The sequence below is a fragment of the Pyrgilauda ruficollis genome, unplaced genomic scaffold, assembly GCF_017590135.1.
Source record: "Pyrgilauda ruficollis isolate IOZ18807 unplaced genomic scaffold, ASM1759013v1 scaffold31, whole genome shotgun sequence".
Classification (NCBI taxonomy): Eukaryota; Metazoa; Chordata; class Aves; order Passeriformes; family Passeridae; genus Pyrgilauda; species Pyrgilauda ruficollis.
The window spans coordinates 5,882,539-6,026,717 of NW_024524489.1; the positions used below are offsets into that span (position 1 = coordinate 5,882,539).

General features: G+C 40.8%; 1 protein-coding gene across 1 annotated transcript; it reads left to right on the forward strand.

Moving 5' to 3' along the window:
* Nucleotides 1-34,838: 34,838 nt before the first annotated feature.
* Nucleotides 34,839-113,317, forward strand: SPTLC3 (serine palmitoyltransferase long chain base subunit 3). The gene is made up of 12 exons (XM_041474051.1): nt 34,839-34,955; nt 63,418-63,609; nt 65,114-65,268; nt 66,177-66,325; nt 76,997-77,121; nt 79,432-79,525; nt 88,032-88,137; nt 95,561-95,780; nt 97,924-98,050; nt 109,272-109,407; nt 110,391-110,520; nt 112,858-113,317. The coding sequence occupies exons 1-12, from the start codon at nt 34,839-34,841 to the stop codon at nt 112,969-112,971; spliced, it is 1,665 nt and encodes a 554-aa protein (XP_041329985.1). The 3' UTR covers nt 112,972-113,317.
* The last annotated feature ends 30,862 nt before the right edge of the window (nt 113,318-144,179 follow it).

Genomic DNA, 144,179 nt, shown 5'->3' on the forward strand with positions numbered 1-144,179 from the left:
AAGAATTGGTAGAATGTTATACTGCCCAAAGAAAAATGGTTTTAATTAGCATTATTCTCCAGTATTTTTTGAAAAGGGCATATTTGAATATTCCAAAATATTCATACAGTTAAGTGCCTAGAGCCCTGACATGTTTAGGACTGATACTACACTCACTTGCAATTTAATCTCTTTCATTTCAAGTTATCATTGAGGGATGTCATGCTTGTAAAGCCAGCAACGTACGTCTGCTGTGGCCTGTGGGGTGTTGAGAAAAAATGTATATATTTCATAAAAGTATGTGTGTATGTGTCTGTATGTATATATCTATGTATATGTGTGTATATGTGTATATATATACGCAGTTCATATATAGATTTGTGTGTATATATGTATATATATTTTATATGATATTATTGTATGGAAGAAATACATAAAATATTTAGCAGGAGCAACAGGATGCTGACAGTCACCTGCACAGATATGGTGACAATAAAAGGTACTAATATTCTTTGCCAGACGTTGGAGTTACAACAATGGGTGCAGATATCTTAGTAGAACTTGGAAAATTCCAGATTTAATGCTATTGTTCCTGTCTAAATTGTTGGAAGATATGGGTTGTATGCTAATTACATTTTTATCTTTGTCATTCTTTAGTATTTTAAAAATTCCAATCAGTGATCGCTTTTTTCTGTTTTTCAACATCTGTTTTTTTAATTAAATCCCTACATGATTTGCAGCTCATTCTTCATCAGTTTGTCCTCCAAACTGTTGTCAAAACCAGTTAATTTGTTGCTCTGTCTAAATAACTAAAATGGAAGACAAAAAGGCATAAAGCTTTCTTATTACTGTTTGATATGAACAGGTGTAAAGCCAAACAACACTACCAAATCTACAAACACTGGCAGTACTGTCTCTTTGCTTTTCATGGCTCTACATCTCAAACCTGTTGGTTATTCTTCTAAGCACTGTACCATGTAGGCTTAATTTCCTTGTGTAACCTGAACCATTAATCTAAAAAATATTAAAATATTTCTTGCAAGATCATGTTTGAGTGATAATGTTGGTCAGCAGAAACGCCAACACCCAATCTGGTTCATTCCTTTTTTTTCTAAACCTTTGTGACAGGTTTGAATAGCAAAGGTATCATTTCCAGGACAGCAGAGCTAGTTATCCATGCTCCAAAATCACAAAAGTTTTTGTAACAAAAGTACAACTAGATAGAGTTGTATATATATAAGTATATAGAAAAATGTAGAAATGTCTTGCTTTCAAGCACAAAAAAGGCATTTCATCTCTTTGCTTCTTTAATAGAAATGCTGTGTCTCGGCAAGATAATTTTTCTGTTTGTTTGTTTAACTTCTGCCTGTTGCCAGGGATTTTCTTCAATACCCATTATGTTTGTTTTCAGATTGTATAATATTTCTTTTTGCATTAGGCTGTTCAATTATGGCAGGCACACAACAGCACTACAGGAAAACAATAAAGAGATTCTCACAATGCGGGTAAAATATATGAAAGGAAATACTATTTTTCTTTTTAGCAGCCTTTTATTAAGCCAGAATTTTCCTCCAGGGGACAGACAAAAGAGATCCTCACAGTCTATTGCAATGTGTATTAGCAGGTTTGGTGCATCTTTCATTTTGAACTGGCTGTGGATACAAATTGAAACTTTTCCAAGCAGCCTGGAATCTTTCAAGTCTCCCAAGACCTGAGCCTCCATCTGCAGCTAATTTTGCAAATGATTCATCTCTTGTCTTCAAAGATGATACGGGTGCAAATTATAATCACACTAAGTCATCTCAACTTTTGAGATGTTCAGCTGAATGCATATATGCATCTGTTTTCCTTACAACAGAATGAACCAAAACTTTAACACTTAATCCCCTGAGCTCGTAGAATACTGTGTGCTCTGTAGTTGTAAAAAACAGCCCAGTCATTTCTGTGCTTTTCCATGACTGTTGGTGTCTGTACTGGATGCCAAGTCCATCACAATCACAGTTTGTCCAGTGGTAGAGCATTTGAATTGCATGTTATAATGCAAAGGAGCATTTCAACAGATGCCCAAATTACAGCCAGAACTGAATCCCAGCCTGGCTGAATAATACTGAACCTACTCTCTGTGCTAAATGGTAAATCTTTGTCTGACATTGGGGAACAGCTGGCTGTTCCATTAGACCCAGAGAAAAATGGGAGGAAAAAGGTGTTTGCAGCTTGGTCTGCAGTACACTGCCTTTCCTAACCTTGCCTTTCTACCACCTTTCTAGTTTTCCCTTTGGGATTTAGTGTACCTGCTGCCCCTGTCTCACCTGTGCTCTCGGACACTGGCTGGGCAGAAATATCAGAGCAATGCTTTTGCAGTTTTAATGCCAAGTTTAGCGTCCATCTCTGCACTTTTAAGCGGGGTGAATCTCCACCGATTTACTTCATTGTCAGCAGTGCCTGATCAGATAATTTAAAATGTTATTTTCATTTTCAGTCTTTCCTTGTGTCACCTTCCTGTGTCAACTCTATATACACACCACAGAAGGTCTGAACTCTTACCTCTTCCTTTCATTGTCACTTCTTGCAGGTGCTTTTCTCTGCTTTGGAGCTGCTCTTTCCCACAAGCTCTGTGCCCTCCTCAAAGGTGTGTCATGGACTGGCTCTCAGGGGATGGACTCACAGGGGTCACCACCCCAACCTTCCCCAGCACACAGCCTGGTGCATCTGACATCTCTGATTCTGGCCAAGAGCAGCTGCTGGTGGGTCTCTTCATACAGCCCTGTTGAGAAACTCTGAGAGCTGTTCAGTTTTTGTTGCAGGGTAGTTTTCACTCTGTGCTACCTTTCAGGAGCAGAAAGTTTTCAGCTTCTTCATGAGCCTGTGTAGTCTTAATTTTACACACTATTCTTTTTTGAAAATGCTGTGGATTCCTTCTACGTTATTGGAGTGGTTTTTTCCCCCTTCCTTCTTAGCTTTTCAGCTGCTAAAGATTTCCTTCACCTCAATGCTGCAGACAGCAAGATCCCCTTTAGGGGTCATCAGAGAGTTTCTGGTCCCATTAATCCGGGATAGAGACTTCATATCAAACTGCCCTGTTGATTTTATTACCACATTGATGGCAAGATCCCAGGCCATTTAAGCAGTCAGGTTGTTGCTTTATCTGGTTTCAGCTGTTGAGCTCTTGCCTCCCATCTTGAGTGAGCCATTTTTATGCCAAGTTGTTCATTTACAGTAAGTAAATCATCAGAAAGTGGTTGGGACAAAAGAGATCTGCATGGAAACTACAGGATCTGGGTTTGAAATTAATCTTTTCTGTACAATCAGCCCTGGCATGCTGGTCATGCCTCAGCTTTAGCACCTTGTTGTCAGCTTCAAATAATCCAAAGATCTTTGAATTTCAATTGTATTTGTGTGTACTTTTGTTTTCATATATTTCATGCAGAAATATATGTGTTCTATATCTTATGCATGTTAGAGTGTGGCAAAACGATTGTTTCTCTTTTAAAAATATCATACAGGGAGTATAGAAATATACTGAATTCACATATCTCTGTAGTTCTGTATAAAGCTTATAGCCAGAAAGCACTAGCATGTAACAGTGAAATCAGAATGCAGAACAGAAACATTTTGTATTAACTGGTAGATTAAATTGGTTGCATAGCAAATGTATTGCTGAGCTCTACATCTATTTGTGTTTCTGCAGTACAATATAACTTCTTAATTCACTCTGCCTCTGAGCAATGCCTCGTTGTGCAGGAAAAATGGAGCACTGGGTAGTTAGTCTTGAATCTGCTGTTGGGATTATTGACTTAAGGGAGGAGACAAAGGAAAGGAGAAGGATCAAGGTGCTTTGGGAAGGAACAGAAAGGAGAAATAGAAAGGGGGCAAAAGTTACTGATCTATTGCTCCCTGCAGTTTGTCCTGTGTTCTCAGTATCTCAATTCCTACAGGTCTTGCTGGGTGAGGGGCTCTGTTCTGGGTGCACCTGTGTGTGCAAGGGGCTCTCATGGCCAGCGAGTGGAGCTGAGCCACAGGAGGGGCTCGTGTGCCCGCAGTGACAGCAAAAGGACCAGCTGTGTGTGCATCTGTGTACGACTGCTAGTGAGTGTAAAACTGGATTACCAGTGTAAGAGGCCTGGGAGCTGGGTATCAAGGCACCTGGGAGTCTGGGTCAGATGCCAGTGAGACCTGGGAGCCTGCAAGTTGGCTCTGGTAGGTCCCAGAAGCCCTTGACTAGGGAGACTAGAAGATCCCTAGGCTGGGAGCAGGGGTGACCTTGGTGGGATCCATTTGCATGTGAGTGTCACTTTGTGAAGCAAACAGAGGTTAAAGGATTGAGAAGTTAAAGGATCAAGATGCTGGATAGGCTGAGTGCCTGTGGCCAGTCACTGGAGGGGTATCTAATGTGCATGGAAGAGTGTTTGTGGGCCAGCAGCTGCAGTGAGGCAGCTGTCTGAGGCCAGTTAGATACAGATGTGTAGATACATGTGTTAATATCTCTGTGTGTGTGTATTTTCCATCAACAGACTTTTATCCTGTTCAGCCAGAGAGGAAAACAAGAGGAAGCTGCTGCTGCTTGTGTGAGTGCTTGGTGCTTCTGTCTGCTGTGAGCTGTATAGCTGGCTGTGTGCCTACACATCTATTGGTCATAGACCTGTGTTTTATGGGCTCCTATCTGGGATAGACACTCAGCCTCACTGTTCATGGAACCTGGGAACATGGAGTGCAGCATCCTTGCCTCTATCTGGCTAGTGCATTTGACAGCTCCTAACATGTTTGTCACAAATTCTATGAATGCTAAAAAGCAATAAGCTATTCAATATATATTTTTCTATTGTGACTGCTGAGAAATAACAGTAAGTCTTCGCAAAAAAAAAAAAAAAAAAAAAAAAAAAGCATGAATTGCTTCAGACCTCCTGCAGCAATAATTTGCTGCACTGTTTGGTGATCACTGAAAGGCTAAGCCAGAAAACAATATTCTGTTCTGTACATACAAGAACAGACTGGATTTTTTTTTTTTTTTTTTTTTTTGTGTCATAACATCCATTCTGTAACAGGCTGGAAAAATCTGCTGGAAAAAAAAATACTGATGAGGAAGAAAAGTTAGTTGGCTGAAAAAATGTTACTGAACAAACACACGCTCCATTTCGAAGCAAGTTCTTGTGCAGATGATAGACTGCCCTCAGTTGGTGCATTTAACTTCTGCTGACAGAAGTCCTGCTGCAACTTGCTTATAAAACATAGTGACAGAAGGCTCAGAACAGTCTTCCATGTTAACCCTCGGGAATATCTGATGTAACCCCACCAAACCAGCATGATGTCATTTGTTCTGCATTCTCTACTCATCTGTACCTTAGTTCACACAGAGCTTGTTTGAGGGAAAAGCTTCCAAACCTCTTACAAAAATCCAAAGAGCAGCTCTTGAAATATGGCTGTGAATGTACTTTACAGGGCTCCATTCCACTCACTGGCTTAGCTTGTGATCTTGTTGTTTGGTTCCCTTCTGAATAAAAAGAAAAAACAAATTGATATTTCCCAACCACTATTTAGTCACACACACAAAAAAAAAAAAAAAAATACATTGCCATCAGAAGATGAACACCTCACAGAGCTCACTTCAGGACTTGACATCTTCTGGACAAGCAGCTGAAACCTATGAGATGAGCTGCTGTTCATGCCAGATCTGAAGCTCCTCCTCCCTGCTGTCAGTGTGGTCAAGCATAAGTCATGTTGCATCGTGTCTTCTGCAGGGGGCGAGGGGTCAGTAAATTGGCTCTTCTCGCACTGGAATACATTTGGTTATGATCTGTTTCCAGCCTCACTCACTTTTGGGAATGGGCCATGAGTAGCTGTAGGTTAGGCAATAATTTGCTGACAGACTGACTGTCAGAATAATCTGTAATTATGGTTTTCTTGGTCTGACTCTGATGTCTCAGCAGCTACTGTCAAGACCAGCCTTAGGTAGACAAATCACTGCTGTTGTGCCATTGAAACCATTTCAAGAACACCACTATTACACCCACAGCCTCCAAATGATGATACTGAGTGTCAGCAGGGAGGGTGGCTGAGGAGGCAATTTGCATTTAGGAGCATTTGGTTGCTGCTTCTCAGGAGAGTCCAATGCTATACAGATCCAGGCTCCTCCTGAAACCCAAATTCAGTATGTTCACATCAAAATGTTTGTTTAGGAACATTTCAGTGGTCAGATAACAGCAGCTGGGTTTCTCTTCTATGTTTCCAGTGTGTTCTCTGGTCTGACATTTCTCATAAAAAATCTTTTCCACTCATCCAAATCAAATCTAGATCTAAACACAATCCCCATCTGTCACAACCTCAAATCCTGGTGTAGCCTCCCTACTCCCCCTGTCTCAGAATGGGAAGATCCAACTACATTATGCCAAATAATATTTCCCTTGCTTGAGGTGTCCCTTCAGACTGTGGTTTATTATTATTATTATTATTATTATTACTGCAACATCTGCAGGCCTGGCTGTGCTGGGAATTGTAGTAACAACGGTGGTGGCTCTCACCCTTCTAATCTACTGTCAGAGACAAGACAGAGCACACAGGCAGGAAAAACAAAAGCGTGGGGTTAAGGTGGGATGAAGAAGTAAAAATTAGGCATTTGACTATGCAGTATTTGGCTGTTTATTTGCTAAGCTTTAATACTTTTAATACACATCAACATATATATAATGTTATGAAGGCATAGGAAAAAAAGGAAATTCACTCAACTTTTATATCTATGAACTTCTGGTAATGTTTCAGAACTATATAAGGATTTTGTGGTGACTGATCTGTATTGCCTGAATTTTTTCCACTGGTGGTGTCTCTGATAGGCATTTGCTGAATGATTTTTATGATGATGGTTGTATAATTCAGCTCAGCCATATTTTGAGGCTGCTGTTAATCTGATCTGAAAAAAAAAAAATAGCAGTATTGCTTACTTCTAAAATGAATTTAAAGCTTTCTGAATGCCCGGATCACAAATGTTCCATAGCTAATTACCCAATGCCCTCTTTCAGTGTGTCATTGTATGACTTTTTTTCCTCTTTTTAATATTATGGAAATGTAAAATAACTTGACCTTGAATAGATACCTTGTGGGGATTCCTTTAATATATGCAGTGAATTAGATGAATGCCCGTTGATAGCTGAAAGAATTTTAGGTCTTCTATTTCATAAGAGAGCTTTGCACTTCAGAAGCAGCAAAGTTTCTGGTGCTCATTCACTGAATTTTTATTAATTTGTGATATGTCAGATGAATAAGTGATGTCTCTTCTGCTGATTAAAAAGTTCCATTAAGAACATAGATGATAAATATATATTATATGAAATGAACTGAGTTATAAATCCGAAATGTAGATGTAATGTAATTAATAAACCCACCTTTTCTTCCAACATGATACTCCATTTTTCTAATGTGTAGACACCTATTGTCAGCTTAATTATTGTAAGGTAAGGTCAACCTTAATTAATCAAAGGAGAGTAAGACTGTCTTTGTAATAGTTAATTTTTTAAAAGAAGGGGAATAGATGTATCTATAGTTAACACAGTACAGATAAATTCAGCAATAAGAAGAAAAGAAGATATACTAATAAACTGAGCCAGAGTGACCAAATATGTAGTTGGGGTTTATGTTTCATTGACACAAAGAGGGATAACTTACTGTCTTCAAAGACAGTACAGATAAATTCAGCAATGAGAAGAAAAGAAGATATACTAATAAACTGAGTCAGAGTAACCAAGTATGTAGTTGGGATTTATGTTCATTGACACAAAGAGGGATAACTTGCTGTCTTCTTCTCAGAAATAAATATCATTGTGTTGGCTGCCAGATGCACCAAGCAGAAAGCTGATTTAATGACTGGTGTGCAAGGGAGGAAGAGGAGAGAGATGCACCCTAAGATTTCAGAGAAATGGGCAGATGTCAAGCTTATTGCCAATTTTTTGAGCTGTCTAATTCCTGTGTAAAATAACTCTAAAATCATAAGCAAGCCCAGCCACCATGTTAATCAGTTCAAGCAGTCAGGCATCATCAGGGTGTTAGAAGAAATCCAAAGCTTGCTTTTGAATAGCTCAGGCTTTGTTTGAAGTGTGGTGTTTGGGGTTTGTTTTTTTCTTTAATGGATTCAGACTATATTGATCCAGGGTCTGTTTCCTGTGAGTGAGCACTTTCAGGAAGTCATTAATTAAGCTACAAGCTGATTTCCATTCCTCCCTGTACAGGCACGTTGGCTGCTGCTTTGGATTTTGTGAGATGGATTTGGAGTTCCTGCTTATTCCCACATGAATTCTCCACATGAGGAGAAGCAGGATCCACACACCATGGCAAGCCTTGGAAGAGAAGACCAGTGCTGGCAGCACCTTCATCCAGAAGCTGAAGGAAATCCTTTTTCTGCTTGATTTGAGAGCCTGGGCAAGGGAAGAGCAAATTCTGCAAAGGGCCCCAGCACTGGCTCTGCTCACACCTCATTATTCCCGTGGGAAGCCCTGCCTGGGAGGTGAGGTGGGACTGGCAATGCCATCTTTGTGTCCCCCCCTCACTCAAGTGTAGTGTGCTATGTAAGGACTTTGGAAATGGCATTCCACACCTAGAAACAAATCAGTTTAAAATCCAGGATTGGTGGGAAAGACCTAATTTTCCCTTTTTTCAGAGTGTGTGTATGTACATTTGAGGGAAAGGGATGAGAAGAGGCGAGTAAATTCAGACCTGAATGTGGTGGGGATTTTGGGGTTGCAGGTATGTTGGTGGTGCAGCCCTCATTTACTCTCACCACAACTCTGGCTGATTCTCTTTTCCTCAGAGTGGAGCTTGATTTATTTTATTTATTATTTTTCCACACAGCTTTAGTGCAGTGTTTTTTGTGGCAGTTATGCAAATTATATGTCACATCACCACATATTTTCCACATAATTTGATTTGACCTTTAAAACTAATAACAGAATTATCATTTTTATGGGTAATTTGTGTTTCTTGGTATGAGACAGCAGGACAGGGACTGATGGGAAGAACATCAGAATGCAGGAGTTGTGTTGCAGGATAGTACTGGAGGGCCATAAGTAGGTATCCAGTATACAACTGTGGCTGCCTTGAGCTCCTAAAGAGTAGATTAGAAGATGCATTGTAGAATAAATTTCCCAGAGGGGAATTTTCTTTCCAATAACCTTCAGTGAGCTCTGGGCTAGCCATTGTTCTTTTGGCTCATAATTGTTTCTAATATGTGCATTGATATCTTGTAAAATATATATATGGACTATGTATGTATTTCAGGTAATGTAATGCAAGATATTAATCTTTCCATACAAATGTGGATGGCTTATATGTCATGATACACATTCGTGTCTAATCCCACTTAATCACAACAAACCTCTTGCTATATTTTCCTTAGTTAATCAATTCTGCTGTTTAAACATACACTGTGTAATTTTTCAGTTATTTTTAACACTGCTATAGTCAACTTTTCTATGCTTCCACCTGCTAAACTACTTTGAAAGGCAAAATGCTAAAAACAAACAGAATTAACTATATATTGTCTTCCCTGAGAAGTACAGAACAAGTGTGATTGCTAATAGGTCCATTAACAGCGCTGTAATACTCTCCTTTCAGCCTCCTTCTCCCTCAGAAAGACCTCTGGAAAGTTCAAAGTGTCAGGAAAATTGTTGCAGAACTGTGATAAGACATGACGTTCAAGCAGTGAAGACTTCCATAACTCTGGCTAAATGTCTTATTAATCTAACATGTGTCACTAAGATTTTCTGTGTGTTAGGATGATGCCTGGCAGGGGCGTAGGATCTTCTGTGTAGGCTGTAGTTTGGGGAGAGGGAAGCAGAGTATTCTTCTCCTGACAGAAAATTAGTATTTCACGTACACTGAGCTGTACTGGGAAGTACCTGTATACAGCCCTGGGATGTGATGGGAGGGCTCCCAAATGGAATAATGTACACCAGTATTTTGACCACACTTGCCACTTCCCAGCTTCCCTCATGACTAACTTTTATATGGTATTTTCTCCTCTTATTGTTTGATTAGTCATCAACAATTCTGTTGCATCTTGTTCCCCTTTTTGCTCTTTCCTTGTTCTTTACTTCCTCTCTAGACTTGTTTCTAACAGATGTTTGCTTGTTCTGCCACATTTTGGGTGGGTGGTTCTGTGTCCCACCACAGCAGAGCCATGTGGAACTTCAAGTACTTGAACATGGGGTTCTACTCTAAGCTGATCATGCAGCAAAAACCAGCCTTACAGTGTTAGTGTCAGACCAGAAATACAACTAAAGTGAAAAATCACAAGGCATTTTTGGTGTAACCTGAATAATTTTGCAGTTACATAAGACCTGTGAGTATCCTGTAAATACTCTTCTCACCTTGAAAAGAAGATTGCACCTGTTCATCCTTATCTTGCAATGTGTTTGGTTCTTTTCCCACCTTCTGCTTCTTTCCTTATCTGAGCATGCTTTTTCCTTCTCCTTGACACAGCATTATCTTGAGGCTTCTCTTCACATAAGAAATGTAACAAAAAATATGAAAACCATCTGACTTGAACACAGAGGTACCCAGAAACTTCATGCCAAATTCCAGTTTTTTCAAGACAAATTACAAAAATGCTCAAATCTTGGTAACTATAGCAGCACAAACACCACCACTACAATATGCCGCAACAGATTGTTCATATGTCATTATTTTTCCAAAGTTCCTTGGCAAACGTTTCCATCAGTAAACAAGTCAAGTGAAAGAATTGTAAAATGGCCAGCAAAACCCCTCAGATCTTCTCTAGGCAGTGAAATAAAATTCTGCTTCTTATCACTATTGTTGTGTTCCTCAGCCCCTCTTCTTTCACCTGTGCTGACAGACTGCAGTTGTCTTTGTTTCTGCCTTCCCAATGAGGCTTTTGCCTGTCATGTCACCATCCTCTTTATACTGCAAGTTTGTCAAAGCAATATTATGTCTAAGTGCTGGGTCACATTCTCACCTGGGGAGAAAACGTACACAGATCCATTAACTTTGTCAGAAAAATGACAAATTACATGAACTGCTGAGCTGGCACTGCATGTTGTATGCAGCATGGCAAGCGTCAGTGGAACTGAAAAAAACATTAATAGTGCCAGTTCACTAACAAAATGATGATTCATATTTTTCCCATTATCTATTTTTCTTTGCTGCTTAATGTGCTGTTATCATCAGAATTTATTGTTGAATGAAATGCCTGGGAAATTGTCCAATTTATGCTGCATCTTAATGATGGACAAACCCTAAAGGTTTGGGAGTTGTTAATTGATTATTACTGGAATAATCTCTTGAAGCTGAAAAATATGTATTTCTACCATGCTAGTACATAAGGCATTTATAAAACTGGAATTGGAATATTGGTGAGTTTATGGAAAAAGCAACCTGATTCACCAACATTTGAAACTGTCCTCCTGGGTTAGAAATGGAGAAGGTTTTGCCTGACTTTTATGACTACCTGGAATTTGAATGTTCCTTAAAGCTATATAAAATTACAGTAGATTGCACTGTAACATTTGTCTCTTCATGTATTGAAATAACCTGGAAAACTGTTATATTCACTGAAACCAGTAGAAGCTTTGTCATGAGCTTTGAAAAGAATGAATTTAACTTCCAACTCTTAATGGTTTCACTTAGCACATAAAAAGATGTTCTGGCTGTGCTTTGACTTTGGCATTGTCTGGAGTTCAAAGTGGCAGGGATGAGTGAAAAAAATTATAGAAGAAAAAGAAATATTTCATCAAACACCCAATGTGATTTAAAACCCCAAGAGATAAATGTCTAAATGTATCTTTTACTGATGAAAGGAAAAGGAGATATAACTGGCCACAGATGCAAAATATTGGGAATGTATCAATAGCATGTATCTTTAGTAATAGAAAATATAATTTTTAAAAATATCAAGATTATGGAGTCATACAGAAGAAAGGAAGGAGGAATGTTTTTTTTCTGCGCATGTGAGAAAATAAGAAAAGGCCAAGATGCTTAGCTACGTTTAATCAAAATACATAAGCAAGACTTAGGACAGGGACTGGAGCACAACAGCCTTTGCTTCCTCTTTATGGCCTCCTTTATACAGAATTCTCCTTTCATGCACCTTCTTGGGATGGGGCAGTGAGAGCCTGTGGAGCTGACTGCCAGATGAGAAAAGCTTTTAGATTTGGGAGGGTTGCATCCCTTTCCCTCCTGATCCCAAAGTGGGAATTGATTTTGTGTTCCATTGCTTAGGAGGTGGTCTTATGGATATACTGCAGTGTTAAAGAAATGGGCAGTCCTGCTGAGAAACAGATTTTCTTGTGAAACCAAGCTGTAGGGCATGGGCAACTGGGCATTCTCATAAGCCATGATGTATATCAACTTGTGTGCTAAAATAAAATGTATTTTCTTTTATTTCCCTTCTCTAAAAGAAATGTTCTTTACTCCAGAGTTGACTTTAGCTCTGTCCCCTGAATTAAAAGAGTGAGGGGGCTCTGTTGTTCCCACTTGCCTGGCCACAGTGTTTTATCATAGCAGTAGCATAAGCAAAAGAAACCATTAAGTCCAAGTCCTGGGCCCTGCCCTGATCCATTTTTAGCAATTTAACACTTTTGTCACTTGCTTTTAGGCCACCCATCCTTGACTTAGCAAACATGATGGACTGCACAGCCAGGCCTTTTTATCAGAGCTTTCAGAAAGCTCCATCCATCCATCCATCCATCCATCCATCCATCCATCCATCCATCCACCCACCCATCCATCCATCCATCCATCCATCCATCCATCCATCCATCCATCCATCCATCCATCCCCTTTCATGTTTATTTCTCCAAGTGCCCTTTCACAGTGCTGATTTCTGTCCATGCAGCGTCACAAAAGCTGTGGTAGGTGAGCTGAGCTCTGGGTTGCTTAACTGGTGTCATGACCTGAGACTCCTGCCCTCACTAGCCTGAGGTAATTATGACAACAAGAGCAACAGGACTTTAACCCCAACTTTTCTTCAAGGAACCTACACAAATCACACATAATTCCCATAGTGAAATAGAGTTGAACTCTTGAGAGCTTGCCCTCTTTCCAGCATTTATTCCTGTGTATGAAAGCAGTGAGTTCCCAACAGGCTCAAAAAGGCAAGAGTACAACACCAACCCATGTGTGACCTTCTGTTGATTTATTCTCATCACCCAACAGGTGCCTCATACAGAGTTCAAACTAATAAATGCTGAAAGACAAAACTAACAACCTTACAGTGAAATGTTGCCAGGGACAACTTCTAATCCTCTCTGTTTTTATAACAGTGAAAAGATGAGAGGGGAAAAAAAAAGAATAGGAAAAAAGGGTGGGGGGCAGGAGACAAAGAAGAAAATTCTGAAAAAGTTAGTGCCTCAGAGAGCTGCATAATAATTAACAATTCTTTTTTTCAAACTGTAAGTAAGTGATTCCTTTTCAGTCCTGGATAACAATAGAATCATAACTTCATCAAAATTACTTTGAATAGCCTCACTAATGACACACAGGGACTTGGTTTGTCCCTGCCTCAATGTCTGATAATATTTTCATGCCTCCTATTGAATGTATGTTTAGCTTTGTCTTCCTCATTTGTGCAGTGCATTCATACATATCAGGTAATCTTCTTTTGTTCTTGGATGTTCAACAATTCAATCAGATGTCAGCAATAAAAGGGGGGTAAAGAAGAAAGAGGATAAGATGAAGGTTTTTTTCACTTCAAGCCAACTAAACAGTGGAAAGGAAAGTGTATTATATCATCTGTAGAGAGTAGCCTAGTTCATCCAATTCTAGCTGCAGAGAGTATTTAGAAAGCACAGGCCTTAAATATGATTTATTGAGGTACAATATTGCCTACATTGCATAGACTAGAGGCATTTTCTTCTAGAATGGCTGATTAACAGAAGAAGCTCCCTTAAGAACAGCTGCACAGAGTATTCCTGTCAAGTCTCTACCTTGTACAAATATTTTTAATTAATAGATGCCTTCATCAAATACAAGAAAAAATTAAGTACTAACACTCACCAGAGACCCTGCTATTAGAGTGATTATTTTAGATTTAGTTTCATTTGCAGATGTCATTAATTTATTTTTAATAGATCGCTAATTTAGTTTTGTCTATTTCTTGTTCATTTTTTGTAGATATTAGCAGGCTGTGCTTCCTTCAAAGCTTTCCCCTCCCTCTTCCTCCAGGCTCTGTACTCTCCACAGTGCATCTGTGTTTAAATTAGCTGGACCGCTGCAGGCTGAGATAGCGATTAATCTGCACATCTGCCACAAGAGAGAAGTTAACAGTCTAGCTGAGGGACTCAAAGCAAAAAAACAGCATTACCCACTGCAAGTCATCTGTTGTGTTTGGCAAAGCAGTAGTTGTGTCACACGGGAGCAGACTGCCCTTGAAGTATCTTCTGTCTGAGTGAGTGGCAGTGGTATTGTTGTGCAGTGCATAAACCTCCTTTTGTCAGCTTTCATTAACCACAGGATTGACTTGTAAGACATTTGTACTTGGGGAGAGAGGGATGAGCAATGTCCTGCCTGTGACAAGGGAAACATCAGTGCCACAGCACAGAGCAGAGGTACCACAGCTGGTTTGTTGGAAAACTACAGCAGCCTGTTCAAAGTCCTCTGTTGCTGCTTCTCAGCTGCTTCTGCTACATAGGTGTTCACATTCAGGGTGTCTGTGCAAATGAACAGGATGAGGTGAGTCCCAGAGCAATGTCTCCAACAGCTGCCCAGTTCCCAGGAGCTCAAACAACCCTTGGCTTGGTTGTCTCAGCAGTTTTAGGCTTGTGCACATCGGGTTTGGTGCACACAAGAGCGCTTCATTGCTATGAACAGGCTGAGAAGGTTGGGCTGTGGAGCCTCGAGAAGAGGAGGTTGTGTGGAGACCTCAGAGTAGCCTTTGAGTGTCTGAAGGAGTCTGTAAATCAGCCAGAGAGTGACTCCACAGGAACTGTATGATGGGATAAGGAATAATGGGTTCAGACTGAAAGGGGAGATATGAGTTAGATATACAGAAGAAATTCTTTACTCTAAGGCTGTTGAGACACTGGAACAGATTTTCAGTGCTCAAGGCCAGGCTGGATGGAGCTCTGAGCCACCTGGCCTAGTGGAAAGTGTCCCTGCTCACAGCAAGGGATTGGAACTAGATGACCTTTAAGGTCCCTTCCAACCTAAACCATTCTATGATTCTATGTTTCTACAAATATGATGTTCAGGATAGTAAGAGATGGAGATAAATCTTCTTTACCCCTTTTAGATTAATATATATATAATATATATATTTATATATATATATATTATATATATAAAAATAATAATAATAAAAAAAAAAGTGAAGAAATTGAAAATTTCTTTGCCTTGGTTTTGATCTGGCAACTCTGATACAGAGGGATGGAATGCCTTTTGGGTTTTTTTCACTCACACAGGAAATTTAAGAAAGAGCTATGAGATGAATATAGACCTTCTTTGTCCTAATTCTTTGTTGTTTTATTACACATGAGTGGCATTTCCTAAAGGGCAGTGCCATAGTCTGGTCAGTTCTGCTCCAGTGCAGTCAATATGTACTTTATCACTGACTTTAGAACAAGCAGAGTACACGGTCAACTACAACAAGACAAGAAACTGCTGACTTTATGGTGATTGAGTGAATTAGCTTCTCCAGAAGCGTGTCTCAGTTTCTAGCTGGGGATATCTCTAGATTTAATTTTAATCAGATCTCTTCTAAAGGGACTAAAGAGTGCTGGTTGTAGTGGGGACCATGAAGCTTCTATCTTCTGCAAACATTTTCCTTTTACTTCTGTGGGGATAATTTTGGCTCTTACCATTCTTAGGCTGAATATGCACCAGCCCCTGTTAGATTTAAGTGTTTTTCCTTTTCAGTTTTCTGTCTCAGTTAGGAAACTGAGAATGTTCATTCTTAAACTTTTCCAGTATGTGACTGGATGGAGACAGGTATTCAGAATTTTTAGATGTGCTATTAATAAGCACATCATAGTAAAAGAAGACAAATATTAATGAAAAAGAAGAAGGAAATTATGATTGTTGTCTCCAACCTCAAGGTAATACTGGAATATTTTCTGTCACGTGTGTGATTTATTTTTTGCTTCCATACATTTTTCTCTTTTAAGTGTATGAAAGGTTTGGGGTTTTTTAATATTAGTATCATTGCACAAAGTATGACTTGCTTAAAGATATTTTTATGAACATACTCCATTTAGAAAAAACAGGATGTTTTCTCCAGCTGTGTTGTTACATCTGTAAATGGTTCCTCCACAATAAATATTTTCCTCTGCTGAAGAGTATGAAAGCAGAGATCCAGAATAGTTCCCCTTTCTAAGGAAGGATAAGTGTTTTATGAGATTAACCTAACTGGGTGTAGATCTCTGTGATCTTCCTGCACCTCTAAATTACCTCTTTCCAATGACAGCTGTTATGATCTCTTTCACACAGACCCTCTGCTGCACAATTTCTGTAATAACCTCTGCAATCTTCATCTTCATTAAGGTATTGCCAAAGACCTACTGGATTGTGGCACCATGAGAATCTTCCAAGACCATTTTTTTAATCTGGGAATGAGATTCCTGTGGTTTGCCAGTTAATCTGAAATAGCCGAGCATAAGTACATATAGAGAAAAATATATTCATAGCAACCTAATCTTACCAACACTCCTAAAGTGAGCATAGGGATAAGTGTGCAGACATGAAGCCAAAGCATAGTTGCCCCTTTTGTGTCTTTTAAATCAGCTCCAGTTTCATTGGGATGTCAATCATGAAGCTAAGTTTTGATGAGGAGGTCAAGGAATGCAGTCTCTGCATCCCCTACATCAGCAACTGTGAAAAATTTCCCAATAGAAAGCTCATTCCTGGGCAGGGCTGTGAGTGACTGCAGAAACTCAAGAGCTCTGGGTGTGAGGAGCACTGTCTTAAAGACTTTGATAGAGTATGAGATGTTCAGTCCCTATCTAGAAATGTGGTGCTAGTCTGCTCACTCACAGGCCAGCAGGTCTCACTAGCTTCAACTCAGAAACGTAAAAAAGTTACAATATTCTGAAGCAGACGGGAATGTGATAAAAAGGGATGGAGACACCAGGGAAGAATTGGAAGTTCTAGTTAAAGTGATACGAAAGCAAATTAATGTAAGAAGAAAAGGTTTGACAGCTCCATTATGAATGCATTAGCTGTAAATATGAAATGCAGCCTGCTTAGCAGAAGCTGTGGATAGTGTCCATCAAGACTGGAATGAAAAGGTACTGATATTGATAGGGGTCTTGGTAATATTTCACAGTGACCTTTCCAATACACTTATAGGGAAGGTTGTTACTTTACTGCTAATGCCACAGGTTATTTTTGGCTGATAGGGACTTTAAGTTTCATCTAGATGCCGAGGTAACCTTGGAGTATGTTGAGGAGACCTGGCTGTAGTTGTTCCTCTGTGGGTGATAACTCAGCTCCTGAGGAGACACTGTCAATCTCTCTACCAGCCACACGTGGAGATGAGTGTCTGTGAAGAAGTTGTGCAGCTTCAGCAGAACCCAGCAATCTGGACAATTCCCACCATCCTGGCTGTGGAAAACTCCTCTGTTTAAATAAATAATGTCCTACAAGAAAGAGCATGTTGCAAGAGAATGAGACCGTAGATTTTAAGAGTTGCTGAGAGTCTGAAAAGAACTTGATTCTTAGCAGAGATGGTGTTGGTGTTTGCTTGGTGAGTCCCCACTGTGTAAACAATAAAATTTGCCTTAGGCTGCAAGCTGTGTCAAGTACTAGGCCAGGAAAAATTTACCTGTGGTTGTTCACCTCACAGATATACTGCTCTTTAATACATTCTGCTGTCATATGAATGTGGGCTACATATTTTTTCCAGAAAAAAAAACCCTGGTCATTGTTTTTCTTTTAATGCTACACAAAAATACTTGCCCTTTGATTACTGCAGATTACTAACCTGCTGTGCAGTACATGCTTTCAAAAAACACACCACAGTAAACACAGGATTGTATTCATTTGCAGAAGAAATGTGAGTTTCTTGTTCACTCTCCTCTGTCCAGGTGTTGATGCAGGATGAAGTGTCAGGGTGAATGGAACCAAAAAGACCTCAGGAGTATTGTGACTGTAATCAGTGTCACATCCCTGGTGTTCTGCCTGTTCTTGCTCTCCGGCATGTGAATGTACTCATCATCATCCTCACAGTCTTTGGCAACTCTGGGAGGTTGGACTCTGTGAGACTCCACACAAAGATGTTCTACAAAATCATAATCTGTCTCTTCCTCTGATTCTCAACTCATGCTCGTGCTTGACCTCCACCATGTCAAAAAAGAACCCTTCCCAAGACTGAGGGAAAAGACAAGATGAGGATTTGATACCATGGGAACACTCTGCAAAGTAAGTAACTGTAGATTTTAATTTTCTGTCTTAACAGAACCTTTTGCTTAGCCATCATTGCTCTCTTTCCTCTGGAAGCCCAGTTTTGTAAGCCTAGCAACTGCATGCTGAGAAATAGTGTGTTAAGGGAAGTAAGGAACAGCAGAAAATGTATTTGATACATTTAACTTTTCCTTTCTCTTATGACTTTAGCAATGGTGTTTTGCCAAGCATATTTGTTTAGAATGATTACCTGGGCAACTCTGAGCTATAAATTCCTTTCAACATCTGTTCAGAGGAGTTAATAATTTATTTGATGTGTTAGTTGTGTGACAGTGTTTCTGTTCTCTTAATGGCTGAGCCATAAACATTTTTATCAGGATTCTTGATTTTATCCCAAAATAGTTAATTTGAAACTGTTTTTCTATGTACATTGGGAATTTCATTCTGAAATGGTGATTTATTGTAAATCTTTAAGTCCATTATAGACTAGAAGTGTTCAAAGTTATTCTTGATGAACTACTGAACTAATTTTTTTTCTTCTCTTCCTGAACTGATCAGGTTTTGTATGAATGTGTTAATGGCTCAAAAATTCTAATATTTCCCACTTAAAAAAAGGAATTGTTATAGAGGCTTTTTATAAATCCCCTGCTACTGGTTCTTTACAAATCTGCTAATTTTTTCAGGCATTTTATTTATCTGCTTACTCAAGTCTTCTGTTTCTACACTATGATTAGATAATTTAGTCTTAAAATGAGAAAATCACCAAAAATATCTAACACATAATGACTTGCAATATTACTTTTCAGCATGAATAATTATTCACTGACTATTTGCAAAGTATTTAGGATTCATAAACATCTTCAGGGCAAAAAAACATTTGTCATGCAGATATGCATATGCAGTCGTTAATAATAAGCCACAAGTAATAACTGAAAGAGCTGACAGTGCTTATGACAAAATAATTCACTATTTTTTGTGGTATTCAGCCAAGTCTGCCTAGGCTTTATAAATAACTGCTGACTTAGAGATTCTGAAGGCCAGGCAGAACTACTGGGTCATTTTTTTTATTTCCTAGGTAATATTGATCAGGTATTCTTCCCTAGTTGTGCTGGATGATGATTATATCCATGTGCATTTATTATTTTCATTCTGCTGAATATAGATAGACTGGAAAATTTTAAATAAAATCTAAAAGAATATAATCTGGCATAGTAGTTGATGAGGCTTAATAAGAAAAAATGAATGTTTAGTACAGCAGTCACTATTTAAATAGTGCAGCACTCAAGACATAGTTAAATTTTTTCCATATACAAGGTAGAATGGTTTAGAGACTTTCTTATTCCTTCTTTTTGCAAAATCGTGTACAATCCTGGCAGGAAATAGATTGCAGAGAGCAGTGACAGTTGTTTCTCTGTAGCAAATGCGGTTGTTAATGGAAAGAAATGCAAGACAGCCATCTGTTGGCTGGTGCAGAAACCTGTCTGTCTGCAGTCCCGGGGCAGGAGGGCAGGGGTGTCTGTGCTCACCCTGAATTCAGGCTGAGAGGGAAGTTCTGCCTGTGAGAATGGGTCCTGGGGGTGCTGCAGACCCCTGGGACACAGGCGGGGCTCTGGCAGCACCGCCTTGCTGGCTGGACAGAGCATCTCCGCATCTTTTCCCGAGCAGCGATCCTGCGCTGCAGGACGGTGTGGCCAGGCGCTGCCAAGGGTGATGGACTCGCACTGAGGCACTTCCCGGGGAGAGCAGATGCACTGCTGATCTCTAATTGTGTGGCAGTGTAGTGCTGGAGGTTTTCTTGTCCCTGGGCTTGTGGGACACCTTCAGATCTGCATTGTAAAGAGCATACAAGTGAAAGTAATATTTTATCTTTAAATACTCAAGGTTACGGTAAAGTTTGATTCAGGTATCTTGGATCTTCATGGTTTGTAGGTTATTGGCTTTTATTAAAAACCTTTCTCATCATACAGATCTCATCATACAAGTGAGCCCCCTGGGTGGGGAATGATGTGCTCTGACTCCAAGATGGGGAAGGCTGAACAAAGGCTTTGTTAAGCTATACACTTATATATAGTGTAATATATAATATATATTACACTACTACACATACTACTAAGAAAAAAACATTGCCCTTGCCAGAGAGTCACGACACAACTTTGACCTAATTGGTCAGTCAATCAAAACACCATCACCAGAGTCCAATTAACAAATCACTTTTGGTGAACAATCTCCATAACACATTCCACATGTGCCAAACAACAGGAGCAGCAAACAGAGACAAGAACTGTTTTCTCTTCTTTCTCTGAGCTTTCTCACTGCCTTCCCCAGGAGAAATCCTGGGAAGGTTGTGCCTGCTGCTCTGTGTGAAGAGAGCTGCGGCCACACACATCCTTTGTGGGCATTTGACGCCCGTGATTGTTTCGGTGGAGATCTGCAAACTGTTTGCAAACACCGAGTATTTGACCACTGCATTCCACGTGATGATCATGTCTGATATTGTGGATCCTTGTGCTCTTTCCTCACACCCCTGCTTCAAGAGTTTGGCTTCGATTGTGACAGCTTCTGGTCGGGATGCGTTTATCCCACGTTTTCAGCAGGAGATCAATATTCTGTTTTAAGTGACACTCAGCAAATGTTGAACTGATAGAGCTGGAAAGATAAGGGCACCGGCTGAGGCAGGCCAGCTTGCTAACATCCCTACAGATCTTACTGTGAGCTGAATGCTGCCACGCAGGTTGTAACTCTCTGAGAGTTTAAAGCTGGATGGGGAAAATTTGTTAATTATGAATTTTGCAGTCCCTAGCAGAGGTTTAAAATCATTCTTTGAGGTGACAATATACCCTTAATGCACAGAAATGTTCTCAATGTGTACAGGAGGTAAATCCTGTGGTCTGAGTCCAAACTCAATGGACAATTCAGTTGGAAAGGCATTCCAGTCTGTGTGTATGCAACTATTAGAATAGGAATATTCCTCGCATCCCACTTGCTAATGGAGTCCTCTTACCCGAGCACAAGGCCCCTGAAAGAATGGGAGGAAAAGGTTTACACAGTTTCAGGGTAGATGCCTGACAGAATGTGTGCTGGATTTGAGAAGCTGGCATTTCTGCTAGGTAAGGTTTTACTCTTGCTTCATCAGCAAATCGTGACAAAAATGGTCTAGACTGGTTCTGATTTTGTTATATTTAATATGAATTTCATGACTTTCCCTCCTTTTTAATCTATAAAGTCTGTATTTTTTCCTTTAATTTATATGCCCTGGTTTTGAAATTGCTGACTGCAGGTCTCTGGGGGTATTCACTTCCAGAAGCTTCTGGGGAAGAAGGAGTGATCCTTAATGCCAGAGGAAGGAACAACTTTTATCCTGCATGAGTAACTTCATTCTCACAGCAATCTGGAGTGGGATGTGGGAATTGATATATTGTGTTTGTGTTGATGGCAAGGGAAAGGTAAGGCAGCTTTGACAGACATGGTGATGGGGGCTTTATGTTTACTGAAAGCTAAAGAAAAACCTCTTAGAAATTTTGGAACAAAACCAAACCAATTTCTCTAATAGAATGGAATGGTTTCCCAGGAATTCTGAATATGTTGGTTCTGTAAATAACCTTACCCAGGCTTTGCCTTTGACCCCAAAACCAAGACAAGAAGAAGGTTTTACCTTTGTTGCTCAAGACAGATGAGCTTGTTAGAGCAAGCTAACAGGTGTGGATTATGTCACTACAAATTCAGAAGGGGAAGGTGACACTTGAGGTGTTTGCCTCTGGCTAGATATGTGAGGCCAGTGCTGTATTCCTATCTAGGCATAGCCTTGCTCCTTATCTTACAATAAATTAAACTGACTACTTGTCACTGGGGCTGAAGCAGCTTTTTTTTTTTTTTTTTAATTTCTTCCTTTCTTTTACCTCAGGGTAACAAATACACCTTTGTTTTCCTGTGGTAAAGCATAGTGAAAGCAAGACACTTCTGTTTATAAGATCAGTGCTATGCATCTGCCTAAAGTTGACATATCTCACAGGGAAACTGAAGTATTCTGACATTGCTGCTTTTTTTGTTTGTTTTATTAAAAAAAAACCAAACAAACAAAAAAACCAAACCAACCCTACAACCTAGTGTGTGCTAATTACAGCATCTTGAGCAATGAATGCATTGTTTTAGGTGCAGAATTCCTAGTCTATGCTGGTATGGAGGTTCCAATGCTGACAGTAGAATTTCTGCTTTGGAAGAAGGCAATCTCCTATAGGCAAGCAGTGTTCCTTCATTTCCTGGCTGTTACTCACTTGCATATTTCAATTTGATTCACTCATCTGGCATTCTGCTCTTCTCCTTCCCAGAGGTACCTGCTCAGATTTAGTCACTTTTAAAGTGCTGGTCCAGCTGTGAGCTTCCTGTTTCACTGGCACCTGCTCTCCACTGAAGCAGATATGATTAACTTAGGACCAGCATTTGGTATCTCTGCACAATTTGTCCTTCCACCTCAGAGTGGCAGCCTGAGATTTGCTGGTTTCCTACACTTAAATAGACAAACTCAATTTCCCATGATTCTTATTTAATTGCTTCTCTTCTCTGAATTAATAGGTGAGATTTTAACCCTATTTCTGTGCCACTCAGCTTCTTCATTTCACTGCACAAAGGAAAAAAAGTCTGCATATCAATGTAAAAGAAAAAAAAAAATTCTTAATTCCCACTGCACTCAGAATTTCCTGACTACACTCTTAAAGAAGTTGTACTGGATTATTTTAGATACTTTCCAGCACATAGTCTCACTCTTGAAAATTGCTGCCTATAAAGCTCTGTTGAAGGAGGGGCACAGGGTACAGCTCTAGAAATTCTCAGAGTTTGCGTCAGGAACAAACAGAAGGGAAAAATCTTGTCACAATGAAGTCAGCTTCTCCCTTGCCCCCTGCCCTTTTTGGTGGCCCAGGTTGGTCCATTCCAATAATCACAAGGTAGTTTCTACCATGCTGACAGTGGTTTAAGTACAAGTGTTTCTCCTGAATTAGCAGCCCTAGCAGCTGGATCTTCTCTAGTGTATTGTGAACTCAGCAGCTGTGGAAATTGTGACAGTAATTTTTTTTCATGCTCCTGTGTTTTTGTTTTCTGCCTTATGAAATCATTTATAAAGAAGAAAATAAAGTGGACAGTTGTTTTAAGAAAACGTTCTTGGGAAATTTCCAAACAGATGAGACAGGAAAACCAACTTCCCACTGAAAACAACTTCTTTTGCAAACACTTGATAATACACATTCACCATGCCTTCAGAAGAGAATGGTGATGCAAAGCAAAAATAATCCCAGGACTCCCTTATAAATACTTCAGTTTCCACCTCAAAAATTCTTCCTTTTTGTCATGTCAACATTACTTTAATTAGAGCCCTGGAGCTCCTAAGGAAGCAGAAATAATTGCAGGACCATGTTCCATGCACATTCCCAGCCATCAGAGGTCAGTACAAGTTCGTTCATCCAGGCAGCTTTAAGGTCCTTTATTCCAACAGTTTTGCATAGCAGGTTTTGCCAATCACACAAATGACCCTTCACGTCTCTAGCATCCTACTGGGTAGGAAGGTTCTTGGGAGCAGAAGCTAATGAGCACAAAATATATGCTTAGGCAAATGTCTTGGCTCCATGCAGTGTCCCAGGAAAAGCACCACTTAATGTTTGTTCCAGTTTTGGATGTCTAACTCAGCAGCTGACGAAGGACTGGAATGGGTGGAATAGCTACACCCAGTGCTCCTCCAGGTTTTGGTTAATTCTTGTGCCTCACTGAGCTCTGTTTGACATTAATCCTGCTGGATTAATCCTGCTGGATTAATTTTATGAAGATTAAGGTGCTAAGAGTGGCCCCAGGACAGCTACAGCAAAGAGCCTGCACCTTGCAATGTATTATTTCAGTGGCTCATGGAGTCCAGTACTAATGGATCACACTGAAGTGACTTTGAAAAATAAAATCTAAATAATCTTCAGCTAAAGAACATAAAGGTGCAAAGGCCACATTCTGTGGATTTATAAGTGATTTTAAAATATATTTATTTAAAAAGAAGAAAAAAAAAAAAAAAAGAAAGCCCATGCTATGAACTGCTAAAAATTGGAAAGCTCTGAGGTAAAAAAAGATTCAGGAAGTTCTGAATTTATTTTTCCCAAACTAGTGATTATTTCTGTACCCTTCTGCATCTGTTTCACTGAAAGATTTTCCCTGAGGGAATGTGAATAAAATTTTATTTGGCTACAGGGGCAGAGAGTGAAAGTGAGCAGTGAATTTGGTGGTTTAAGTCCCTGGTGCAGAAAGGAGCTGAGAATCTCTGTTATGAATCTGGCAGAGAATGAATTTGAACTTCTGTCTCTCACTATGAAAATGGTCTATCAGTTATGAGATCTTTGCCCTCTAGAGACAAATTGAAAAGGTAAAAAAGAAAAAAAAAAAGGCAACTAGGGTGGTTTTAAATATTTAGGAAAAACTTGCTAAACAATTTTGGGTTTGACCCAAAAGAAATATTGAAACATAGGAAAAAATTTATGAAATATGATTATTCATTCCCTGGGCAGCAGAAATAATAATGTGTACTGCTTCTTATCTGTAACTAAGGTCTGAAAATAAAATTCAAGGTAGAAGGTCAGTTGAAAATTAAAAATGCAATTTATTAACTTGATTTTATTGGACCACTGACAGTCTCGGAGGATAATATAAATTACAAAATGCTGCACAGCCAGAATTACCAAGCTTCAGGTTCAACATGGGTCTCACTATATTGGGTGTTTATTTTGAAGTCTAGCTAGTTCCCACAGGTATTTATCATCTCAGCTTTCATTAAGATACCATGATTTTATCTTTGTGCCTGTAGAGGACCATATGAAAGTAGAAAAAAACTAAAAGTCATTTTAAAAGGAAAAAAAAAAAAAACCACTGCTCTCACAAAGTTCCATTGATTCAGGAGCTGGACCTACAGGAAAAAAACTTAGATCCTGTTAGACTCTTGATAAAACTGTGCCAGTTGGAATGCTGAGCATGGGAAGAGAATTTTCTCCCAGTGTCTAGCTCAAAAGTGAGTCCAGTAAATACATGTCAAGAGAACCAGCTTTGAACTGACCAGAAAGCCTTCCCAGCCCTGCTGAATGATTTGGGACATAGCAGTGTCTAATAAAATACAGATCAAACATTATTTTACATGCTGGGAGGTTGGAAGAGAGACTTGGCATGGCAGTAACCTGACTTTTGTGGCCACATTAGCTACTGTTAGCCCAAAAGTCTTTGCTTTTTACTGGTGTTCATTCAGTAATAATTACCTGTCTCGTACCTTTAGGAGGTTGCAAAATAACTTGTATTTTACTGACAGTGATGCTGAGCAGCAGAGGTACAATATGAGGTCTTAGGAAGGCCATGGCAACCCTGGAAAGAAAACTCCTTAGAATCCAAACTGTAACCACATTTAATAATTATGATCTGAGAAACGTTATGAGAAGGGTCAAGAGTTTTGGTGTAATTTTTAAACAATTATTTTCAGCCTTAACTTTACATTGTGAAGAGCTGTATTGGTTTGATTGGAAGTGTCAAAAGTATGTATGGAACTGCAGGAAGGCAAGGATGTCTGCAGGAAAAGCCTTGGAGTTCTGGGAGTGACTAGTTTGTTAAAAACAACTAAGTTAAAGGTGGTCTGTGTTATCAAAAGGTCATGATAGTGAGCAGTGGTTTGAATTCTTGTGAAGTCCACTGACAGTTCTGATTAAGCTTATGTGGGAAGGAGCAAATGTGTGGATGACTTTCTTCCTGTACTATAGTATATGAAATCTGGGATCTATCTTTAATTATTTCCTGAAGTTAATTAAAGTACTTCCCTAAGCAGCATGTGTAAGGTGGGTTTGGTCTGAGACTTCTTGTGCTTGGTGTTAGGGTTGATATCTAATTTCAGTAAGATAGTGAATTAAATAGTAAGAATATAAGCAAATATAATCGAGGCCTAGATAGACCCAGGTATAAATCTTAATCTGGACAGAGTACCTGAAGTCAGCAAAGCCCTGTAGAGGCACACGTGTCTTCTTAAGGAGAAGGCCATGACTCACTGCAAGAGTGATTACAGGATTTTTTTCTTTCCTCTCTAGATTTCGTTTTTATACAGAACTGATGACTCTGTGTGTGTGTTTGTTCATTTGTCTTAAACATCAAAATCTGGTCCTGGGTAATTTTGAACATGTTGCAAAGGTGTTACATTTCCCACTGTTGAGCAATTCTAGTTACATCAGAGAATCTTCCTGAGAGATCCTTTAGTCAAACTCAGATCACTGATAGAGCCCCAGGCTTTGGTCTAGGAGAGTCCTACACTGTCTGAGTAAAACTGTACTAATCTTGAATTTAATTATTCTAATCTTGAATCTAATGATTGCTGGTGTCTCCTGGCCTCAGCAATCCAGTGATAAAGGTGTAATTGTCACACTGTTTTAAAAGGCTAAAAACAGTATCATAATTCTGAATTCTTCCACGGCAATGAGTGGCACATCCTGTAGGCTCGTGTTGATGTCAGCTGGCTCCCAGGGCTGTACAAACTGGTCCCCATGAGCAGGAGCTCCTGCCAGCTCTGTTCCACCACTGCCTTACACATCAGACAGAAGAGAGCAGTCCAAGGACCACGGCTCAGCTGTCTGCATTGCCAGGACCAGAAATGTCACAAGCCAAACTGGCTGCTAGGACTGGCAGAGGTTGCAGTTTGAAGCATGGCAGATGCTGTGGGAAGGAAGGGAGGAGTAAGGGCTTTTTTCCTGGCTTTTCTTTCACAGAAGTACAACAGTAAACCTCGATCTGGAGAATTTCTCCTGACAGTTCTCAAACCCTGCTCTACTCCCTTCCTATATACACCTGTTTCCAGTGACAGCAGTGTATTAAACCTTCCCCACCCTGCTGGGGGTGATCTGTCCTGCACAGACGGCAGGAGTACCACAGCCAGGCCAGGTAAAGGGGATGAGCTGAAGCTCTGGACCATCAACCAGGTGAAGACCTTGCAGCAGCACTTCTTTTGCCATGGTGAATGCATGGCACTGTGGAGAGGCTGGGCTGGGGGATCCAGCCAGGTCCCCCACGGCTGTGCCACGGTCCAGGGGGCTGAGGTGGTACCAGGAATGCATCTATCCCATGCATGAGCATAAGCAGGGAACCAGTTCAGGCAGTGGAAACCCTAGCAGAGCCTTCACTGCTGAGTATTTAATTTTTGCCTGTCTCAGTCATGAGTCGTGAGTCACCCCTGTTCCATTTTTAGCAGATAAAAAGAAGAGAAGGAAACCTTATGCAAAGAAACAGTAATGATGCAGTAACTCTGTGGCATCAGCTGCTGTTTGCTAGCACAGGGCATAGCAGGTGAGGAGAGGAGCTACTCCAGGTAAGAGACAGTTCTTCAGATGTCTGTTAGCCACAGTGAGAGTGCAGGAGATGAAGGACACGTGCTGCTCTCAGAGCAAGCTGTAGCTGATCACTTGATGGCTTGAAATTTTAGCAGCATTGAAAAAGCAGCAGAGGACCTCTATCCTGTGTAGAAAAGATTGCTTTGAAAGCCACTGCAAGCCATTGGCTGCTAAATGTGGCTGTGATAGTCCCAACAGTTGCCTCCCCAGCTAAGGTATTCCATTGATAGTGGAATGACACCTGTCTAAAAGTACTCTGAGGCTCAACTTGCCCAACTCTTCTCCAATGATATGAAATACACTTTGTTTCAATAGGGATTTGTTTCAAAAGAGAACTGTAGAGACTGGAAAATAGTAACATTTGATTCCAATTCTTTACTGAGGTCTGACAAGCTTACTGTGCATAATATTAAAATTAGAGATGACATGGAATATAAAAACAAACAAATATCACAGGAAACAAACTTTAGTTTTTTAGTGTCTTGGCAGGAGAGTTAAAAGACTCCAATAAATTTGAGGGGGTTTAATGAAAATCTTTTGTGACTGAAGCTGTGTTGAATAGGACCTGCTGCTCTGGGAAACCTTAAATTGATTTTATTTCCTGGTATGTGTACCAGCTTTGAACTGGACTCTTGGAGTTGTAGCTCCTGAAACATGGCAGTGTTTCTGGAATACCAGACTGTGCTCCTAAAGCTTCTGTAACAAATGTAGGGTGTTTCAGACTTCTGCACTGAACCTTTAATACAAATAACTTCAAGTACGGAATAACATTTAATCTTGTTGTCAAAATGATAAATATAACTCTTAAACTAGCTTCAAAAAACACCTTTCTCAGAACTTATGGATTTAAAAAACTCTCGAGATAATTTTGGACAGTTGCCCTTCCTGCATTCGGCAACAATTTCTAGAAGGAATTTCTCAATTCTCATTCCCCCTTTCATTCTCCCATCTGACACTTGGTGCCTCCTCAGAGCTCCATTGACTTCAGTGAGGCATGAAATTGAGAAAGAATTGCAGTGAAGTCTGCTTAGAACAGAATTGCAACTCTTTGTGCCAAGCCATAGGGAGACCAAACTCTCAATAGTCAAAAGAAATTCTCCACAAGTGAAAATAGAAAAAACTTGATCTGACAAAGCTTTTGAAAGTTTGAATGTTTATAGTTAAGTAGATAAAGTGAACAGTATTTTCGTTTCTTCCATCTGTTTGACAGTGTAGGGTAAAAATATCTAATGTCAGCCATAGTAAAGTATCATGAGGCAACTGAACAAAAAATACAAAGTTTTTATAAGGCAACACAGCTACCACCCCTTTACCATAACTGGCCAACACAGGTTTTGGAGTTTTGTTTGGGTTTTTTTCTCTCTCAACCTGTACTTCCCTAAGAGATAGGATGAGCAAAACTGAAATGGTGAATAACAAAACTGTAGGCAGGGACAAGAGGAAATAAGTCTCCAGAGAGCCCATGTATGGAGTCACATTTGACACAAAAGTCTAATTCTGAGGCATGTCTTGAAATTATTTGTTCACTGGCAATGGGGAAGGCAAATAATCTACTATATCATGTCACTAAGTTTAGTAATGCTAATAAAAAGGTTTTGAAGCATAACTACTATTTGCATGGGTAGGGCTATTGACCTCACTGGGTCTACTTCAATGAAGTGCTTCACTGAATGAGTAAGAATTGCAAAACAGAGCCACTTGTTAGATTAAAAAACGGGGTATTTTGCAATGCTACTTTTTTTTTTTTTTTTTCCCAACTGAGTAGCGTTACGAGTTCTCATCTGGGCCTGCATAAATCTCATGCTTCTGGAAGCACCAAAAAGTTACATTACAAGAACAATAAGCAATAACTTTTAACTTTTGTGTGAAATCACTTCATAATTTCCTGCTCAGAGACCGACATTTCATCATTAAACGTAGGTTAAAGTTATGTCTGGTTTTTTCTGTTTTATTAGCAATAATAATAATGGGATTTGTCTACCTGGTTAAGTATCAGTTGTCTTAATGTTCCAGATGTTTGTGGTGGAGAATGACTTGTCTGAATCAATGTGGTGATGACACAGAGGAGGAAGAGATGGCACAGAGCTGCCCCTGCTCCACTCATCATGTCCAGTGGAAACACTGACAATACCATGCTGGTTCTCAGCAAATTGCAGAGCTCAGCAAATTAATCAGCCTGACTGGCAGAGGTCTTGGAAAAGTAAACTGAAATCTGCCTTGCATGGCTCTAGAGGTTACATGGCTATGGATCACATTGCTGCTGAAAGAAGTTAGTAGAGAAATGACCCACGAAAGAGATTTTGCCTCTACCTGGTGTTTGTAAAGTGATTTTTTAGCCTTTGGCTTGGCTGAGTAGTTCTGCTGGCATCACTGGGTCTAGCTATCTAAGTTTTTTTCTTTAAGGAGTAAGAATTGCAGGTTCAACTTCATGAGAAATTTCCAGATAAGAGTGTAGTAATGACATCAGCCTTGTAATTGCAAGAAGATAGAGCAGAAGGCACACTGGTCTCTCCTGCACTTGCTGCTGGATTTTTGCAGCAGGCTCTCTGTTGCTATATGGTAATTATTTTTGCCTTGGTATGATTTTTTTTAATTTATGTTGGTTTCATCTGATTATGACATTCTAGTCAGGTTTATTTTTGTATCAGAAGATAAGGACAGAACTGTATCAGCTGTGCAATTTATGAAGCCATAATCCTTGAAAGGAGATAAAGGTCGCAAGGGCTACAACTGTCCTCAGGTTAAGTGCAGATTCCTAACTGGATTTGTGTATCATATATCAATCAGACATTTGTATCAGATAGAAAATCCCTACAATTTCCTGATGCTATGAGTACTCAAAGTTTGTTGACACCCAGATGCAGTCAGAAAACTGGTTCTGGTAATATTGCCTAAGAAACCAGGCTGACGGCATCTTTAAATGCTTAAGGTTTTCAAGCATTGTCTTGTCATCTTACTGTGCCCCATGAAGAACAAGGAGGTGCAGAGGAGTCAAGAAGCAGCTGTGCCAGCCCCAGGGCTCTGCAGGGGCTGCATGGACCTGCCAGACACAGAGGAGCCCTGCCTGTTGTACCATGCCCTGCCCTGTTGCAACACTGGTTGCATGAGTCCACCTGTGCCATGGCTCTGAGTTGCTCTAGATTATTCTCTGACCAATATCAAACCATTTTGTGTGTCCTGCAAGTTGGGGGGATCTTTCAGTATTGGTGTGCAGGTTTATTTCCAGGTGTAGTGGCATATCCCTGCTCAGTCCCACGTATGTATTGCTAGATAGGGTGTGAAGAAGCAAACACAAGAAGGGGGTTCTTCCATGTCAGGATTTAGGGAATTTAGTCTATAGCTGGTGCTGGTGAAATGTGGATGACTCAAAAGACACCCTGAGAGTGACTGACCAGCTGATGGCTGGTACTTGCTCTTGCTTTGTTGTTGTGGTGTCTCCCTGTTTGTTCACCAAGTCTTCTACACATCCAAGGCAGGAATTGCCTCCAACATTCATGTGTCCACATGCAGCAAATATAAGTCACCAATGGCACACAGAATTTAGGAAATGGATTTCTGTTGTAAGGGAAATGATTGTGAGAACAAAAAAGGTTTTTTACCGTGTACTCCATTACTGTCATGCTCTGCTGCCAATTTAAACACTTCTAGAATCTTGGATTTTAACAGAGGAATAGATTTGGATTCCCAGTTTCTTCAGCTCTTTTTTGACATTGGTGTTTGTCCACTCAAAACAAACATAAAGCTACCTGGTGTCTTTGTTTAGACCCTTGTTGTTTCATGTAGTATGTAAAAGGGAATCTCTCATGAACTGAAATTGTCAAGGTCTTGCCATCAGATTGCGAGAACATTTTGCAACACTGCTGTAAGTAACTGTACCCTGGGATGAGCAGGAATCCTACGACATCCTTCCAGTTTATGAGATGACAGTTTTCTGGGATGAGCTCTCATGCTTTCTTGCAACTTTTTTTTTTTTATTGGTAGGTAATGGAGTACTCATATTATAAATGGGGACACTGTGAATCCAGTATCGTTATTTTAAATGGGGACACTGTGACCACTACAATGACACTACATGTGTCATTGACTGGGCCAAAAGTCTAATAGAATGTTTTGTCCCTGTTTCTTGAGTGCACCAGCAGAGTTCAGCCTTTTAACCCATCCTATGTAACAATGCAATTTTTACCAGTAAAGTGATTTTCTTCAAACACTGAGAGACTACTTAGACAGAGCCCTACCCCTTGTTTGTTTGTTTGTTTTTGGGTTTTGGTTTTTGTTTTGGTTTGGTGGTTTTGTTTTTTTTCCTTATTTTTTGGTTTGGTTTGGGTTTTTGTGAGGGTTTTTTTGTTTTTTTGTTTAGGTTTTGGGGGAGCTTGGGGAGGTTTCTTGTGGGGGGTTGTTGTTGTTGGTGTTAGGGGTTTTTTTGTTTGTTTGTTTGTTTGTTTGTTTGGATTTTTTTTTTCTTCAGGAGAAATACCACATTCTGTTTACAGATAATTTTTGTGTATCTGGCCAGACTCATCCCTTCTATAAATCTTTTGCTCTGACTAGGATCAGGGTAGGAATTTTAGTCAGCTTCTAGTGGTATTTGTTTGGTGAGCCCTGGCTTTTAGGTCATGGCTAACAGATATTCAAATGGGCAGCTCTTCTCTGAGTTTTTTTTAATTGCTCATTTAAACTCATATTTAATTGTGGGGGTTTTTTAAATTGTATTTATTTGTTATCTTAAATAATGTAGACATTGAAAACTAAAATTACCATTACATATTTAACTTGCTATTTTATCCATGTAAGGACACTGGTATTTCATGTGTCTTGAAACAGATAACAAGCACAGACCTAGAGCCTGGGACTAGCAACAGAATTTGCATTACCTGAACTGTTGTTTTAACTGGAGATTCCACTTCCCTCACGAACTTAACTGGGGAGGGAAAAAAGACACATATGACGTGTTGATTTTATTGCTTTGTGCCTTGGAAGGTGCTGAGCCTGTTGGGAAAGGCACCTGGCAGAGGCGTGCCTGGGCCACGGGAGGCTGCTTGTGGGATCTCAGCACATCACTGTGGGCCGCCCAGAACCACCTTTCCCCGTGTCGGGGCAGAGACACATAACAGCGGACCCCGACAGCTGCTGAGTGGAGCAGCGCTACCCCGTGAGTGTCCTTGTCTTCACACACCAGGGGGAAGGGGATCAGCAGCTGACTGAGCAGACGGCATGTTCTACAGCAGTTTGATTTGCTGTGACAATCAAGGGCACAATTCCCAAAGGAAGAAAGCTCCTTGGAAGGGAGAGGGTTCCAGGTGCAGGGAGAACGCCTGGCATTGCCTTGTTCCATTTGTCGGCAGCCCACAGGGGATAGGTATGCAGGAGATGTTACCAACCATTCTTCCTGCAGGCTTTTCCTCATCTCAGTCTCCTTTATTCTTTGCAAACATGAACTCTTAGCCACTTAAGCCCAACAATTTATTTTGCCACTATATTTGACATTATTGTATTCACAATTATTTTGTCAGTGAGCTATACTTACAGATGCCTTAATTAAACCTAAACAAAACTTATTCATACAGAAATGAGATATTCTTGCCTAGGAAAAGCAACAAAAAGATAAAACTTTTAAAAATATGATTTCTGATGGCGAATCTTGTAAAACTGTGAGGCAAAACATTTTGATGTTTTGCTGCTTCTGTGTCATTTTAATCAGTTAAGGCATCATTTTCTTACCCCAAAATACTGCAGTCTTATTAATTTAAGTTTAGGTCACTCTTAAGCAGGACCCAGAAGTTTTCTAGTACATTGATGATCTCTCAGTTTACAAATTACTTCAAAGAAGAAAATATATTTTAACAGTTTAATATGTGTCTAAGATAAGTTTTCAAAATCAACAAAGTGTATTTCCCCGTGTATTTTCACAGTGGTTTATTTAACATTTCATCTCCTGCATTCCACGTACTCAAGTTCTAAGCTGCTCTTTCTGTATATAACTTACATTTCATTGCCAGGATGCCATAGCAATTTTTTCTTATTAAAGAACTTCAAGTATTTTTATTCTCCCAGCCTTTCCTCCTAACTGTTTTTCAAAATTGATATTATAATAGAGCTTTCCTTTAATCTGTCTCCACACTAATTTGAATTATTTTGGGAGGAAGAGATTCTATTAAATGCTACCAGAGATGTTTCTACTTTCACTTATTGTCACTAAAATCTGAAGCATGAGAATTTGATTCAGCAAAGACCATATATGCATTTTTACAATTAAAAACCTTTTTTTTTTTGTAAAGGATGTATGTTAGTCGTCCTTAGTAGTTTCACATGTGATTAAAGCCTAACTTGTTTTAAAACTAAATTAATCAGCTTTATAAAAATGCATTTCCCATTCATTGTAATAGCATGCCATTTATCCTACTACTGGCCAAACAGAGTTTAAAGGGACAGTTCACTCTAGTGAATATTTGTGCACGTGTCTGTGGTGTCTAGCTCTAGATAAATTTTCATTTTATTACTAAATATACTTTCCACTTCTTTGCAGGTATAATGTTGTGCCTGTCATGCCACTCATATAAGATGGAATTAAAAGAAAAAAATTAAAGTGTTTCTCTGCTTTCCTCAGGGCAATCCTACTTGTTTCCAACCAATAGACTCGTAAGAGGATGAACCACGCAATTTTACAGATTACACTGTTAAAATTTTCAAAACATTTTGGCAGTTTTTACGGAGGCACGTCGCTCTGCGCCGAGCGCAATTCGGAGAAAAGGAACAAAGTTTCTCCCTCGGAGGTATTTCAGAGGCAATATATCTTTAAGTGTCTCCGCCTCTGAATCCACCCACTTCTTGATAGCTGCAGCAGCCTTGTTGACTCACAGGAGCCGTGTTCATGCAAGAGCCAGCGATGAGCAGTAATTTTCAGAGATTTTAACAGCACACCTCCTGCGATGTATTTCACATTCTAGCTTGCTGGGGCTGAAGCTGTATGAAAGAAAGTTTTATGTTTTGAAGAGATTGCAAAAGATAGTTCCTCCTCTCATCCTGGAAAATCCTGACAGACCAGTTGGATACCTTTCAGGCCTTAACCAAGAACTTTATCTTCTCATCCTACTGTCTTTTTTACAGTAGAAAGACCAAGACACCCTTAAGAACTGAGGATCTGACTAATTTAAACAGATGGCTAATCCCAGTGCTGTGTGCAATGGACATCTACATCATCATCATCATCAGAAACAGAATCACCTCTTAAAAAGTGGAATATCTAAGAAAAATGGAATCACTAAAGGAACGAAGGTAAGGTTTAATTGTTTACCCTAATTGCCTCAATATTGAAAACAAATAGGTAGTTGCAGCATTACTTATTAAGCTATTTTTATGGTCATCTTAGTGTCCATTGAACAGCTTGTATGGATTAGGCTTGTGTGTTAATTTGTAATCGTGGGACCTAACACTGCTTTTGCCTCTCCTAAACTGCAGAGAGAGTTGGGAATGCTCATGCAAATGCTGTTGTTCCCATGGGCTGACTTAGTGTCTAGTTCATACCAAATACAACAAACACAAGTAGTAACTTCTTTCTAAAGCTTAACCAGTGGTGGACTTGACTTTGCCATGTATTAATCACTAGTGGAAAGCTGTTGTGTGTGGAGTAATTTTTAAAGTGTGATTTGTTGCTGTACAGGTATAACAACAAAAATACGTAGGCAGGCAAAGCTGCCTTTTAATGTTTACATTTATGCAGGGATGGCATAGCTGATCCCCACACTTCACTGATGCCTGCTATCCAGCCTTGCACTGCTTAAAATCCAAGTCAGTTTACTTCCTATTTTCTTAGGCTGTTCTCTTTGAAGCAGCACTTCTCACATTCGTGAATGTTTTGTAGAACTGCTGGCATGCAACATCCTGAAGAATTAACAAATCTAAAAGTGTGCCTTTACCAAAAGAGCCCAGATCTTAAAGGTTGTCTCTCTGTGATGCCTGTTCTGACTGGGAGCTTGCTGTCTGTCTTGGAATGTCCTAATTCTGGATCTTGGTGTGACCATTAGGAGAAAGTCTTGCAGTGACTCTAAGAAGGCTGGCTTTGCAGCACGGTGTGGTAGTGACAGGAGGGATGGAGAAGGTTGCTTGTGAAGCCTGTGCGCTCACCTAACCATCCTTGTTGGAAGCTTTAGACAGGGACTGTGGTGAGGGCTCTGCTGTTTTACAAATAAGCTGCTATCTTTTATCTTTCTCTAAATGGGGCTCTCACACACCTCAGCGCTCTAATGAGGGCACGCCCAGTGTCATGCTTAATGGTTGTCTGGCTTTAGGTGTCTCCCCTGGTATGAGTATTTCCCAATCACTGGCTTGTGTTGGATGAGGAAAGCAAAAAATCTTGCACAATGATTGAAAAAGCCCTTTCTTGGATTCGCTTCCAGAAACCTAATTCAGTATTCTCTTATATATCACATACACCTCCTCGTCATTTTGTATATTAGCTATTTGCCACAATGGTGTTCTGAATATTTGCTTTCCACTTGTGACAGATTTCAAGGACTAAGCTTTGCCATTCAGTTACTGCTAACCTGCTGCAAAGGAGTGATTTTGAAATCCCAGAAGGGCATTAATTAGAATTTCCTCCTTAATAAAAAAATAGAAGTAAACAGGTAGAGAAGTAATGACTGGTATTATTGAGCATGTTAAAAAAAGAAAAGGAAATAAATATTGGTCTGAAAGGGGTGACAAAGAAATGAAGGAAATATTATTAGATGCACCTTCAAGATTAGTGAAGTCTTACAAGCACCACATGGTCGGAGGAGAAAGTGTTTTACCCTGCTGTGTGGCACCTGACAGTAGCACTGAGCCACTTGTGAATGCCATCCATGGCTGAGGGAAGTGGTGAGGAAGTGAAGACTTAGAAAGTTCAGGAGGCTTATCAAAGGCAGATTTGGTAAGTCTGGGTCGAGCACCCTGCTCACAATTACATACCATTTCCCCTTTCTTCATGCTCCAAACACAGAAAGAAGGAAACAATAACAGACAAGAGTCCTGAATGAACCAGGAATCTCATTCCTGGCAGGAATCTCCCCATTCCTGTCTGGTCTGTTTCCCCGCCCCAGCTGCCTCACCCTGTTCAGTGCTTATGCTTGATGCTATTTTACAGGAACAGATACTGTTCCTTCCTCCCTGTGCAGTTTAGGAGCCTCTGCCGGAGGTGTGCACACACTCCTCCGTGCGCTTGCATTGACCACTCCTCGCTGGGCTGTGCTTCCCACTTTACAAGCTGGGATCTGAGGGAATATGGCAGCTTGGTGCACAAGGAAGCCTGTACAAGGCTTCCAGGTTTCTCTTAATTCCAGTCATTCTTCCTTCTTCCTCTTTTGCTCTTCAGCCACCTTGCCCCTGTTTCCCCTAACACTCTGACACACGCATTTATGTACTTTACTGCCCATGCAGTAAATTAATTGACCATTAAACACCTTATATAGCAGATATATAGTGCTAGTATATTCAGTGATTGTGACTGGTGATGCTGTTTCTAGACTTGTGATAGTTCCAAAACTTTTGGGCTTAGTTACAGCTGTGCTGCTTTGCAAGGAGGGAAGGAGGGAGAGATGCTGTGCTTTGAGAGAGGCAGCTAGTGCAGAGAGTGCAGTGAGTGAATGGCACAGTGAAGACTTCTAAACCTATACAATTGTCTGACTGGAACATCAGGCTTTGCAGCAATCAGCTCTATAAACCCTTTTTTTCCAAGGGAGCCCCCAGGAGTCACTGGCTTCAGGAAATGCTGGCTTTGGAAACATTGTTTTTGAAAACACTTGCTCAAGAACAATGTGTTTTGCATCTTATTGATGTAAGAACATTTTGTGTGTCTGTGCGTGCTTAACTGAAATAGAGAAGCAATTCTGATACCACAAAACCCCCTGGGTTTCTAAAGAAAGGATTTTGTTTAATGGGTTGGGAAAGGTAATTAGGGATGATCAAATGAGGGGAAGCAGGGAGGCTCTCTTTGCTTCTAGCAATCTGTGGCATACCAAGGACAGAAAGGAGGTAGCTGAGTGATAAAGAAGCACTGAAGCATCCTACCAGAAGAGAAGCTGTTGCTTTTGGGGAAGTGCTAGAGTGCTTTGGGGTGGGACTGCTTGTTCAGATGGCTTCTGTGATTGTTTTAAGTCAGATTCACTCAATTCCAGCTGATAGCACAGACTCTCCATGTACTAATGGACATCAGGCTTAACCATGTCCCCACAGCCATGCTGCATCCTGGTACTCTTTGGAAGCTGGGCCCTAGTAAGACCTAAACTTTGGGAGGTGGGTTGTGGACCATGTCTTCCACTTTGTTCATGCTTTTAACAGAGGCAGATGCTTCGTGTTCTTCCGGAATCCGTAGTCTGGACTTGCTTTTGCCCAAAGCACAATTGAGTAGCTAACCTATTTATTTATGTAACTGTATTGGCCAGGAGAAGGTATTTTCCTAGTGATGCTTTCTTTGCTGTTATATTGCTGTTGATGGGGTACCAATAATAGGGGACATTGTATTTTTAAAACAATAAATATATTTGTTGAATGGAAACTTTTTTCCTTTATAAAGCACATGCAACAGTTCCATTTCTTCGGTAGATTATTTCCTTGGATGCCTTAGCCTCCAAGACATTATAAAGCTATTTGTAAACTCATTGTCTTTATGTTCTGCACTGAGAATGGCAGGGCTTGGAAGAAACGTGTAGTCAACAAGACTATAGGCTTTTCCAAGGATTTCAAGCTCCTCTATGAAAGCAAAAAAGAACCTGGGATGAGATCCAGCACAGTAACATCTGCCCCACTTATCTGATGGTCGAAAAATGTGATAGTCTCCAATATTTGGAGACTCCAAAATTCAGAAGCTGTTTAACTTCAGTCCTGTTACATTTGAATCTCCTCCTAGCTGTTCTGCTTAGATATTTGGTTCAATATTCCAGCATCCAGTCTCAGTCCCTTCCATGCTCTTGGCACCCTAGTTTCTTGCCTCTCTTTTCTGCTTTCCAGTGTCATTTATTGCCTAATGACGACCTTAAAGAAAACATTGATTGTTTAGAAAGAGAGACATGAAAGGAATATGCCGTGCAATTGTTCTCATGGCAGAAACTTTGTTGTATGTTGTAAAGGCCTCCTGTAATTTCTTTGCTCTCTCTTCACAAATGCGGACAGCACTTCAAGTGTTTTTGCAAACCTGGTGTAAGTGGGGCATTTTAGATGCATACTCAATATAAATGTTAAAGAGTCTGGTAGGAAAAGAAATTAGCTAATTCCCACAATCAGAGTCAAGCAAAAAGGGTTATTATTAATAAGGGAAGAGCAAGGAGAGAGGGTTAAGGCTGATCAGGCCTTTCCAGGTGTTCGCGGCTTCAGTTGTGCAGCTGTAGTGATCTACCAACATAATAGGACTTTTTCTGAAATATCTTCATATTTTGATATTGGTTTGGGTAAAAACAAATTAAAAAGGAACTTCATTGGGTCCAGCCTGTTTCACTTGCAGCAGCTCAGAATTTTTGGGCATTTTTCATTGCGCATGTGTTCATGGAAAATGCAATTGCAATTTTCCCTCGGGGAAAAAGTTGAGATTTGGTTTTCAGTCAAATTCTCTGCCAATTACTGTAGCTGTTGCTTCAGCTGCACCACAGATACGACCTCCTCATCCTCAGCTCCTGCCTTCTTTTCTCCTTGGTTTCAAGCCTGAGAAATGTGTTGCTTTGCACCTGCCCTCTCAGATGGTAATCACAGGTCTCGGATCCACGCCCTTGTTTCTGTCATCTGCCCTGCTATGTGATGAGCTCAATGCATTGGAAGCAGGAAACACTGGGGACATCTTTCTGCAGCCGAGGTGTCACCAGTGTGTGGGCACATGTAACAGTCCCTGGCTCTTGTAGCAATGCTTTGAGCATGTTGCATGAGACTTTACATGCAAGGCTGAGATTTTTCACATAGCTCAATATATAAGGTTGGTCTAAAGTCATTACCCTCTTAACACCTGGAAATCTCTATATTCAGGTAATTAAGTTTTGGAAGGCAAAGCCCTTACAGAAATAGCAGATAGTAATTTACTGTGGCTTGAAAGATTCAGCATGTCGGGTCTTTAAGGTCAACCTCCTCTTAGCACAGGAACAGCTCATCCTGCTACTCATGAAAGCAAGTAAATGTGTTGGGAGACTGGCTTAGCTACACACATGTAACTCATGGCTGAGCTCCAGCGCAAAAATAAGCAGTATACAAGAGGTAGAAACAAGAATGGCCTTTGAAAGAGGAATTTTGAAACATTCTGGGGGCATGTAGCAATGGCATTAGGTAAGCCAAAAATCTCCTGGAGTCAACATTTGCAAGGAATATCAAGGGAAGCAAGAACAGATCTTACTGCTACATTAGTAGCAGATGAATGAGCAAGGAAAACGTGTCCCATCAGGAAATGGGGTGGATGACTTGGTAGCCACAGATGCAGGTAAGGTGTACTCTGTGCTTTCTTTGACTCACTTTTCACGATCAAAGTCGTCCAAGCCTCTGTGTTGTCAAACTACCAGCAGTGAAAGAAGGCTGATTCCAGGATCTCTTGAGAAATGGCAACCCATACAAGGGCGTGGGATCAGGAGGGAAGCACTCGTGTGTGGCAGGTGATATCACAGTGACATCACACACTACCGGCTTTGGAAGCCCCAGGTGTCAAAGATTCCTGATAACTTAAGATAAATGTTCCACCTGTCTTCAAAAGGCAGGTCATTTCTAGCAGATCTTGCTTCTGGGAGCATAGAGAGGAAGGTGATTTGGAACAGTAAGCATAGATGTACCAGAGATAAATAATGTTTAACTGACTTTGTCTTCTGTGCTGAAGTGACTGGATTTTTCTATGAGAGGTAAGTGATAGATGTCACCTGCCTTGACATTGGCCACACCACCCTCGTGTGCTACTTGGGGCATTACAGTCTCGATGGGCAGGCTGCTGTATGGGTAATAACTGGCTGGATCATCAGGCTCAAAGATCATCAGGTTAATGGTTCATGCTTTGCCTGCAGGTTGGAGGGGTTTCACATGTGTGGAGAGGGAGGGGAAATCATGATATGGGTAACAGCAATGGGACATAGGGAGCCTTTCAGGGCTCAGCTGGGCAAAACCCTGAGCGCCCTGATGGGAAATTGGTGTTGACCTGCCTTTTAAATATGAAGATGAAACAGAGACCATCCAGTCAAAGTGAGTCTGGGACCTTTCAGTGCAAGGAGGCAGCATTTCTGTGGTGAGTCAGCAGTAGTGATCCAAAAATGGATGGAATTGGTGCAGAACCTCAGTCTGCCTTCTATGAATATTTGTCTGGCAAGCAGCTTATTTGTGCTCAATAGAGGTAACTGGTAATAGAAAGCCATGGCGTGGCTAGTGCTATTGCCTGCCTATTTACATCCCTTCAGCACGAGAATTAATTACCTTTTCAAGCTTTAAGTGGCAGTCTGGCTTTCAGAAATGAGAAAGGTGAAATGCATCTTCTACCTGTGATGTCAGCGCGGCTAGTGCTATTGCCTGCCTATTTACATCCCTTCAGCACAAGAATTAATTACCTTTTCAAGCTTTAAGTGCCAGTCTGGTTTTCAGAAATGAGAAAGGTGAAAGTGCATCTTCTACCTGCGATGTCAGCGAGGGATGTGGCTGGATGTGTGCCATTGCAGATGCAAGTTCATGAATAATAATGAGCTGAATGATAAGATAATGGTTGCTTAGGGCCTGTTTGGGTCTCTGTGTGAGCTGGCATATACAGGACACAGGGATGACCACAGAACACTGAATAAAATGAAAACAGTACATTTATTTATGTGTACCTTGTCAAACTGGGGATCCCCAAAGCAGCACCTAGCCAGACTCACATGAGCAGGGACACCAGAGAACTCAGTTCTTGCTCAGTCCTTGCTAGAGGATCTCTGACCCTGCTGTTTTCACCTGTATTTCAGGGGCTGTCACAGGTGTTAGATTACCTCCCTGCTGTGATCTTTCCCACAGCAGGGAAGGAATGTCAAGCATGTTTGATTGAGTGTCTGTAAGTCAATCTCAGGCCTCTTACTGAAACACAGGCATTGAACTTAGCCAACACACAAAGCTGAGCAACAATTGGTATATGTGTTTTTCTACACCTCAGCTGCAGATCACTTCAGCATGTTTATAATTCTCCTCAACAATCTTCTGCTATGTTCCCACAGTTTCTATAAAATCTGACTTTTTGCCAGAAGAACGTTTAGCATCGTGCTGCCTCTCTCACAGCTTGCTCTTTGCATGTGTGCAGTGGTGTTTCAAATCCTGGTTATAGGATACAAGACAACCATAAAGATCCTAATTCATCATGATATGCCGGTCTGTTTCTTCTGCCAAAGGACATATGAACTCTCTCGTGGATTTTTGGTTTTTTGCTTTCCTCTTAAAGAAAAGTAATTTTTGTTGTGGCTAGGACTGTGGCATTAACCAGCAAAGCAGGAAATTAAATTTCCTTACAATGACCAGTGGCTCAGCCAGAGAATTTCTGCCATTCCTGGCAGCTAATTTTTCCACAGAAAATACTTTGAGAAAGCAACCCAGACAGGAATTTTGCGAGGCTATTGTCTGAGAGTTCTCATTGTGGGATGGATATGGAATTATGGGATGGAATATGGAAGAAAAACACCAGTTAAGGAGAAGAGTAGGCAGCAGGACCAGCAATGTTTTGTGCCAGACTGAAGAGGAACGGAAGTGTTTTGCACTTAAAGATACATGAATTCAGACAGATGACCAGAACATTCTGTGAGATACCTTCAGTATAAAACTGTGAGGTGAAGAGCTGAGTTTCCAGGGTAGATGCTGTCTATATACACCCATGTCTTCAGAACAAAGTAATATTGAACCTATTCTGGCTAGGTGTCTTTCTCCCACCTGAAGAATTTTTCAATTTCTAGAACATCCAGTGTAGATGTAATATAGTCTGTTCTACTGATCATCTCAGGGTTTTTTTGGCAGTCATTCAGCTGTATCCTTGCCTTCATTGCTTTGATCAAGCACAGGCATGTGCTCTGTCATTTCCCCCTCTTCCAAAATATTTGGTCTTCATCAGCCAAGACATGAGGGTTTATTCACCTAAAAAAGATATATGGAAAGACAAATTTGAGATGCAGAGCTGAGACTTGTAGCCACTTCAGCTGACATAATGCTGCACTCTGCTTCCTCCAGGAATTTCCACTTGAGTTTCTGCTTCCCTGTTGCTGCTGCTGATTCATACAGCCTGAAGAGCTGCCATGCATCACTCCATGTGACTCACATGTAGCTAGCTGAGACTTCAGCCTGGCTAATCTCACAGCCCAAAGCTGTCAGCATACACCTGGCATCACAGCAGCCAATTTGTATGTTCTGGAGCTTCCCGGGCCTGTTCTGCAGGAGAATGCTTCAATCTAGCTTAGAATTTCCATTTCCTGCCCATTTGTGTTTTGTGTTTCCACAAAACTTTGATTGTCTTCTGAAAGGAACACTTGTTCCCCTGTCACCACCAGGTTGCACCTCCTGCAGGTGAAGTTAAGCTGCAGTCAGGTCCTTGTGCACGCTGTTTGGGGGAGATGTGTGAAGAACAGCCACGCTGCTGCCCGGAGAGGGCAGGACACAGATGTTTCCACCCAGTCCCAGCAGCCATGTGTCAGTGACTAGTGATTTGCACGAGACCTTGGGGGTCAGGAAATACAACCTGAGAAATTAATTTAAGGCCACCCATGGCTGTACCTCATTGTCAGCCATTCCCTGAAAGAATCCCAGCCCCATGATCCGATCAAATGCATTTCCTGCTGACCAACCTCAAATCTTCAGGTGCTATAAAGATCCCAACACCAAACTACAAAACAATTCAAAGTGAACTAGATTTTTTGAAGGCATTTCATGGTCCAAGAAAGCACTTGAAAAATCATGTTTCCTCTGCTTTTTTGAGATCATATTCATGCAAGTTTCTGAGTTTGAGCTTTTGAACTTCCAACAATCTCTTGACGTCAGTCATGCTCAAAGGGAATGTTTTACTTTGTCTCTGGCACAAAATGTGTTTCTGCGAGTCTCTTGAAGTCATCTCCTTTTTATAAAAGGGTCTTTATGAATTGCTCCCCTGTGCAATATTTTCCTCTCATCGCTGTTATATAAACAGCTGGTTTGTTTGCATATGTGGGTGGTAAAAGTGTCTGGGAGGTTCTAGGAGATACAAGGGTGTGTTCATCTTGAAGGGGGGAATCTTCTTGGCTTTTGATTGTTCTATTTTGAACAGAAACAAAACAAAACTCTTCATCAAACTGTCTTTATGCAATCTCCGCCCCTTTTCCTCTCTTCTAATCACAATCATTCACCCCTGTGGGCCTTATCCTTGGTTTCTTTCCACTTGCTTTAGGTTACAAAAAACTGTTGGGGAAATAAGCCTTTAAGTATTGGATTGGTGCATCTGTGGGTAAATAAGTAGTAAGGGTGTTACAAAGCAGATTCTCATTTCTGTCTGTGTAAAACCCAGTTTTATCCCAAATAAGAAATTACTTTATCAAATGATCTGGGAAGAATCCCACGTGGCCAAAACTTGTCTATTACTTTTTGACTCTCAATACATATTTTAACAGTGTCTTTTCAGGTTGAAGTCAGAACTTTTGCTTCTTAAATCTATTTCTTACCCATAACCAAGCAGGAAGTACAGATTCCAAAACAAAAAATACGTGTTTGCCAAAATCTACAACTTTTAGAGAAAAAAGTTAGTATTTTTGTTTTTCATTCTGAGACAAGTATGATCTTGATATATGCCAAGTCTAATTACTTTTTCTTAAAATCTGTTTTCAAGGGTTAGAAAATATATCAATTCCAAAATTTGTGTCTATTTTCAGATGTGTATTAATGGTGTGCATAGTGTGAAATGTGGAATATGCTATGAGCACTAGCAAGTTAGCAAAATAATTATGAGGTTGTGTCCAGAGACAGGAGACTTGTGCTTTGGGAATGGAGGTGCAGCTTTAATAAAATCTGGTTTCACCTTGGGTTGAACCTATTGTCCGAGAAGAGGTGTAATTTATTACCTCCCTGAAGAGGAATTAATTGACCTCCTTGCATCTCCTACTCACCCAGTGAAAGGTAAAGAAATAAAATTGTGCACATGATGACTGTCTTGAGCCAAAGATATTCATGATCAAGAAGGGCCTCAGGGATGCTGTCCTTTGTCCACATGTCTGTTGGAAGGATGGGGAGCTGAACAGACTGGCCCCTTGGTCCTCTAGCAGAGGATTTGTTGTTACAGCAACAGTTTTCAGCATAAAGTAATGTCTGCAAGTGTTGCCCTGTTCTTCTAAGCCTTCTGATGCTTACATTCTTGTAGTGAATTTCTCACGCACTTTTATGTAAATAATAATTGTTTTACATTCTTCTCTAGAGGGGGAAAAATTTGATAGACTGTTGACTTGTCCAGTGCCATTGGAGAGGTAACACTTTCATCCTCCAATCCACTGTCACTTTTGTAAGTCTATAAATATTGCAGTCAAGAAATAAACTTCCCTTCTCTTTCTTCTTCTTACCTTGGAGTCCAGTGTCTGCATTGTTTTATTTCGTGTCCTGTTGCGACGTGCAAGATCATTCCACCTCCCTGCCTGTACAATGTCTTCCAAAGCACACGAGGTCACCTGTCCCTTTCCAGCAAAATGGTCTCTGCACTTCATTAGCGTCTTGGCTCTTAATAAATTTCTGTTGAGACGAGAGAAATCTTTTCCTTTTATTGTCTTCCTCGTCACCTCTGTGATTTGGTAAAGAAATCACAGTAGGTTTTGCACCAGCGATACATCTCTGGAGCTTGTGTAAGAATTAAAGTCAACAATCACTCTCCTAGTGATAGGAGGACAGTATAGTATGACCAAGCATGACAGATCAAAAATGGAGCTCTTTAAGCTTCCATCTCATCCCCAACCCAAAGTATCCATTCATTTACACATTTGAAAATCTTGTATTAACTTCCTTATGCTTCCACCACAGCATAATTAAATCAAGCAAGTCAGAAGCTAAAAATTAGCTTTACCTGTCAACAGGTAGAAAACATTTTAAAATTTGCAGGGATAAGGGGTAACATTAGGAGGTTTTTACATCTGTGATTCAATATAACCAAAGACCTTTAGAATTCTTGCATGTGGGCTGAGAATCACATGGGTTTATTTAAGTAAATTGAAGCATGATTTCAATCTGGTTTTTTTGAGATCATTATCAGAGACTTGAGCTTTTTTTACTGTTTCAGTGTGTACCTGCTGAGAACCGGTGTTGTAAGCTTGTGATTTTGTTATAAAGATGTTAACATCTATAGGAAACAAAATTTCAATTAATGGCAAGTTATGCAGATTCTTAAAACCTCAGGTAGGCATATTTGTTTTTATTCCCCACTGAACACTTCGTACGTGTCTGAAATGTATGTGATCAGGGAGAGGAGTGTTACATGAGGGGAAAAACCCCACCTACATAGTTTGAGTGTTCAACATGGTAGCATTATAAAATCTTGGCTGGTTTCCTAAAGAAACAAAATTTATATAGTGATGCTATCTGTCTGTCAACTCCTTAGCAGCTTGTGAACTCGTGAGCCATTTTCATATCATCCACTCTTTGCTTTAAGTGGGCTTTTGGAGACACAAGAAAGGCCCAGCACCTTCCCTACTGAAATCATAGAATCTGCAGTGTGAGCTCATTCCTCCAGTGACCTGGGCAGTCTGCAGCAGGAAGGAGATTTGACCTATGCTCCAAATAAGAAAGAAGCTTCTGTCATAGTGTTCCTTCATTTTACACGAAAGCTGACAGGGACACACGTAAAAACCCCCAGAATTTATTATTCCCAGAGCTCACACTGCTCTGTTTACTTCTGCTCCAACTCATTTCTGCATGGTGTGTATCTTACCATTGCATTTCTCAGGAATTCGTTTAGTCCATAAACTTTCTGAGATAAAGACACTTTATTTTGTTCTCTGCTTGTGAAATACTTGGTACACAAGGGATCAGTGTCTATTAAGGGTACCTTTATTCACAGGGATTTTTATCCAAGCGTGCCACTTTTTCAAATATCAGTGATTTGTCATCAGTGTAAAGCAGTTGCCCTGTCTCATGTTCTAGTTGATGCTACTAAGTGAGAATGAAGAGTGTTTTGGTGTAATTTCTCATGGGACATTTCTGTTCTGCCAGTCTATCTAACAGAGGAAACTTGAGTTCATGTTAAACATTACTGTTTTTCCATAATTCACTTCTAACCCAGTCAGACATCAGTTCTTCATCTTTAGAGCAGTCTGATACAAATCCGAAGGGAATCAGACTTGGAACTTTGCAGTTCCAAACCCATCGTTGTTGTCTGGCTGGTGTTCCTCCTGTTCACAAGGGCCGTGTGGTTGCAGTTCACCTCCTGCTGATCAAGTCTCTCACCTGCTCAGCAACAGCATCCTCACTGGAGCTGTGTTTCAGGACACCAGTTTGAAGACAAAAATGCAAACCTCTCACTCTGTGACAGGTAATTTCTGTGAGCTCAGACTGGAGGTTGATGGACAGGCATTTTATTATTAATCATAAAATACTAATTTTTTGCAAGTTACAACATTTCAGCTGTGATTCCTTGTCCCTGATATTGATGCCTGAATAATTAAATATTAAACAAGTTATATAAAATAAATAAATTGTGAAAAATGCATATTTTATGATTGGCTTTTCGCAAATAGTAAAATGAATATTATATGTGTTATGTTAGAAAGTTGTGCTGTGTTAATTTTCTTGAGTAGTGCGTTAAATATAGTTTTAGGTTATAACATCATGTTAAAATAGAAACTATGCTAGGTAAGATACTTTTTTTAAAAGAGAGGACTTGCACCAAGATAGCAGCCACAGGACACCTAAATCTTGCAGAGAAAAAGAATTTATTGCCCCATTATCAGAAGAAACTAATTTCTTCCTGCCTCGCTCAACCCTGAAGATTCCATTAGGATTCAGAGGAAGAAGTTGGCAGTGACCAGACAGAATCCTGTGTTTGAATGGAATTTATGCATCATGTATGAGGTGTATGGATATGCAACAGGCTGTTGCTTTTAAGGGTTAATCCTCTGTTTGCGTGGGTCCTTTTTCGGGCTTATTTTGCCCAGAAAGCGGTACCCAGACTGTCCATAACTCTTTGTTTTTATTGTCTCGTATTGTCCTAACCCTAATTGTCCAAATTCTTATTACTCTAATTATATTACTATTTTTATAACCATTTTATTACTATCAAACTTTCAAAATCTTAACAACGAGTGACTGGCGTTTTTCACCCACTCCTCCTCGTTGCCAAGCCCGGCTCGGCGCATCCCGCGTTAGCGAAGGCGCAAAGAGCTCGCTCCAGTGGGCCGGGCCGGCTGGGAACAAAGGGCTCGGATAAAGCAGTGGCTGGACCGGCGAGTCCGGCTGGCTGGGCTGTGCCCAGCTGCTGTCAGCAGTGTTGGCAGCCTGGTGGGGCTCGGCTGGAGCGAGGTGGAGATGCCCCGGGGAGCGAAATGCGCGATGAGAACTGGGGCAGGGCCGTGCCGGGGCGCCGGGGGTGCCCACGTAGCCCAGGGCCACGGAGCGAAAGGCAGGAGGAGGTGAAAGGTGGACAGGTTGAGGCTGTGGCAGGTGATCTCAGCCTGGAAGCACAGGGAGGAGTGGTTCAAGGAGGGGAAGGTGGAGATCTGCAAGTGACTGCAGTAGGGAATTGATTCTCCTTTTGGTTTTCTCCTTTTGATTTTCTCCTTTTGGTTTTTCTCCTTTTGGTTTTTCTCCTTTTGGTTTTCTCCCTTTGGTTTTCTCCATTTGTTTTTCTCCCTTCATAAATAAGGAATAAGACTGTAAAGTGGGTAGCTGCAGAATCACAAATAATTTCACAGCTAGCATGTGTAGTACTCGGAAATGAAATACTTCAGTGTTGACTAAGGTTTAGTTAAAACAGAGCAGCTGCTACTGCCAGCTCTGGTCTATACTCCCATTAGGAAAATTGTAACTGCTTGCAATACTTTTCTTCACTTTGAGTCTGTAAAAGTGCTTTAATCCATTTTGTCATACATTCTTCAAAGGTACTTGAAGATACAAAGATACTTAACTTGTTTAAAATTTTCTTTCTAGCCCCAAAATTGTAGTGTTTCTGGGGAAATGTCATCTGCAGCGTGCCTTGTAAGATACCAAAAGCAGATTTGAGGTCTGTGTGGGACTGAGAGGATCTTAGGAAATGAGGATAGAATTGTAAGGGTTTGTGTAGGAATGCAAGACTTCCACATTATTCTACTGAGGTTTGTAATGCAGGAAAAAGTTGTTAGCACTTAAGTTCACTATGGAGACAAAAGAACATATATGGTATTTCAAAATAATTCTACTTGGCTTTGCAAACTAAGTGGTCAGATTTTTGGAATGGCTCCCACAGAAAATAAAAATATTTCAAAATTCTGTGGTCTGTGATCCTCTCTCTTGACGGTGCGGGAGTGCCTGTGTCAAATATTTTCCATTCCTGGTATGGATTTATTCCCCCAGAGGTTATGTTCTCTGTTAATGTAAATAATCTATATGGTGTGATACACCTGAGAGAAGATACTTTAAAGATTTTACATTCCATTCCAGTCAAGACCTATGTGAAAATCTGAACCTTAACCATAATTATCTTTTTTTCCTGTATATCTTCACTGCAATGTCTGTTGCATATTCAGTTCTCTTGGTAGGAGCCAACCTTCTACCTTGGCTGATAGAATCCCAGTTTGGATACTGCTCCATTGGTGGAGCAGGTTTTTTAAATTAAATTCTGCTCTGTTTTGTCCATTAACAAATAATGGAGGATGCTGGATTTTACCCCATACTTTGGCTTACTAGGGTTCTGTCAGAATAAAGCAGAAATACATTGGTCAAGGCAGACCTTTAAGTAAAGTACTTAAAGGTACTTTAAGAGTCTATGTTTTAGAATATTTTATATGAAGTGGTGTAATCTCTTGGCATGCTTTTGTCTGGCTCTTCCAAATTTGGCGTGACTTTTTGCCGGTAACTTTCAAGTTCTCTTGGGGAAGCCATTGCATTTCACTGGACATTTCTGTATCATTTTCACACAACAGCTCCTTGGACATGGCTGTACTGAGCACTGGGCTTAGCCTGAACTGCCTTCATCCAAAAGGGGAAACCTTTAATTCACTCTCTCTTGACTGACCTCGTAATTCACTTCAGGGATAGGCTCTGGAACTGTTTTTCTGGAAGCAAGATTCATTGTTTTTCAAAGTTTCTCTAGGGCCTTGCTCTGGTTCCCACAGCTGTGCTTCCTGAGTACCAAGCTGCACTTTCTTGGGAGCTCATCCTGCCTTAGCTGCATTCCCCACTGAGAGACTGGAGAAAAGTCCATGAGACTGGATTTGCCTCATCACCTGCTGGGGGGCAGCTCTACCTGAGTTTTGTTCAAGCTTTTCACTGTCTTCCTCCCAAGCAGATTGCAGACAAAAAATTATGGCATAGGAAGTGCAAATAGTATTTTACCAGACTTACTGTCTTCCAGCAGCTTTAAGAGATTAGCTGTGATCCATGAAAATAAAGAACAAAGAGGGGTGGGAAAAGAGCCAATGCTACCCAGTATGAATTTGGTCCTCAGAGGGAGATATTCTTGAATTATGATGGTTGTTCTGCATGTCCTGCTTGCCATTCTTGATTTTGTATCAGCTGATGTTTTTTGCACAGGCTGATGTAATTCCATTTGTCCATAAGGGAGCTGTCAGGATGGGCACATGAAATTTCTTAATTATTATTAATTTCATATTGAGTGTGAGGGAATTGCCCAGCTTTCCCCATGGACTGGGAAAGAAAATAAAATCAGGAGTTATCAGAGTATACTAACAGTGTTTCAGAATTCACTGTAAAGCATTATGTCTGAAATCTCTAAATACTTACCTACAGGAGTGTCTCCTTGGACAGATTTTGCTAGGAGTTTCTGTCATGGAACCTCAGGTAGTTTGTTGGGGTTTTTTTCCCCATTGTAGCTGAACTTTATTCATTCTTTATTAACTGAATCCTACCATGGAACACGCTACTGGGATCATTTTGCATGTGTGGACATTTTTCACAAGTAAATTATATTTTTCTCTGCTGGATGGTAGGCTGTAAGTATGTAGTTCATCCTCTCAGGGGAGTTCCTGGACAAACTAAAGTTGTTGGAACAAATTTGAGAAACCTCTCTCCACTGCAGTTGAGAGAGAAAACTGGGACCTTTTGTCATTGCTCATTATTTGCCTCTTTGCAGAAATAGATTTGTAGCAGTCATTATAGAAGGGCACAACATTTCTCTTATGCTCAGGTTTGTATTTTGGGTTTTTGGTTTGTTTATTTTTTTTTCAGATGTGGAAGGGTAGAGGTAAAACATGAGGTCTTCTGGAAAAGGTTTCTTTATCTTCTGTGTGAACTTTTACTGTTATTTGCTTATCATGTGTAAGTTTTAGCAGCAACTTCTTTCAGAAGTAAGAGACTATTTTACTAGTATTTTAAAATCTTTACATTTTATTGAGCTTTAAAACCACGTTCTGTTTACATGAGCCTTCCTTTTGGATTGTGTTGGCAAGAAATCAGATTGGTGTCTGGGCATCTTCTGTTGCTCTTAGAACATATCTGGTAGCTCAGGAGAGTGTTTTCTTGATCAGAGCTTCTAGATCCTTCTAGGTGACCCTGCCAGTCTTTGCTTTGCCAACTATTGTTGCTGTATCTCTGTACTTCCCAAATTTTATTGATAAATTGATTTTTAAGCAGAAAGTCTGTATTCCTATTTCCTTCTTCCAGCATCTATGAATCAGAGGTTCATTCTATCTGCTTACATTTCACCCTCTGATAATATGTACCAGCTGTTTTTGCAGTTCTCAGTCATTTCTGTTACACATTTCATGTCATAGTGAGCTTTAGGAACCTGAGGTAAGTAGGAAAATAGGACATGAGGCTTAAAAGAATTTTGAGATGTTACCTAGTCCATTTCTGCAAATCACTTTTTTCCAGGGCTGGTTTTCTGCTGGAATATCTTGAAGGCTCTTCTGGAGCCTCTTACCTCGTAAGATGTGTCACTGTGTTTGGGGTTTTGTTGAGACTGACAGCATTGCTTTCTTCTGTCTTCTGATAGACAATATCAGCTTTGATTTTACATAAAATGTCCCTACTAGAGGTTTATATCCGTCTGAAACACCTCCATTGCTCTAGATTCACATTTAACTGATTTTATCAGTACAAAGTTCTTTCTAATATCTGATTTAGATCACTTTGGGTGTAATTTAAGCATATTGACGCTTAACAGAGCCCAGATTACTGTCTTTCCTTTGCAGTTATCTTTTACATGTTTGAAGACTCTTAGGCTGCCAGTCATTAGGGTTTTCTCTTCTCTTTAAACCAAACAATTAAGATTTGTTCATTCTTTCCTCATAACTTACTTAACCAGACTTTATGCTTCTTTTCCCAGTTCTCTCCATGTGGTTCACCTCTTCTGTCTCAAAAAGCAGTGTCTGAAGCTGGATGGACACTTCAGCTGAGACCTGCATTAGTACTTCTTAGTACCTCTAGAATAGTTTGTCCTTTTGCCCTTAATATGAGTTTCTTAAGAGATGGCTATTTTTTCTCTAGCTCCTTTTACTTTTAATGTTGCTTCCTATAGCAATACCTACTACTTCTGGGCACAGTTATGCTCTCCTGAAATCTGTGATTCTGCTGTTCCATTTCCTGCTTTTCCTAAGCCCCTTGATTTCTACCATTTTGTGATCAGTATAAATGAAAACTTTGAGTTAATACACTGTCAATGTCTCCTGAAATTACTTCCAAAGTGCAGCAATGTTTTGAGTATTGTCTTCCAATTTGCCCCATGCCAGTATGGGAAGAAATAATAATGGAGGTAAGGGAAAGGCTTGTGAAATGCCTGTAAGCATTTTTTTCCACAAGCAGTGATTTCATGTTGTTACATATCCAGCATCTTCCACCACCCCGGAGCATCCCAGCTTGCCTGCCACATCCTTTCTTTCCAGAGGGGCAAGAGGCAGAATGTGCTGAACCTTGTTCAGACCTAAAGAGATGCTGGTTCATGGCTTATTGCAATTGTGCTTGTGTCATTCGCTCCAAGAATGGCTAAAGAGCCAAGTTATTGCTGTCTGTCCTTCAGTTCAGTGATTTGATTCCCTTTGCGCTATCAAGGTCACATTTTCCTGAAGCTTTTAGAAGAGTTGATATCAATCAGATTTGATTGAAATTGCTCTGTGAGCTCAGAAGCTTTAGTAGATGGGTACTTGCAGACAGAGAGGTAACAGGAGGGAATAGGCCATTGCTTTCTTTAAAAAAAAATGTTAAGATTGTTCAAATGCAAACGCTAATTTTCAACTTTCTTGCTGCGCATTTGAAATGGTGTCTTCCTTTGCTGAAACAACAAAGCACTTCAGTCACCCCTTTACCTCAGTAATCTTGCGTCTGATTTTTGTCTCTTGGACTTCTCATGTGCTTCTTTTTCCTAACCCTTGTCTTTTCAGCCAAGAACCACAGGCTCTAGGTGTTTACCTCTAGGTAGACATTGATCCACTGCTGAAAATCAGTGCCTGGTGGGGTGAGGACTTCCCTTTTTGTCTGTATCTAGGCTGCTGTAAAATCTGAGGAGAGCATTTATTTAAGGGTGTTTCTGCACGCCTGGATAGGTACAGAAGGTTCAGATGAGTGAAAGCCATCAGGTCTCATGTTCAGTGTTACGACTTGGATGATTACTGGAGCAACTTATAAAGAGCATTTCAGTGTATAATGCACTTTAAAAAAAGCATCAATTTATTTCTAGATTTTTTATATTAATCTTCAAGCAACTGAAGTAAAATGAAAAATTTTGAGCTCTGATTGAATTAGTCAATTTAATAATAATTAATATAACAATTAAATAGCAATTAAGAAGGCACATAGGCCAAGATCATCTTTTCCCGTAGTACAAGGCAGAAATGGAAATTGGTGGGAAAAGGAGAGAGCCTATTGCAGAACTGCTGTACCTGGAGGCATCCAGTTGTGAGTTTCTCATAGGCGTAGGTGTGGGCACTACTTAACCATAATAGTTTGAAACTGCTTTTTCCTGATAGTTTTCAAACAAAAAAATTAGCCAGAGCAGGATGTTACTGCTTCTGTAGATTTTTAGGTGAAAAAGAAAAAGGTAATTGGTTGTCACTGGTTAAACTATGTAGCTTTTCTATATTAGGGAACAAGTTGGTGAATCTGGGTTACTCTAGACTGGGGTTCTCTGAGGACACTTTGATGATGGGTGGGGTGACAGCCTTCATCATGTCGTTAAATTAAATGGTGCAGAGATTTGATCACATGTACCAGTTGTGATGCTGGCTTTGGTGTAGGACAACTGACTTTAATTACCCATGGTCACTGCTACCAGGTTGCTTAATGATTGGCTAAATGAGTTTTTGTCTTCTTGCTTAAAACATCTTTTATTGTGCTTGAAGGTGTCAAGCTATTAATTTTCTTGACATGTTCATAAGGGTGGGTATTGTCTTCACCTTCCTCGAAATCTTCTGTCCTACAAACCTGAATGCTGTGCCTTTACTGAATTTATTCTGGTTCTTTTTTCACCCTAGGGCTCTCTTTTGGTGCTGAATTCTTATCCTAATTCAGAGGTGGTCCTTGCCTACCCAGATGGTGATCTTACTACTGAGTTTTTAATCACCCTGTCTGTCAAGCTAGCAGCATAAATTTGATTGCCTCTTTCTCAGCTGTTCATGAGAAATTCTGCTTTCCCTGTTGGGGATTTTTGCTATGGAATTTCTTCTCTCTCTCTCTCTCCTCTCCATCTGTGATATGTCAAGATGTTTGTATTTAAATATAATTTTAAAGTAGTCAATTACCTTGGAGGAGGCAGCATAAATCCAGCTAAACTGATTGCATTAACAAAATTGGCAATGACTTTCTCTTTCATCACATTTTTGAAATATGATAAGGTACTCCTTGCAATCATTGGAATGTCTTGGAAGGCACACAGTTTCAGCTTAACTTGTGCATAACTCTCAGAATCAGGAAAATAATGTTCAAATTATCCTAATGATACGCAACTTTCAGGTAAGTAGTGGGAATGCATTTGTCCTCCTTTAACAAGGGATGTATTGTGACTTCCAGAAGTCTTTATCCAAACTGGTGCCGTAATCTTAGGAACGAAGAATGGCCTGAGACTGCTTCTGAATGTTTATTTGGCATGATCCAGCATCCATGGCCACTTTCATTCCAATAGGGAATGTGTGTTAAACTCATTATTAAATCCATGCAAAATCCTGGCCCTGTTTGAAGCTGCTGTGGCATATAATGGGGAAAGGTCAGGGATGCAATGAGGATTTGTTATGCTAGTTACAGCAGAAGATGAAGCATTTTCTCCACAAGGGAATTTTGCATGAAGAGAAATCTGATAGCTAACTAAAACATTTTCTGGTGCAAAGTCACTTTGTAGGAAATGTGTAGGAGTTGGTGGATTGCATCATGTGGATATTAACTCAGAATCCACACTGGGCAAAATCACTAACAATCTGGCTAGCACATCTTGAGAATCTTTACACTATTACTCTCTTCATCCCAATAAACAGTTTCATATCACAAATGTATGTGATATCCATAAGATTAACTTCTAAATGCTAGATCACTTCTGGAAGTAGCTTCCCATATTATCAGATCATCACCAGTCATGTGCAGAAACTGGCAGCCTTTGAAGTGATACCACTTCATCATCCTCTTGTTTGTTTATGTATTTTTAAAGCCAAAGCCATAGGATTTGGGTGATCAGGAAATATTCTGATGCAACTGAGCGGTGTGAATCCTGTAACTCACCCTAAGCTTTGGAAATCATAGCAAACGCTGCAACTTGACACCACAAACTATGTGGGGATTGCTGTAACCCAGGTGTTTCATCCACTTCTCTCTGATTCCACATGCCTGCCTCTCTGCTCTGTAATTGCTGTAAGGTTAGGAAATACCTTTTAGTGTTTGTAAGTATCTCTCTGGGTAGTGAGCTTCATTGTTTTGTCTCTAATAATTTAAAATTATTAAGCTCCATCTTTGCCCTCATGCTTCCTATTTACATTGAGTCACTTTGAAGGTTCTGGGAGTAATAGGAGAACAACAACTGTATAAGACAATCATGTTATTTTTTTCTTTCTAGTGTTTCTTACTATTGCTTGAGATGTATAAATAAATGTAAAGCCATTGGGAAAAGAGTTTGCTATGCAGTTTTTTTTATCCCACGTGTACTGTTTGTAAGTGCCTTAGATATTTGGTGTTGGGTAGTAGATGTTATGGTTTACATTGCAATTTTTGAACCTTGAAGTTCAGAATAGTGTTTTCTATGATTTTTCTCCCCTTCATCAGATTGCATTTTCATGGTTTGCAACTGGGTTTTGTCCTGAGTCTGTGTGCATTAGTCTAAGCTTCTGTGCTGTAAAGAATTACAGGTGGCTTTTCTTTTGACAAGCACCATGGTGCGACCATTCTGCAATGTGCAGCTCTGCCTGCTGGGCTAAATTCATGCAAGATTGCTGATGTTTTCTGTAGGTTTTGCAAAAATTGCACACAGAAGGCAGTTTCTTAATAGGTGAAATTAAACATTCATTGAGGTTGGAGTGCATGTTGCCTGTAATGTGTGCAGTGGTAGAATTTCTGATATATCAGATAAGACACTAAATTAATATAAATATATTAATAAAATCTTACAAAACTAAGATAAAATGTGCACTTTCTGAGTTCATATTTCTTCTTATTTGGAACCCTTGCCACTGTTGAATATTTTTCCTGGATGTTATTTATGAGAAAGTCTTCTGTATCCTCCCAACCTCCTACATTGCAATCAAAAGTTTCATTTTACCATCAGAGTAAAGTGTTAGCCTGAAAATTATACAGTATGGGTATTTTTTTCCTCATTACATAACAGCATTTCACAGTATATCCTAATGTGTTTGTCATTCACATCTGTATTTTCATAGTATTAATGTCATAGTCAGCATTGCAAGACTTGTGCATTTGATGCTGAAAGAATTGCTGCAGGATTAATATGTTGTAGCTCAATTTGTGTTCAGCTGGAATGATTAGGCAAGTCTGGAAGCTGAAGATCCTGTCTTTTCATACCTTTGTGGTGTTTGCCTGCAGTGTGCCGTCTTGGAGAGAGGCTGCAAGTTTTTAGTCAGCAATTAGATGACAGTTCATTAACAAATGACAAACCATTTCCTGATGCTTGTGAAAAGTGTGGTGAAGACCCGGCCTTCAAACAAACCTCAAACAGCAGAACAAGCAGCATTTAACACTGTTTACTGGGAGGGAACTTTTTAGAGTTTCTGAATTGTTAAATCCTAAATCTCTGCAAGTTCAAGAGTACATGGTTTCCTAAGTTATTTTAAGGGTGTCCTATATTTCCTAAACCACCTGGACTGTCTTGGAGATTTTACTCTTGGTCTTTATTGATTGTATTACTACCAGGTGTATGTTTTTCTTAAAACTTCAGTAGAAATCAATCATCAGTCTAAACAAAGATTCTGCAGGCGCACTGATAACAACCAAAGCTTTTTTGGCTTGGTTGCTACTTGTAGTTTGTGTTGTAGCCACTTCCTTGTGGGTTTGTCACATTGCAAGAGGCAGTGACCTTCATTTTAGCACCTTCTAGACTTATAAGTTTCACAACTATTTTTAATTTAAGTCTTCTCTGTATAGTTCAGTAATCTATGAATTCCCTGTGTAGCTATTTTTGACTTATGGTTTAGAAACTTGAGCCTTTAAGATCTGAAATGTGTTGTTAGAGAAAAGAAATCACTCATTTTAAGTGAAGGATGTCGTTGCCAGTAAGTGGGCAGTTTTATGAAGTAATCTCAATTTGTGTCAGTAGTATATTCATTTCAGGGAACTTCTGCTTTCATAATTTCAATTTCCTTTTTTTTTCTCCTGGGGGCTGCATACAATCACCTAGATTCCTCCAGTGCCTAATGGATTCCTAAGTGATTTTGGGAAAATGTAGTAACTGTGACTGTCAACATGGTGAGTTTGCACAGAACCTGACAGTTTTATTCTTTGGGACCCAGCCCTCTGGTGACAGTGATCTATAGAAGACAGAATTGCACACCAGGCCCTTAAAGTTGTGACTATCCAGTGGCAAGTGCTGAGTGGGATTCAGCTGGACCATGCCCTTCCTTTGGCTGAAATGGAATCCTGTAGTGTTCCAGAAGATTACAGGCCTCTGTGATCCTGTCACTCATCTGTGTCATTATTTATGTTGATATTTATATTCTTCCCCATGGGTTGTCTCACACATCCTAGGACATCTAAAACCAAGATCCTGTCACTCATCTGTGTCATTATTTATATTGATATTTATATTCTTCCCCATGCAGCTGTCTCACACATCCTAGGACATCTAAAACCATCTACATTTAGGGTCCTGTCCCAGATGCCCTTCAAATGCTGGGGAGGAAACACCTATTTAGAACCAAACTGCAAGCAGTCAGATGTTGCATTAGCAATTATGTCTATTCTCCCATGGGTTTTTTGCTGTAGGAGCACACTGCCCTAATTTGCTTAAGATTTCACTGTCATGTTGTAGGTCTGTCAGATGTTGAGCAAACATTGGCTGTCACTTGGGTCAGAGTTTTCAACGCCTCTCTCTTCTTAAGCATATCTGTATGGGAAGCATTATGGAGATCAGTCAGCTTGCATTGTTTTTTTAATAGGTTGTATGCAACAACTTGATAAAATCTGATCCAGAAACATACATAAAGCTACATCTACCTCTGGATCAGATTTTGTTCCTGGCAGGGAACTTCTCTTTCAAGATAAAGGCATTCTTGTTCTCCCAGTAGTTTTATTTCAAGGATATACCTATCTGCACCTACTGCTGTTATACTGAAAGTGGATGTAATAGCAGGAGAATATTTAATTAGTATTTGTTGTCTCTGTAGAACAGATTTGCATGAAAACATGGGTTTTGGGGCTCACTTTCCTTGATACATCTCTACAAACCCAGCACACATGGTTACCTCTTTGCTGGGTAATTACTCACGGCCAGCACACAGCTTTGGTACTCTGGCACTCTGTGCTGTTCAATTCTTCATTCTCCCCTTGATGCAAATTTGGCTCATGCCAATTACCACAATTTCAAGGGCTGGAGGACCTAAATGCAATGAAAAAATTATCTCCTAATTTTAACAGTAGTGTGAACAATATGTATTATTCATGCTATTGTATAGCTATAATTTTTTTTTCTTTGCTAATTAAAATATATTTTGTAACTATTGCTTCTAAAGGTGTTGCCAGAAGTGTGTTTAATAGACTTCAAGATGAGTTTGCTTTAATTATTAGAGCAAGCTATTTCAATTAAAATTATGTGTCCCGTATATTCAGTATTTTATACTGATGTCCTTTCTAATAGCACTCTGAGATTTGTTGTCAGAGTTGATTTCTCCATTGGAAAAACTGAAGGCATTTTGGAAGGGGTTCTTCATTAGGGGAGAGTTTTGAAATACTACAGCTAATGGGAAAATGGGAATCTAAGAGGTATTTCACCTAAAGCTGACTTTGCTGCATTGCCATCACTCCCGTGGACTTCCTTGGCATCAAAATCTTGCAGCAAGGAATTCTCTTGCTGCAGTATCGCACTGGAAACCAGCTAAGTAGAGGATCAACACACAAAAGGCACTGGAAACCAGCTAAGTAGAGGATCCTGATTGCATATCCTGATTGGGATTTTGCTTTCCAATAAGTTGATGAATTCCTAGACTTGTAAAACTCCTTGGTAAAATATCCATTCTCTTTCAATTTCGCCTGTTGCCTTTCTGTGTTGAGTATCTTTATGTTGCACCAGCAGATTCCCTGCATTTGTGCCTGGAAGGTAAATGTAATTTGTGGCAGGCCACTGAGAAACTATTTTGATTTGAGATGCCAGCAGAATTTTTAAAACAAGCCTGTAAATTGTGGATTAACATACCACAAGAGGTATTTACTCAAGATTTTTAAAGGAAGCCAAAGATGAAGTTGCTGTGTAACTCCGGGCTGCTGTTCATGTTCCCCTTTTTGCCAGAGAAATTAGGGGTTGCAAATAAACAATTTTTGAAAAGCTAATGAGGGAAATGCAGGGAATGGAGTCCCCCAGGGATCACTCTTTGGACATGTGCTCTCATATTTTCATCAGTGGTGTGGAAAAAGGGATGAGGAGAAATAGATGACAATATGTGTTGACAGTACAGAATTCTTCATGTTGCTGAAAAATTAGGTCTGAACAAGAAACACTGCAGAAGTTTCTCGTTGTTAGTGTGTATAATGTTGACAAAAGATCAGAAAAAAATTGCAGGTCTCTAAATAAAAACCAAATCATTAATTGGAAGGGAAAATGGTCCCAAGAATGCACAAACAGCAGTGTTCTATAAATTTGGTCTTTTGCAACTGAGGAAGGATATATGTAATCATAAGAGGTGAAACTGTGGCAAGAAGGCAAATAGAATGTTAACAGTCTTTAAAAAGCAACTGAAAAAAAGACAAAGCATCATTTGCAGATGTATAAATCCCTACTGTGCCCTCAAGTAGGGTATGCAATTGTAATTCACATCCTCTGCATCTCAAAACAGTTTTATTGATTTTGGAGTTTAAATCCATGTAAGGACTGGAGACTGGACTAGAATTATATAGATTAAGATTCTTCTAGGTTGGGAAGAGACAAATGGAGAGGCAGAATCTACTAAAGTATAGAAAATTGTGAGTTGTGTAATTGACTGAGTAGGAAAGCACAGCAGTCAAAGTAAACTGTCATGACACTGTCAGGTAATTTCATTATAAAAAAGGAAACATGTTTTTATAGATGAAATTAATTACCAAAAGTCACAATTTATTTCCCCAACAGTTTTAGATTCAGAAATGATTAACATATTCATAGTTATCCCCTGATGACTCTTATAAGGTGATAAGACAGTCTTAGAGTCATAAAATCTCAAAGCCAACAATTGCTAAAGTTGAAAGGATATATATGTTTTTTAGAATCTTTGCCCAACCAATTGCTGCAGTTTAAGATATGGAGCAGAAAATGTACTGTCTACTGCAGGTGTTATTACAGGTAATAAGATATAATCCAGCAGAGCATCTGCTGTGTAGTGGTGTAACTAATGATCTCTGAATTGTTTCAGCCATTTGTAGGAAATCTGCTGTATTTTGTTTCAGTGCCAGCAACAGTTGAATTACATCTCCCTTTCACTGTACAGCTCTGTTCTAAAGCACAGTCTCCAAATCCACCTCCTTCTTCTGAAACAAAACTGTGTGATAACATAGAAAAAGTCAACAGTAACGTAGTGCAAAATGACAGCCATGGCTTCGCTGACCAATTCGGATAATTTAGAGTGGCTGAAATGGAACATCCACATGATGTTCAGTCAGTCACTCATATACCCCACACTTGGACCAGAAATGCTGCACAAAAACATCCCCACTACCACTCTCCCATTCTCCAGAAGCAGCAAATCCACTTGTTTTGGTTATTCTTTCTTGAGACTCTCTACTTATTTGTGGGACTGTAGGGTTGGTTTAAATACTCTTTGTTTTCCTCACTTTATTTTTAGACAAGGTGTCACTGTATTTTTTGAATTCGTTCTCCCAGCCTTGCACCAGCTGTTCAAAGACTCTTGGGTTTTGTCCTTCATAGCTTGGAGAAGGTGGGTCACATCTGGCTGCACATTCTTCATGCTTCACTACTATCTAAGCTTGTTCCTCCCTGCTGTTTATATTAAGGACAGTGACAGCGGTTACCTGGTGAAATAAATACACGTGTCATGCTGACTGCATCAAATGGCACCTGCTGAAAGGAGAGTTCCACAACAGCAGAGTTTTGTTGTGGAAGAAGGATGTTACAGTGCAGAAGTCCGATAGGAGCTTTCCTGTTCCTTCACCAATAAGGTTTACAGCAATAAAGTGTTTCTTAATAAAATCAGTGAGCAGAAACATCATAACTCTCTCCTCTGGGCTCAGGTGTATTATCACATCATCATAGCTTCATGCCAGTTGGTTCAAGAATATCAAACTACAATGCCACTTGAATTTCCACAGTTGGCCATGAACATGCTCTTAGCCCATGGCAAATGTAGAGTAATAGGACTGAGTTTAATCCTTTCTGAAATATTTGCTTTATCTCATTACTGTGTGCACACAGCTGTTGTGACTCATGTGAAATTTGACTTCACCATGTATTTAACTCATAAAATGTTTTTCATGGTAAATAGGTTGCCCTAAAAGAGCAATTAGCTTGAGGTAGGAGAGCATGTGTATAATTTCTTCAAAGGTGTTCCCTCACATGGTGAGAGCTAGTCCTGCATTTCTTCTCCCTTACAGGGCAGCAAGTGTTTCCAAAATCTAAATATGTTTCTGTTCAGCCCAGCCAGCATTTTTTTTTCTTTTTTAGGTTTCCTTAACAGCCTTTCTATTTTTCTCTTGTGGCCAACAATGCTTTTCGGTTTTTTTCTTTTTTTTTTTTTTTAATTTCTTTTTCTCCCCCAAAACCATTGGGGAATCCAGTGATTGGATCAGCAAGTTACAACAGAAATCTAAATCCTGTGAGGATAAAGGCATTTTAATGCAATAGGGAGATCAATAATATTCTGTTCTTACAAGTATAGTGAATTGGCAATTGTTCTTAATATGAATATTCTATTTCAGCTTGCTACATTACATAACTAGGTAATCTACATTTTTAGTTCATCCTTCCCACAGGCAGAAATGCATTAATGGTATTTCTTCATATGCTGGCAGTTTTGCATTATGTCAAAATATATGTCTTTGGTATTTGTTAGGTTGGTTTTAGCTTTTATTAACAGGGCACTATTTTTTTCTGGATTATGTTTTGTCCGTTTTGAATTAGCAGATTGGCTGTTACTAGACAGTAACTGTAAAGGCCATCATGTTTTGCTGAAATAAGGGAGTTACTACTCTTCCAAAGAATAGTCTGATGAGCCTATTGAATATGGCAACCAAAAAACTTAGCTTCTTTAATTTGAAAATTGAAATCTCAATACATTTTAATGACAAGATATTTTATCCACACACTGTTGTAAATTTCTAGAATTTGCTCACAATGGGACCACTAATTCCAACAAGCAAGGCTGTCTGTGTGTCTTCTTGGTTTGTTTTTTTCCCTTTACTTTTCCTCTTCTCTATTTTGTCTTAAGTAGCCTTAGAATTAGGGGAGATGTTACTGAAAATAGGATTAAAAGCATTTGTGAAATCAGAACAGAAACAGAAGGCAGGGATCATAACTGCTTTGGATACTTCCTCAGGTCTGGAGAGCATCGTGGTAAAGCTGCCCTGTTTTAGGCAGGATTTGTTTTGTATGGGTTGGTTGCTGCAACGGGTTGGTTACACAAGACTTCCAGGAGCAGTCAGCGATAGTGTAGGTGAGCTTTTAATGCTGCCCTTCCCTTTTTATAGCTCTGTCTTGCGAGACAGAGTATTGTGGTTTCCATTTAATCACCTTTGAAATAATTGTCCAATTGCACAATGATACACAGCCAATCTTTCACAAGTTTCACATGTTTCAAAATAGACAAGGGAGTGGTGTTGAAGACTTCTGCAGCTGAGGACTCGAGAGGAGGGAAAATGGAAGATACTTGTAGTGGTCAGTAGCAACTGCAGTGTTAAAGGTCCTCAGCTGATACATAGTGTGAGGTCTAAATGTCCCTCCTAATTAGAGAAAAAGATTTGCCCCGAGGTCAAAGGGTCTAAGCTTTGATGAGATTAAATGTATTAATCGGAAGTTTCTGTTCTGTCTTTTCAGAAGAATGGAGTATCAAACGGAACCCTCTACAAAAAAACATTTATTGAGCACTTTGAACAGGCGCCAATGTATGTTGCAGTTTTTACTTTCGTGGGGTTTGCAGTGGGAACAATATTTGGCTACCTGCGAGATTTTATGAGAGCCTGGGGACTAGAAAAACGTAACATTGCTGCGGAGAGAGAACAACAAAAAGTATGTATGAAAAAGCCATTATGTATCCACAGCTGAGTTTTCCTCTGATTGCAAGTGATTTACAGCAATTTGTGGAAGTAACAAGGCAGACAACTTTCATTTTACAGAGCATTGCACAGGGGTGAGAGGAGTGACACACCCTGCCAGTGGAGTTGTGTGCATGTGTATGATTATGCACCTACATTTATGTAAAGTCATCGTTTTTACCCAGGGATGTGTTCACCTCATTCCAAGATGTGTTCACCTCATTCCAAGAGTGCTGTGATACTCTCAGCGAAACAGAATCTCAGAATATTGGGTCAATCCACAGAAAAAGAAAATTCATAAATGCCTTATTGTTAAATATATCTTCTTTCCAAATCTCTTCAACACCGATTTTCCTTTGTCCCATCTGGCTACCTTATGCTGTCTTTCACAGCGAGGAAGTTCTAAATTTTTTTATAATTGAATTCTTGCAACTCCCCAAATTTTTCCTCCCATACAGTTCCAAGTGAAATTTACACCTTAGCAAAATCAACTGCCTTGCAACTTTGTTGAAAATTTTTGGTTCCTCCTCCTTCTCTGTGCAGTTTGGGTCATCATTTATGGTAACACCTGGAATAATGAAGGAAAAACATGAAGAGTTTTGCTGTTTCTCTTGCAAATAAAACTCCTGAAATTGTTTCCTGTTTTAGATTTTCAAAGATGCATGCATAACTTAACAAATATCACTTTCAATTCACTTTGTGATCTGGCCATTTGTTAATTCCAGTTGTGCCAGTTAAATTTTTTTTGTCTTTCACTATGGATTACATGTTTATTTAATTTTCCCACATGTAACTGTACGCCATGTTATTTTATCAGTTTATTGTATGCAGTTCCCAGCAAGGATATATTGCTGTTTCATATAAAGCTTTGTTTAAATGTAATTTCTAAGTAAAATCCACGGATATTCATTAATTCTCAACCAAAAAAATTGTCTTAACTGGATGTTTGCATCTCCACCCTAGGCCAGTAATGCCCAAATCACATATATTGGACTAGCTTTTGTCTAATGTATCCAGCATTTCGTGAAATGTAGTGAGTTGTTTATCCTACTTTTCTGCAATCTGCTCCACACATAGAAAAATGCTCAATTTGAAGCAATTGGTTTCTTCAAGTGAAAGAATCTTGATTTTTATTTTTTTTTCCATTTCCAACTTTCAGGATATATAGGGAGAGTTAGACCAACTTGTTTACCATTTAAAAAAACCAAACCTGACCAACCAAAAAAGAAACCAAAAATCCCCCAATCTTTAAACAGAAACAAAATACTCTACCCTCTAAGAAATACAACATTGTCTTTTAAAAGAATTATAGTAGGTATACAGTATTGCTGTTTGGGGTTTTAAGTGACACAGGACCATGTGGCTGCTATGGCTCTCTGTTTATGGATGAATCAGTTTTTCCTTGTTAATAGGAATGACTTGGGTACAGAAGGAGATATTTTCACAGCAACATAACCCTGTGCATGTTTTCAAACCAGGATTTTGTGCCACTTTATCAAGATTTTGAGAACTTTTTCACCAGAAACCTCTATTTGAGAATACGGGATAACTGGAATCGTCCCATTTGCAGTGTCCCTGGGCCACAGTTTGACCTCATGGAGCGCGTTACAGATGATTACAACTGGACATTTAGGTGAGTCACCTTACACCCTGCCTCTCTCAGCCTCATCAGCATACTCCTGACACCTCTGCAAAGCACAGAAAGTTGTGTCCAGATCCTTGTCTAATATCCACCAGCATGTTTCTTTCTGCAGTCAGCACCATGCTGACAATCTGACCCTTTTCTTCTGAGTATTTGTTTGGAAATGCAGTATAGATTTCCAACTCAGTTGCAGGTGGGTTTGGCTGTGTCAGCACAAGACAGCTCACACAGCATTTATAACAACAGACCTTGACTCTGAATATTACAACAAAATTTGGTTTATCCATTGGTTAGGTTTTATATCATAATTTTTTGCATTGCATGAATGTGCTTCTTGCCTTCATCGTGAGTCTTTGGCTGTGGGTTTTAAGCAGATTACAGCTTGAGGTTTTGGTGTATTGCAGCTGACTGACACAGCTATGGGAATTCACAGCATAGACAAAGTGTAGGTTGGCTATATTTGAGCTTATTCAGAATGCATCACAGTGTTTCCCATATTTTCATCAAGTTTAAGTTCTGTGTGTGTATGAGAACACTGATGACTTCATGGAAGCAGTTGACAACTTGCTTGAAAAATTGATGTCTGTAAGTTGTTCCTTAAATAAAGTCCTCCATGTGTTTGTTTATTTAAAACAAACAGCCATTGATCCCACATCAGTATATTGCCATCTACAGCATGGCTTCTAGAAAGCACTCTGACCATGAAGCAGTACTTAGTTAGGAAAAGAGGAAGGCTAGAAAAACTTCTGAGCTGTTAAGAGTGTGAGGATTACAAATTCACAAGTAGGAATTTGACACTGGAACAAAATTTGGTGGGAAAATTTTGAGATTTTTTTTTTATTTTCATTTGGGATTGGAAGGAAAATTGCACTATTGTTCAAAATTTGCTTTAATTATAGGTTTACAGGAAGGACTATCAAGAATGTAATCAATATGGGTTCTTATAACTACCTCGGCTTTGCAGAAACAGATGTTAATGCTTTGAAAACTGTGACCAGAGAGTTAGAAAAATATGGGACAGGAGTCTGCAGTACCAGGCAAGAGATGGGTGAGTAAACAGCGAGATGGCCACCAAAGGTTCTGTAACTATGCTCTTTTTATCACAGGTATCTTAAAAGAATTGGATACAGAGAACTTTAATCACATCAGCAATTAGTTCTTTCACAGTTAAAAGGAATGCTGTGTTTTATTTGTTCTCACATGAGGGCTTTTTTTAAAAGGAAAACTAATACTGATTTTTGGAAAAGCTAAACCAAATGTGTCATCTACTGGCCTGAGACTTTTAATGGTGAAAACACACACACATTGAGATTTCAACAATTGTTCTGGGGCAAATTCAACTGCATCACAGATTTATATGTTACCACACACACAGATTTCAGATTAGTAAAATGATCTTTTACATAAAGTTTTTAATCCCATGTTCTAAGAATGTATTGGAATGTTTTATGAGATACTACTGGCACAAACCAGAAATTTCTAGTTTGCCATTAGCAAATAAATTCAGGAAGGCTCCATCTGACATTTTTGGTTTTATCTGTTATGATTTTCTGCTTTTTCAGTTTGTAGGCTGCATGCAGTGTTACTTTCCACACAAAGCCTTGAATTCCTTGTGGTGCAATCATCTTACATTTAAAAAAAAAACCAGTTTCAAACCAGAGAAATGCAAGGGGAGGTTTCTCTTCAGGCTTTATCTTTCTTGGGAGTATTAAAAAAAAAAAAAAAAAAAAAAAAAGAAGGCTTTCCAGAAGAGAGACGTCTATAAATATTTCTTTTTTCTAATCCAGCAACCTAAAAAAATTACATTTTTATCTTCAATGTAAACTATGTTTTTCCATAAATCTTACGGAAAAAAATACTGTATTCAATTTAGTTTTTTTTTTATAAAGTCTCCATTTCAGAAGAAAAAGTAATGCAAACTTTGTCTCCTGCTTCTTATCTTGTCATTGTGGTTTGATTTGCCAATAATAATTATGTCAGTGACAGCACTCAGAGAGGGTTTACAGGTTGACCCTACTTTCCTTTTCTAGGTGACCCATCTGGTGACTGCAATATAATATTATTTAACCAGAATTGCATGCTTGAGAATGGTCACCACTGCTAGTCCTTTAAGGTATTGAAGGAACTTTCTTTTTCTCCCAGATTTCCATTTTGTCTCAGAACATTTCAGGTTGTTTTCAGGACATCTAAGATTATGTCTGGTGTTCCTCATTCTGTAGCTTTTGCTGAATTGTTTTACTGGGAGATTTATTCTTTAAACAAACAAACAGAAACAAAAACCACAACAAAAAAAAAACAACCACCAAAAAGCCACCAACCTAACTTATTAAAAGATTGATTCTGTGTTCAAATATTAAAAATCTTACTAAGGAACTTCATCCCTTCTGTTTGAGGGCCAACGTATAGAGATTTCTAGGATATTCTCTTCATCTGAACTCCTGTGCTGTACTCAAAGTTGTCTTGACTGATGGAGCAAGGATTTAGATTCATTCTAATCACCTTCACAACAGCCCCATGACCTGCATCAAGACTATCCACAATGCAGGAATGGGCTACAGATGAGGAGCGTCCTCAAAGCCTTGTGAGTCTCGGTCTTTTGGAAGTTTGGAGAGCAGCTTGGACACGGACGAATTAAGGAAGGAAAGCAGGGTGCTTAGGCCTGGCTGAGCTGGTGTAAATGAGCAGACACAGCAGTTCGTCCTGGGCAGGTAACAGAGAGCCCGTGTTGGTGTGCTCCATGGGGAGAGGTGGCTCCTGTGTTGGTGCTGGCTCTTTGGAGCCCGTCTGTCACCAAGATCTGTATAAACAACCGAAGGAAAGCAGCCTCTTGTCCATAGTGGATACCCTCTTTCCTTGTTCCTTTATGTGCTTTTGCTCCATTCTCATCACAGTCAAACTGAAAAATTCTGAGTTAGGTGTATCAAAGAGAGAGATGGGGAAGGGTCTGAATGAAACATCTTACCTTTATAAATTATCCTTTCTCATCTTCACCTTAGATAAAAGGAACAGGATGAGTTTGTTTCTGGGCAGATCACATTTCAGAGCTTCTGTTGTTATTGTGTGTGGAGCTAAAGTGTTTTGAAGTAGAAGTGCAGTGAGCTGCAAGAGCCAAGGCTGTAAATTGCCTGTAGGGTTCTAATCCAAGAGAGCACTTGAACGTATTTATATTTTCAAGCTAATTCACTTTGAAAGTACTGCTCTGCTTGTGTGCATTGAAGTGTCTGGCATGTCTGAGTTTTGCCAAGGTCTTTCTCTAAGCAATGGTAGCTTTCTGAGAAGGGTCATTCCACTACTTTCAGAGGATTTCAGATAGAGGGTAAAACAAAGAGGACACAAATAAAAGTAATGTGAGTGATGTTTGAAAGAATACATGATGGTAAAACTGTCCTTTATGGTCTCCTGCCTACACTCCTCCTCTTAAAACTATGGAGGCTGTGGAGAGGACATACAATGCTATCATATCAGGATGCTGTTGTAGGTAGCTTCCTCTTAGAACAAGGTTAAAACTGATGAAAACACTGGCTGACCTTCCTAGACTTATCCCCCATAAAAAGATGTAAGGCTTTTCAATTAGTTTTTAATTTCATGCTCTTCTTAATTATAATAATAATAATAAATTACTTTCTTGCTATAACAGTGTCATTTCAGACACGTTTCTGAGGGTTTTGTGGGGCTTTCAATGTGAAATAAAAATACTTTCCTTTTTTTAAGAACAAGCTACCTATTAGCCCTTAGGAGCAAGATTTTGAAGTTATAAGTGGTACATCCATGAAAGAATTAACTTGCTGTTCCACAATCAGAAAGCAAAACTAGAAGTTACTAGAAAGCACACAGAAAGCCAGCCATAGAGCCTCAGTACAGTACTGCATAAATCTGCTGTTTGTTGTTGTCTTGAGTAATCTGTGCAGGTCTGATCAAAAATATTTAGCAAAACTGGAAAGTGTAAGAAAAGAGCCACAAGGATCATCAAAGGCCTCAGACAGCTTCTGGGTGAAGAACTACTTAGCTTGCTGTCTCCAGCTGCCACAAATGCCTGTCATCTGTCTCAAAAAAAGAGCATAAGGGGAGAAATTATAGAAATTTTTAACATCATGTGTGATGTGGAAGAGTGGTCAGGGTTCACTGTCCTTTCCCACTACCAGATGTGCAGGGCATTGTATGAAGCTAGTGAAAGGTTTTCACCTAAATGCTGGAGGCTGCCAGACCCGAGGAGCTCATTGCAGCTGTGGAAAAACACATTCTCTCTCCTGTGAAAATGTAAAAAGTTTAATAAAGGACAACAGGAGACAAGGACCATGGAGCAAAGGTTGTTATGGCCGGGTGCATCCTGGCACTCAGCCAAGAGCACCCTGTCACCTTCGGGGACACCCCTTAAATACCTTTGCCCTTACACCAGCCTGTTGCATATTCATAGACCTTTATGCATATCCATAAAGCAGTTTACATATTCTGGGAACTGTTTTACATGGCCCCTCCTCAGGTCTGCCTTTTTTTAGACCACGTGTGTTTCTTGGCTGTGGTTTTGGTTTCTCTTTATCACTTCCACTTTGGGCCTTGGTCCAGTCTGTCTTCAGACAGTGAGTGCTGGTAGTTGGCATATCAACAGCAGGGTCCTCATCCTGTGTTCACTGGATGCTATCCCACCCAAGCAGGCATTTTAACACAAGCATAGCTCTTTCACTACTATGTCTAAGCTTAACTAACAACAGAAATAAAAACTATATCTTTATAACAAAGTTACTTTAACATCACACATATATAATCCATTTTGATATTTGCAAAAAACCAATATTATAATATGTATCCATAACACTGCAGGTACCAGAACTTCACAGTCCCTTGTGTTCTGAGGGACACTGGCCATGTGTGCAGAGGAGTGCTCATTGATAGTTACTAGAAATACCCAAACTACCTGATTCAGGATGTCCTTTTTAACTCTGAGAGATGCCAAGAGAGGATACAGAGAGATCTGTACCTATTATACCTGAGGAAATTGACCATGAGTGTTATTTAAATTAAATCAACTTTTGTCAGTAGCAGTCTCTCCTGTAGGTTCAGGAAAAGGTAATTTTTTTATTTCTTTGCCTTGTTCATAATACATCAAGAAACCAACTGGGACATAAAAAGAAGCAGGAAGTTTTGGTTTTTAGGAATAAATGTTGGGTCTGAGAAAATTGTTCTTGAATGTTGAAGGAGTTAAGCAGCCATCCAGTACTTCAAAGTGGCTACAAGAGAGTTTGAGAGGGATTTTTTACAAGGGCGTGGAGTGACAGGATAAGAGGGAATGGCTTCAAACTGACAGAGGGCAGGGTCAGATTAGATTTCAGGAAGAGATTCTTCCCTGTGGGGGTGGTGAGGCTCTGGAACAGGTTGTCCAGTGGATGCCCATTACTAGAAGTGTTCAAGGACAGGCTGGGTGGGGCTTGGAGCAACCTGATCTAGTGAAAGGTGTCCGTGTCCCTGTCCAAGGTGGGGGCATTGGAATGAGATGATCTTTAAGGTTCCTTCCAGCACAAACTGTGCCGTGATTCATTCTATGATTCCATAAGTAACTGGACACCAACTGTTCAACTAACTGGAGTGTTGGGAATGTTAGGGCATTCCATATAAACTGCCCCACAAAAATATTTCTACTGTTATATGTATTTGAATTTTTATCTCAGAAGTGTTTTTTTTTTTTTTTAGCTTAATAAAACTGCCAGCACATAGGAACTTAAATAAATATGAAATAGCAAGTGTTTCCTCCTATAATAAAAAATGTGAAAAAATGACAACTTGAACGTGAAGTCCTTTTTCCCATGCAAACCAATGTCTTTTCATGGCTGGAGTGGGAGTTGGCTACTGTTAAAGGTAGCCAAGACTTTTAAAGATTCAAAAGCCTTTTGTCTGAGCCCATCCTCTTGTTCAGTGTTTATAGTCAGCCTTTTCTAAGCAATGTGACTGAGAATTATTGAGAAACATGCAAATTAGCTTCCTGCTTGCTGCTTGCAGATGATAACAAAATCAGCAAAGTTACACTTTTTTTTTTAAAGATAAGGCAGATTGTCGTGCTCTGAGCACTCCTAGGGGCAGGCTGGTGACAGGGCTGTCACATGGACAGCCAATGCTCTGTTTGTCTAACTCACCAGTATTCCTCATGGAGATGACATATGTGAGTAACCGGAGCAAACGTGTGATTAGTGCTGGTTAGGCAGCCAGGCAGGATTCCTGCCTTTTGAAATACTTCTCCTGTGATTATGCCTTGGACCAAAAAACAAGATGGAGCCTGCACAGAACACTTGGAGGGTGATTCACTCTGGAGGGCATGTTAGGAGATTACCCTTTAGCACCTAACTTGCACTCAGTTTTAGGGCTTTTTCTTTAAGGATTTTTTTACACTTGATTGTGATCTCATTTCTAAAAAGCAGAGCTGAAAATCTGTGCCAACATTTAATATACAAAAGTAGCTCAAACTCATTCATCTCCTTTCACTGAGTTTTAAGGCCTAATGTGAATTTGTAGCAGCATTTCAAGAAGATAAAAATAGTTATTTGGCCATTCTTTCTTTTATATTACTTCAAAGCTTTAATTAGGGCCAAGGCTCATTTTAAACATAATACTAAACAAACATGAAGAAATGTTTCATTTTTCATTTTGGAGAAAGAGATAAAGAACTGAATGTCCCATAATTTACAGTTTCCATGTGGAATCTTAAGGAGAAATAAAGCCACAAAAATGAGAATTTGTGTGCACGTATATATACACATATTTCATAATCTTAGCTGTTTTCTGATAGGGTATGGTATAAATTAGGAAACAATTCATGCAAAGAATTCTCTTTTGTCAAGTCCATTAACATCCTTTTTCTTTTTGTGCCTACCCTCTCATAAATAACTAATCCAGCTTACAATCAATTTATAATCATTGGGTCAGGTTTGTTCCTTGTATTTCACCATTGCAAAAGTATGCTTTGCAGTGCAAGATTAATAGTCTGGATAGCCCATCTTCTAACAGGTGGAATTGACGGCATCTGTAGGAATTAAGGGTTGTGTGACTTGTTTAATACCTGAAGTATCTCTGATATATGATGTTATCTGCATGCAAATATTTAGATACCTAAGATGTTGCCATACAGGCTTTGGCATGAAGATGCTGCATTTACACTGGAAATTTTAACTTTGTGTTTTTCTAAAGGAAAAAAAAAAAAAAAGAAAAGAAACAATAGCAGATGATCTAAATCTAGTTGGAAGTTCTGTTAAAACTAATCTACCTTTTTTTTTGAGAATCACGAAATTACACAAGTACATTATTAGATTTATGACACCCGTGGCATCTTTGTGGTATGAAAACCCTGTCAGTTGGTAGCAATGTTAAGAAACCTTGAGTATTTCCTTTCTGTCAAGTGATTCATCAAAACCCCTTATTTTGGGACTCTTTTTTGCACAGACAATGTTAAATGAGGCAACTGCATGACATTACTGTGTGCTTCTCTCCCTCTCTTTCCAACAAGTCTCATTCTACAAGCTGAGGCTTCCCTCTGCTAGTGGGTCTGTAGGACAGTGATACCATCTGCATCATCTGCTCTGGTAACACAGTGTAAAGAAATAATATAATTTCCACAGCTCCTGTTTCTTCATCGTGCTATTAATAACTCATCCAATCTTGCTTTTTGTAAAAGCGTGCGTGTCTTTCAACAGTACAGATTTTTTCATCTCTGATAATCATCTTACCAGAGTGAGTTTGTGACCTGAAGTTTCAAATGTGACAAGGAAGTTCAGATGTTTTGTTCTGCTCCCCACCCTCCCGAGGATGCCTCATTTTCATAGTGTAATGGTTCTCAGTCACCTTGGTGAGTCACAGCAGGGATGCACAGGGTTCCCAGCTGTTCTTTTTTTCTTTCAAGGGCTTGTTGCTTGTATCAGTTCACTCTTCCAGCTTTTGTTTAACCTGAGATGAGCAGGTGTTTCCCTCTCTTCTTTGGGTCTTAGAATTCCAAACATAAAATTCTATTACAAGACACTGTAGCCAGTTCAACCAGTCTGTGTCATTAGTGAATGAGAACCTGAAAGACTGTGTTGGGCAGACCAACCAGTGGCATAAACCACCTTGTCCAAGCTGAAAATGTCAAACTAAATAATGACTCTATGGATCATGGGAAGTCCATCTTCCAGCTTTATCTCTCTAGTAGTCCGGCAGTGACTTTCAGCCCAACAGCATGGTTATGAAAAAACAGCAAGTGTATGAAAAAAAAAGCCTCTCAAAACACAGTGTACTTCATGTTCCCTGTCACCAGAGTGCAGTGGCAAGTTAATGGAGGGAACTGGGTCATCAGATTTTGAAAAGTGTAGGGGATTTGCTGTGAGAAGTGTGGGAATCTGTGGAGGTGGTTCCAATTGTGAAAGTCCACTTTTGATATGATCTGTGCTCTTAATACCTGTATAGTCTTGGATCACAGTAACTCCTGCTGTATTGTACTACTTACAACTGTTCAGCAGGAAAGAATAACTTTCAAAAGGATTTTGTCTCCTAAAGATGCAGGTACCTTTCTCTTTTTTTGTCTTAAATCCTTCCTGGTGATTTGGTGTGCATTGTTTAGTTGTATCCTCATTTGTTGGGTCAAGCCAAGCTGTAGTCAGTCAGTGGGGAAATTCTAATGTCTGTTTATAGGCAAGCATAGAAAGTATCTGTGTATACAGTGAATTAAAAAGATATATCTATATCACTTTTTATTCATCATATCATGATACTGGTCTTGAATCTAGCACAATACAAAACATTTTAAGGGCCAAGCTAACCTCACTTGACATCTCTAAGGTTGTATTTAATGAAGAGCTGTGTAATTACTGCCTTTGTTATGTAGCTTGAGATGCTGAGATGTTTCAGCTTGTGCCAGCTCCTTTGGATCAAATTTGCATTTGTCTGGTAGTGCTGTTTATGCTTGTCATGGTGGTGGCTGGGACCAGCTGGGAATGCTAGTGGACAAACTTCATCCCAGCAGCACTGTCTGACCCCTTGTTTCTTGCAGTGGAGAGAGGTGATAGAATTGATGCCATTTGTACAGTGTCCAAGGACATCGTGTGTAGAGATATCTCCTGATATGATTAAATAATTGCGTAATTATGTGCTTTTTCAACTCTGTTCAATGTATACATCAGTCATGAATCTCCCACTGACCGTACTGGTGTGTGTTGTGTTGCTTCTGCAACACCTTACTCACCACCAACAATATTGCCATGATAATTAACATGATTCAAAACCAGGGCTCATTTTGCAAATCTTTGTCATTCAGGATTTTGTTTTGCTAACCAATTTCAATTTGTATTCCAGGATTTGTAGGCAACAGTGATGTACAGTATCATCTGCATTCGCACTTAGGATTAGTAAATAATAAGTAGGAATCAGTCACTATCAAAATGAGTCATTCTTCACCATGACAAAATCAATAAAAATAGGTGCAAAATGCGCTGTTCTTTTTGGGTCATCTAATAGGATCTTTAACAGAACAGTCTGTATTGAGTCAGGCCTTGCCTGTTTATAAAAACAGAAAACATGTGATGCAACCCCAAAAAGCAATTTAACTCCACCCCAGTGTCAGACTTATCCCTGGAAGAGTCAGGGACAATCGTGTCATGCCTTAAAATGCCTGCCTTGCAAAGCACACACTGCTGTTTCTCACGCTTTCACAAACCTTCCAACTCAGGCTGTGACCATAGTGCGCTTGGCTTCGAGCTTCCATTTCAGACTTCATCTTCTTTTGGTGTGCTGATAGCCCTCGAGTGACAAAATAACATCTCACTATGCAGCTGATCCTGCTGGAACTCTTAGTCGTCCATGAGTGCTGTAGGTTGAAGACTAGATGGGCCCAATTTGCAAAAAAATACAGAACCACAGAAATACATGCTGAGTCCTGCTGCGCTTACACTTTAAGACAGATTCTTACCCACATTTCCAGTGAGCAGCTCAGCTCTGAAACACTCTATTTCATGGAACTTGGATGCTAAACAGTGGCTGTGTGCAGAGCCAGCTCATATCCTCGTGTGTCTTGGGATGTACAAATTCAAAAAACAGCCATCCTCAAAGAGCTTCACACAGAACTCAGCTCACACATTGTGGAGTTTCTGCAGAGCCACATTTTCTGTGTCACATCACCTAATTCTCAGAGCACAGAGACAACCCAGCCCCAGGTCCATGCAGTGTGACACAAGGAGTGCAGAGACACTCTTGAAGCTCTGCTGGAGTAGGCTCAGTCTAGCACAACCCAGGAAGGCTCTGGCAAAATCTCATCAGTACTGCTCTTCTTTGCTGTCCAGGTAACCCAGGTTTTTCAAGAAGCCACGTGATCCTTGCTCCTTATCTCCCTGGTAGTTGGAGAGTTACCTGCCTGCCTGATAGATATTTGTCACATTCTATTTCCAAATGGATGTCATTCTTACTTTAGATATTTAATGAGAAAAAATAATGAAAACACTCCTTCACTGTAACCAGGTGACTTATTGCTATTGCTGAAACTGTTCTCCTGCCATTTATATTTGATTTTTTTTTAAAATGAGCTCTGTCCATGATGAAGGTAAGATCATCTTCCTGACTCATCATTCTTGTTGAGACACTCAAGCCGAGCTTCTGCTTTCCTCCACTCATCTGCCTTTTGTCCATCACAGTGAACACAGCTTTCTTGTTCCATCCATTGTAATTCACTTTATGCTGTTGTGCCATCAGCTTGTGCAGTGCAAGTGAGGTAACATATTCACTTGCCTAATTTTTTTCTTCTGTTCTCTGATTACAGCCTTATTCATAGGGGAAATGCTCTCTCAGAATCCACAGGCCACTCTGTTTTCTTCCCCACAGATCATCCTGTAAGAGTTCCTTCTGCCTTGGTCCCTGCAATGCACAGCCAGGCAACCAAAGACTAGAGAGCTGGCAAGTTGAGATGATTCCTTACTGTTCAAAGCTATCTGTTATCTCAGTCTCTTAACACCACTCTTTTGTTTGTTTGCCTTCTGTATTTTGTCATCCTTCACTGAGAGTTGGGCAGGAAGGATACTGCTTCTGTTGGATAGTTGGAGAACCTTACTTGTTTGGAGACTTCAAGCACTAATATTAGATAATAAATATGCAACAAAGAAGAGTCTCTAGTGTTGCATTATCTTTTATGTTTGCTGTTGAGAGGAAAGAAAGAGCAGAGTTTTCATCAGTTACAGGGAGTGGAATAGCTTTTACCTTCCAAAGCAGAAAAATGTGGAGAATGCTTTTGTTTTTCTATCCATGTAAAATCCTAATTAAGAATTTTGTACACGTATATCGACAGACAATAGAAAAGGAAGAATTTTGTTGTCAGCTATTTTTGTTTTCACATCTGGAGAGAACTCAAGAATGCCTAAATTGTTTGTCCCACATTCCTACAAAAAGCAGGTATTTTTGTCCTCATTGCAGGGGACAGAAAAAGACAAAAAATTAGTCTTCAAAATAAACTGTGTCAAAAGTTATTGTGTGAAAAGGAAGCTTTTTTCCATAGCAACTGTTTTGCTGCCCTAACAGCAGCAATATTTGTTAGCATTAGTCACAGCTGGTTTGCACCGCTTGCATTAGCCCACATGCACAGGATACAAGTGGAAAACCCTCATCAGAACTTAATGTCACATAGCTTAATGACACATTTCTAGCCTGTTCTTTTGTGTGTTTTGTGACATAATAACTTTCACAGTTCAACAGGATTCAGTATTCCCTGTGCTTATTTCTGCAGGCACCCTAGACAAACATGTAGAACTAGAGAAACTTGTGGCCACATTCCTTGGTGTGGAAGATGCTATGGTGTTTGGCATGGGCTTTGCAACTAACTCAATGAATATTCCAGCCCTTGTTGGAAAGGTGAGTACTTCCTTCAGGAACACGTAGAACAATCACTTATTAATTGTTTTAACTGCTGTTGCAGTACTCTGGGCTTTCAGTACATGGAAAGGCTTGATCGAGGAACAAAGCTTGGTATCAGGAATGTGTGAGTCATAAAGATGATGACCTTGTGACTTGAAATCTGCTCCTTTATCACCTGTGCTGGCGCTGAGTGTTGCTATCACGCATACCTAACATCTGCGTAAGGATCAGTGATACAGCTCTCTAGCTCCTCTTAATGAAGTTGCTTCTCCTTAAAAAGTAACCAAATGTTGAATCCCATGTCCAGGTGTTGTGGGATGAAGTATTTAGGCTACTTGCTGATATTTTGCCCAGATGCCTGTGATGTAAGATGATGATTAGGATAGTTTTTACAACACTTTGAGAAAGTGTGGAGCAGTTTGAAGTGTGCCATGCAAGCACAAAGCATCACCTCCCTCTAGGTGGAGGTAGAATGAATTCAGTTTGTGGTGTATGACCAGGAATTCTGAAACACCAGCACAGAGGTGAAGTCACTGCACTCTCTGCTGAAGATGACTGCAGCTTTTGCAAGATCTCTAAAATACAAGTGTTGAGCAGGGAGAGTTGCTTCAGTTATCCAGAACATGAACTTCAGTCTGCAGCAGTGCTGGAGAACTTGTCCAGCAGTTTCAAGGGGGACAGATACAGAGAATTAATGAAGGTAAATTTATGAAATTGGAGATATGCAGTGGGAGACACTTGTCCTAGCTGTATAATGATTTTTCCTCCCTTGCCTGGCTTCCTGTAGAGATTCAAGCCTCTGTCAGAGGTGGGATAGGTATAAGTGGCACAAATAAAGAAATCACTGTATGCATTTTTAATAAAAGAATATATGTGTGTATATATATATGTATTTGAAAATTCTCTGTGTATTATTATTACAAATATTATTCAACTACCCTATGTTTGAGAGATTTACTCCTATGTTTTCTTCTATAATTAAGCCTAGCAGCTACATTTTCTTGTCAAGCTGCATCTACACTTACTGTTGGTTCTGCAAACCAGTCTCTATGGAGATTGTGTGAGTATCTCTCAACCTAGGCCTAATCTATGATTTCAGAATAAGTTTTTGCTTAATTATGTGTTGCCCTTTGGGTAATGAAACACAGCAAAACCTGTTCAATAGAAAGCAGAGCTAAACAAGGGTTACGTTTGAATTTCAACTGTGAGTCCTGCCCCTTGTTAATATAATAGACAAATTTAATTCTCCCACATTTCTGTTTTCATTTCTAAAATCAAAGGAAGCTTTCAGCTGAGTTAATTAATAAAAAGTATACTACAGGTCAACTCTATATGCATTTACTAGAGAAAGACTCTGGTTCATAAACTTGACTTACATCTTTATGGAGGTGGGACTTACAGGCATCAGTCTCTCCTCATCTCATTTCTGCAGTCCACAGGGCTGATGTCAGGCCAGCCTCACTATTACTCCTCCTTACACTACTGCCATACAGTCTTTATATGTGGGGTGGTGGCTGCATTTTCCTTAGAACTCACAATGGGCTGTAAACAGGTGATAGATGAAGCAACATTGCCTGATTTTGCTATAAAGCACTCAGTCTTTAATAGGGTTATTTGCTGCTTTCCAGTTACAGGAACTATTGGGTCCCTGTGCATCACCTGGGAATGCCTGAGAATCTGATCCCACTCTTTCAGCCTATTTCTTTGCAGTGCACCCCAGCACCTTCGGAAAAATGGCAGAAAATTCACTTAATGTCTAATCCTTACAACTTAATTGGTGCAATCTTGTATTTGCGGGGTTCCCAGATGAAGGAAGGAATGATGCATCTGACTCCATGTTCTCAGAAGGCTAATTTATTATTTTATTATACTATATTATATTAAAGAATGCTATACTAAAACTATACTAAAGAATACAGAAAGGATACAGACAGAAGGCTAAAAGATGATAATGAAAAGCTTGTGACTCTCTCCAGGGCCCTGATACAGCTTGGCCCCAGTTGGCCAATAAGTCAAAGCAATTCACATGAAACCAATGAAACAACCACCTGTTGGATGAACAATCTCCAACCACATTCCAATGCAGCAAAACACAGGAGAAGCAAATGAGATAATATTGTTTTCCTTTTTCTCTGAGGCTTCTCAGCTTCCCAGGAGAGAAATCCTGGGTAAGGGGATTTTTCCAGAAAATATGACGGTGACAGTGCAATGCTCTATCATAGACATGTGTGTATGCTGGCACACATGTGCACATGAGTCTGCAGCCTCCCAGTTCGTGCAGATGCTCATTGTTTTCCTTCTCCACAGGGCTGCCTCATTTTAAGTGATGAGTTGAACCACACTTCTCTCGTTCTCGGTGCGAGGCTTTCAGGCGCCACTATTAGAATCTTCAAGCATAATAGTGAGTATTGAAGTTGGAAAACTTTAGAGACAGACTTGTTCACATCTCAAAGGCAAGAATGATTTATTTTAATGCTTACTTTGCTGTCAGTTGCCAGATGATACTTTGGTCCAGGCAGGAGGATCAACTGTTTAATATTATGAGTAGTTTCTGATGGGAAAAATTAATAGTGCAATACTATAATTGCCATTGTGTCTTTTTGACTTGCTAAATGACTGTGTGCTGCCGCAAAAGTTTTATTGTTATTGTCGTTGTAGCCCAAACAGTAGAAACATACTTACAAAAACATGCCTGTTTCCAGCAGGTTCAGTGAAACCAGAATTACCTTAACGTGGCATTCCTTTGCAGCAGTTACTCTGAATTCCCAGGGATCTAATGGCAAAGATGCAGATGGTTATATCAACAGCATCATCCCAAATATTATTTGAAATCATATTTTAGTATAGAAATCACACATTAACTTGGCAATTTTATAGTTATCTTCTAAAATTCTCTCTAACTTTTATTTAGTTAGTGCCACTGTGGTTATTGTCAGAAACATTGGCACTGCCCTTGATGGCAAGAGCTTGTTCTTTTCCCTTATTCCCGTTACAGTTCCCTTTTCCTTCCTCACTGCTGCCATCAGGCAGTGATTGCAAGAAAGGTTTAGAAGCTAGTGTAGTGGTGAGAACTCAGAAGAGTGGTCTGATTACCCTTCTTAATGGCTAATACAATCCCTTGTCTTTACTAAGTGTTGCTTAAGGGAAGCAAAAATGAATTATGCATATGCTGTGAAAAGCCTAAGGATGAGTTGGAATGAAAAGAACACTATAATTATACTATAAGATGTTGTTATAATTAATATCAATTCATAATTTGGCCAAGAAGCAATTTCTGAAGATCATTCAAGGATTAAAGACCATCTGAACCTGAATATTTTTACAGAATTAATTATTCATAGAATAACTGTAGCATACCCCAACTTGGTCCACTTCCACAAATCTGGATATGCTAAGCATGGTTACCACACCAGTCTTTTCTCAACTTTTCCTTGGTTGTTCAAAGCCTTATCCCATTCAATCAGGTTACATCACATCCTGAAGGTTGACCTCTTACTACTCAAATCCAAACACTCTCAGCCTCTCCACCCACCTGTGCTGTGTGTAGTCCAGCTGGTTTGTGTCACTTCCCACATCATTTCAGAAAACATTTCAGTTTGAGGAGTATATTACTCTCAGCTGTGAAGATGTCACCTGGAGCTGTCATGCTTGCTTTAAGGAATTCAGTCTCTAACCATTCCTCAATGTCTCACTCCCCTCCCCAGAACCTGACACCTAACCAGCTTCTGTTGCACTGACAGTAAACTAAAGCTGATGCTCTTCTGAATAATGGGTAAGCCAAAAAATAATAGTGAGCTACCCAAACAGCACTAATCTAGCACTGGAAAATGCAGACAGTTCCTTTAAGGATCTTGGCAAACCTCAGTGGAAGCCCATCCAAGTTACTTTGGAAAAACTCATTGGTTTCAAGATTAAAGATATTATTTGCCAAAGACAGTCTTATATGCCATTGCTGGGAACTCACCCTAGCTTACTTCCAATATGAAACCTTGGAAACTTTTGCAAGTACTCTTTGGAAATGAGTGACAGCTTTTGTTGTCACAATTTTGTAGTCTTGAGCCTAAGCTGCATTTAGAGAGAGCTTCACATGCCCGTGCTCTCTCTCAGCCCACTCTGAGTCTCTCAGATTGTTATTTCTGTGGTTAGAAAGTTGTGTCTTTCAATATTTCCTTAATCATACCATGAGTTACACATAACTAACAACTAGAATCACACATGAAGAGATGTATGTATGTACCTTTTGCTTTGGGGGAAATATGATGTCTTTTGGGGGAGGTAGCACTGGAAAGCATAACCCAGCAGACTGCCTTTGTAGGATGCAAGTTTTCACCCAAAATGGAGCAGACAGCCTTGTGCCCTCTGAGTCTGTCAGGGAGTAGTGCAACACAAGTCAGTGCAGCATAAAAATTAAGGACGGAGCAAAACTGTATTAATTAAGTAAACAAAAATTCCAGCTTGGGTTGGGAGGGTTCTTTTCAGTTAGACAGATGTTTGTTTGTCGGACCAAAGCTGTGTTGCTTATGCTCCCAGAGTCATTCCTGCTAATGTGTGGGTATGTGACAGATACAGGCATGCCCAAATTGTCAGACTGTGCTTGTGCTGTTGTTGTCATGGTTGGGAATAGGAGAATTGAGCCGTGCTCCATGTCACACTGCTTGGTGTGAATGCAAGGTTCCTTCTGCTGTACTGGCCCTGTGCATGAATAGAAAACTTTGCACTTCAAGCTGCTGCTTTAAGATCTTTAATAAGCATTGATTTCACCATCAGGTTCTAACAAGAGCATAAATCTCTTTCCTCTTTACTTTCCCTGCTCTGTTATGGAAAAACTCATTGTCTAAAGAAAAATTATACAAAACTTTGTTCTATGATAAAAATATTTCACAGAAAAGAGAGTAAAATCTACCATTTTGAACTTGCTATGAAGTACCTTCATCTTTCAAAGGCTGTACTGTAGCTAATTCTGTAAAACTATTACTTTATTTCAAAGCATGGAATCTGTAATAGAGGATTGATTTGTCATCTTTCAAAAGTAAATAATTATTCCTTTATTATTAATAGAGAATTATTTCATTTGTAAGACAAGAAAGACTACCTATTACCTTAATTATGTATAATGTAGTTCTTATTCTTACAAAAGTTAATGAAGTTCTATTTCAATAAGTGGGTAGCTCTCTTAGACATTACACTTTCCATAAAATTCTGTATAACTTTTCTAGAACAGACAAAATCCTTAGGCATCTGTGCTTTTCCTAGGTGAAATAAAAGGCATCTGGATATCTTTCCTTTTTGACAAAAACATTGCATGGGTGTATGAGAAGGTTTTCAAGCCCTAAAGTGAATATTATAAAAAAAAATTTGCTGTGGACCTATAAGTCTGTTTTTATTTGGATATAAGAATGTGCCCTGCATCCTGACTGCCAGTGAACAATCCCTTCCTTGTAAACAGACAGGAATTTACAGGCCTGGGCTGAGGGAAATGCACAGGCACACACACCTACAGATCATCTGCGTGAGAGAAATGGAAGAGAATATTCCATCTTAGCCCCATAACTAAAATCTCCTGAACAGGGCCTGCCCTTCCTCTGGGCTCTCATTAGCTCTGTCTCTAGTCTTCACCCAGCTAAGGGCATAGCAGTATTGGCACATGGGTTTTGGCCTTCAAGGGAGTTTTTCTGTGTCAGGCATTTGTGAGGTTTTGTGGGTGCAAGCACCAAAGTTCAGCTCCCTGGAGTCCCTGAATCACAGGTCTAGGGGGTTTTAAATTTTTTTTTTTCAATTTTATTTTAGGATCTAAGCAGTCCTAAATGCATGCAGTAGTGTTGTAGTGAACTGAAATCATTCTGACCTGCCCATAAAGCACCTGCCCTTTGTCTCCCCTGCTGTGGGGTGGACACCACTCAGGTTGCCATTTCCTAGGCAGTGATTTTTTTGGGAAGATAGGACAGAGCTGCAGTGCTGCACTGGAATTCAGGCAGCAGCACTGTCCAACAGCCAGTGTGCAGTGGGAGAAGATGGGATGCTAAAACATCTCTCCACCACTGGGGCAGTAGTGGCCTGGCCTTGGTTAGTTTTTTTGCTAGAAGGTGTCTGATGTTACCCTCACCAGCCCTGGTCTCCAGGGAGTCTCTCCCACCTTCCCCAGGCTTGGGGGTCCCTCAGTTAAATGGGGGCTAAACTCAGATGGTTTTACTTTCTGGCTCAGGGAGAGATTGACTGTAGGTTTTTGGCCATTTTTTTTTTCTTTTTAATTTCTAAGGCAATCTTTTACTAACACCATACATTTAATAGCCCTATTTCAGGACCTCTGACCTTTATCTGGTTAAATATTAGCCAAAATCCTTGACCCTTCCAATAAAACCTGAAAAGCAAAACCAAATATTTAACCATTAATCAGCCTGTGATTTTATCAAGGTGCTTCTCTCCCAGCAGTTCTGGGTCTTACACTGGTATCAGGTGTTCCTTCAGTGAACAGATGAGAGTGTTATGGACTAATTATATCCAAGTGAGTTCTGTTCTTACCAGCCTGTAAAAGAAGGCAACATGCAAGGCTTAGGATTTGTTTATTCTTTCTAATTCTACTATATTTTTCCCATATAGCATCAAACAACTCAATTGCAGTCCCATTTTCAGGCTTAGATTTGCAATTGCACCAAAAGTCAATGGGAATGTTGCGACAAGGTACAGAACTCGGGCCGTGGGGGAAAAAATATTTGCAATTCTCTTCATTGCAAGGGATTGCAATGCATTGCATTCACTGAGCAGTCAGAACAAGCGATCCTGTGAGGAAGGCAGGAAATTGCAAAGCATAACCAAGCACATTGGTTGGGTGAAAACCCAGCCTGTAATCTGGTGCTGGAATCTGCATCTGAATGGCAATCAGGGCGATACATTCCCAGCTCCTACTTGTGCACCTTTTCAGTGTTGTGAAAGTAATAAGGGGTTTTTTAGCTTCTCACAGATCAAGTGGTTGACAACAAGTGCGTGATGCAGGTGTGAGCTGTCCAGGTTTCCATACAAAACACAGTTTCCAGCTTGGACAACAATTGTGAATTTATGTTAATCCAACTCCGGCATTTCTCAGTCTACTCAGTCAAATTATTGCTTTGCAGTTCAGATACAAGTGCCATGAGGACACCTCGAGAATGCACAGCTACCTGGAGGAGCTGTAGTTAATAAAAAAGGAACTTCTAGGTGGCAGAAGGCCTTCACCTTTCAGAGCAAATACATTCTCTAGCTAAAAAGAAGGAAATGAAGGGGGGGAAAAGTGGAAAACTAAGTGCAACTAATTAAGCAAGCAAATAAAATAGGGGGGAAATTAAAGAGATAAATAAGCAGGTAAAAATTAGAAAGATATCTCTTTGGCTGCAAAACTCCAAAAGTTTGTGGTGGCTTAGTACAAGACATTTCCTTAATATTTAATTTTTTTTCAAACTGTGTAGGTAACCCTTGAATTTCAGAAGGGACAGCAGTGTTACGGCTGTTACAGAGCAGGATGAAAGGCACATTACCCACTAGGGTTTTGTGCTCCTTGAAGCCTCTGGCCACTATCAGAGACAAGATAATTGCCCAGATAGGTGGACTGCAGCCTAATCCAGTTGGGTGTAATTCCCTGTGACACATAGAGACGCTGGCAGGGAAGGAGACTGGTCTGTCCTGCTCCCTGCACGCTGTGTCTGCGTCCGCCCTCTCTGCTTTGAGAAAGCCACATCTGACTTGCCAGGTGTGGACAGGGAGCTTTCTTGAGCCATTGCCCTTTACTTCCAGAGAGATTGGTATTTATTGAGGGCAGGGAAGGGAGTCTCAGGCTGTTACTGTGGCTGCAGTGATCGCCACTCCCACGTTCCAAACAAAGATATTTGTTTGTAGCCACGGGGTCTGTGCCCCCTTGCGTGAGAGTGCAGAAGGGGAGAAACTGAAAATCGGAGTTGCAAGTGCAAAGCAAAAAGAAGAATGTGACGAGAGCAGCAGCAGCTTGTTTATTTTAATTAAACAGGATTCAGCTGACATGACACAGGAGGTTTCCAGCCCACGCAGGGGAATGGTGATGACATCCCCAGCATTACAGTGTGAGGATGAGGGGTGGAGATGCTCCCTGAGCTCCCTCCAGAAGCCTGCTGTCCCACCTGCACTGGAGGCAGCATGACACGCTGCCTGCCCAGGTTCAGACTTGCTCCAGCCCACTGGCAGTTTGTGTTCCTGGTATTACTCTTGAATTAACTATGAGAAACCCCAAACAAGGATTATGCAAGTCCGCCAACCCACTGACAGATCCGCTGTCCCCTCTTAGGAAACTTTATCCTCCATCTCTGGGGAATATGCTGTAAGGAGAAGGTGGAAAGTGAAACATGGATAGATTTGATTGTGCTTTGACTGATTAATCAAGTCAAATTCTTAACACTACCTCCTGGGCTGGTGAGCAGTTGTTGGCCATTGCTGCTGAGAACCCTGTGCTGGTGATGGTCAAACAAGGAAGGACTGTTATTTTCTCTATAACTGGTTATTCAAGATGGACTCGTGCAGCTCATCATCTTAATATCCTAATGTCTCTCAATCTAACTATATTTAATGAGTAAATAATTTGATATCTGAAAGTCATCTGGGGTTGTGCTGTTGTTTTTCCTGGCATTCAGTATATCCCACTTTCTGAAAAGCTTAAGCACATGCACATAGAGCACTGTTTTCACCTTGAAGAACAGAAGCAGCTTTTTGTGGGGAATACTAAAGATTTTTTTTTTCTTTCTGCCTATTTCCCCTTTCCAAATGAGGCTGATAATAGATCAGTAAAATTCATTTGCGCACAAACAAATCATGTGTTGAACATTACAGGCTTCAGAAAGGGTCACACATACATGTTTTTCAAAATGAGAAGTCAGAAGGAAAGTGAGATAGCCCTGATCCTGCAGACAGACATGTTCTTAGCCTGTACTCCAGCAGGACTATATTATGTGTAAAACCAGGGAACCTCATCCCTTGGAGAAGTTCTCCCCAGTCTGAGGTCTCATGGTAGTTTGGACAGAAGACCAATTCACAGCCATGTCTTTTTTTAAAACAGAATTATATGCATTTCACATCATTTCCTCTCTCCTTTTTTTTTTTCTTTTCATGTGCATGTGCTAAAGCAACTAAATCTTCAAGCCATGCTTTTAACTCAGAGGCAGAATGGCTTTTCTAAAGTCAAGATCCTATCTGGACTGGCACATACAACACTGAATTGAAAAATCCTCTGTGATTCAGAAAAGGGGTTCAAAGGTCCCAAAAGGATTTAGAAGACACTGACATCAGTAGAGAATAATTTGGTGGAGAAAAGAGGGTGTCCAAATTTTACTGTAAGCTCTCTGTCATCCTGAGGGAGCCTTTAAGAGGAGTTCTAAATATTAGCTGCTTGAAACAAAAGAGAAAGTAAGCAGCTGCAGATTCTCAGCTTGGTATTAACTTTCCCATATAAAGCACCAAAGAACTTTCATTTCCTTGATTGCCATCTAGTGGAAAGTGTGCTGTCTGCGCTGCACTATTCCTAGCAGCATTTTCCATCTCAGAGCTCACTGAGGTGTGCAGGCCATTGCACCACTGAAACAAGGGGCAGCTGATACTGTCCATGCCTCTTTTGTGCTTTGTAGAGTACAGCAGGGACTTGCTAGGTCAGGTGCAGAGGGGCAGTTTCACTACTGAACATCACTGAATGTTCCTAGGAAGAGGTGAGGCATCAGGATTTGGAAGGGTTCAGGTCATAACTTGGCCATCTCTCAGGGCACAGGTTACTCACAATGGGCAATTAATGTGCAGATGGCTCCATTCCCCTAGGGCAGAAACTAAACTATGGGTCAGTATTAATATTTCTAAGGTGTATTTTTTCCCTCAGGACAATTCATTTTACACATTAACTTTGTGCTATTGTGCAAGGTTGTATCAACTGTGTTGTGTTGCTGAGGCAAACGGAGTTATATTGTGGAAAAATACCATTGATTTTCTCAGCCCATGGTTTGAGCTGATCTGTAGTATTATTTGGGTAATATGAGACTCTACAGGATGTTATTGGAAAACATTTTGAAATGCCTGTCCAAATTCCTGAAAAGTACCTGAATAATTCATTTTGAAGAGTGTCCATTCATTGGTGACACCAGAATGCTGGTGCATTGAGAGTCACATTTGGCCTGACCTGGTTTCTGTGGCATTTTTTCTTGCTTCTTCCGTCTTTTTCAAAATTTCAGTGTCTTTCCTTCAAGATTTCTTGATGCCCCACACTCAGCCCTTGAGGAAGCAGCTGAGGATCATAACCTTGTTCCAGACCTCCTTATACTGAAGTCCTGCCAGTGCCAAGCATTTAGATTAGTGTATCCATGCCATGTGCTTGTATCCACCTGCCTCTTCCTCTCTCATCAGCAACCTTCCACTTGCTTTCCTTCTTGAGGAGGACAAGCCTTCTCTTGCTGCCATTCTTATGTGCTTCATGCAGCCTTGTCAAAACCTTTGCTGAAGAAATGCTTGTTGTTTGTGAGCTTGTGGTTGGAAAGCAACCAAAACTCACAGCTTATTCAACCTTGATAAATTATGAGTATCAGCAGCCCCTACACAGAACTGCTGGCAGTTAGCCTCAGTACTGAAGCAAAAGTAATTCCCTTTTGCCTTTAAATACAAATGTATGCTGAGTATTTCTAGAAGTTTCCCAGATCAGGTGCATAACTGGAAGCTTTTTATAACTCTTCTTGTCTCTCTAAATTTCATTCACACCAATGAAAGGAATTGTTTGGTCTTGCGTACTAATAAAATAAGTTTCTTTTTAGGACACTTTTTTTAAATGTTGTCTTTTTCTGAATAGGAAAAATAGCACCCAAGAGAAAATTGAAAGTTCTTGACAAAAAAACTTCGTTAATGCTTTTCCTTTCTCCTTTTCCTTATTTTAAATAAAGATATGCAGAGCCTCGAGAAGTTGCTGAGAGATGCAATAATATATGGACAGCCTCGCACCCACAGAGCATGGAGAAAAATAATCATCCTGGTGGAGGGCATTTACAGGTATGTTTGTGTTGTAGAAAGATGAGTATTCTATCATTTCTGAGGACAGAATGATGAATTGAGTGGGGCAAACTCTCATTCTAGGTATCTGAGGGAAATCTTAATGAGAGTGGAAGTTGCACTTACTTTCTCTATCTCATGAATATGTTGATTTCCATTATGACAGCCTGAACCTTGTATCCTGTAGCTCAAATTAGATCCTGTACATTGTTCTGGATGTTGATTTAGGAAATCACAGTTGAGTGGGAGATGTACTGAGAGCAAGACAGGTAAGGTGATGTGTGTTGTGACAGATGTGATAAAGTTTGTGGAACTGTAGTTGGTGAGGAGTTCTGCTGAGTAAGCTGGGCTTTCTAGAGTTGTTTGTTACATGTGGGCAGATCAAAAGACAGCTACACAGAATTGATTAAACTCTGTGTGCCCAGATCTTGCCCAGCTGTTGAAATCTTAAGCTAGGCTTAGGTTAAGTGATATCAGCACCTTTTTAGTAACAAGTGCTGGATCTAATAGACTCACACTTTAACAGGAAAATTGAAAGACTGGCTTTCAAAGAATTATATAGTGGTATTTAACATAGCCCTAGTCCCTGGAGGAATTCAAATGAGAGAAGTGCCTTTGAGAATCCATCTGATAACAGCAGCTTCAATAATACAATGTAATTATAGAGCACCTAAGTCAGGTAGCCACACGGTGTGTTGCACTCACTGGTGCAGCTCACCCCCAACCAGAAAGGCAAACAGTCGGAGTTGAGCAGCAAAGCAGTGGCACCAGCCAGGCTCATCATCCTGGGCTTCGTCCTGGCAACTGCTCCAGGCTGGAGAAGGATGTTAGGAAGGCAACCAGGGAGCTCCTGGAGGAGGAGCCACTCATGGGCAGGAGTTGGAGAAGGGAAAGGCAGGAGGGGCTGAAGAAGCAGGGGTGTGAACAGCGAGAGGTTTGCAGGGATGTAGGCAAGGCTACTGCAGTGGTGACAGGAGATGGGGGAGCAGGACAAGGCTGGTTTGGGGAGTAGCAACACCTGTCCCAGAGAGAAGGAAACCAGAACCATTCATTCACAGGACACGACAGGGTTTCTAAAAGTGACATTAAAACTTTATATGTGGGGATTGTATCACGTGTTGTCTTGATGGGCAGTCACTTATGCCATTTTACTGCAAAATGCTGGCACAGCTCAGCCAATTAGCTTTTTTTTTTTTTTTTTGTAAGAAATCTTCTAGGATCTCATGTCACCACAACTTCATAGTTGTCAGTGCTTTCTTTTTGCCTAACGTTTTCCATCTGCAAAGAGACCGGATCGGTCCTTATCTAAACACCTGTCACTCAGAGGTGAAACAGGATCAGCAGATCAGCTGATCCAAAGCAGGCTGAACGTGTCCTTTCAACCAGAATAAACAGAGCAAAACTACAAATAAACATTGCTTGGCACTACTAAAAGAAAGCTTGGATTTAAGGACTTTGATCATGCAGAAATTAAGTGGACCACCAACATTTTACTGACAGATGTTCCCTTGGGTCACATGGCTGGCAGCAAAGGCTCCAGCTGCTGAGCTTTGTTCACTTTTAAATCCTTTACCCTGAGCTTTGTTCACTTTTAAATCCTTTACCCTGAATATTGACCACTAGGGAATGAGAAGGTAGACTGGTAACACAGTGGCATGGATCAGTCCAAGAAGTGGAACAAACCCACTGTCAGCTATTTAACTATACTAACTTATAACTGTATTTCCAGATTTATGTTTGGTGTAGAGTTTTCTTTTCCTGTAGTTTTACAGTCCATTCTCAAATGAGATTTAATTTGCCAGAATTCAAAAACCTTCTGTTGGAAAGCAAAATAAAAGCGCCTTAAACCTCAGAGTACCTACCTAAAGGAACCATAAAGTTCCTTCAGCTCCATAAAAGCTAAATAATGTTAAGACCACTCATGCCCTGAGCGTCTATGCTTCTGAAAGGCATAAGGTTCTGAAAAAACAAAGCTCAGGTCTCTAATGGTCTGTCGTTGGAAGCTATCCCTAGCAGTAGCTAGGTTGGTTAGTTAGTTAGTTGTTTTCACAGATCAGGAATTGCAGGCTGTGGTTTGGTCGTAGAGCAGATCTGCTGGGGCTTGAGGGCGAGTGCCACCATGTGCCACCATGTGCCACCATGTGCCACCGCGTGCCACCGCGCTGCGTCCCTGCCGCCAGCCCGGGACACACGCAGCCGGGTGGGCACCCCGCGGCACCGCCAGGAGCAGCCTGAGCCAGCTGGTAGCTGGCAACATTTTAGCTGCAATAAGTAAATAAATAAATAAATAAATAGCTGGAGAAAGAGTAGAAATGCTCTTACTCTCTTTGTGTGTATGTTCTTTCCTTTCTTGGCCCGGGTTTTTGAAAGACTAAAGTTTTCCAGCCCCATATTGGCTAATGATAGTTTTCTTAAAGTTTGCCAAATGTCAAATTAACATTCATCAAGAGGGTTTAGGAGGAGTTAGAGTGCAGTCAATGTATTCTTCTTACAATAGATAATACCACTTTTTTTTTTACTTTTTTTTTTCCTTAAGTTATGCTTCAGGGACAGCAAATACAGAATTTAAATAACTTGGTCAGAGCCATTCTCCAAGTTAAAATATCTTGATGTGCAAGTTTGGCCTGGCAAATTTTTACAGAAATGCTTTTTCCAGAGATGTAAAAGAAAACACTAAGCTTTCCTTCTTTAAAAAGAATACTGTTGTATGGGACACCATAGTCTTAGTATGGTGAAGTTTATGGTATGGAAAGAAATTTGCCTTCTGTTTCCATTAGGAGTATCTTAAAGTGTTTACACTTACCAGCTGGCAAAATTTGAAAAGGATCGTTGTTAGCCAACATGAGCATTTCTGGAAATCAGACTTGTGTTTGGAATCATAAACCACAGATTTTGCTTGGTTAAAACTGAAGGCAGAATTCGCCTCTCAGCCAGGGAAGCATTCAAGCTACATGTCAAATAAATAGCATTAGGTATATTTTTGTTTGCTTTTTAATGTCTTTATTATCTTAAAAAGAAAAAAAACCATCAAAAGTAAATATAACTCCTAGTGAAAGCTGGTTTTTAACTTGGACCAGCCTAGGAGCAAATATATTCAGTTTGTGTTCCAAACTGAGGGAGACCATCTAGCCATCAATCTTGACTCCAAAAAGCATGAACAAATTTTGGCAGTAACCAGGGCACAAGTTAAACCGACTTGCTAAATAATATTTTTATTATTTGAATTCCAGCTAATGTTTTCCTTGGCTTCTACCATTTCCAGTTCAGGATTAATCAGTTACTGTGCTCTTTTACATGGCTTGTGGTAGGCTTCTGCTCTCTTCCATGCATATTTACTTAGGAGTCAGATAGGCCAAGGCTCGGGGCGGAAGTTATGGAGCATCAGAAATTGATCGATACAGATTGGTTTTCATTTGTTTTTTCCTTACTTTTAATGTAATTTGTGTAGTTTCCCTTCCAGCTAAGAAAATAGCTCTGATCAGTTAGATGTTGTCCAATGCCTTTTCATGTGCATTAGAAGTTCCTTGGGATTCAATGCCAATAGTGTAGGAAATTTAGCAGGGTATTTTTTATTTCCTGGGGTTAGGTGACTGGACTTCCAGAAAAAAAAATGAGGTAACATTTAATGTCTTTGGCCAAGGACCAGCATTAAAGGTTAAAATTGCTGTAATTTCAGTGTTGAAATGGAGTTGTATTTGAAGGCAGAGTTGAAAGATTTCCTTAAATTTATTACTCTAAACTACAAAACAGAGATTGTTGTATGAATGTACAAAGTTTATGTAAGAAAACAGTACCTAAAGTAACTGCTAAAATGGAATGTATGTCTTGTGAGTATCAGGCCAGGAAAGGAGGGATTTTTCCCAAACCAGCCTGAAAGGGGAACAGGTAAACTCTTCAAATGTTGAAAAGATAGTGATACTCTAGGGCATGTTTAAAGATGAAGTCGATCAGAGGTGGAATATTTGTAAATTAGTTTTCCTGACAGAAAAAAAAAAAAAAAAAAAAAAAAAAAAAAAAAAAAAAAAAAAAAAAACCAAAAAAAAAAGCAAGGAGGTGGTACCATAGTAGAATGTAGAAACCCCTTTTCCCAAGAAGTTTCAAGATAAACTGGGCAAAAAATCCATCAATACTGCGTCAAGGGTAAGCTAAGCCTGTATTCCAAGTGAAGTGACCATTACAAGCGCACACCTCCCGTCTCTCAAAGCTCCTGGATCCACAATTCAACAGCTGCATCAGGAAGAACATCAGTGCTTTGGTGGGGATTGAATCAAGTTCCAAACTGGAATGTTCTAAAAATTTAGGATTATCTTCTCTCGTCTGGAAGTACGTGCAAAATGAGTGTGTACTGACCCAAGTTTTTGTGCCTGTCCACCACAAAAGGGAGATGAGGGTCAGCTACAATCTAGAAGCTTTCCATCCCTGCCACCAAGCTAGGAATTTGTGCTACAAGACAGGATGTCATACCACATAATGAGAACACCTGGCCTGGGCAGAGCCAGCTTTAGTTCATTTGCATCTGGGGTTTTTTTTATATGCCTGTGTGCTTGAGCAGATATGGAAACATTTGTACACAAAGCTAAGAGGCCCAGCCAGAGAGAGAGACAGAACCAGTACAGTTCACTTCTGGCTATTTGGTTTAATCTCACTTAAACATTTACTGGAGGATTCAGTAAATTTTCCATTTGGGCTACTCAAGGGGTTATGTGAAGTGAGCTTTTGTCTTGAAGCAATTCTAGAGAGAGTGGTGTGCATATCACCAGCCATCTCCCAGGGTCAAAAGAGGGACCAAGACCAGAGCTGGCAGCAAACAAGTTCTCACCTCTGTCATCAGGATGGCTGGGACCTGTTGGAATGGCAGCACAGAACATGTACACAACTCAAGCAGCACTTTATCTGTTCCATGGACACTTCAAGGCCACACTGGGACCTCTCTCAACTATTGCATCTATGCCAGCCAGCCATCTTTCAAGAGCAGTAGATCAAAACTGAAATTGAGTACCAGTGCCTTGTTTTGCTAAGCAGCTTAGAGTTCCAAGAGAAATCTCCTACTCATATGAGAAAGAAAAATTTTCATTAAATCTTCTAAATGGTCAAATCTTGCATCAGCCATGTACCAGCTTCATGTATTCTGGGATTCAGCACAACTTTCCTTCCATTACACAAATACCCAGCATTTTTAATTTACCCTTTTTTACTCTTTTTGAAGTTAAATGCTGTCTCTCCTGCCTGAATCTCCATTAGCCACTAAGCCTAATAATGACCATATAAATGTGGAAAAACCATTATTGCCCTTCTGTGCCTGGCTGTTGTGCCCAAGCATGCAGGAAGGTGGAGGGTGGGATTGCAGTTTGCAGAGGTGCTCTTTGCTCTCCCTGCAGACCCACCAGACACAGCTGAAAGCTGCCAAGCCCAGCACGTATGATGGTGCACGTCCAAGCACATCCAGTGGCTCAGTGTCATTTTAGCTGACTAATGCTTTGACTCCGAGCTGTGTGAGGACTGTGGGCCCTGCCCTTGTATTCACTAGGAAAATAGCTGTGGTGGTTTAAGTTGCTTCTCCCCCAGCTGCCAAGTGCTGTTTGGGAAAAGCGAGAAAACCCAGCCCTCAGGAGATTGCAGTACAAGCCCACCCTTCTTTGCTGCAAGGGACCATGGTGCCAACACGCAGTCCTAACAGCTGCCTCTTTTATGGCTGGGCAAGACAGAAGGACATGATTTGCCAGCAGTCAGCAACAGCCAAAAATATGCCTCCAGGCACACACAGCCAGGCTCTCTGAACCTCCCAGTGTGAGCAGCACAAGCAACCCTTGTCCATGGCTACTCCCCCATGCTGTTACACTAATGGAGACTTGTCTTTGGGTAGGTCTACTTCAAAACTGGAGACCAGTTTCCAAGTTTACTCAGGAGACCAAAGGATGAAGAAGGACTAAAATTGTGAGAAATTGCCCAAGTGCTAAAAGCACATCGTGCTCCTTTTGTGGTGCCAAACTTCCAGCTGCACAGTACAAGTGGCAACAAAGCCGCCTGTGAAAGCCATTGGTTCAGAATCCAAAAATTTCCAAGGCACTGTTGATTGCACTTCTCTTTTGTACTTGCTATTTGGGACCAAAGTTCTTGTTTCTCGTCATCTGAAACTCGTTGCATTTGCAAGTGGATGCAACTTAACTGTGGGCTATAGCCACAGAGCCCTGGTTTCCTGGCCCACAGCACCCTGAATTTGTGTTTGATGGGAAGTTTTTAGCCTTTAAAGACCTGCTTACTAGAGCTAGTGGAAGAGAACATGATTAACTCATTATGAAATGAATACTGAGTGCATCGGAGCATATCAAAGCATAGCTGTGGTCATCTCACAAAGGTTTGCAAGACACAAGTCTTCACAGCAATACTCTGCATATGTCATCTTTATGGGATCAGAGAGCATTTCTTATTCATCTCCCTGCGCTTTCATTTTGCTGGATGCCTCCTTTGTGCCTTCCCATTTACTGACACGACCTTCAACAGTGCAAAAGATCATCTCTTCCCATTTCTATAAATCTCAGCACACCGTTAATCACAGAATCGTGGAATGGTCTGGATTGGAAGGGACCTGAAAGCTCATCTTGTTCCAACCCCCCCAGCCATGGACAGGGACATCTTCCACTAAACCAGGTTGCTCAGATCTGCATCCAACCTGGCCTAGAACGCTGCCAGGTATGGGGCATCCACAGCTTCTCTGGGCAACCTGTGCCAGTTCCAAATATTTTGTTTTTCTGTATGGCTGTGAGAAAGTAAAAAGAAAAGGAATGGAAACTTTTTTTACTTTTGATTACTAGGTAGCAGGCTACATTTCCTAAAAAGTTCATATTGAAGCAAAAACTGACAAGACTGGATTTCAGCTGCCTGTTTTAATCCCTGATTCTGTGGAGACTGGGAATGCTTAGCGTTTATGGCACCAGCTGTGGGTTTCACATGGCCCAACTCCAGTGTATGTTGGACCCAAATCCTCTGCACCAGATGAATTTGCTCTAGAGCCGTTATGCCCAAATATTGCCACAGTAGCTGACGATGAAGTAAGCAAGGAGACCAGACTGAATTATAGCTGTTCTTTATAATTGTTTTTTTAGAGATGAACTGTAGTGTGCTGCTTAGGGTAAGTAACCTTGCTTTACACCTTTCCTTGTCTCCTCTGACATGTTGACAATTTACAAACATTCAAAGACTTTTTTACTGGTTTTCAATGTTTGAATTCTAAAACCGTTTAACTGTTTTGTACTCACCCACAAGTGGGAATGGGTTGCGAGTTGATTTTTTTTTTTTTTTTTTGGCTTGTAAGTAAAAATTGAGATTCCAGAAGGACTTTGGTGGACTAGGGCAATCAGTGGCTATATTTTCTGCCAGTATGGGAAAGAGTTTGTTGTTCACCCCTGATTCTCTCCACGTGCAGCATGGAAGGGTCCATCGTGCGCCTGCCAGAGATAGTCTCCTTGAAGAACAAATACAAAGCATACCTCTACTTGGACGAAGCTCACAGCATTGGTGCAGTGGGAGCTACGGGCCGAGGAGTTGTGGAATACTTCGGAATGAGTCCCAACGATGTTGATGTATTAATGGGAACGTTCACAAAGAGCTTTGGCGCAGCTGGAGGATACATAGCTGGCAAAAAGGTAAGAGGAAATCATAAACAATTTCACATCAAGGGTGTGGGAACTGCTTTTGTATGATGTATGATATATTTTTTCAGTATCCTTTTGAACAGACTGCTTTACATGAGCACTGTTCTGAAGCTAGCATCATTTTTGCTTGGATCCCAAATGCACATCAAACAGTCACACTTTCTTATTTTTGTCTCATGTTCATATTATGTAATTTGCTTGAGTTGGATTATTCTGTGCCACTCTGATGATTGTTGTTTGTCTTGGAAATGTTTGGACATGTTGTGGTTGGCTAATACACTTCCCTACATTAATTTGCATGCGGATTGCTCATTACTTTGTTTCACATTTGTAAACAGTATGTGAAGCAATATTGAGAGATTAAAACCACAGTTTCATCCACTGATAATAAAATTCCTAAAGAGTTGTGAATTAACATAGTTGCATTTTTTAGGAGAATGGAGAAAACGGTTACTGGGGGCCTTTTGCAATAGTAAATTCTGTGTCCTCAGTTGCTCCACATACATTAACAAAACAATCTCTCGCCAACAACAGATGTCAACAAAAAGTAGTGCTGAGCTTGCTTTAGCTGGGGCTGTAGAAGGGAAAGCATAATCAGCACCATTGTGAAATGTCATTGGTTTTGTTGCTTGACAGAGAGATCAAATGGCTGCTGATTATTTTCTCTTTTCATATCCTGCTGAATGTATTTTTTAAGCAGTCTGCTGAATGAGTGGGAAGCCTGTTTATTCAGCCCATATGGTTGTTGTCAGGATAACATTAATAAGGGTAGCCCTACAGTGGAATAAAAGGGCTATAAGAAAGTATAAACTGTGTATTTCTTACTGTCTTTCTTGGGTTTGCCCCTGGAGATCTTAAAACCAAGTGTCATAATATATCAAGCATCAATTTTCTTTGTTTCCTTGGCTTCCTGAATTTTTATCTGTATGTTTATTTCTTACCAAAAATAATGTGGGTAATGTAGCTAGAAAGTATAGAAAGATTGGACCTGTGAAAAGCAGTGCCATGTAATTTATCCTCTAATCCTTGGGAGGTTTTTTTTTGAGTGAAAACAGGTCACTCTTTTCACGCCTATGTGTATCACTAAGCGTTGCCTCAGGCTTCTCAGCCTTGGAAGGCTGGTCACCCATTCACCAACTTACATTCCTTTCTGTAGCCAAAAACTCACAGTGGTGCTGTTTATTCTGCATCAGCCGGAGCCCAGAAGCCTTCTTAGCCTTTAACCAAACCCTTAGGAATACAATTGCAATATGGCCATGCACAACCTGTGTAAAGTTGGGTAAATCTTTATCCTCAGCACTGGAGTTGCTGTGTAGACTCATACACCATTTTGGTAGTGATTTGTGTTACTCTCACTGGATTTTCTTTTCTGATTATACTTTTTTATCAAAGTCAATTTTCAAGCAGGCCTCATCCCTTTCTCACTAACATGCACTCACCTTTTAGTGTGGTAACTATTATTCTGATATTTTGCACTAGGAGATATAAGTTGTTATAACAATGATGATCTTAGTAAGATCAGAATTCCTACTGCATGCCTGAATTCAGGAGAGTTACTGATGTTTTAGACATGCCTACAGCATATCAGCAGTTTTTCTAAGAGGACAGATTGTGTTCTTAGGAAATGTCAAATCAATTATACTAACTCTCACATGACTGTACCTGCCACACTGATTAAAAGTTTTGATTGAAAATTTATGTGCTTATAGACAAAGAGAGATCTCAGTGAGCTTGCTTTTCCTGGGCTAGGTCATGTAGCAGAGGACTTATACTGATGTCATATAGCCTTTGTTTCATTACCAGAGGGGAACTGAGCAGCATTATTTTAAGTGCAGCTGTTCATTGGTCTTGAAATTATTTTGGCTCCTTTATAGTAAGTCTGAGCACAGAAGTAAACATAATTCTATTCCAGACTTTTGTTTCATCTGTAATTGTCCCACTTATATGGTAAAGCATTTGGACCTGCCTGATGTTTCTTCAGGCCGTGTATTAACAGTGGCAGTCAAGAATGCAATCCAGTAGCTGGTGAAACGTCCTCTTCCTTTTGCACATTCCCACTCCTGCAGTAGTTAAGGGGGAGATCTGCTGTTTGGCCAGCTCAAAGCTCATTCATGCTTTGTTTTGCTTGTGTAAGGACCTTGTGGACTTTTTACGAACTCATTCTCATAGTGCTGTGTACGCCACATCTATGTGTCCCCCCGTAGCAGAGCAAATCATCAGGGCAATGAGATGTCTCATGGGACTGGACGGGACAACACAAGGTAAGCCTCCTTCCTTCCCTCCTTCCCTCCCTTATTTCAGCTGCTACCAGAGTGTCTCTCTGGGTACAATCAAAACATCATCCAGCAGCAAAGAAGTACTGCAATAGCAGTGCAAAATAAATCCTTCTTATTGTAAAATTAATACCCAAATCAACATACTTCTAAGTACTGTCAACCCTGCAGTTTTTTCCATACTCATCCACATGCAGCAGGGATGGAGATATGTTGGAGTTCTGGCTGTATAGTTGCCAGCCCATCCTGCTTTGCAGCAACAAATTGAAATGCATAGATTTCCCTTGGAGTATATTGTCTGACTTTGTAGTGGGTTTCATAAGGATATGATTTCATTTATGGGCTAGGTGCTGTCAGTTTTGCTTCTGTGTAAGTGTAAACCTTCAAAATGGCAAGCAACTCAAGCATGGTGCAGCGTTTCAGAACAGGTATTGTATGTTAAATAATAGTATGAGAAGATGATTATAATAATTCCTACCTCACTCAGGCATCAATTATGGTTACCTGAGCCTCGTTTTATACAACATTCTGTCCCAAAAGAATTGACTACTTGGTGTCCTTATGAAAAATTAGGTGTATTTCTATTCATCTCTTGAAGTTGCAGATGCAGCTACTGTCCAATCCTCTGTGTGATGTTTTATCCTCTTTGTAATGTGTTTTCTATGCAACAAGCAACAAAACAACTGTGACATACCTATCTATTACTGTTTCAAAGCAATGCTGATACGTATTCAGTATTCTAGGACTTAAATCCCAGCATGGAGAAAAAGTGATTGAATTTGTGCAGTTTTCTTTCAGGAATGCCTGAGAGTCATGATATTCTTTAACATGCAGCTGAAGATACAGATTCTGCTCTGAATTGCAATCTCTTTTACGCTGGTCCAGCAGTGCTATTTTCTCTTACTTTGTCTGAGACTAACAGAATTAATTCTGTATTAGCCCTCCCTGATAGATATGATTGGGATAAGACAGGAATGGAAGGGATAAAGGGTAGATGAGAGCAGGTAAGATGCTGTTGTGCACTGTTCTGTTGCAGTGCCCGAGAGGGCTGTTTCAAGCCATGATAGAGACAAAGCTATTAAGACATTCATCACAGTGCTTTGATGAGGCCAGAATTTACAAGACCCAGAGTACAGGAGAGATGAAGAATCCAATCCCAGTGCCAAATTCTGCTGAGTGCAAGGACAAAAGGCAGCAAAACTCAAGCGCGATGCGCGGACGACGAGAAAGCGATGCTTTTGTCATTGCGGCAGAGAAGCCAGAACATAAAAAACTGCTTCCAGCTTGGAAATTTGGAAGGTCCCGGCTGCATGTGCTGATGCCTACGTGTGCTGGGGAGAAGAGACCATCTCTGACATCTTTCTGGTGGGCTGGGGCCGTGGCAGCGGGCGCGGCTCCTGCCCTGGCGCTTGCCGTGAGAGGGCGGTCTGACCCTGAGCCTGGCCCAGCGCTCGCAGATGCCGCGTGTAAATCACGAAACACGCAGAGATTTCCCCGCCTGCAGAGCCTGTTAAAAATGCTCTTCGGCCAGCCTGATTCTGCGTGCAGCTCAGGGCAGGGTAAGAGGAGAGCTGGGTTCGAGATGGAGTGTTTTAAGATGTGCGTGTCTGTCTTAGGTTGAAGAGTTGGAAGCGTTTTCTCTCCAGCAGGCAGTGTTGTTTAATGAGACAGTGTTTGGATTTCTGCGCAAAATAAGAGCTTATTAAGTCTTCTGCAAATCCGTTATGAAGTAAATTAGTGTTTTCTCAATTTTTTTTTACATTGTCTTGTAATATGCAATGCAAATGAGTAGAAAAACAAATTAATAAATCATATATCACAACTTAGACGTTGCACAAAGGCTAGCAAGCTGGCTGTGATGTGTAAAAATGTTTCTTGTCCTTCTGAGCCAGACTCATTATTTTGGTCTTTTGGGTTTTCTTTCATGTGGGCCTCCCTTCATTAGGCTGTCTTGTGGACTACAAAAAAAACCCACAAGCCAAAATACGGGACAAAAATGCTGTGCTGGACCACACTACATACAATGCATTGCTTTGGCATTGGAAAGAGGAAGGTGGTGGCTTAGAAAGGAGCAAGGAACAGAAGGGAGAAAGAACTGTCTCTCCTTAGATATTTTTCATTCCAAGGACAATGACCCTGGCAGAGTTCTTTTGGTCCACTGTCATGGAAGGTGGTGAATCCTGCATGCAAGTGTTCTTGTGAGGGCATGAGCTGTGGAGCAGAGAAGTTTCAAGTAAACTGAAGTTGCTGCAGGGCAGTGTTGACCATGTGTTCTCTGAAAGCCTCTCTGATCCATAGAAGGAGTTTATTTTGCAATTTATTTCAAATAGCATTCTCTTCCCACTGGACAATTTGGGGAATTCTTTATATGGAGGTGTCCACCAAGAGCTTATCTTCTAGAGGTCATTTCTCTAGGGGGTGAGCCTTGCAAAAATCACTGGGAATGTCTTAGGAAATAATTAAATTAGAGTTTGCTAAAAAGTTCCATGTGAATTAGAGGGTGCTTGTTGGAAAGAGGATGAAATAAGGGGACAAAAAATGTGTTAACCCAGCATGTTCTTATGTGTGAACTCTGTGACTCCTTGGCAAATTAACAGACAACTAAGAGAAGACTGATTTGATCATTTAAGTTGCCACTCAGAAAAATCCAATTTTTTTTAGTCTTCCTTATTTTCCCAGATATAAGACTATTACAATCCCTTGAATTTCTTGCTGGTTATTCTCCACTAGTTTGTTAAGCAGCTGATTTTAAAAAGAGTAGCACAGATGCAATTATATAGTAGGTAATGCCAGAGCCCAGAAGTGCAGATGCTGCTTGTGTATCCAATTGATTCAGTATTTTCTCCTTTTATTTTCAGTTAGTAAGAATATGGTTCTTTGGAAAGGGAGTCTAGATAGGCATTTCCAGGACAGGATCAGTATAGGGGGTGCATGACTGCAGGATATGAATAGATGTTTATGGCCCAGGGAGTACTGCTTCACCACAAGGAAGGAACAAGTTAGCACCTTCAGAGTAATTCTGTGAAACCTGAACTCTTCAGCTGGAAATTACCCACAGCCAGTGTCTGTTCCACACTGAAAGGTGTAAACATGTGGGTCTATCCCACATCAATATTTGTGATAGTTGTGAGACATCAGTGTCGTGATAATGTCACTGGGAGGATGTTACAGAGCCCACAGGCAACTATTCTGTTATCATTTGTTTTGCCATGTTTTCTGAGGTGACTCGAGAAAATGAAGGGTGAGAAATGCTAATTTAGGAGAAGGCAGTAGCTCCCTCAAAACTGATACACAGCATTGATCCTGCCTGGGAAGGAGGAGCAGGTTGAGGTCAATATTACTAGTATTTCTTGAGCAACTGTATCCAAAGAATCAGAAACTGACTAGAAAATATGCAAACGTGAAATCAGATTTTTAGTGCCGTAAAAGTCCTGTTTTTCTCAGTGCCATGTTTTACACAACTCTGAAAATCGATGTCTTGTAGAACAAAACACATTTGTTCTTAGTACCATAACATCATAGACACTTTCATAGTTCCTATAATAGAGTTGTTCAAAAGTGTATGAACTTCTGGCAGCTGTGTTTCCTCTTGTAATGTCATAAGGCAGCAAGTTCTGCTCATGTAGTCTATTAAAAAAAAAAAAAAAAAAAAAAGAAGTCATTTTATCCCTCTTAAGCCTTTGTGGCCTTTTCATCTCAAATGTGTCTCTGCTCATTTATTAGGAAATATGGGAAGCAGAAGTTCCCATGGCATTTACTCTTTATAATTCATAATATAGACATTCTTTATGTGTTTTCCTCGTGGCTTTCTCATTACACCACTGGAGATACCTCAGGAAACTCAGCAGCTGCCTTAGTGGTTTTATCCCGTGATGACACTGGAGTTGACTCAGAGTGTTTGGACCCCGCACAGATTTGCAAGTACACTTACTTGCATGCAACACAGCCCCTCCAGCTGTGACCTCAGACCTTTTCTTCCTCCCCACTTTCTGCATGAGAATACTGAAAGCATATTTTTACACTTAAATTTGAAAGGTGTAAAATAGAACCACTAGGCAGACGGAGTTAAAACTGCTGGGAAGTCCAAAGCCATTTTTTTGATGACTAATAATAGATTATACTGGTGTAAAAAGCAAATTGCAGCATTTGTAAAGGAAACATTTTTTCTGTTTAATGCATGGCAAACAATAATTCACCAACAGAAGTGGGCATTTTTTATGTTTTTTTATGGGATGCTGAAACATTTAAAAGCTTGTCCTCTGGAATCTACTAGTAAAAGATGTTTTGTTAAAAGATAATTCCTGAAGTTGTTTAGATTGTGTTTCTTTAAAATGTTCATTTACTTTGCAATTTGTGCTGATTGGTTGATCTTTTTGGAACTACTTCTTTTCATTTGTGTTTTTAGCGAACTCTTGAGTTCTTGCATTTGAGCTCATTCAGACTGTGAGAAATGGCAGAATGCTGCTTTCTGTTTTGGTTTGGCATTAAAGAAATTGTTTTTAAAAGGTTCCTTTTAAAGACATTTCCATCAGCCTCAGATTTTTTATATATCTGGAGGACCATCTCCTTAAAATCAGTTTCCATCTTCCTCTGCTATCTGTCCTCAAGAGTCTTTTGAAAACATTAATTTTGCTCTGTCAGGATCCTCTGTAAATTCGGAAACCTTAGTTCCACATCACTATGACCTGACATAAACCAACACTGGTGCAGGGAAGTGCAGTCTTGTCCTCAGTTTCTCCTCCCCCTGCCTATGCCCTTTCTTGTGCCCCTTCCCCCTGTTCCAGTGTGAGTGTTCATGCAGCTGTGCAATGAACTGAATCAGAGCACTGGTGTAGCTGAAAAATAACCAGCCCTCCCACTAAATGGTCAGCCTACACCCAAACTGGTTCCCAGAGCCAATCTGCCATGTGGCTCCATGAGTCCCAGTGTCAGGACTTGGGCAGCTGGGCTGAGAGGAACAATCCATTTTGCAGCAAAATAAATCTGTGCCAGACTGGACTGGTCATGAAACTATTGCTGTAAGCTTTAAATCTGCGAGTGACTTAGCCATGGACCCCTTGGACCTGCTCAAAACAGCTTGCAGAATCAGTCATGCTAAGTAAAGCCTTTTTCAAATTCTCATTTTGCTGTTTTGTTCAGAGGGGGCTGCTTCTCTTAGATCCTTAGCAAGCAGGATGCTTGAACCCTGGCTTAATTTAAAGTTAATATTCCCAATAAGTATGTGGTTACATTTCAAGCCCTTAAACCCATTTATTCCCTGTTTGCACAGCATTGATTCCATGACTAGGGCTCCCAGTCGTGACAACAGTGAAGATATTAGTGATGATAATATGCTGCCACAATTACTGTTTGTTTAAGGTGAACATGACAGATGTTCTCCCAGCAGTGGATGATGAAACAGAGCTAAATTCTGACGTCTTTGCTGAAAATGAGGGAGACATGCTGTTCTAGTGCAGACAGTGCCATGTATGTGATCCACCTGTCACAGCACATCAGATGGATCCGTGGAGGGTCAGTGGGTCTGAACAAGCAGGGGCTTTGGACTAAGAGCGTTTGCAGTGATCTGCAACATCTCTGAGGATTAATCAAATTCTACCTCATTTGCAGTCACTTTTTCCATTTTCAAAGTTATTTCATGTTCAAAGTTAAACCAGCGCTGTAATCCTCTAGCAGACCCTGCCCTTGGATAGATGTTCCCTGTATCCTGACATAAGCATCAGCTGCAGGCAGAGGAGGAATGTCACACTCGGCTGTCACCTGTAGCCAGTCCCCCAGCGGTGACAGCCATGCTTTCCGCAGGGACAGCAGCAGGCACTCCATGACACAATCCCTTTCCAGGGTGTTTTTCCTGCTGGAAGGCAGCGAGGATCCCTCTGCTGCAGGTGCTGCTGGTGCCCAAGGAATCCAGCGCTGTTCTCAGCCTCCCGAGCACACAGCAGCGAAGTGCCGATCCCAGCAGCCTTTGGATCCACAGGAACGCCTGATGGGATGCAGATGGAGCACGTTGTGCTGGTTTTCAGCGGCGGGACGGACCCGGTCTCATTAATCACAGGTGATTAATCACCTGTGCTGAGAGTAAATAGGCTCAGCCAAGGCTGGCTGCTCTGTCCCTGCACTGTGTATTTGAATAAAGATAAGGTGCTGGGTAGGCAGATCTGACCCATTCGAGAAATAAAGTACAAATGACCAAATCTTTACAGTTTTTCTCCTTTCTGCTTCAATTGAAATTGCTATTTTTCTCCCTTAATCTTCTCTGAAAAGTGTTTTACATCAGTTCACAATCAAAATAAGTCCTTAAGGGATTATTTAACAGCTGAATTAAGTTGAAATTACTAGATTTTGAGCTAGCATTAGAGTGTAGAAGTAAATGTCTTCACTTCTCCCCACTTCATAGCAAAGTTATTTTTTATGAAGATTGTTTTATCTGAGAACATATTTCCTTTAGGCACCCCGGTTTTATAGCATTCTATTTGTGATTTAATGCACATGCATGTGTGTTACTCTTATAGTGGAACCAGAGGAAAAAAAAGGAAATCTGTCCATCTGCAATAGTTTAGTGGGAAAGAGCTATTGTTTTCCAGGTTTTTTTCAGCCCATGGAAGATTGTTTTTTTTCCTATCTAGTTGTTAGCAGAGGAAGGCAGGGAGTTGAGTGCTCCATGCGAGGAACACTGACACTAGTATGTACAAGCTCAATTGTGTGACTAATTATCTAGAAAGACCCTATGAAACAACAGCTGGAGAAGATTAAAGCAGGTGGGTTTGTGTCTTGAAGAGTCCCCCTCCTGCCAAAAACCAGTACAGTGTGGAGTTATCTTTCCTGGCATGGGTTCAGGAAAAATATCTCTCCTCCACTTCCTACACCTGAGATCTTGCTATGAAAGGCTACAGGTTGCTTATTCCTCTTTTCAATAGACTGAGTCACAACTTCCAAGGGTAGGAGCCGACAGGAGGAGCTCAAAGGTGGAATGTTTGTGCAGGAATTGGGCGCAGGCAGCTTCTCTGCTTGTGAGCATTTTGCAGGAGGCAAAAGAAGACATCTCTGGAAGAGGAAAACAAAGTTTTGTTTTAGAGAGCTGATAGTTTTATTGCCTCTTTTGCTGCCAGGATAAGCTGCTGGCATGAACAGCAAAGTTCTATTGAAGTGCATGGAGCTGTGCCAGGTAAAGCCAGCCTAAGATCAGACCCTCAGATATGTAGTCAGAATGCCTTCCCTGATGTCAGGTGCCCTGAAAATGTGTGACAAAACTTCTGCCAAGTCTGTTACTCCAAGTGGCTCTCTTAAAAAGTTTGTTCCTCCAAAGAAATTATGAGCTACTGCATTTTATTATCTCTCTCTCTTGCCTTCTTTTTGTATTTTTCTTTCAGTAACCATATTAATTTTGAGCTATAAAGCTTTCTAAAAGCCTGCATAAATTAATGAGCTTAAGCCAGCAGTATGCAATGATGCATGTCACATAAAAATATAATCAGCATTTTTCCCAGAATTGCCAACACCTTAGAACTTTGCAGTAAACCAAATATTTTTGAAGTGGTGCAACCAAATGAAAACTCTAAATTTGCCAGCAGAAGGTGGATTGCTGATGCAGTAAATCTGCTATTCCTGTGCCATCCAGGCAATTATTCCTTTATTTCAGAAAAATCCCCATAAACCACCTGTGTGTGTTCCTGGCAGAGTGAAGATAACATGTGAATTTTGGGAATTGTTTATCATTCACTTTTCTCTCCTTCTGTCCCTTCTTAATTTAGCCAATAAGAAGATATGGAGTACTTAATAAAGTTGTTCTCAACCTCAGCTGAATACTCCAGAGCATTAGTGTACTTAGTTTTAAATAGAGGAGTGTCGGTATTCCATGTCCAGGCTGGTTTTTTCCAAACATATGCTGTGTTGTGGTTTACATATTTCATGGAATGTAACTCTGGATATGCTGCATGCTGTGCCATAAGCTCTTTGCATAGACTGTAAATCCTCAAGGATTTTGCAAAGTAAGAATTTTGGTAACTCATATTTACTGTCTAGGGACCTGATCCTCTAATTAGTCCCATGCAGGTAAATTCTTACACTTACATAGATGCAGCCGTATTCTTGTAGCTCAAGGGTCTGCTTGGCAGATTTTCACTCAATAAATATTAAAGGATGCAAGATCCCAGCCTCAGGAATCAAAGAAAATGCTTTCTAAGTGTGGTGCTTTTAGTTAAACATCCCACAGTGAATTTGGATTAAGACCTGATTCTAAACTGAATTCATCACTCTTAATCTGCAGTGTGGGGGAAAATCAGTCCAGTGAGACAAAAATAAACATTTTGCTCAGATCTGCCTCCTTATCTGATGTTGGAATGTCCCATAAAAGAATGGAAAAGAGTGTTGAAATACAGCTACAAATTTTAATGGTTTTATTGCTCTTATTGGGACAGCATATAAGAAGTCTGCATATATGATGTGTGTCTGTGGTCTTTGACCACAAAACTTAACATGAGAAAGGAAAGTGTTGACATTTGGTAAAGAAATAGGTTCCTCCCAGCCACCCACCCACAAATACAGTGCGTGTAGCAATTGTCTCCTAATGTGCTTTTTTTCCCTCCAGATATATGTGAGTGCTCTGATCTTTTATTTGGCTCTTTAATGCATCCCTGCAAATGAAATTAGTATTCTGGGATATTGCTAAAACATCCAAGTGGCTCTTTTGCATCAGCACTGGCTGGCTTGAAATGAGCTCCACGGGGAGCCTTGAAAAGGGGGATCTCACATCACAAACCTTTTGAGGATGTAGAATCAGGAAAGGAAGATTAGAAAAGGAAGAGGTGTTTGACTTTTGGGGGGGGTTGCCTGAACCTCCTCTTTCAGCTCTAAAGTTCCCTTAGCTGGAGCCTAAATTTCCAGCGCCAAAAATAAGTGAAGACAAAACTGTTCGACTGTGGGTCCTGCGCATATGGTTTGATAAATGGCAAACAGCACAGCCTGGAATGCTGCGTGGCTCACACTGCGTTTCCAGCTCTGTGGTAAACACATGAATAGAAAGGAGAAGGCAGCAAATCTTAAACTGCACTCGCCGAGAACATCTGCGTTTATGAAAAGCTTTCCCTAATTGAAAATCTAGTAGTTTCAAATGCTTTCCAACTGAGAGTTTGGAAACTAGCTCAGGGGCTGCTAAGATAGCAAGAAACAGCAGTGGCTTTGAGCGCCGAGTTCAGGTTACTCCCCCACCCTCCTCCTCATAACTTGGATGTTGAGGAGGTGCTAATAACATCTTTACAATTTCTAACAAGGGAAAAATTCTCTCTTTAGACTACAGCCACGTTATTCTGTAATTCTCTAACTCCCTGTCCTTACCATCATCTCCCCTTCCCTTCTCCTCCTCCTCAATACTTCCTCCTGTTTCTTTGAGATCTACTACACCAAAAATATTTTTGGAAATACCACAGACTATTGTTTTTATTAGTGACTGGAAAGCTTTGTAGTAGTATGCTTTTGTGTTTCATTTGTTTTCCTTGCTCTGGCACAGCTGTTTTTGCTTTAGCAGCATTAGGGAGATAGTTAAACTATTTGTGGCCTTTTCTAACCCAGCAGATCTCTTCCACTGAGTGCTTTAAACTGAGTGACTGAGACTGCAAGTAACAGGTTGTCTGCGTGGGCAGTTTTGTTTATAAAGTTACAAATGCACTGGTTTTATGAGATCTTATAATTTGTTCAAGCAAAACACCGAACACTGTGAAGCAAGTCCCAGTTTCCCTGTAAATTTCCCAGCCAGAACACTGGCAGAACCTTGACTCTGGAGGACACAGAACAAATGAAGTAGTAGATCTTGTTCAACCCTACACATGTTCAGAAATAATAATGTAGAAAGAGATTCATGTAGGTGTGCTGATCCCCACTTCAGGCAAGAGGGAAAGGGAAGAAAAGCCAGAGCAGGTGGGGGCAGAATGTGGTCTGAGGACAAATCTGCCAAAGGTGGCATGTAGCTGCTACAAATGCCTTGCTGGCCACTGGGATTACACAGAGTGAGATGGGGAATTAGGAAGCGGGCATCCACTCAGAGAATGACGGCAGCGGAAAGGGGTCAATGAAGAATGTAGCCAATGAAATGTAAAGTAAAGTGAAAACATAAATGGAGAGTGAAAATATAATATGTTTGCAAAGGTAAAGGGAAAAGAGGGAATGAGTTGCACTGGAAGTTTCAGTGTTTGTGTCTGGTGACATAATGTAAGTGATATTGAGAGTATGGGCTGATGAACAGCAGGAAAATGAAAGTTAAGAGTGTAACTGTGTCCTGCTAACTCCCAGACTTACCACCACCTCTGCTGGGCAGACACAAGCTGCTGAGCAGTGATTGGGGTTAGAGCCTCCATCTGCCTAGTGGTGGCTTGGCAGTTTTGTTTCTGCCAAGGTCAGGCAGCTGATGGACCTGGCTCGATTTGGCTGTGTGAACTTGAGCTGGCACTGGGCAGGCATGTGGGTATGGAGAGGGTGGCACCCTGCCTGTCAGCACCCCACAGCAGTGCAAAAGCAGCACCTAGATCAGCTCACTGATTAGAGATAATGCAGGTGGAATGGTGAAAGGACATATTGTATCTCCTACTACATGTAGAAGTCATGCAGAATGTGTTTCTTGCCTCTTTATGTGATGGGTTGGGAAGCAGTTGCACTTGTCAGAAATCCACTCCTTTGTGGCAATGCAAAAGAGATGGCCGAAATGTCTTTTCAAGCACATTTTTCTCTGCTGTTTTTTTGTCTTTTTCCTTCATTAAAAATAATTGTTTTCAACTCTCCTGTCAGTTTTCCTGGGGTCCCATCTGTGGATCCATGGCTAAATGAGGCCAGGGACAATGCAGAGATAATAGTCGGTTACCTTGAGAAAGAACATACTCGATTTCCATGGCCTGTCTGCACTACTTCTCTGTAGCTGTGTGTCATCTAGCAGGCTTTATTTAGCACAAAAAAGTCCAGGGAATTGTCCACATGTCTATCCCCAGACAGGGACTGTTTCTGTCCATTGGAAGGCACCTCACAAGTACAGGAGTATCAGCCGTCCATCCTACAGTGCCATAATAATCAGTGTAGTTGCATTTAGCTCATTCCATGTTTTCCTTCTCAGTCAAATAGCAGCATTTACATTTCAGCCAAACTGTTGCCCCCAGCCCTGATTCTTGCCTGTGACTTGACTCCAGGTGTGATCTTTGCACTGACTTTTCTCCTGACTGGCTCGTTTCAGGGCTCCAAAGAGTGCGTCAGCTGGAGAAAAACACAAGGTACTTCAGACGAAAACTGCATGAAATGGGCTTCATCATTTACGGCAATGATGATTCTCCTGTTGTTCCCTTGCTCCTTTATATGCCTGGCAAGATAGGGTAAGTACTGAAAAAACCTTGCTGGCAAAAGAAGCACTATTCAAGTTTATGGGTTATGTGGTACACACTGCAGAAGAGGATGTTCTCTGTGGTAGGTGCTTCCCAGGAGAAACATACACTGTAGTTTGAATTCTTCATTTAGTTCTGTTTTCTTTCGCCCCTAGGTTTAATTTTGAGCTGTTCCAGATGTCAGAATTTTAAATTGTTTTTTCTCTTTTCCTTTTTTAACATGGTCTGGAATAACACTTTTGATAACATTTTGAATTTGAATTTTTTTGTGTTTGAATTTGTAATTATTAAAGGACACATTGCCATGGTTGTATGAACTGGTTTTGAAGGATGCTTTTTTTTCCCCATCTGATCTTTGAATGGTCTTTGCATGTTTTACCATTCAGTTCATCTCAGGCAGCACTTGTGCACTGACTTGGACACAGAGACCAGAAGTCAGCAGTAGCATGATGTGAGTGTTGAGCTGTAGGGAGTATTTGCAGGTAGCTTAGGGTGGCTGTGGGCTTTAGGTCTCATACATGCCACACAAGCCTTCCTAACTAGCAGATCAATTGTGAGAGCAAATAAACCATCACACAGATTGGTTTATTCCTGTTGGTGTTCAGGAACTAAGAATTTATACCTTCCATAAGCCCAACCTCTTCCATCCTTAGGGACTGTGAGTGCCCACATGGTTTGATTTGTACTCAGAGACTTTCATTGACATAAATGAATCCTGTCTACCTGCAGAGCCCTCTGTGCCATCACATTTCTAGTATTTGACACCCACTTGCCTTCATGAGCTGCTAAGCAGCAAAGAATCTCAGTCCTGCCGGTAGAATTCTGGCTTTTATGGAAATCAGTGGGAATAGTCAATCAATTGAAAACAGGATTTTACCTGTTGTTGCATTATAAGTGAATGTTTTCTCTCTGTGTTCAGTTTATTGGGGATAATTTATTTTTGATTTTTCTCCTTCTACTTTTTCTCTCCTTAGGGCTTTTGCAAGACGCATGTTAGAGAAGAACATCGGGGTGGTCGTGGTTGGGTTTCCAGCTACTCCCATCACAGAATCCAGGGCTCGGTTTTGCGTGTCAGCTGCGCATACACGGGAGATGTTAGACACGGTGAGTGCAGCAGATGTCCTGCCCAAATTAACTTCAGGTGCAAAGCAGGCTGGGAGAAGCTGGGCCTCTGTTACTTTGAATCTCAATAATTCATTTTTACGTTTGTTTTTGTGGCCTTGGCGCTTGATCTTTAAAGGCATTTGAGCCATATACATTTTATTTTCTAAAATAAGTTATGAGACAGTTAACTTATGTTATTCTATTCTTCTATTTCTAATAATGACCAAATCTGTCATCACTAATAAAAGCCTACATTAGAAGCACAGCAAGACAAAAGTTAAATGCTACATCAAAACTATCAGAGTAGGAAACCTGGAACTATATGGAAATAATTAAAAATCAACTTTTCCATACCCATAGTTCCATTCCGTATTTCCATGTGTTTCTTGAACTGCAGAAGTACAGTGGACAGCCTTGGGGGTACAGGTGGAAATTGCTAACAGTTTTGGAACTGTTTGAACCTAATCAAGTTTAATTGGTGCTGTCTGGAAAGTCTCAGTTCTGTATCTTTCTCTGATATCAGAAATACCATTAAGAGTGTGTTGAGACTTCCATCATAAAACTCTGTTCCAACATGGAAATATGTTTAAAATAAACTCTTTGAAATGTTTAATTTCCTTTTTTTGCCGAAGGTGTTTTTGGCCTGGCTTGAGATACGTTCTTTCATTCTCAGAATAAGCCAACTTAGAGGAATGAAGCAAAGAGGCTTAACAATAAATTTCAGGCTTTGCTTTTCCTCTCTTTGCACGAGTGTTGATGGTCAAAGCAAAAATCCTTGAACATGGAAAGGCATTTGGGTTAAATGTGCCACTGGTTCATGCAGACAAGCACTAGGGCCTGCAGAGAGCTCCTGAATTTCCTTTTGCATCCTGAGGTAGGTGTGGATGTGGGGGCTGGAGCCCTGCCCTGCTGAGCAGCTCCCATACCAGTGTGGGTGGCTTTAAAACAACATCCAAAACCCGCTTTGTGTGTGTGCGGTGTAAAATTCCTGCTGCTTTTAAAGGTTCAGTAGTTATTAACAAGGTACAATACCGAGGTAGTATTTCTTAGAACAGAGCATAGCTACGTTGTTGTGCTGGTCCTTACCAGCTTTTGCTGTTTGAGGATTTTGGCTTATGGTACTGGTAACAGGCAGTGAAGATGATCTGAAGATTTATCCCCTGAGGTTGCTGCTTTGATTTTCTTCCTTTCTCCCCACCCCCAAATGTCAAGCCCACCTCATTCTTGGGCCATCATTGTGCATTCCCTTCCTGCTACCTGCACCTTGCTGCTCTCAGGGAAGGTCTGGCACTCCCCAGGCATCACTGAGCATGCTGTGCTTTTGCCACAGTGCTTGTGGCACTCTTAGGGCATGGGGGAATGGAAATGCCCTGAGTTTAATTACTTGCAGAAAGAAAGCTTTTAGGACAAAATACTTTGTGACTGTGCCTAAACCCAGGGTAACAACAGGTAACAAGCACAATGAAAACATTTCCCCTTTTGTATCTCAGCCTGGAACTAAAGAGAAAAGATCCATGAAAGGGCAAGCTCCCAAGAATAACTTCCTTAATGACCTGGAAGCTATCTTTCTGCTTAAAGCATTACCAAATTACTTCTTTTTGTTCTAAATTACTTTTTGTTTATGAGCTTGTTTTAGTGGCTTAACAGAAACAGGCTTAAAATCAAAGTTGCTGTTTCCTTCTTTGATGCCAAAAAGTTGGCTGCTCTTGAATGGGGGTCAGATGCTGCAAAACACTGAGCTGCTTCCCCGTGGTACAGAGTTCCTTGGCTACTTTTTGATTCCACTGAGAGCTGGGGATGCAGCTCAGCAAATTGCATTGCAGTATTAATGAACAAAAATTTGCCCCTATTATATATAAAATAATGTAATTCACCAAAATTATCTTAAACTATTCTAACTATTTATGCTGACTCTGCTCAGCACTGTGAGCTGAGTTCTGCCTAAGAAAATGCATTGGCAACTCCAGTCTTTGGGAGCTACAGAGGAATAGTGAAGTACAGCCTCACATGTTTCTTTTGCACATGCAAAGATAATTTTTATCTTGGTTGTTACCTCTCTGTACTTTTGGAAAAAATAATTTTTTTCATCTGTGCTCAATTAATGTACTTACTAATAAACCATAACCTGCTGAAGGAGTAAATTCCTTTCTCATGGATGCTGTTGTACATCTACAACTGCACTGATGTTCACTGTTGTAGACTGAATGCAAAATTTTCCCATTTGTCCTTTAAACTTTAATTGATTTTTTTATAATCTTCTTGTTCTGCAGTGAAGTAAAAGTTAGTAGAAGTTCATTTCTTTTCCAATAGAATTGACAAAGTATCATGGTTTTACAGGTTTTGAATGCTCTGGATGAATTGGGTGATTTTCTACATCTGAAATATTCCCGGTATTCCAAGTCATCTCATCCTGAACTGTATGAAGAATCTAGGCTTGAACTTGAAGATTAAGTTTTCCACCCATGAAAAGAACATTATGATGCTATGAAAGGGCGGAAAACCTGAAAACTAAACAATACAAATGCATTTCTTCCCTTCTAAGGACAATTTTTATTTCTCAGTTAATTGAAAGGAGGGGAAGCTCAGGTGTTGCATCACGTTGTATCAAACTTCTGTATTCAAGAGACTGAAATATTGATACAGATTTGCCTCCCCAGGAGATCTGTCCTTCTTAAGGTATTTTTGATGCAGAATGAATGCATCCATTGATCCAGTTGCTAACCTACAGCTTTTGATATGGCCCTTTTTTATGAAGAGGCTTCAGATAGTCTTAATTGTGACTGAAATAATAAAGTTTTAAAAGTTAATAGATTCCAGTGTAATATAGCTGAGCTTCATCAGTGAGACTGATTTGTTAAAGAGCATAAATGGACACGCCGGTGAGGACTGCTACAAAAGAATGAGCAGAAAGTGACTTCTTTAACTAAGTTGCACTATCATGCATTTCTCCAAGGACAGAAGGTGTTAGGAAAAGGCTAATGCTGAGAACAAGAAAAGTAGCCTGATGAGATCATGTATTTCTGACAGCAGGTTATGGGAAAGGGAAAATTCCTCCTCTCCACAGACCTTTTCTCGGTCACCTAAATGCACTCTAAACTTTGAATTGTACAAAAATTTGGGCTTAAACATAGACAGAAATGCTTTTCTGCCCACTCATTTGACCTACAGCCTGTCACATCTTACCACTACCTAAGTTCTTCAGCGGGCTTGCTCCCTTTTTGTGGGGCAGTAGTAAATAATTTTAATAAACATTTAACTTTCCCATAAAAACCTTGATCAAAACAGTCAGATACTTGCAGTTCACAAACTGCAGATGACATTTATGGGCTCATTCCTAAGTTTCTTGAACTACTTATGGGCCTCATAAATTCACTAACAAGTACATAATGCTGAAGCTGTTTGTTATGCAGAATGTGAAGTTCAAGGTACCGTAAGCAGTTCTGCCACCTGCTAAACAGGAAACTTACCATTTCTATCCATGCTACAATCATCCATGAAATAACATTTCTTGAAATATTTTTGTCTGTTTTATGCATGTCAGGGGTTGTTCTGTCCAGGGGGTTTTTTTGAGTCTTTTGTTTTTCAGATAATTATTGTATCTTCTGAAGAGGAAGATGCCTTTGTCCCCTTGTCCGCTCACTGCCCGAGTGACAAATGCTCAAGGCTACCTGAAGGAATTTTTCCAGCCAGCAGTTTCCCTGCAATGCCAACAGCCACAAGCATCAGGGTTGTGTGGGCTGAGTTGCTGGAAGGAGATTGAAGGCTTTTTCCTTTTTTTTTTTTTCTTCCCCCAGCATTGAAAAGCAGTTCTGCAGCTTTAAGAATGAACTCCAAACAATTCCACGCTATCAAATGTCATTGTAAACACATCAGATGAGAGATGTTTAGCTTTCTGTTGCACAGATGTACCACACTTTCATGTTCTCTTGAAAGCTGTGGTGTAAACTTAACCCACAGCTGCAATATTAGATTTAAGAACAGAACAATTAAATTGCAGAGTACCAATTACACTATATTACTCCCTGCTTGTTAAAGCAGCTTTCAGGATATAACAAGGCTGACTGATTATGAGGGCCCATTTTTTGTTAGATTGTTGTTGTTGTTGTTATTGTGCAAGTTAATAAAAATCCAGTGGTGCTATAACTTTAAGAATTGATTACAACACATTCCGTAATACCAAATGTCAGCTTTAGGAAATATTTGTCAAGGGCTGGGGGAGGACTAAGTGGTGTGTCATGTGATTCTTCACTGTGGTAGATGGACTTGAAAAGCATTGCAGAGGTTCAGGGGAGCTATGTTTGTGGATAAGAGCAAACTCACTGTATAAATATTTAAATACTCAAGCACAGGACAAGGAGAAATTAGGAAACACAAATTTGTCTTTGAGTAACTTGGCAGGTTGTGGTGCACAGCTTTGTTACATGCAGGGTGAGTGCACTTACTGTGAAAGGAGGTGGGTTGAGAAATTTCTTCAACCTGTTCCTTGAGGAAAAGTACTGGATTTGATATATTGCTCTTTGATCTCTATTGCTGAACTTCTGCAGCCAGATCCTCAGTTGACTTCTGACCTTCCATTTTGGGATATTCAGCCACAGTTTGCATTTCAGCAAACATTAATACGTGTACTGTTGCAGGCAGCACACTATTTCCCTCACAAAGAGGCCTGAGACTGATTAAACTACAGAGTGATCACTTTCTGTACCCCAATAGGGGAATGTTTGCAGCCTAAAGCTGAATTCTTCCTGCCCTCAGAACATTACTCTCACTCATATTAAGGAGACAGGACAGTTATTTTTTAGAGACTGTCAGTTGATTTATTATGTGCTCTCTTCTGATTTCTTCCACCCCCTGCACACTAGAGAAAGTACAGACTGACTATCCCTGGGCTTGGGAACAGTTAGGGAGAAATCTCTGCTCCACTCGTGCAGTAATAAAACTCCCGGGACCTTCAGTCTTCTAGATTTTCCCCATGAGTTTATAGTCTGCCACTAGCTTTTTTAACAATGTGGAGTTTTTCCTGGCTTACTTCAGTTTTTATAGATTTTGGAGCATTTGAAGACTCTATTTTAGCTGGTGTCTGAAAAAATCTGATAGAGTACCCATTAGGGAATTTGCACCTCTAGCACAGGATCACATATTTCCTAGAATGTGCTCCCTCTTCAGGCACATGTTCTTGGAAAACATAGTTCCCTCTAATTTCTTCAGAAGGTTTTGAAGAGCTGCCTTCCATAAATTAAAAAAAAAAAAAAAAAAAGCTCAAGTTGTTATGGATACATTAAGTATAACTACACTAACTTTTTGTGAGCAAGCTGCATCCTGTCATCTTATGTAAAATCTTGATTGACCTTTGTGGTATGGGAAAACCCTTGAGTTTCTGTTTGACAGAGAAACTGAATTGTTTGCCCTTTCCTGCACCTTTATCCTTCCTCATCCTTTAGGAAGTCTTCATCTCCTGAGCTTATCAAACTTGTCAAGGTGGTTCTCCCCTCCACTTCTGTCTTTTTCTATTGTTCTCTCTGTTCTGCTGTTCTCTGTTGGGGAAAACACACAGGCAGCTGCAGTGGACCTGAGTGCAACACTTGGCTTTCTGGGCATAGCCTCACTGCCTGCTTTTCCTGGTGTTCTCATCAGTCTTGCAGGCTTTTATCTTTCCTTTTCAAGTAAAAAAAGTTTTCTGTGGATTGTGATCAATTCCTATGATGAACCAAGTCTGAACTGCCCAAGCTGTTGAACCAAGAACGGGCTTGTTCTGTCATTTATGCAAGTGTGGATCAGGTTAAGCCTTGCTTTGAAGTCAACACTGTTGGTTTAAAACTAGTGCAATTAATTACTAGTACAATTTACAACTAGTACTATTTGAAAATGGTACAACTGTGAGAGGAGCCTGTCAGTGTGAGGTGAGCTGCCTGCATTTGTTTCAGAGGGGTTTGAACACTGGTGTCTCTGGACTGTTTCACAGCTGCTGCTCTTCACAGGGGACCAAGATATGAAGTGGATCTATTTAAGGTAGGATTTCAGCTGGGTTTTATTTTCTTTTTTTTTTTTTTTCCAAAATGTTTGGTTGAATGTGTGTTGCATATTTCCCTGTCCTGCTGAGACAGGGAACAAAGTCGTGATGTAAGAAAAGCAGTCTGTACTAAAGGTGTTTATGTACTTTCAAGCCTACTTTGAAATCCAATAGAGGTTCTCTAATATATGATCTGCTTTTTGTTTGTGCATGAAGTTTAACTACTCTTCAATTTAAAACATAGATCAGGACCAAATTTTAAAGAAACCATGCTACCAGCTGAGAAATGGCAGATGCCATGCCATGATTGGCAGCTGAACATTCAAGCCTCCAGATGCCTTCAAAAACATCATCTAGGTGTTTCCCTCATTTACTCACATATCCAGGGTGGTTTGTGCTCCCTGCAGATCAATCACAAGATAATGAGAACTCTCTTTATCCATTTCAGAGGCAGAGCTTCAAGCTTGTCAAGCTGGTCCCAAAACCACCATCCACCTGACCACACAAAATAATAGTTCAGCACCATTGGAACAGGAGTCAGGGGTCTGAGTCAGGCTGGCTGCCCAGCACTTCCTAAAGAGGGGAGTGTGTTTCCACCTATGCAGCATGTCATTGACAAGTGGTATAAGGAAGCAAAGTTAAATCCACTTACGTCACATGCTAACCAAATGAAAAGTGCAAGTGTAGTGGCAGAGGATCTGGAGAGATGTGGTAGACCTGGAGACTTGGACTAGATCCAGTTGTGTACAGGGACTTTTTGTCCTGTACACAATGCTTTTTGTGCAAGCATTACAGGAGTTGTTAAATCTTTTTAACCAGCTAGGTTAAAAAGCTAGGAATAGTGGAAAACGTGTTCTTTAGTATCAAAATAGCGACTTTGAAGGAGGCAAACAGAGACATCCCACCACCTGTGTTGCTCCAGTTCGTTTATGTAGAGAAGGAAGGGTAGATAGGCAGCCATAGCAGGTGACCCTGCCACTTGGTACTCTATTCATAGAACCTTTTCAGAGAGTCACTTCTGCCAGATGCTGCCAGATGCTAGGGCCCAAAACTATTAACTGTTATCAATATACCTGAATTCCACAGCTTGTGCTGCAGGGATGGCCAGGGTTGCTTGAGCCATCAGCTGTGCCAAGCTGTGCTGTAGGTGATGCAGGAAATTACTAGGAGATTGTTTTAGTGACAAGAGTGCACAGAATCACTGATGGCTGGAATGCCTTTATTGGGCATCACTGCTGCTGGTAGTGCCTGTGCTGATGTGACAGCTGCCTGTGCTGCTCTGCCAGGCATACCTGACTGGCTCCAGGACAGGCATGGCAGTCTGTCCTCATCTTTGCCGATGCAGGGCTTGGGCTGTAGGTCGCTCCAGCAGATGAGCTTCTCTCTGACAATTCAGCTGAACCAGAAGCCAGGAAAGCAGGACTCTGTAGGAAGTCTAGAAAACCAGTTGTCACAAGTCAAGTACTTGTAGTAACAGAGAAATGCTGATGTGTGTGATGGAGCAATGGTGCTTTGCTATTGTTTCCATTGAAATTGTCTCAAGGAATTTGCTATGGACATGAGCTGACTCTGCTATCCTGTGGGTGGACCAGAATATTTGCGTCTTCCAGTTCCTGGAGCTCAGAACTGATCACTCACACCACGATGTGCCATCAAGTTTGTTGCCCTGATCTTTGGCATCTCTGTCTCACCAGTTCAGAGCACAGCATGGAGGGGCCTGCTGGGTTCTGACAAGAACTCACATGGTCTGGGACCCAGCAGTGAGTGAGTGTTCCTTGGCACACAGCAGTGCTGAAGTGTTCCTTGGCACAGGCTGCTTTTGGGGTGCCGAGATAGCGTCATCTGAAGTGGGTTCCTTGTCCCTTTACCTCTCAAGGAGCTGTTCTGGAATGCTCACAGAAGTGATGAAATCACTGGGGACGTTTCAAAAGCAGAGCTTCTCCTGAGTGTTTCCTGGAGCTTGCTCTGACACAAGGATTGTGTCCTCTTGTGTCCTGCTCTCCCCTTGTTGTTACCGCACTAACCTTGTGATGTCGTGGCTTCCTTGAACACTCAGGGGAAACTGAACGTTCTCAAAGAATGACACAACAGATTCAAAGGAGAAGAAGGAAAGGAAAGGCTGAAAAGCCTCATTCTCTGCTCCTCCTCTAACAAACTGGGTGCAATTACTAATAAACCCCCAAAACATGCTACTGGAACTGGGACACAGGGTAGGACGAAGAAACCATAAACCAAACTTACCTTGAACAGACTCCAATACCTTTGTAAACTCCCTATAAGTCATTCTCACCAAGCCCAGCACAATAGCTATTCTAATTTGTGCCACTCTACTCTAAAAACTGCATGTTAGGGACAATACTGGAGCTATTTCTGGATAAGAAAATAATCCTAGGGACCAGAAAGGTATTAAAACCTCAGAAAAGCCTAGAGACCAGAACCACATGAAGGCTTCCACCCTGAGAGACATTACAAATTCAAGCAACATGGCTACTAACTACTTTATCCCAATACAGAGTAAGCACAACTAAAATGCAACCAGAACAGGTTTTTTCCACTTTCTCGAGGCGCACGTTGGGCGCCAAAAATTGTATTTGTCCTGGTTTAGGGCAATTTGGGGAGAAAAACCTCTGAAGGGGTTTCCTCTAGAAAAACAAATTTAAGTGCCCCCCTCCCCCAGCTGGTTTGGGAAAATTATTTCCTTGGAGAAAAGTGGAGAAAACTGTTTATTTAACATGCAAAGCATTCACCAGCACAAAAAAATGAGCAATATTAAACAATATAACTTCTTGCTGCTCCAAAGAGGTGACAAACTCATAAAGTCCCCTCCATGGGCTGTGGCTCGGCTCACTCAGTCTCTGATCAGTCCCTCTGGCTCTGGAAGTGGCATGGCCCAGGCCTGGCTCGGTGGCCACAGGTTGAGCTGCCGGTGCTCTTCTGGTTTTCAGTCCAGAGCAGGTTTAAACAGGTCCAAAGAAAAAGAAAAGCCACACTCCAGGGAATTCCTCTGCCTCAGCTAACTAAAAACTAGCTAAAAGCAAAGGAGAGATCTCTCCTGCTCTCCACTCTGCTGACAGCCAGTCCAGGAGAGGATGCAGAGCAGCAAGTTCTGATAACAAACTCCGTGTTTCTTCTCTCCCCGCTTCGCTCTCAGAGCAAGTCTTAAAGGTGCAAAATTTATTATCCAGCATAAACACAGCAGACACAAAGAGGTGACAAACTCATAAAGTCCCCTCCATGGGCTGTGGCTCGGCTCACTCAGTCTCTGATCAGTCCCTCTGGCTCTGGAAGTGGCATGGCCCAGGCCTGGCTCGGTGGCCACAGGTTGAGCTGCCGGTGCTCTTCTGGTTTTCAGTCCAGAGCAGGTTTAAACAGGTCCAAAGAAAAAGAAAAGCCACACTCCAGGGAATTCCTCTGCCTCAGCTAACTAAAAACTAGCTAAAAGCAAAGGAGAGATCTCTCCTGCTCTCCACTCTGCTGACAGCCAGTCCAGGAGAGGATGCAGAGCAGCAAGTTCTGATAACAAACTCCGTGTTTCTTCTCTCCCCGCTTCGCTCTCAGAGCAAGTCTTAAAGGTGCAAAATTTATTATCCAGCATAAACACAGCAGACAACTGGGGAAACAAGCATCATAAAGTCACCCCAGTTCATCTGTCAGAAACTGTTCCGTGCATTGCTGGGATTCCTACTTTCTTGTGGGAGCTGCTTTTCCATCGACCTCACACCAGGGACACAGCTACTCTCAGAGTGGCCAGAAGAGGCACGATGTTCTTTATTGTTCCAGGACCATCTACTTGCACTTTTGGCATTTCCTGATGTGCTGAACATCCTGATACAAACTCTCTGACTCCCACTGAATACTCCAATGCCCATATTTTAAAATCTGCTCAATGAACCACTGTAACCTAAGAATTAGAGCTCTGAACTGCATACAAGAGAGCCAGTTCTGATCTGCCTCTGTTCTGCCAAGCAATTGCAGATGAGAAACATCAGTGTTCCTTGCCTCATTCCTATCCCTCTATAGAACTCTGATAGAAATCCTAATTTGTTTGTAAAACAATAAGTTGAACTGATGAGAAGAGCTGCAAGAGTGAAATGTTGCTATTATCTGAGCAATCTTTTAATTTCTGCATCTCAGAATGTCTTCATTAATCCTGTAAAAGTCACAAGTGCTCTGTTTACAAGACCTAGTGTATGAAACAGTACAATGATGAAGACTAATTATAAATCATAGAAAAAAAATTCTGGTAAACAGATTCCTTTAACATTTCCATTCTGTGCAGGCTTTGTCAGTGTCTAATGACAATGATGCCAGTTGGATTAGAAAGCTTTTTAAAATGTGAATCTATCTTTTCAAAGATTTGTAGCCAAGCCTTTCCAGTTTGTTAAAATGTAATTAGTGTCTGCTTGTTAATATAATGTTCATTGATTTTTAAAGTACACAGACTTCAAAGCTAGAAACAAATAAATAAAAAGAGGGATAATTCAAACCAGAGTGGAACAGCTCAGACAGTTTTACTCTTTTTTTGCCAGGATCCCAAAGCTGTTGTGTTCAAACAATGCCACAGTTTCAGTGGAAATATGACGATTAAATCCAAACCCTGCATGTCAGCTTTTTTTTGTAAATGACTACCCAGGATTTTAATAAAATGTCCGACCACAACGGATTATGTTGCAGGGATTTTTATTGTCTAATAGCTTGTGATAGTCTTCTGTTTCTCTAACATGTATTATAAACCAGTGCACCTAGCAAGAATCCATGGAATGTTGGTACCTAATTCAGTTATGCTCTTCTGAAGAATAATTTGAAAGGGACAAAAGAGGAAAGGGTTCACAGGATGATGGATGGTTGCAGAATCTCCAAGTTTCACATCAGGGTGGTGTGGCACAAGATGGAATGTATATAAATATAGAACATAATTTGACCACACTCATGGACAAAATGATGCCAGTGCAAAAACAACAAGTGGACATAACTTGAAATTCAGACAGAAATTCAAAGATGTGATTGAGGAACACCCTGAGGAGAGAGTAGAAGCAACACTAGCACTCAACTCCTCAATAAGAAGGTGGCTTTGAGAACAAAAAGATGTAAAGGGATATCCATGGGACAACTCTAGCCAAGGGCAGGAGAGAGGATGAAATTAGCTAGTGTGGGAGAGATGAAGCTGAGCAACAAATTTATTCAGCTAAAGAAGGAAGACAATTCAGAGGCAAAGAAGAAAGAAAGGGAAACTACCCCCCAAAGACCAAATGACAAGACAGTGGAGACAGCCAGGACTGAGACTGCACAGCAGAGAATGAAGGGGGGAATAAAAGACAGACATTTTCACACAAGAGGGAGAAAAGATCCCACCACACCAGTGGTGTCCATGGACAGGGGTGTCCATGGCAGCAGACAGGTTCCTTGGTGGTTTGGAACGTGGGAGGAACAATGTGGAGCCAAAAAGCAGAGAGATGCCTTGTTCTTCTATGAGTAGGAATGTTAGATGTGAACCAAGGGCAAAGAAAATAAGAAAAACTGGTGGAATTAAGTATTGTCTTCTATCCAGGACAAGTGGATACTGGGGAAAAAACAGAGAGAGGACAGTGCTTTAAGATGCAAGTGCTTTAAGATGCTTTTCCAGATGCTCTGGGATTTTCTTCCACAAAGCTCTTCCAGTCCCAATGGAAAATGATAAGCTAATAAAAAAGTTGTATTTCCTCAGAACAAGCTCTGTGGAGGAGGCTGCTGAGAGGCAAGCCCCTCTGAGGGCAGGCTCCTTTTGGCTACTTGTGGTACTTGCCTGCCAGGACTGAAAATTGCAGTGAGTAAAGCCAGTGAGAAATGGGCACAAGAGTCCTGTCTGATTTTCATGCTGGGTTTTAACAGATGGGTAAAGGAATATCCTGGTGGTGAATATAGCAAAGGACAATGGACACCAAAAGAAGAAAGGAATACTGGCAAAGTATTCATTCTGTGCTGGTCCCAATACATGAAGGTGGTTGGTTTTTTTCCTTAAAGGTTTTGGAATTGCCATTCACTTCATAATTGCAGATTTGCTGTGTGATGCCGTCCATGGTGAGCGCAGAAGTTCAGCTGTGTTATGACATCTAAGCTTTGTACACAACATAAGTGTTCTGGTCTCTATCTGTTCTTTAAAAATTAAGAGGCCACCTAAGATTTGAAGTGGCTGCACAGCCATGCTGGACAGTACTGGCAGGAGATGTAGGCAGTGAAAACACTTTACCAGGTGGTAAAAAAGAAAGTGCCAAAGGACGAAGGGCAGTCACTGAGTTCAGGATTGCCCAGTTGCTTTAGAAACTACAGTTTGTAGCAATCTCCTGGTCTGAGTCTTGTTGAGTCATCCCATGAGGCTGAAGACATGGCTTGGCTTAAGCCATTTCAATAATAAATGTCCATTACCTTGGTTTGCTTTGACTTAACCAAGCTATGGATAAAAGCACCTCAGCAGGCAGACAGGAGATAGAAGATCATAAATTGCTGCAAAGTTTAGGTGATGGTAACTTTCAAAACAGGGATGATGCTGATGACCACGAGGGAGCAGCAATTGCTTTCTTTGATACTTCCGAAGCCAGCGGGAATATTTGTCCATGGAGTTCCCCATGGATGCAGCACACTGAGTTTGTTTCTCATCTACCTACAGTTAAATCACCAGCAGCCAAAACAACAGTCACTGAAGAGTGGGCAGCTCAGAAGTTTTGAATGTGGAGTCAGGCTCTTCTCTAAGTCAGATTTTAATTTCATGATCATCTTATGGATTTGCATCTCAGTGATGTCACTGGGGAGAGTCCTGGGGGAGAAGAGTGGGCAGGGAGAATCTTCTTGACCTCACTTATGTAGTCCTCTCAATTCTGCAATAAGAAGTAAGCTCAGATCTTGTAGACAGAGGACAAGTGGCAAGGAAAAACAATGCTGTGGTAAGGAAGCACCAAGCGAGAGCTCTGAAACATCTACCTGGGAGAAATGGTGCAAATGAAATGAAAGAAAATTGCAATGGGTCTGCTAGCTGTAAAAAGAGAAGCAAAAAATTGAGTCATGACTTAGTGAAGCTTACTGCCTATGGCAGCAACAAAATAAAGTCAAAGATTTGACTATGAATGTGTCCTGAGGAGCCCAGCACGGTGGCAGAGGTGTGGTGAGACACAGCCTGCAGCGCTGAGATGTACACAGCATATGGGTGAGAAACCAGGAAAAATAAACGGCAATTTGGGAAAGACTTAAAATAATTGAGGGGAGGAGAGATAGCCTGCATCCAAACACCCTAAAACTAATTGATACAGGGGAACTGAAGACCTGGAGGAGTAATCAAGAGCTTGATTAGGCGACACACAATGGAAATTTTCCCGTGGAAGAGGAGTTGTAGGGTGGGTCACAATCAGTCAGCAAAGGATTAGATAACGACTTGGGGGAACAAGGCAGGGATAAAGTGATGCTAGGTGTACAGGGCTGGATTTGAGGACCCACAAGGCCCTGTCCAGCTTAATCATCTACGATTCCATGGAGACAGCAATGAAAGACCTCCATTGTCTCCCTGAGAACTAATTTCGCTAGGTATGGGCTTAGGTCACGTATTACAAATAGGTCTCTTTCATGTAGGATTCTAGTTTGGAGTTTGCAGTGATTGATGGATTCATTAAAACGTCATCACTGCAAGGGACAAGAATTTTTTGTTTAAAAATAAATAAATGACGACAGAAACAGCCAAAGAGCCTTCTGCTTTTTTTTTTTCCTGATCCTCCCTGCAGCTTAACATGCTTCAGGAGACTACTTGGTGGGACAGAGAGGAGACAGGATAAGAAAGGATTAGCAAGGGATATCAGCATTTCACTTAGATCTTTGGCTACCTGGTTGTTCTTGAATTCTACCTCCCAGTATCTTTCACTTTGTATTTATGAATGTCATGCGAGTATCATTTTAGTGCCTAATAATACTTATATTCTGAGCTCCCATTTGGTCTGGAGAAGGCACTTGGCCAAATTCTCATATGGTTGTAACTGAACTTTATTGTACAGATGTGAGCAGAGTTGCACTTGAAGATCCAGCCCACTGGATTGCTGCTTGTACAGCTGCGCTGTCTTTTTAAAGACAAATTAGTCAGTATAGAAAGATTTTCTCCACAGAATCTGGCTGTCATCCTTGTGACAGTATGTTATATTTTCAAGTAGATCCCAGGGGCCAAATTAATTGTACTGCTCTACTGATGTCACTCGTGTTACCCCAAGTGTGAATTTGGCCCCATTGTTCTAAGGCTAATAGATTTTTTGGGGTTTTTTGTTTTTTTGGTTTTTTTTTTTTGGAGGGGGGGGTTTAATGAAAGTGGATCATAAAATATTCTCAGATTTTCATCTGGTTTTGCTTATAATAATTATCCTTTCCCAGAGCTGAGTAGTAGAGAAAAGATCCATATTTTCCAGTGTCTGGTATAAATTGCAGTGCTTGTTTGCTGCAGCCCAAGACATGGGCTAAGGACAGAAATTGATGCATTTGCCCATGTCTATGGACATGGCAAAGCCTCTTAAAGTTCTCTGGCCAATGTCAATGAAGCACATTGATTTTCAGTGGCCTTTTGTACTTTAGAAGAAACTCTCCTGGCAGCAAATGCATCAAGATAACATTAAATTCCACTCTTTGTTATTAATGGAGACAAAAGACATGTTTTTTTTAACTGGTTTCCATCTTTTTGAAATAATATCTGAATTACTTACAGAATTAATACTACTGGAGAGAGCCAGCATATTTTTGCTGACAGCTTGCACCCAATTAGGTCAGAGAAGATGTGGGGTGTGATTACAGTAAAATTAGCTGAACCAGGCAGTTGTTACAGGTGGTTCCTACTCCTGATCTAATAACACACCTGAGGGAAAGTGCAGTTGGGACACCAGTGCTGTCATTTTGGAGAGACAGGCTGGCTATCCCTGCCTGGCCACTGCTGGATTGCACTTGCTGTGTGTCATATCTGGTGCTCCCAAATTTGTGTTGTATGAAATGCCAAGAATCAGAGTGGGCTGCTTGAATTACTGCATCACTGTTCAGTCCAGTTCTGAGGAACATCAATGAAAAAGTTTAAGTGGATATAGGATATGTCCTGAAATGCCACATAAGGATTAGAAAGAACCTTTTAAATAATAAATTTATTTATAGCAAATCGTAACAGCTGGAGCTCTCCATCCCTCTCTAAACCACTGGGATGCCTCACAAACTCTTGTTCACCAAACCTTTTGGTCAATTTGAGATTGGAATGGATAATCACTGAACAGAAGTACCCCTGATTTACAAAAAGGCATCCGTCAAAGACCTTGACCTCCTGAATAAATCTTTAAATAAATAGGTGTGAAAATGAAGATGTGGACCTGGTGCTGCCTCTCCAGTTAGCAGTCTGTCTCTGTAGGTGCATCTGAGGCTTCATCTGGGGCAACCAACGCCAGGAGTCCACAAGAAGTGCAAGGAACTATGGATCAAAAGGAGTTCTTTCTCTCTGAGCTCAGCTTCCTCTACCCTAACACACTCCTGCAGCATATCTGGCCCTCTGGATGCTTAATGAAGAATCAAGACCAGTTCTACATCAGAGGTGTTGAGAGTGGGAGTTATTCTTGAAAGAGGATTGCTGATATTGGATCAGCCCTAAAAGTAGTGGTGAAATCTCTTCCCTGATTATGCAATTTTCTTTTCTTTCTGTTGTGAGTATTGGTGGAAGAAAATGCAGAGATTGACCCTGTGCCCATGTAAACAGAGTATCTGTGAAAACCATACTTCTTGATGAAAGGCAAGAAATATCCTGAGCAAACGGATAGGAAGGACCCTAACAAAAAGAAAACAAAAAAAGACAAGAGGGATCTCTAACTCCTAGCAAAGTATTTTTTCTTTTCTTCCTCCCCACCAGAAGAATGAGCTAAAGCAGCTGAATCTATGTGTTTTCTGAAAATCTATGGGGAGTCTCTTAAAGACGAATCATTAGCCAAAAAACTCTCTCTTGCTGGATTTTTCCTAATTTGATATAAATATTTAAGTACCCTTTTTCCTTCATAATTTAGGATTTTATTTCAGATCATTTTAATGTCAAAGACAGGCTCAATTTTCAGTAGCATAAATTTCTCTCTGGTGTTTATGGGAGAAATGTCAGCTGGACATAGCTGTATGTACTGCAGGGCATGCTTCATGCTGTTTTTCAGAGCTCTATCTACTGACTGCTCCTCACTGCCTAGGAACTCACTTTTTTGCAGTTTATCTGCCTTCAGAGGCACTCTGTGACTTCAGTGCCACTCTCCTGTCCCATTAAAATGGTTCCCTGTGTGCACAGCCTTAAAATACCCAAGTGGAAAACAGGAGACAATTCCTTTTCTGCGGTAAAATTATGTACAATAATTTTAAAGGTTAGCTTTTAAAATTAGGTTGACAGAAAGTTATAGAAACATGTCTGCTGTCAAAGACTCTCCTAGTGATGTCTCCATGCAGTGGTGTTCTCCTAAAGGCTGGATCATTGTCTCCAGTTTTAACAGGTGATGCCCTGGTATCCTTAAAAATGGTTGAAGCTGGAGAAAAGCTTTCTTAATGAAACTCAAAACCAGGTAAAACTGCCTGCTTTAGGAGGTTTCATAAAATCCTGCAATTCAGGTCAGTTGTGCTGCTGTTTGCAAGCTGGGGCACAGTTCAGTGGAGGTGCAGGAAATTTACTGCAACCAGCACGTGGCAATCCGGCCACATCGTGCTGCTGCTGAAGTCAGCACCACTCAGCAATTTGCCACTGGAGATTTTGGGTGGACTTAAATTGCAGAAATCGAGTGTACCTTTAAGGAAGCTGAGTACATCAGATTCAAAACCAGGACAGATTACTAATCCACAGAAACAAACATTATCCATTTCCATCCTGATCTGGCTGAAGCCAAGTGTTACAACATTGTGTCCAAGCCTCAAGGAGGAGATTTTTATCTCTTGTTTTATAGCACACTCTATTTTATATCAACATTTCTTGGGGACCTTCTTACCTCATAAGGTATATGGGAAATTCCAGAGAACTAGAACTGAGCAAATGTTTAATTATTTTAGAAGGATGAAGGAGGTGGCCTCTTTCTCCCAGGCCAGTGAACCTGATGTCAGTTCTGGCAGCTGCAAGAAAATCAGGTGCACAAAGGAGCTAACATTAAGCTCAAGAGACAGTGACATAAATGACACCAGTCATTATAGTTTTGATCATAAAAACAGTGGTACAAAATATTTTTTACATGTCACTACCCAAGATGCAGCACATATTAAGTGAGTAAATTAATATAATAGAAAGATATCAGGAGGGTATTTTTATCAAGGTCCTGCAAAGATTTGTTCTTGCCCTCAAGCTATTCATTATTGTTATCAAGGATTTGGAAGAAAAAATAAATAAATCAGCTGCTGGAAAAGTTGCAGATATGCCACGGTGGTAGATAAACAAGACAGGTCAAGTCTGTGAGGCAAACTGCAACATTTGGCAAAGTGGACTCCTCTGAACATGTGTTTTAAACCAGCAAAATGCAAGGTCACACATCTGAGAACAAAGAGTGCAGATGACAGTTTACATCCTGGAAGCAGTGACTGTGACAGCCTTGGCCCAGGTACAGGCTGTGGGATTTGTCAATGCATGCACAAGAACAGATTAAATCCAATCTCTGACCTCCTAAAATCTGTTTGTGCTAAATCCCTGTAATCAGTTATTCTCATTAGCCAGACCACTCAACCACTGTGTAGACTTCAGTGAAAATTTGCCTGCTTAGGACAATTTTTCCCCATTTTCCCACAAGCTGGAAAAAGGCAGAAGTATCTGATTTTGAACTTGAAACTTAAATGTTTCTTCTCCCTCTGAAATGCCTTATCATCTGTAGTGAATATCCTGAAGGTTGCCAGTTATCACACCAATTACCTGACAGGAGACCAAGTTTTAGGGCAGCTCTGCCAATTTTAAGGGAAGAAACAAGGCCCTGTGGAAATCTGAGTCAAAACATCACTAAAGATCCGATGGAAAGATGGTGATGTTTGATTGGAAAGGGTCACTCTTGCATTCTTGAGGCTCATAAACCCTGCAAGACTGAGCAGTTGATATGGTTCTTCCTTTTATGTAAGAAAGTATTTCTCAGGCATTCAAATGGTGAAAAATGCCAGGATTAAGACATCTGTGCAAACTAAAGTAATTTACCTTGTGAATGGAGATTAGGATAGCTTCTCATCACATGGCTGCTCGATTTTCCCACAGGTCCCCTGCCTTAATTATTTTCCATTTGCTTTATTAATTAATACAGGCTCCCAAGTTCTATGTGACATCTGAAAATGCAACACCATCTGTAAATCACTGGGATGCTCTTGGAAAACATTCCATTGAGTCATCACTGAGCAGGTAAACTGCCAAAAATGAACACCAGCCAGCCCCACAGCTGGGGATATACAACAGGTAGAGAGTCAGAGGGATTTCCTTTCCCTCTTGGACTTCTCCAGGAGCACATTAACCACAGGAGAAGCTGCAACATTGCACTGGACAATCCAGCAATTTCTATGGAGGTTCTTGCTTGTTGGTACAAATACTAGAAAGATATGTTGTCAATCTCTAGAAAGAGGTAGTGCACACTTACACACTTGCCCATGTTCCTCTCACTAGGAGCACTCCAAGATGGTTTTTATCTGCATGTTCATGTGATTGGCAGTAAAGCAGACACCCACCCCCATACCCAGAGCAGGGCTGCAGTATTTGCATTAATCAAATGAAATGTTTTCCTCTCTGGAAAATGCTTGTGGCTGGTAATTTACAGCATTTGCCAGCCCTTCCTTGTTAAAAGATTCATGTCTTTCCAGCACTGGTGAATAGCATCCCTTTCCTGAGCTTTTTGGTGAAGCTGGATTGCCTCTGTAGTCCTAATGCTGCACATTCCTGCTGTACCTTCCCTTGCTTTCTGTGAGCTACAGCCTGTCCTTCCTTCTGGCCTGATGAGCACAAGTCAGCTCAGACCTGAATAAAAGCACAGCATTTTTACTGAAGGGACCTCCAAGTTCAACCAAGCCTCTCGTAGCTGCTGTGTGTGGCAGCAAAAGTGAGGACAGAGGCACAAAGTGTCAGGGCAGTGCTGCTTAGAGAGCTCCGCGCCAGAGCACAGTGCTTATCGTGTGCGATGGTGGCACATCCCTTCTTGCTTGGTCAGTTGGATTTCTTTCTGCTTTGGTGTGTTTAAATTAATGCTAGGAGCTCTGTCAGAAAGGGGCAAGTCACAGAGCCTGACTGCTCCTGCCTGTTCCTTGTTCTTCCAGCTGCAACCTTCTAGGAGAGCCAAGCTATCCACTTCTGAGCAGTGTCCAAAACTGGAAGTGAAGGGGTTTTTTAATCAAAACACCTCAATGTCTTCATTTCTCAAGCATGTGGATTTGGCTTTCTAACAAAAGATTGTGATTGTGAGAGCCCTCACATACAAAAAAGTTTGGACTTTTTTGTTTTACCATCTTCCAGGCAGATTTTCCCTGCTACGACTCTTGTCTTGCAAAGGCAGGAAGGCTCCTGGATTTCCTGTCTTTACCCAATGAACATCACTTAGCATCGAGCCAGAAGGCTTGGTCAGGATGAAAACAATATTGAATTTTTGAGGTCTCATTTATTTAAGAGAGTAAAACGTCTTTCTTCTTGAAGTGCTTCTCTTTAGCTTTCATTTCCTGTGCACAGACTAGCTTTGTCTTGAGTACAATAATTAAGTTGTTGACCTTCCTTAGAGGTCAAACATAGCTTCCCTATAGAGAAAGATAAAAACAAGCAATAATAGATACTTTGACTGGTTTAAGATACTTGGTCTGCATATCCATGATGTTTCTGTAACTTCTGCTGGATATTTTTCTCAAGATAATTCAGGGTGACATGCTGTTGATCCATTTATTTTGGTAGGAACGTAGTGTTTCCTGGAGTTGCATTTTCCCCACTCTTCAGGAGAAAAAAAATTCTATTGTTACTTCATCAAAGAGTGTGAGGTAGAATGCTTATGGTCTAATGGCAATGTTTAATGGGATTTTAAAATGGCATTTTTACTCTATATTAGTGATTTTTTTTTTGCTCTCTAATCATCTGAGAATGTTTTTTCAAGAGCAAAAATAAGACTGGAGAAGCCCAGACATTTTCATGCATTATACAAGGCAAATTACTGTTCTTTTCATATTGCTCTTTTTTTTTTTTAATGTCAACATTCACATTCACCTCCTTGTAAAATTGGACATTTCTAATTTTTATGATTTTCTTTAATTCTTGTTTACTTGTTTTTTAATATGACTGCTAGTTTACATTAATGTTCCTAATATTCTGATGTTACATTCCATATGGGATATGAGGTGATGCCAGGAGTTCAATTCTAAGTGAGGCATTGGGATCATTTGATCAGTCTGAATAACTATTAGCAACAAGTTTTACTTCTTTTTTATGGAAATGTGAGATCTTGTCCATGGCACGGAAATTGGGGGTTGGATTATGCTTTCCAAACTGGGCATGAAATAGAAATGACCACAGGTGGAAGAAATCTATAAATTCCAGTGGTAAGAGGCTCTGTTGTTCATTTGTGCAAATGGCCATAGATGCTGGAATTGTGCAGCATGTGGGAGGAAGGAAAAGCAAACAGGCATCCACCTCCACTAATGGAAGAGGATGGGGCAGCCTTCATACTTTTGAATTATGAAACCTTCTGTTATAAACCCTCATACTCCCTGTACCTTTCTTATTCCTTCCAGAAGCTTTTTTCAGACTTTCAGATTTCCTTTTCTGGTGCAGGCCATAGAATGAAGTCTGAAAGGGCAAAGCACAGGGCATAAAGAAGCCCAATACATGTGCCCTTGGAGGAGAGAGAACTAACTCCCATCACAGCCGAGACCAAAGTTCACTCCATTTCTCACTATTGTTCCACTTCACAGCTGTTAATACCTAAGCAATCCCCTCCTCGTTCACCAAAACCCTTAAATTCGTCACACTGTCCCACCATGGTAAATTAAAGTCAAATATGCCTTAATGACAGAGGGGTTAAGTGGAAAAAAGTCAGCATCTGAGCAAAGCATCTTTTTTGTTTCCAAAGCAAAAGAGCAACGCTGGTATCTAATTTTGGACCCCAGGGAAATGCCTCGATACTGAAGTGGTCAGCACCATGTACAAACTTAGTGAGAGCCTGGTATTCCCCACTGCCAGCAGTCATTCAGACTGTGTGGGCACCCCTCAAAACCCCTAAGTAGAAGCTATGGTTGCAGTTCTTTCAGCCATTTTAGGGCTTTGTAGGTAAATGTGGTCCAGCAGCATCAAAAGGCAGTTCTGTTTCTAATAAAGATTAAAAAATATTTTTGAACGACCCTCCTTGTTCCTTACTATTATACAGTATTAAAATATAAGAGTGCAGCCAAAGAGAATAGAAAACAAAGAGAAAAGCCTTTTAAAAAAATTCCACATTTTTATATCCTTTCCCTACTAACCCACCACAGAATTCAAGGGTGGGGGATTCGAGGGCTGAAAGAATCTTCATATGGTGCCAAAAATTCCCCACAGATCTCTCTGGTCCCTCAGCATTTGGCTATTTAAAGCAAACACATTGTGTTTTAGATGCTAGTTTGGATCCATTTTCCATATGAGGAGGTGGGATGTAATTAATTAGCTGTTCTTTTGATTTCTAAGTATCACATGTACATTTCATAAGGGCATGTACTTTTGACAGGCTGGAAAAAGGAAATAAAATACAAGTTGCACCAGTTAAGTCTTCCGGGTACAAACGATGGATCAGCAGGGGATTGCTACCAATGCTGACTGAGTCACATGAGTGTTAATACAAACCTAGGGGAATAAAAAAAAATCTGGATGAAATCACAGTAACAGAGTTTAAAGTGTTTATTTTAGTCATAATTGCACTGTTTTTACATGATGCCTTTGATCTGTAGGTTGAAAAGAGGCAAAGCCAGTAATCCACAGTAGAAGTAACCGAAGATAAACTTCTCTGTACGGTTTAAGAAAATTAAGTCCATAGTCAGAGATACACACATGAATATATAGAGCAGGGAGGTGAAACCCAGGCTTCAGCATGCCAAAAACTACAGTTCATTACCATTTCAGCTAATGGAGCCTCTTTTCTGGATTTCTGCATTTACTTTAACCTTTACGTGGATCATGTACCAGAGAAAATCCCACGTAACAAAGCAGTCATGAAAACTGAGGGAGAAACCCTTACCTCTCCCATCCAACATGACAAAAATAAATAATCAATCTGCAAAACTGGAATAGGCACCTAACTCCTCCAGATCCTTCATCAGCACAGAGGTCCAGCTGCTCTTGCTCCGCGACCCTCTTGGCCACAGATGGTCTTGGAGATCCCTCAGAGCATCACCTCCAGACTGGGAGCCAAATTCACCAACAACTGCAATTTGATGTCTATAGTGACTTAACAAAACAAGCAAAATGAAGAAGCTCTCATAGCAGGACTGGATTTACTCATCCACAGACCCAGGGAGCTGCAGCACCAAAGCAACTGGCTTGTGACCTTTTAGGTCAGGGGATGAACCAGAATAAACAAGCCCTGTAGTCCCAATTACCTCTCTCTATTTTTTGCCTCTTTATTTATTTTGCTTTCTAAAGCTAAGGAGCATCTCCTGACTGAAAGGCTTGAAGACTGAGGACGTAATGATACTCTTTAATTGCACAAGTCCTTTGTCATCTTTATCTCTACCCAGAGGAGAGGAGGTTTGTAGAGGAGCTATGGCCTTTATGTGAGGTCTGCTGATGTAGCTGGGAAAACAGACTGTTGCACAAATCCTTTCTCTTAGAAGTACTCTCTTCTGCTGGAAGACCAGATGTGTTTAGGGCATCCAGTGGGTCCCTCCCTGTATATTTGGTGAAGATGTCTGGGCATTATTTTGTGACTGTTCTTTTTTTTACTGTTACGCTTATGTGCAGTTTTCCTAAATGATGCCTGCAGGGTTTCATGCAGGCTGATTCTCCCAGATCCCTCTCTGTAAGAGCAGAGGAAAAGGCAGGTTCCTCTGTGGGGCATTTCAGAGCCAGAGCCTACCACAGCTGCCCCAAAATGCTGAGCAATTCCCCTCTTGCTGAGCTCCAGGGAGGCGCAGGGGGGCTGAGAGAGCCCCACTCCAACCCTCCCTTCAGCCCACTGTCCCATGCACTGCTGCTCTGTGAATGGATGTAATTGCAAAAGTGAATCACACTTTAATGGCAAATGCTTCCAAAACAAAGCTATAAAATTCTTGACTCAGTTATTAACTTTAAATGAATTGTTTAGGTTGTTTCCTTCCACACACCCCACCCCCATTAACTTATTCTGGAGGGGAATGTATTTATGGAGCCATGTGCTTCTCACATGGTTGAGGCTAAAAATAGCTTTAGAAACTCATTCCAGCTAAAACTTAATTTAAAATCCAGTTTGTCAGCCTAACACATTGGTCTTTTAGCCTGGTTTCTTTATTTGTAGTGATAGCCTTGACCAGTCTTTCGAGTGCTGATCATTTCCTATACTGTTCCTCTATTAAATAATATATAAATAAACACATTCCCAAGCTCAAGAAAACCCCCAAATAACATACAAAATTTATTTTCTCTGCATGGCCTGGACTTCCACTTGGGCAACAAGCAAACTTACTCTCATAAATGCACATGTGCACTGTGGACACATCAGCTCAGGTTTCTTGCTTGGTTTGGATTTTTTGAGGGAGAGAGAGGCTTATCAGTTGTTGCAAGTGTATTGTCTGAGGACTGAATTGTTTTTCCCATGTTCTTTTTTGTCAGCCATAGCAAATCAGATGCTTCAAAATGTCTGAACCCTCATAGGTCAAAGCCTTCTTCTGTTTATTTCAGTATGAGTTTTGTCACTCATTTTAAAGCAGAGGCTGTAGCCCATAATAGACAATTACACAATTTCTGGATGAAAGGGATGTTTTCTCCTTGCCCTAGATAATTAAGTCCAATGCAGAATCTTTCCATTCCCATCAGTAGTTGGGGTTTTTTTCTCCCATTGGTCTTGAGATGACTGTGTCCTGAGCTCCAAGGGTTGAAATCCTTTAGAAAAGAGATTTCCAGCCTGTAGTTTATGAATCTGTGGGGCAGCAACAGGCAGCTGAAGAAAGCAAAAGTAATGTCAGTAGGCTCAGGAACTGCCCAGGGATCCACGTGAAGCAAATGCAGCATTCCACATTAAAAACCAGATGGAACACCACTATTTTGCTAATATTATGCTATACAAGGGAGAGATTCTGGTCACATAGGAATGCTTAGATTTGCTGAGAAATTTTTTGTTCTTCTGGTTTCAACACTTTTCTGTCCGAATCCCACTACTCATTTCTACAGTGTTAGGCATTATTTATTTAAAAGTATGGTCCTTTTTGCTTCCAGAATTCATGTCAATTAATGATGCTGCATTCCCTTTGTCCAGTAGGATGGAAGAGGTAATTTCCCTTTGTGCAAACCAGTTGCTGTTTTACTTTTCAACCCACTTGTATGTCTGCTCCCTTCCTTCCTTTTCATCTAGGTCCCTCCTCACATGGGAAAATTCCTACTTTCCTTCAGCTTTGTTTAGCTTTATCAGTTTTGGGTTGCCTGCTAAATTTAGCAATCACTTCTTAGGTTTATATATACACATATATGTGTGTGTGAATTTTTCTGATTAGTCTACTTTTTTTTTTTTTTTAATTTACTGTTTAAATAATTTTCAGTCAGTGGCAGAATTTCGCCCTTTCAGCCCTGATTGTTCAGTTCATGTCATCAGCTCTAGCAGGAGTCTCTCTGCAAGCCCAGGTCACCATTGTCTGGTATTTTGCTGAAACAATCAAAGAATGTCAGTGGACTGAAGAGGTATCAAATATCTTTTTATGTTATTCTTACAAGTCCTTTATTTCTTTAAGGATTGTATCAACTGTTTGATTTGATACTGGTTTCTACAATAAGTAGATGCCATTACACTGCTCTACTCAAGCCAGAACTGTTTGCAGCCCCACTGCTTCTGAGAGGATGGCCATGTGCTTACTAGAGGCAGAATTAAAGCTGCCATACTTAACTCATTTGCAAAGATTCTGTAGGTTTGATAACCACAAGAAGGACACAAACCAGAGCAATTTAAACATTTACAGATTCATTTTCCCCCCAAGATGGTGTCAGTTTTTCAGGCAGCCATATAACACAGGTGAGTTTGCTGGGGATCCTCGGGGCAGGTTGCAGGCTCACACCTTTAACCATTGCTATTTTTGTTTATAAGTCTACAATCAGCAGCTTGAATTTCACACACATCCAATTGATCTCTTCACACCTAATGTCTGTAATTGCATTTTTTACGCAGGAATGACCATGCCTTCCAGTCCTTTTACACCCTGTATCTGGTTTACACATACATTCTCTGTCTATTTCAGTTGGAGGGTATGGGGTTTTTTTAAGTTAGTGAAATCCCTAACGCAAGGGAGGTTAACAGCAAAAGGTGCTTTATACTGGTGTTGATTATTCCTGCAGATTGGAAAGCACTTTGTTTGCATCATCCCTACCTGCAGGGAGGGGGCAGCTACACCCCAGTCATACCAGTTTCAAACAAGAAGAGTAAAACCCCTGTGCCCTTTAGCCTCGAGCAATTGGGAGTTAAAAAGGCAGAAATCAGATTTCAAGCATGTGAGTAAATGCATGCCAAAACCTAGCATTTAACATTAAATCATTTCTTAATGGCATTCTAATGTGGTTGGAAGGGGCACAATACTCGCTACAAAAGGCAGGAAATTCAGAGTTAGCACCTGTGCACCATCACCTCCTGTGACACGTTTTGGGGTTTAGCTGCTTCTCTGCTGTCTACACAGCCCAAATTCTGCAGCCCACTCTGAGGAGTGGCCTCCAGACTCCGGGTGCCCTGCAGCAGCAAATGCCACCAGGAGTGACACTCCCAAATGCAGCTTTGTTGAAGCTGGAGTGCTCAGACATGAAGAGCTGGGAGTCAAAATCTGCAGCTACCAGTGTTTGCCTTCTGCTTTGAAGCCCCTTTGACTTCATTATTTCCTCTATACATGTCATCCTTAGCAATGCCAGTTTAAGAAATGTCCCACTAACTCAGTACACTTAAGTAGCTCAAAGTTTTAAGGGAAAAAAAGCAGTTGGGAGGTTCGGTTCATGGTGAGAGCAGAACAGCAGATTTCAGTCCAGGCTCTAACTCCCACAGCCCCCCAGTGATTAAAGACAGAGCCAAAAGCTTAAGTGTGGACCAGACTGGGCACAGCTCCAGGGGATTAGAGGCAGGTGAGGATGTGAGGATGAACCCTGGCTTAATGCTTGGCAGGGACAGGGATTTGGAAACCCAGGCCACCACCACATCCACAAAAATCAAAGGACAGCAAGGAGGAGACAACGTTCTGCTCTCTTTGGAACAAAGAGCGGCCAAAATGTTCGTGTCAGGGATTTTTTTTTTTCCTCTTGCTTTGGGCAGGCAGAGCTGGGTGGCAGCCAAGCAGCTCAGGACCTCACTGGCACCCAGGGACCAAAACAGAAAGTGCAAAAATGGGTGAGTGTTTGGGGGAGCTCTGTAAACACAACCCCTGCACACAAACTGTTAAGCATATTCAGGATTTGGAGTTTTTGCTTTGGCATCTCTGTATGTCCTTTAATGAAAGTACTGGCAATGAGGTAGTCATTTTTTTTCCCTTTGGTTTGAATTTCTAAAAAGCATAATTTCAGCAATTTTTCTCTGTTCTTACACACACATACAAATTGCTTTAGACAGGAAGAAATTGCTTTAGACAGGAAGAATTTTCTAAATTGAGTTAGACTTGAATCAAATAATTGAAAACCTATTTTTAAAAAGCACTGTGGTACTTTGCATTCTTAAAAAAAATTCTTGTATTCCCAATTGTTTTTCAGTAAACTTTCATCGGTCTGTTTAAAGTTCTGCAAGTGTGAATATTCAAATTTCAAACATCTGGCTTCAAAATCGAGCATTTCAGAAGTACTATATGCCCTGTTACTGCAGAACTGTCAGTAAAACTTCAGCAAAGACCAACTCTTTTCTTTGCCAAGGGGTTCTGCGTTATTCACTCAAATAGGCTTTTTTCCCCATTGCCTGGAATGGGAGCAGAATCCATCCTGAAATAGTACCCCCCTGGTTTAATCCATGACAAGAGACAAACAAATAGATCCTTTGAAATGAGTTTCATCTTTTGTGTCCCATTTGTTCTCTGATGCAGGTGTCAATTGGATCTTTTCCTGTCTGTCTGTGGTTGAAAAGTAACATGTTGTAGTTAAACCCACTTGTAAATTGTAGCATTTTACAGAAGAACTCCCCCGGGGATCTACTAAAAAGCTACTTGAGTTTAAGAACTAGAAGTCAAAAATGGGTTAATACTCTTTCCCTTCCTCATTCTGTTTCAAGTAGTTTCTTGTTTAAAAAAGATCTCTCTACTTATATGTCTCATACGGTATGTATCTCCATATACAGTAAAAAAATTCTTCATAAACAGGGTCTGATCCTGCCTGCACTGAAGTTCATTTATTTGTAAATCATGGAAAATAATTTCCTTTTATAGTGGGCCCAGCCACAAATTTCCTATTTTCTTGAGCCAACAATCTTATCAACAACCTGCTTTGTGGGTCTAGGGCTAGAAACTGCCTCAGAGTTTTTAATCTTGTGAAAAGGTGACTCTGGAACTAAAACTGCAAGAAGCTGGCCCAGCTGCTGTGCCAGCTGGACAGACTGGTTGGCTATCCAGAAAAAAAGACCAGCAGCTTCAGCAGCAACAATAAGCCCACACACATCACATTTTGAAAGAATGGCATTATGTATAAGGAAATGTACTGGAAATGCAATAAACTGTTACGTGATATAACTGCATAAAATGAGCAACTTTATAAAGGTTTGATGGGAGTGAGCTGTGCTGTTTACAGGGATGCTTGCCCCTTTCCTGTACCAGTCTTTCAAACCCTCCCATGAGGATTTGTGTAGCATTGCATCACCTGCTGAAACCAATTCCAGCTGCACAAGGATGTTACTAATGGACAGAGAAGAAAAATCTTAGTTGCTCATTAGCAGCAAGTAACTGTCTCTGTCAGCAAGGTGGAGCTCCAGGTATTGCTTTTTCCAGGGATGTGTTTCACACTTGCTGTTGTCTTCAGGGTACTAGAGGAGTGAATATCTTCTCCAGACAGGCCAGCTGCCTTGAATAAACACCTGCTTTGATCTGCAGTGATTGCCTCAGTTACAGGTACCGAAGTGCTGCTCATTCAAACCATTCTCCCTCCGTCTCTCCCGAGGAGCCTCCAGCCAACCCAGACCGGTGTCTCCATCCAACCACAGCACTTTGCCAAGAACATCTGCTCTGGCAGGACCAGGAGAGGTGTTTGTGTGATTTCCCCACACCTGTGCTCCCTGCCTGCTATTCACTGGCATGCAGCAATCAGGTTTCTGCAAAGGCTCTCTGGAGCTTTCTGCAGCTTCTCTCTGTGCTCTGAGCATCTCGTTCAGAGCCACTCAGACTTCCACCATTGCACTGTGGACAGTAGGTGAAGCTGTTGCTATCCAAACTGAGCCTGAGAGCACCAGCAATCTGCACATTTGTTTGCCAGACAGCACGCTGGAAGTCGGGTAGCAGAGAATGGTTTTCTTAGAATTAAATACTTTACATGAGAGGTCCCAGATTCTGTTTTCTTTCTCTGTTGCCTTATTTGACATAAAGTCATCCTCCACATTCCCCAGTTATTCCTGTCCTCTCCTAGCTGGGACATTCCCCCAGGGAGTCCCTCACTATTTAGCGTTGTGATTATTATTTTAGGTACTGAGGTATCACAGACATGGGCACTGCTGTGAGAAACACTGCACTAAGGGAGGCCACAGAAACAGCACTTCAGCCCTGCTGGAAGGAGCATCTAATCCAACTGCCCACCCTTAGTCCAGGAGCAATTAATTTGACACCTCAGCAACTTAATAAAAAGCATTAAACACATTTGCTAATTTAAATTATTTCTTCACCTGCTGTAGTAACTCTGAGCCTATTCTTGGCGTTCCCTAACAGCCAAAAGCCTTTACTGGGCACGTTGTCACAATCCCTGCAGAACAAAGATTTGCTTCCCATAAATGCTTTTTCCCTGCATTTCAGAAAAATTTGTGTTTTAAAAGACCAGTCACAGATCATCCAGATGTCCCTGCAGGGAATACAGCATTTGTCATCAGGCTCTGACTTGGTGTGCCAATGGCCCTCAGAGAAAGAGGCAAATGGCAGGGAAAGAGCCTGCCCTCACTCTCCATGTTTCTGCCACCTTTGTTGAACAAAGTTCTCTAATGACAGGATTGTGGCATTTTTCCTCCTACATCAGCTTGTGGTGTGCAGTGCTTATCTGAAAACTTTTGCTTTACAGAAGAGAGTGTTTATCATTAGTACTGTTTGGCTCCTAAAGCACTGGCTCAAAATTGGGCTGAGAAACTTTAGTGTAAAATCAGCACTTCAGTATTTAATGGAGTATTAGAATATGCAGGTTTCAAAACCAAATATTTCACTGATGTGGCATAATTTTTACTTGACAAAGCACTGCATAAAGATATTAGGAAACACTAGTGTTGGCTACCAAGCAGAGGAACTGACTGAGCAAAACCAATAAAATGAAGCCCCTTGATCCCCTTTCCAGGAGGTATAACTAGTCCAGGCAGATCCTTACCTGTGCCAGTGCTGCAACTCACGAACAGCAGTTCAAGTCCCTCTGCACAGGCTGTGCTACAGGTGTGTTAAATCACCCAGATGAAGCAAGGTGACACTTGAAACCTGAACTCATTCAGAAATGAGTTCTATTTTCTTCACCTCTGGGAATGAAGGTCTTCCTGCAATGGACACAGGTGAGCACTTCTTTTAGGAGACAGGCCTTCATCTCACCCACCATCACAGGATTTACTATGAAATCCTCCTTTCCCTTTCCTGCTGCAGAGCTGTCCTTCAGCCTGAATTGGCCTTATTTCTGTTATTTATTTGTTATTGTTATTATAGTTATTATTGTTATTGTTGTTATTGTTGTCATTGTTATTATTGTTATTATTGTTAATAAGTTTCTGATCTCCAGAGTCACAAAAGCTGTCTTGAAAAAAGCCAATTGCAAGCCAATAATGTGATATTTTCCCTGCAGAAGTGAAGAGTTGAAGACCATAGGTGCAGTAGGTATGAATTTCTCTTTCTTTCTCTTTCTTTCTTTCTTTCACCTAGCTGTTGGGAAACTGGACTGGATTGTTTTTCTGTTTTCTCCATTTCCATATTCCATAATCCAGACTCGTTATACATTTCCGGTTTGGCTTCAACTTTTAATAAAGTGGCTGCTGAATTTCCAGCCTGTCACACAGGCACTGCAGAATTCAGAAATCTTGACCCCAGCTGGTGGCAAAATATGTAGGCAGGAAGAAAAGCACCAGTCTAGGAGAAGCAGGAAAATTGAGAACTCTAAGCTAATCAGTTCTCTTAAAAAGAGGGTGGTTACTATTCAAGGAGCAGTTTATTGAGATAAAGGAACCATGAGTCACAGAAAGACTTGGGTTGCCTGCAAGGGAATGTAATTCTTTTTTCTTTCCTTTTTTTTTTTTTTTTTTTTTTTTTTTTTTTTTTTTTTTTTTTTTTTTTTTTTTTTTTTTTTTTTTTTGAGAGAAGACACTTGTGTGTGCATTTGCAGCTTATAGCTAAGAGGTTGGGGCTAGGAAGCTAATCAGCCATTCTGTCTCCTATCTGCTGATCTGCTGGCGTTGGGGGAAGGGGAATGTGGGCAAACAGGCATTAAATTCCACTGGCAGGCAACAGGGAAGGTATTCCTTGATAAGCAGCATCCAAGATGATGAGCCATAAAGCAAAGCCCCTGTGAGGAAGCAGGGGAAGAGGTAGGGAAAGCTTTAAGCATCTGTCTCAACGCAGCCTTGCTCAATGCTTGCCAGAGCAGAGGTCACCACCAACAATAATAACCCTGGAGAAGCCAGACGTATGCTTTCCATTCACCAATAATCTACAAAGCATCTTAGGGTGAAATCCTGGCTCCTCTGAAGTCAATGGGAGCTTTGCCAACGACTTCAGTGGAGCCAGGTTTTCATCCCTGATAAATTTAAAGCAACCCCTAGGCTTAAAGATGAAACGACGGCATCCTGGGAGTGGGTGCAGGCTGAGGAGCAGCAATGCTTCTCTGAAAAGCTGTCAGATCTTACAGACAGGATGCCTTCACAGTCCTGGAGCAACGCCAGGATGAACAGTAAAGGGGTAAAGTGGACAACCAGGTAACACCAATAATTTTTAATTGCTGGGACTGCTTCAGTGTAGGACCCCAGTGAGTCTTGATACTGTGACATAAAACCCAGTGGTCCTTCTCACTTCTGAGATAAAGCATGTAAAGTGAGTTATGTTGGTTAATATTATATGATACTGATTTTTTTTTAGCTCCCCTTCTTATCCAGTGATTTTCATGTTAGCCTTGAAGGTTGTCACCTGGTGACACTCATCCAAAGTGAGGATTTTTCACACCTGACCAGGTACAATCAACGAAATGAACCAAAATGTTTATTTCAGTCCCTAGGACCACCCAGACTCTGCAGTGTGCTGTGTCTCAGGCAATACTTTGGTTTTCAGGACTCAATACCAAGTGTGGGTGCCTGCACAGTGATGAAGAGGGCTTGCCCCAGGCAGTGTGGTAGACAGTAGTGGGGTGATAAGCTGTGATGGCTAAGGCTGGAGACAGGAGCATCACCATCAGGACATGTCAGTAAGGACACGACAAATTCAGCCCTGGCCAAAGTTTGTTGGCCTGGAGCACTGAAGGTGGTACAGTGGCATTTTTGTTGGCAGGCTGGTGTGAGACTCTGGGCCCTTCCTCTGGCAGTGTCATAGCTGTAGCCAACAGGCTCCTGAAACACCTCCCAGGAGAGAGTTCTCTCCCCGTGGTGGAGGCTGCAGCATGGACAGCCACTGCTTGCTCCTGCAGCTGCACAACGAGGCGCATGGGACGTGTGAGGTGTGTGAGAGGCAGGGTGCCAGAGGACATCCCAGAGCTTGCTGACTGCCATCACATGAGCTGGGCTACACCGCCTGGCTGGGCACTGTGGTGCTCGTCAAAGAGCTTGGGCTCTTTTCCCAATGGCTCTTGATACTTTCCCTTGCACTGGCAAGAAGCTGGCAGCGCACAGGAGCTGAGTCTGCCTTTATCGGTGGAGGGAAGAGAAATGGAAGGTAAAAGCTGGAGGTGGAGGGGTGAGGTGTGAGCTGTGAGCCTTTACGGGGAGCTATCACAGGAACACACGTCTCTTATCCCAGCACCACTGTCAGACCCACTTGCTGATCCACCTCCCTGCTGAGAGCCCACAGCCGCACCCCAGGAGCAGTATCCAGTATCCCCCTCAGGCTAGCTATGGTCTCCTCCTCCCGGTGAACCCTGACTTCATCTTCCAGGGACTAAATGGTGGCTGCTTGAGCAAGTGTCCACCCAGCTGGGAAAAGAGAACTTCCCCCTTTGCTTTTAAATCCATCTCCCTTCCAGGTCTTGATTCAGCTGTCTGGACTCATCGATGAAGTCATCTGCTGACTGAAGAATGTGAATTTAAAGGGGCATCTCCAGATCACGTGTGTTCCCACTCCTGCCTCGCTGCCCCAGACAGCCTCACAGGCAGCAGTGCCATTCCCAAGTGCCCCCCAAGTGCATTCCCAAGTGCCCCCCAAGTGCATTCCCATTTTTACCCCAACTTTTTCCAGTGGGAAGAGGTTTTGGTTCCTCACTGCCATCGGCCTGCAGCTGAGAGCAGCACTGCTCTGTCCCTCCCTAGCTTTGCACAACAGCTCAAGGCGTTGATGTGCCACGAGGAGATGCACACCAGTACGGGCCCATCTCATCTGGATTAAAGATGTCTTTTGGTTCAGTTTCATAAGGCAAGGGAGAACTTGCATTACCCAGAGCTCGGCGGCAGATCCATGTGTGTGTTTTAAACCAGACTGTCACTCAGACTGTTTCGCATTATGAGCCTTCAGTCTTGCTCTGGCTGTCGACTCGTACTATTGAGCTCTGAAATACGGAACTCATGTGCCAAGTTTCCACTTTTCTTCAACAGCCAGGATCCACTGACAGCCACTATGTATGGTCAGACTTCAGCAAACCTGGAGGACACTTGTGCCTCTTGGCTGCCAAGCCTGCCCCCCGTAGCCACCCTGCTTCTGCCCACTGCCACCAGGATCGCAGCAAGGGTGGCAGGAGGAGAGCCAAGGCCGAGCGATGACAACTGAAGTACAATCAGTGTTTTTATCTTCTCAATTTTGATTAGCCCAAGGAATGTTTGGGTTAAAAAAAAAAAAAAGAGGCACCACATTTTTTAAAAGCCATGTGACAGTCCTACAAGGCTGTTATGGCTTTATGCAGTATTGAATAACTCTGTATGACCCAAAAGCATCAGGGCCATACAGGGTAATTTTCAACAAGTGATTTCATGAGATGGGAGCTGTACCTCTGACACACTCAGGGCAGACCCATGGGAGTCCCTACCCTGCACAAGCATCTGTGCTGATCATTCCAACTGCAGTGCTAACATGGAGTATGTTTGTGGATTTAAAAATCCTTAAATCTGAAGGTTTGGGGCTTGTGGCTTTTGGTCACATCTTTAATGATACCTCAGTGCAATTATATTAATTATATTCTTGCCTGATTCCTGTGCAATCATTGACAGTGGTTATCACT

Excerpts from the sequence above, each read along its gene's own strand:
- SPTLC3 (XM_041474051.1), top strand. The coding sequence starts at position 34,839 with ATGGCTAATCCCAGTGCTGTGTGCAATGGACATCTACATCATCATCAT. Across the intron at positions 88,138-95,560 it reads CTGGTGGAGGGCATTTACAG|CATGGAAGGGTCCATCGTGC; the intron begins GTATGTTTGTGT and ends CTCCACGTGCAG. Across the intron at positions 98,051-109,271 it reads ACTGGACGGGACAACACAAG|GGCTCCAAAGAGTGCGTCAG; the intron begins GTAAGCCTCCTT and ends GGCTCGTTTCAG.